The sequence below is a fragment of the Amblyraja radiata genome, unplaced genomic scaffold, assembly GCF_010909765.2.
Source record: "Amblyraja radiata isolate CabotCenter1 unplaced genomic scaffold, sAmbRad1.1.pri scaffold_20_ctg1, whole genome shotgun sequence".
Taxonomy (NCBI): Eukaryota; Metazoa; Chordata; class Chondrichthyes; order Rajiformes; family Rajidae; genus Amblyraja; species Amblyraja radiata.
The window spans coordinates 37,846-182,024 of record NW_022630501.1 but is presented as its reverse complement, the minus strand read 5'-3'; the positions used below and the strand labels follow the sequence as shown (position 1 = coordinate 182,024).

General features: G+C 44.5%; 1 protein-coding gene and 2 long non-coding RNA genes across 3 annotated transcripts in view; 1 reads left to right on the top strand and 2 right to left on the bottom strand.

Moving 5' to 3' along the window:
* Positions 1-8,752, bottom strand: part of LOC116969852 — a 16,394-nt gene extending 7,642 nt beyond the window's left edge. Inside the window, exons 1-2 of the long non-coding RNA XR_004410944.1 lie at positions 8,740-8,752; positions 8,341-8,348 (exon numbers count right to left, since the gene is read on the bottom strand). This is a non-coding gene — a long non-coding RNA (uncharacterized LOC116969852). The remainder of the gene's footprint in view (positions 1-8,340; positions 8,349-8,739) is intronic.
* A 52,811-nt stretch (positions 8,753-61,563) lies between these two features.
* On the bottom strand, positions 61,564-93,256 carry LOC116969854. Its single transcript, XM_033016621.1, has 3 exons — positions 93,073-93,256; positions 66,245-66,343; positions 61,564-61,988 (listed from the first exon to the last, which is right to left on the bottom strand). Exons 1-3 carry the CDS (start codon positions 93,254-93,256, stop codon positions 61,564-61,566), a joined length of 708 nt encoding a protein of 235 aa, XP_032872512.1.
* A 5,872-nt stretch (positions 93,257-99,128) lies between these two features.
* On the top strand, positions 99,129-109,403 carry LOC116969849. Its single transcript, XR_004410940.1, has 3 exons — positions 99,129-99,143; positions 107,744-107,749; positions 109,277-109,403. It is a non-coding gene; the product is annotated as an uncharacterized LOC116969849 (long non-coding RNA).
* The last annotated feature ends 34,776 nt before the right edge of the window (positions 109,404-144,179 follow it).

The following is a 144,179-nucleotide window of genomic DNA, read 5'->3' as shown; positions in this document are numbered from 1 at the left end:
GTCACAGAGGCCGATGTCAGGAAATCCTTCAGAGGGGTGAACCCCCGAAAAGCACCTGGTCCTGATGGTATACCCGGCCGTGTTCTAAAAACCTGTGCGGACCAACTGGCGGGAGTTTTTACGGACATTTTCACTCTCTCACTTCTGAGGTCTGAGGTCCCCACCTGCTTTAAAAGGGCATCAATTATACCGGTGCCCAAGAAGAGTAAGGTGACATGCCTCAATGACTATCGACCAGTGGCACTAACGCCGGTGGTGATGAAGTGCTTTGAGAGGTTGATCATGGAGCAAATCAACTCCTACATCGACAAAAACCTGGACCCACTGCAGTTCGCGTACCGCCACAACAGATCAACGGTGGATGCGATCTCGCTGGCCCTCCACTCCGCACTGGACCACTTGGACAACAAAAACTCATATGTCAGGATGTTATTCATTGATTACAGCTCGGCATTTAACACAATCATCCCCTCCAAACTGGTTACCAAACTCGCAGAACTGGGTCTCTGCGCATCCCTCTGCAACTGGATCCTCGACTTCCTCGTCCACAGACCACAGTCTGTTCGTATTGGTGGAAATGTGTCAGCCTCAATAACAATCAGCACGGGAGCACCTCAAGGCTGCGTGCTCAGCCCCCTGCTGTACTCACTCTATACCCATGACTGCGTAGCGAACCACAGTGCGAACTCCATCATCAAGTTCGCTGACGACACCACTATTGTGGGGCGTATCACTGATGGGGATGAGTCAGAGTACAGAAGAGAGATCGAGCAACTGTCCATATGGTGCCAGCGCAATAACCTGGCCCTCAACACCAGCAAAACCAAGGAACTGATTGTGGACTTTGGAAGGAGTAGGAGGGGGACCCACAGCCCCATTTATATCAACGGGTCGATGGTTGAAAGGGTCAAGAGCTTCAAATTCCTGGGCGTGCACATCTCTGAAGATCTTTCCTGGTCCGAGAACACTAATGCAATCATCAAAAAAGCACATCAGCGCCTCTACTTCCTGAGAAGATTACGGAGAGTCGGATTGTCAAGGAAGACTCTCTCTAACTTCTACAGGTGCACAGTCGAGAGCATGCTGACCGGTTGCATCGTGGCTTGGTTCGGCAATTTGAGCGCCCTGGAAAGGAAAAGACTACAAAAAGTAGTAAACACTGCCCAGTCCATCATCGGCTCTGACCTTCCTTCCATCGAGGGGATCTATCGCAGTCGCTGCCTCAAAAAGGCTGGCAGTATCATGAAAGACCCACACCATCCTGGCCACACACTCATCTCCCTGCTACCTTCAGGTAGAAGGTACAGGAGCCTGAAGACTGCAACAACCAGGTTCAGGAATAGTTACTTCCCCTCAGCCATCAGGCTATTAAACCTGGCTCGGACAAAACTCTGATTATTACCAACCACTTTCTGTTATTTGCACTATCAGTTTATTTATTCATGTGTGTATATATTTATATCATGGTATATGGACACATTTATCTGTTTTGTAGTAAATGCCTACTATTTTCTGTGTGCTTAAGCAAAGCAAGAATTTCATTGTCCTATACAGGGACACATGACAATAAACTAACTTGAACTTGAACTTGAACTTCAGGACATGGTAAACATAGTGTGGAAACTGAATGAATCAAATGTTTAAAGTCTCCAAATTTGCACACACTTTACAACCAATACATTTTCTGAAAACCCCCCACACACACACACACACTCACAACCAATACTAAAACATTAACAACTCCCTGATTTTCCATCGATGGGGAAAAAGCCTCTGGTCCAGCTCAGCGGAGGGGGACTCTGAGCGAGGTGGCCAAAAATCACGGCCGTAAGTGGCGGCGTTCTTTCAGAAATCACGAAATAGAAAGTCAGAAATTGGTCAAGATCTTAGTTTTAGTAATATAGATGAAGTAAAAAATTCAATTCCAAAAATGGCAACGTTGCGCTTGTCAAAGTCCAAGCCTTTACTTTCCACTCTCTTCATGTTTATGTTTTTGCTGTCGCAGCATAGATAACAGACTCATCTTCCTTTGAAGAAACAAAGTTCTGAAAGAGAAAGAAATACAATTGTATTTAAGACCGTTGCTGTTGTCGCTGTTTAGATCAGTAAACAGATTACAGCTTTCATTCATAGAAACATAGACAATAGGTGCAGGAGTAGAGGCCATTCGGCCCTTTGAGCCTGCACCGCCATTCGATATGATCATGGCTGATCATCCAACTCAGTCTCCTGTACCTCCCTTCTCTCCATACCCCCTGATCCCTTTAGCCACAAGGGCCACATCTAACACCCTCTTAAATATAGCCAATGAACTGTGGCCTCAACTACGTTCTGTGGCAGAGAATTCCACAGATTCACCACTCTCTGTGTGTGAAAAAAAATGTTTTTCTCATCTCGGTCCTAAAAGATTTCCCCCTTATCCTTAAACTGTGTGTGTGGCCCCTTGTTCTGGACTTCCCCAACATCGGGGACAATCTTCCTGCATCTAGCCTGTCCAACCCCTTAAGAATTTTGTAAGTTTCTATAAGATCCCCCCTCAATCTTCTAAATTCTAGCGAGTACAAGCCGAGTCTATCCAGTCTTTCTTCATATGAAAGTCCTGCCATCCCAGCAATCAGTCTGGTGAACCTTCTCTGTACTCCCTCTATGGCAAGAATGTATTTCCTCAGATTAGGAGACCAAAACTGTACGCAATACTCCAGGTGTGGTCTCACCAAGACCCTGTACAACTGCAGTAGAACCTCCCTGCTCCTAGACTCAAATCCTTTTGCTATGAAAAAAACTTGTACGATCTGGGATTTCAACAACAAGAATCAATATACATACAGTGCCTGATGCTTGATTGGAGGACAGTGCATTATCGCTGCTGCCTGTAATAAATGCAAACATCACAATTAAAAATGACACTGGTGGATGATGTTGACAAAGGAAACGACAAATGGAATATAAACGTCTAAAGCTTTCTACATTTTGCTCTTCCTGGCAGTGGATCAACAAGACATTGAATTCCAGAAAACCCATCTGTCATACCTCTGCATTTACAGTGAGCTGCAGGAATGATCACCATGAACAAGACACCCTTATATTGCTACAGAAGGAATCGACTATGAATAAGAGAACTAGCACAGCAATTGACAGAGCAGCAGCCCTGGCAGGACATTAGCTACGAAGCTGCATCTGTGACTAGGAAAAGATAACATCAGAAAAGGGTCTCAAGATCCACCAGGGCAGGGAAACGTGCCTGGGAGTGCTTGGTGTGGGGCCTCGCATTGACCATGACCTTTTAAGAGGAAGGCCAAACCAGTCGAGTGATGCCCAGTGGCAGGTTGACCACCACAGTCCACAGGGTATCAGCACCCCAGGTGAAGCTCAACCAAGTACTGTCCCACCAACGGACACGAGTCCAGAGCCCAACCAGACACAGTCAGCGGTAGAGAGGAAGATGGAAGGATAAAAGCAGAATGGAGCAGTCACTGGCTGTGGCTGAAGAGAAAATATGCTGTCTGGGCTGCCACGTGACTGACCATCTAGAGGCTAACCATAAGACACACACCCAGGGCTGATCATCCTGCGGTGGGCCTGCCTCGACTGAGGGTGGGTGTCTTGTGATAAAAGGCCGAAACACCCAGTGATGTTGAGGTACACAACTGAAGATGTGTCTGATTGGTAGCATAATCACCTAGTGGTCACCCCCAAGAATATCGGGTGTCAGTTGTGGTGAAGAACCTTAGGGATTGTAACATCCAGTCCTACTAATCAATATCAAAAATATATTGTAATTCAAGGAAGATTGTGCTGATCACTTCGAGCTCAGTCAGGAGTTGTGCAGAAGAATGTTCTTCAAATGGACATAAATGGTGTCTTGGTTTCACTTCCCATCACCAATGCCAATGCACAACAGTGTTGTAACAGCAGCCTGGATGTCACTGGTTGGATCTCTGGAGTGGCTATTGTACCCATTCAGTGTAGGCTAGGGGACCAGAGCCCACAGAGTAGGTTAGGGGACCAGAACACACAGAGTAGGTTAGGGGACCAGAACCCACAGAGTAGGTTAGGGGACCAGAACCCACTTAGAGTAGGTTGGGGGACCAGAACCCACAGAGTAGGTTAGGGGACCAGAACACACAGAGTAGGTTAGGGGACCAGAGCCCACAGAGTAGGTTAGGGGACCAGAACCCACAGAGTAGGTTAGGGGACCAGAGCCCACAGAGTAGGTTAGGGGACCAGAACCCACAGAGTAGGTTAGGGGACCAGAGCCCACAGAGTAGGTTAGGGGACCAGAACACACTCTCTGTAGTTTAGGGGACCAGAACACACTCGGAGAAGGTTGGGCTCCTAACTGAGCCTCAGCTGACTGTCCCACTTCATGTTGATGGGCAGAGTGAGGGACTTTATCCCAGGAATGCCTGATGCTGTTGTAAGGTGGCCAAAGGCAGCAGGGTTTCAGACTACTCTGTGCCAATAATCGTCACTGTGATAAAAGATTAAAACATATTTAAATAAAGCCATTTTACCACCAGTTGCTTTAGGCTGGAAGGAGATGGATCCATAGTGAATACCTTCCTCTGTATCTGTGGAAATAAGATGGAAACAAATTATTTATTTGTATTTGAAAAAGGATGATTTAATTCAATGCAGGGTCACGATACGAAACGCTGATCATTGCTTTCCCTCCATAGATGCTGATCGACCCATAGACTACCTCCAGCAGTTTGAAAAAACCCTCCATGAAAAGTCACATCTCCTAACCTCCTTGTTTTGACTTCTTCCTGGGACGGTGGAAATTACAAAGAGAATTTGAGTTAATTTGGCTCGTGGAGTTTAGAAGAATGACAATGGTTCTCATGGAAACATAGACAATTCCAACAGGTAGACCAGTCTGGATGGAGGAAGATGTTCCCTGTTGGGGGGAGACCATGACCAGGGGTAAAGGTTTAAGACAACAGACAATAAGGATTAAGATGAGGAGAACAAAGAATCTGTTACATTCTCCACCACAGATTTGACTGGAGCCAAATCATTCAGTACATTTTAGGAGTTGTTGAATTCATTGACAGATACACAACAATGGCGAGATACAGGAACAGATACAATGACAATGTTGCCTGCAGCAGCAGCAGCATCAGAGGCATTTGGACTAAGGCAACACAACACATAAATGAAGCATAAATTACAAAGACCACTGGTTAGTGGAAAAAAAACTCCAAAACACAAATTAGAGACAAGTCATATGTGGACTAAGATCAAGGAATATGGGGAGATATGATCAGCTGAGGTTCAGTTTAGTTTATTGTCATGTGTGCCCAGGTTCAGGGAAAAGCTTTTGTTGCATCAGCAGAAAGACAATATATGAATACAATCGATGCCTTTACAGTGGAACACAGTGGAACACAATTGCTCCATACTGTGGGACAAGGTAAGGAATTTATATTGTTCTCATTAAAACACGAGCAATGTCTGATTTATTGAAAGGTTCCTTCAGATTTTTCAAGAAAGATTACTGTTGTTCATCAGATTCATCAGAAAAGTGGTCTAAATTCTGGCAAAAACAATACTGTCCACCATTTGACCACCACTGCAGAGGTACTCCAGATGGCCAGCCCTGCCGGCAGTCTGTTCGTTTTTTCATCCTTTCGTTATTTTAGTGTTTGTTTAAAGTTTGTTTTAATGTACTTCAGTTTGTTTTATGTGGGGAGAGGGGGGAAACTTTTTTATTCAGGTTCTTACCTTCCCTCAGATCACATTCTCCGGGCTCTGCGGCCTACCATCGCTGGAGTTGAAAAGCCGCCTCGGACTGTCATGAGCCCCACCGTGGGGCGCGGACTTAACACCGGAGCGGATCCCTTGCCTGGGATCGCTCCCACCGCGGCCTGTGGACTTACCATCAATGGCTCGCAGTCTCAGGAGAGGCTAGTTGGGAGCTCCAACGCCGCAAAAGGTTCAACCAGCCCTGACACTAGGTTTAAACTCCCGGCGTGGGTGAGCTGACATCCCCCCTGATGCAGGATCTGAACGCCTCAACGTGGAGGGCCCGAACACCACCGGCTACGGGAGTTAAGATCGTCCCGTTAACGGGGGCTCGGGGCCCATGGCCGAGGAAGAACACTAGTGAAGGACGAACTTTATTTCGCCTTCCATCACAGTGAGGGATGTGTAGGAGTCACTGTGGTGGATGTTCATGTTAAAATGTGTTTTTGTGATCTGTTGCTTTCTAATTGTATGACTGACCTGGCCAGTGAAATTCATCGTATGTTGCAAAACATACTTGGCGAATAAAACCTGATTCTGATTCTGTCTGAGGTGGAAACAAAGAACTGCAGATGCTGGTTAATACACAAAGGGACACAAAGTGCTGGAGTACTTCTGCAGGTCAGGCAGCATCTCTGGAGGACATGTATAGGTGAGGTTTCAGGTCGTGACCCTTCTTCAGACTCACAAGAAGGGTCTCGATCTGAAACATCACCTATCCACCATCTATTAATGATGCTCAAAACATTCTGAAATGTTGTTGTTATTTTCACTTTAGAATAAAACCTGAACTAGTGGCAAAGTGAATTGGAGGAATTTCATGCTGGATGATATTTTGTGAAAGGGATGGTGACTTTTGGAAGGGCAAGTGTTGTCCATTCTTTAGAGAGCCACTAACCAAGCTGTTAATCAGAATCAACAATAAATGAGGAGTGTGAATATGTTGTTCATGGTGATGTCTCAACATTGATGGGTTGACCATGACAGTCCAGTGAAAGTTAGTCAATTGACCAATGCAGAGTAAGACCTGCAGTTGGATGAGGAAGATTGTGGCTGAGGGGTGAATTGACACAAGAGAGAGAGACTGTTGAATTGATCAATTAGTTTGTGTGTTTGAGGTTCCCTTCCTCACATTCTTGTTACAAAACTGTGAAATGTGAAATAGGTTGCTTCATCAAATACAACACCTGTACAACTAGAAATTCATTGACAGAGTCATCTATTTACCTTCTTGCTTTGTGTTCCTACTCACAGACATATATTCAGTAACACGGCTCATCCCAGGTACTGGGGTCACATTGATTTCTGGAAAATAAGTATTATTTTCTGATTAAGACTTTAATTTGGTTTGATTTTAAAGAAGCAACAATCCAGTGTTTAAACTGTACCCCATTAATAATGAGATCCACCAGAATGACCAGGAACATGGCTTCAGATGTACGTCAGATACATTTAATTGTGGGATAAGACCATGTGTATAAAATCAGAGTCCATGGAAACACAGTGTTCCCTAAATTATGACCCATATTAGGATGGTACACAAGGCAAAGTTTTCACTTGAAGTTTGAACCACCAAAGTGCAGTGGAGATACATACCTTGGTCTCCTGGTTTGCTGGCCCATATTTATCCCTCAGTAAATAGGAACATATTGAGGACAAATTGGAGATCATATTTTCTACATGACTACACTAGCTATACTTCAACTTCTGGCATGTTTATTTGATAATGGTTTACACCGGGGATGGTGACACAATCACCACATGGTCAGATCATTGCAGATCACCACCTGAACAGCATCATACAGCAGACTCCTCACGGCAACGCAGGTACACAGGACAATCCACATTGCATAAATAATGCTTCAATTGACCACGTCTGAAATCAATTTGTCAACAACATAAGCACAAACAGATACTTTTCTTATCCAAAATATATTGTTCTTTTCTCCTTGTAACAAAGATAACATTGTCATTGATAATTTGGGGGAATCTGTGCTGCATTAAGGATGTCTTCATGTACTTTACCTGTAGGCTTGCGCCTTCTTTGACACCACACCCCTGCCAGTATAATGACGAGGAGAAGAGCCAGGCCTCCGATAATTCCAACAAATTTGATAATGAAAGTGTAATTCCCTGTCAAAATAATAAACACACAGTTCACATTTGTAGAATAAATGCGCATCATTCAAAAGCTCCCCCAAAGACCAGGCATTGACCACACTGACTAATTTAGATCACAAGTCTTGAGTTTAACTTGTGATCCAGATTAACTGAGACACAAGGTACTGCAGGTGATAGTTTACCAATAAAAGACACAATGTGTTGGAGAAACTCAGCAGGTTAGGTAGGTGACATTTCAGGTCACAGCCCTTTAGTCTGAAGTAGGGTCCCGACCCAAAACCTCACCTATCCATGTTCTCCAGAGATTCCGCCTGACCCGTTCAGTTACTCCAGCATATTGTGTCTTTTTTTCCCAGATTAATTGACCTTATTTAAAAACATAGAAACATAGAAAATAGGTGCAGGAGTAGAGGCCATTCGGCCCTTCGAGCCTGCACCGTCATTCAATGTGATCATGGCTGATCATCCAACTCAGTATCCTGTACCTGCCTTCTCTCCATACCCCCTGATCCCTTTAGCCACAAGGGCCACATCTAACTCCCTCTTAAATATAGCCAATGAACTGTGGCCTCAACTATCTTCTGTGGCAGAGAATTCCACAGATTCACCACTCTGTGTGAAAAATGTTTTTCTCATCTCGGTCCTAAAAGATTTCCCCCTTATCCTTAAACTATGACCCGTTGTTCTGGACTTCCCCAACATCGGGAACAATCTTCCTGCATCTAGCCTGTCCAACCCCTTAAGAATTTTGTAAGTTTCTATAAGATCCCCGCTCAATTTTCTAAATTCTAGCGAGTACAAGCCGAGTAAAAAGATCAGAGAGCCACAACTTGCCTCAGTAGCCATCAGTTAGAGACTGTAAACATTCACACAAGTTTCTATTTCTTGGTTACAATCAGCTGACATTACTCAGGCAGGAGATGGGAGCTGATGGTTGGCTGATAAAGTAGCTGATTCAGTTGTGATACTTCCCATTGTACAGTGGACAAATGTCTATCACAGTCTAAGCCTGGAACAATGGTTGAATGAGCACTGCTGACAACAGAGTGGATATTGCCCTTGTGCTTCAATCCTCTCTAACCAGGAGCACAAGAACTGTAAATGTTAGAAATACTCAGCCGTTTGAGCAGTATCTGTGGAAAGGGAAAGAAGTGAGTTCATGTTTTGTCAGATTCAAAGAAAGGATCTTTGACAAAAGACAATAGACAATAGGTGCATGAGTTGGCCATTCAGCCCCTCGAGCCAACACTCAACATTTATTAACAAGACAAAGTCCACATACAAACAAGATATACAAATCACACAGCAGCTGTCAGCATCACATCAGATCATCCTAGAGTTCTGTCACAGAAGCATCACATTTACAGGCACCCACGCAAGCTCATAATATTTAATCCAACTTAATAGGAAGAGTCTGCAAAAGGATATAGATAAGCTAGGTGAGTGGGCAACAACTTGGCAGATGAAATTTAATACTAATAAATGTGAAGTCATTCACTTTGGGAAAAAAAATGATAGGGCAAGTTATTTTCTAAATGAGGAGGAGCTGCGTTGTAATGCAACGCAAAGGGATCTAGGGGTATTAGTACATGAATCACTAAAAGTTAGTATGCAGGTGCAGCAAGCAATCAGGAAGGCCAATGGAGTTTTGGCCTTTATTGCTAGGGGGATTGAGTATAAAAACACGGAGGTCTTGCTGCAGCTGTACACAGTATTAGTGAGACCACATTTGGAATACTGTGTACAGTTCTGGGGTCCATACTTAAGAAAGGATGTACTAGCCCTGGAGGCAGTGCAGCGAAGGTTTACAAGATTAATTCCTGCAATGAGGGGATTGATATATGAGGAAAGGTTAAGTAGGCTGGAACTCTACTCTTTGGAGTTTAGAAGAATGAGAGGCGATCTCATTGAAACATATAAGATCGTGAGGGGCCTTGATCGGGTGGATGCACCGAGGATGTTCCCAATGATCGGGGAAACTAGAACTAGGGGACATAGTTGCAGAATAAGGGGGGGCTCTTTTAAAACTGAGATGAGGAAGAACTTCTTCACCCAGAGGGTGGTTAATTTATGGAATTCACTGCCCCAGGGAGCAGTGGAAGCAGAAACGTTAAATATATTTAAGTCTAAAATAGATGGTTTTTTAGCTGCCAAGGGGATAAGGGGCTACGGGGAGAGGGCAGGGATATGGACCTAGGTATGGTTAGTATAGTAAGACCTGAGTGATCTCCTGGACAAGTGTCGATCGCCTGGATTGGGGTCGGAGAGGCATTTCCCGGATTTTTTTCCCGAATTGGACCTGGGTTTTTATCCGTTTTTTTGCCTCCCCCAGGAGATCACGAGGTTCTTGGGGTGGAGAGGGGTGATAGCGGTATAAAGGGGAGGGTAGTGTCTTGTGTTCTGTGTCTTGTGTCTACTGTTTGTGGGTAAGTGTGTCTGTTTAGTGTTCAGCCATGAGCGAATGGCGGTGCGGGCTCGACGGACCTGGTGGTCTACTCTCGCACCTACTTTCTATGTTTCTATGTTAATATATAATCACTCGTTATGGTAAACCAGACACTTGTATGTCACTATAATAACTTATTTTGTCATTGATGGCCATTATGTATGTACTTATACACAGTCACACACATGTCTGTATATATGGTTCCAAATACACATATACAATACCAATCGAACTCCTCCCCTCCACTGGGGCTATGGAGAAATCGTGTCTTTAATCAGTCTTGGTATCTGTAGTAATACCGATCTCCACATAATGTTGAAAGCATCCGTCCTCAACTGGAGTTTAGCTGTTATACTTTCCATCATATATACACTTTTCAATCTTTCCCTCCACTGTTGAACATTTGGTGACTTTACATTTCTCCATGACACTGTAATCATCTTCTTTTTAATCAACAGGAACACCCCAAGCAAGCATGTGTGACACGCTAGAATTTAGAAGATTGAGGGGGGATCTTATAGAAAAGTACAAAATTATTAAGGGGTTGGACAGGCTAGCTGCAGGAAGATTGTTCACGATGTTGGGGAAGTCCAGAACAAGGGGTCACAGTTTAAGGATAAGAGGGAAATATTTTAGGACCGAGATGAGAAAATCATTTTTTACACAGAGAGTGGTGAATCTGTGGAATTCTCTGCCACAGAAGGTAGTTGAGGCCACAGTTCATTGGCTATATTTAAGAGGGAGTTAGATGTGGCCCTTGTGGCTAAAGGGATCAGGGGGTATGGAGAGAAGGCAGGTATTCTTCTCCATACCCCCTGATCCCTTTAGCTACAAGGGCCACATCTAACTCCCTCTTAAATATAGCCAATGAACTGTGTGGCCTCAATTACCTTCTGCGGGAGAGAATTCCAGAGATTCACCACTCTCTGTGTGAAAACATTTTCCTCATCTCGGTCCTAAAAGATTTCTCCCTAATCCTTAAACTGTGACCCCTTGTTCTGGACTTCCCCAATATCGTGAACAATCTTCCTGTATCTAGCCTGTCCAACCCCTTAAGAATTTTGTAAATTTCTATAAGAAACTTGTTTGTTAACGTATGACCCAAAAGACATGTCTTTTCCCACATTTCATCAGTAATAATATGTGAAATGTGAAATAGGTTGCTTCATCAAATACAATACCTGTACAAATAGAGATTTATTGACAGAGTCATCTATTTACCTTGTTGCTTTGTGTTCCTAGTCACAGACGTATATTCAGTAACATGGCTCATGTCAGGTACTGGGGTCACATTGGTTTCTGGAAAATAAGTATTTTATTTTCTGATTAAGACTTTAATTTGGTTTGATTTTAAACAAGCAACAATCCAGTGTTTAAACTGTACCCCATTAATAATGAGATCCACCAGAATGACCAGGAACATGACTTCAGATGTACGTCAGATACATTTAATTGTGGGATAAGACCATGTGTATAAAATCAGAGTCCATGGAAACACAGTGTTCCCTAAATTATGACCATGTTAGGATGGTACACAAGGCCAAGTTTTCACTTGAAGTTTGAACCACCAAAGTGCAGTGGAGATACATACCTTGGTCTCCTGGTCCATATTTATCCCTGTTTGTTAACGTATGAACAAAAGACATGTCTTTTCCCACATTTCGTCAGTAATAATAATATTCATTTCCAATTCCCATTTCTGTTTCGTTTCTGTAGTGTTTCCTTTTACATAATCTTGAAGTCCTTTATATAAATCCTGGTTCAACCAGATGAGTGTTTGAGTACACAGCGGCATGCAGTAAAACATGACATAGATCAGGTCAACTAATACTGACTGATCTACAGTCAGATCAGTAACAGAGGGAGGGATATGGGTGGAAGTGGAGCAAGAACATAAAAGGAAAACTCTGCAATTGGAAGGGGTGGGAAATGAGTTGAAAGAGGAAGGGAAGAGAATAGGATCACTGGGTGGTGGGATACATGCGTGCACAATGAAGGGGGGGGGGGGGAGAGTGGTGTTCAGGAAGTGTTATTTGAAATTTGAGAATGCATTGATCATAACAGAGTTAGACAACTCAAACTGGAATTATCTGCCACAGAAGGTAGTTGAGGCCACAGTTCATTGGCTATATTTAAGAGGGAGTTAGATGTGGCCATTGTGGCTAAAGGGATCAGGGGGTATGGAGAGAATGCAGGGATGGGACACTGAGTTGGATGATCAGCCATGATCATATTGAATGGTGGTGCAGGCTCGAAGGGCCGAATGGCCTCTACTCCTGCACCTATTTTCTATGTTTTTATGTTTCTATGTTTTGGTATCTATATTTTCTGGAGTCTCTCCTAGTATGAAGCATGACGGCTCCAGAGGTAGGTCCACCTCCAAGATTAGTTTGATCTCCGTCTGAATGTCTCTCCAATATTGATACAATTTGGGACAATCCCACAAAATATGTGTATGATCACCAATCTTCCCGCATTGTCTCCAGCATAAATCTGAGATGTTGCTATATCTTGCTAACATAAGAGGAGTCTTAAATACTCTCATTCTAGTTTTCCATTCAAACTCCCTCCAGGCAGGGCTGTTTAGACATAGAAACATAGAAAATAGGTGCAGGAGTAGGCCATTCGGCCCTTCCAGCCTGCACCGCCATTCAATATGATAATGGCTGATCATCCAACTCAGTATCCTGTACCTGCCTTCTCTCCATACCCCCTGATCCCTTTAGCTACAAGGGCCACATCTAACTCCCTCTTAAATATCGCCAATGAACTGTGTGGCCTCAACTACCTTCTGCGGGAGAGAATTCCAGAGATTCACCACTCTCTGTGTGAAAAAAGTTTTCCTCATCTCGGTCCTAAAAGATTTCCCCCTTATCCTTAAACTGTGACCCTTTGTTCTGGACTTCCCCAATATCGGGAACAATCTTCCTGTATCTAGCCTGTCCAACCCCTTAAGAATTTTGTAAGTTTCTATAAGAAACTTGTTTGTTAACGTATGACCCAAAAGACATGTCTTTTCCCACATTTCATCAGTAATAATATGTGAAATGTGAAATAGGTTGCTTCATCAAATACAATACCTGTACAACTAGAGATTCATTGACAGAGTCATCTATTTACCTTGTTGCTTTGTGTTCCTAGTCACAGACGTATATTCAGTAACATGGCTCATGTCAGGTACTGGGGTCACATTGGTTTCTGGAAAATAAGTATTTTATTTTCTGATTAAGACTTTAATTTGGTTTGATTTTAAACAAGCAACAATCCAGTGTTTAAACTGTACCCCATTAATAATGAGATCCACCAGAATGACCAGGAACATGACTTCAGATGTACGTCAGATACATTTAATTGTGGGATAAGACCATGTGTATAAAATCAGAGTCCATGGAAACACAGTGTTCCCTAAATTATGACCATGTTAGGATGGTACACAAGGCAAAGTTTTCACTTGAAGTTTGAACCACCAAAGTGCAGTGGAGATACATACCTTGGTCTCCTGGTTTACTGGCCCATATTTATCCCTGTTTGTTAACGTATGAACAAAAGACATGTATTTTCCCACATTTCATCAGTAATAATAATATTCATTTCCAATTCCCATTTCTGTTTCGTTTCTGTAGTGTTTCCTTTTACATAATCTTGAAGTCCTTTATATAAATCCTGGTTCAACCAGATGGGTGTTTGAGTACACAGCGGCATGCAGTAAAACATGACATAGATCAGGTCAACTAATACTGACTGATATACAATCAGATCAGTAACAGAGGGAGGGATATGGGTGGAAGTGGAGCAAGAACATAAAAGGAAAACTCTGCAATTGGAAGGGGTGGGAAATGAGTTGAAAGAGGAAGGGAAGAGAATAGGATCACTGAGTGGTGGGATAAATGCGTGCACAATGAAGGGGGGGGGGGGGAGAAGTGGTGTCCAGGAAGTGTTATTTGAAATTTGAGAATTCATTGATCATAACAGAGTTAGACCACTCAAACTGGAAGAAAATATTCCACTCAAATTTCAGGATCAATAAGCGACATCAAAACTCAATCATGACTCTAAGTATGAAGAACAAACCCTTATCACTTACTATTGTCCTTCTGATAGTACGGGACAAAAAGCCGGGGCAGGTCTTGATCAAACAAAACACATCTCCAGTTCCCTCTGCCTCTCTCAGCTTTCTGAATAACCAGACTCAGTGATTTCTCTTCCACAGTCAGTGCCTTTTCTTCAACACGTTTGCCATCGCCATTGATCCAAACCAGTCTCATTGACCCAGTGACGTGAGACACAGAGCAGATCAGGGTAACGTTGGCTCCCTCAGTCACTGCATCAGACGGTTCAGCTGTGACTGTGGAAACAAGCAGGTTGTTTACATTTTAAACAATAAGTTCATCAGTAAACTCAGTGGCAACATTCTGACTCCTACCTTTCACTGTGATGAGATAAATGGTGAGAAATAGATTTCGTTCCAGATAACAGGCGTAAATTCCGGCATCTTGAAACACAACGGGGACAATCCTCACATTGAAATCCTTGCCATTGTAGAGTTTCCCTGAGGTCACCAGTCGATTCCCGAAGTTGGTCCCTTTGACATTGATGATGATGGGCTGAGAACGTGCTGCAGATGCTATTACTTTCAGCTGTTGATGGGGACGAGGTGACCAGATCCACTGAGCATGGGAATAGTTACGACCATAACTCCCAGAACAAACCAGGTGAAGTTCACTGTGATCGGTGTTGGAGCGGTAAAGTGTGTATCTCCCATTATATAAATATGTATCAGAGAGACAGAGGATAACTCCTTTCAGTATTACAGTTACTGTGCCATACACAGATTCTCAACCGTATTCTTATAAACATTTGTGGTGTTTTGTTCAACCGATCAAGTTTCAAATGTAACATCTTTCATGAATGCCGCACTAAACTCATCAGATCTTTATAAAATACAATGTGCTGTACGGCAGTAAGTTGCAGTGAAGTTTGGATATTCCACTCTACATTTCAACATGAGGTTGGCCCCCACACCCGGACTGTCCGGGAATGTCCCGGGATGGAATGAAACCTCCCGGAGACTCCCGAGAGCGGTGTGGGAGGTGAATGTCTCGGTCAGTCTGCAGGAGGTGGTTCAGGTTCAGGCTCAGGTTCAGGTTCAGGTTCAGGTTCGGGTTCGGGTTCAGGTTCAGGTTCAGGTTCGGGTTCAGGTTCAGGTTCAGGTTCGGGTTCAGGTTCGGGTTCAGGTTCGGGTTCAGGTTCGGGTTCGGGTTCAGGTTCAGGTTCAGGTTCGGGTTCAGGTTCAGGTTCGGGTTCAGGTTCAGGTTCGGGTTCAGGTTCGGGTTCAGGTTCAGGTTCGGGTTCAGGTTCAGGTTCAGGTTCGGGTTCAGGTTCGGGTTCGGGTTCAGGTTCGGGTTCAGGTTCAGGTTCGGGTTCAGGTTCAGGTTCGGGTTCAGGTTCGGGTTCGGGTTCAGGTTCGGGTTCAGGTTCAGGTTCAGGTTCAGGTTCGGGTTCAGGTTCGGGTTCAGGTTCGGGTTCAGGTTCAGGTTCGGGTTCGGGTTCGGGTTCAGGTTCAGGTTCGGGTTCAGGTTCAGGTTCAGGTTCGGGTTCGGGTTCAGGTTCGGGTTCAGGTTCAGGTTCAGGTTCGGGTTCAGGTTCAGGTTCAGGTTCGGGTTCGTGTTCAGGTTCAGGCTGTGGACAGAAGCAGCCCAGAGGATGCCTGCACGGGGACTGACCCGGACACGTTGGCACTTCAAGTGGATCGGCTCATTCCCATTATTCCCACCATCCCTCTCCCATTCACACCCATTGATTCCCTGTCCTTCCCTGTTCCCGGGTCCTGCTCCCAGCTGAATGCTGATCCCAAGCCCGAGTCTGCAGCAGCTGGAATCACTTCAAGCAACACCAGACTCGGAGAGAAGGGTCAGTGTAGGGAGAGGGGATGGATTGTTGTTCAGTGTTGATGTGTGGGTCGGGACCCCCAGTGTGTGTGTGAGCAGCAAGTGCTGGTGACTACACTTTCTATCTGACACTTTGATGTGAGTCTTGTATCAGTATCTCAGTCTCAGATACTGGAGCATTGATGGCAAGATGAGTCCTGTATCTCAGTCTCAGATACTGGAGCATTGATGGCAAGATGAGTCCTGTATCTCAGTCTCAGATACTGGGGCATTGATGACAAGGTGAGTCCTGTATCAGTATCTCAGTGTCAAATACTGGAGCATTGATGGCAAGATGAGTCCTGTATCAGTATCTCAGTCTCAGATACTGGAGCATTGATGGCAAGATGAGCCCTGTATCTCAGTCTCAGATACTGGGGCATTGATGACAAGATGAGCCCTGTATCAGTATCTCAGTCTCAGATACTGGAGCATTGATGACAAGATAAACTGACAAAATGCTTTACTGAACAATGGTTAAAGAAAGACATCCCCCTCCTGTGCTGTGTGTGTCTGTCACATAGAGACAAGCAGGCAGCTGCTCCACACAGAGACTTTCTGGAAACTTCTCCCTGATCATTGCATCATTTTATACTGGAGAGCAGTTGGTCACTGCCACAGTTCTTCACAGAGCGCACACATAATATTACAAGAAGCACCGTGGTACAATGTCTACTTGATATCCAATGGGAGGTGTGAACACTTACACTTGTTTACAGTAAATTCTCCGTTACTTGTGTGAACAATGTTTCCGTTTTCCCGCACTTCACACACATACAGCTTCCCATCCTCCACTGTAACGTGTCGAACCATCAGATAGGCCGTGTTATCCAGGCGGATCTGATCAGTGTCGCCCCTGTTCTGCTGGGATGAGTCCATGGGTCTCCAGTGAAGACTGACTGTATCTGAGAGTCTGGAGATGGTGCAGCTGAGTGTAACGTCACTGCCCAGCAGAGGCTTCTGTGGACTTGCCTCAACTGTGAAAAACAGATCAATGAGATTCAGAGTGAGTAGTGGTTTATACAAGTTTAGTCCCAGATAGGACAATGACATTCTTGCTTGCTGCAACACAACAGAATATTGTAGGCATCAATACAGAACAGATCAATGAGATTCAGAGTGAGTAGTGGTTTATACAAGTCCAATGACTGGGCTCAATCTCACCTCAACTGAAAACCTAGACCCACCCCTCATTCTTCTAAACTCCAGCTAGTCCAAGCCCAGAGCCACAAACACTCATCATCCCCTGTGGCATTTTGATAAAGGTTAGTTTTATTTTGCATTACTTCAGACTGCAATCTCTGCATACTATGTTCTGTGTGCTTAAGCAAAGCAAGAATTTCATTGTCCTATACAGGGACACATGACAATAAACTCACTTGAACTTGAACTTGCACCATTCTGCTCTTTTGCTTTTGTTGCATTTTTTAATGCACCTTTTATTATAATTGACTTTATCTGAACAATGAATGTGTTTTACCCAAATGGATATGAGAATAAACTAATATGAATCTAAATCTGAATGTGATATTGTTCAGACTACACAGATATAGTGTTATTGATCCTCACGTTGGCAGTGTTCACACATTGTGTACACATAACACTCTAGACACTCATGCTGCATCCTGAGATTCAAGTGTTTCAGAGGTTTGTACATTAGATTTAGCTCGGCGGGGTCTAGTGGCAGGAGGTCCATGGACTGTAGTTTTATTCCACAATGCCTTTGCTTTGTCTGCACTGATCTTCAGTGTGTCCCTCAGCATGTACTCCTGCAGCCTAGAATATTCTGCAATGGAGATTTCGCTGGGGAAAACATGAAGATCAAAGTCGTTGGATCCAACCTCATTCACTGTATCTCAGCAAACATTAGAGCAATGAATAAATCCCAATCCCTTTCCACCTGCGGAGAATTATCTACAGGAGGCAAAGGCCTTGTTCATCCTCTGCTAAAGCTCCCAAGCTATTGGAATGGTTCTGAGTGGCACCAACTTTTAGAAGTAAACTTCATTTATTAATATTGAATATTTCATTTTTGTTTATCATGAAAGAGTCTAATTCTACAATAAGGATTAGTTTTGATTCCTGAAGAGTCTCCACCCCTGCAGGCCCCGGATCCTGGAGCAGTTTTCCCAGTGCCAGTGTTGGGGAATATCAGCATATTCCTGCTCCAGTCCTGGTCTCCACATGGAGAAGTGAATGGGAGCGCTGGCAGATTCACCGCAAGAACTGTCAGCAAGTTGTGGAGTTCCTCGTTGTGAAACGCATGGGTGGAAGACCTGAAGCTGTTCATATTCACACAGGTAAATGCCAGCTGTTCACTGTGACACTGCTGGTGCAACCGGCAACACTCTGACCAGTGAATGCAAACAATGTTTAGATGTAACTGGATTGATACGTTTGTCCATTTGTCCCTGTCATGTCTCCCCCGACCGCCCTCAAGGTGGGAACTCTCCCACCAGTGTAAGTTCCACAGATGATGGACTTCCTCTGGGATCACAACCAAGTGAGGCATGGACCTGGTTCACTGGGTAACATTGAGCAGCAATGTCACTCACTCGACAATCTCACCCCAGGCCCACAGAATCAATGAAGACAAATCTTTCCCCCAATTGTTTCATTGGGAGATTCATCGGGTGGAAGAAGTCTCACAATTCCCGCCATATTTCATCATTACATGTGACATTATTTACAGAGAAACATATTGTTGATCCGTATCTCGCCCACTCACCTTTCATCCCATATATTTCATATTGTTTCAGGATCTGGTTCATCGGATGTGTTTCAGTCAAAGTGAACAATCCTGACCATTTAAATCTGGGTTTTGTTATTGCCAGATTACCAGTATGGCCATCCACATCCACCTCCTGGTTCTTGTCTGTGTTTCCCCAGTCTTTGCCCCACTGTTTGCTCCACATGCCGTTGTACTGGACGCCGAGAGTTACCACTGTCTGTTTTCCCCGCCCTGAGTGTGGTTCCCATTCCCAGACAACAGTGTCACTCCCAGGATTGTCCGGTCCGTTTAACACAATGTCGCCTTCATTATCCAAGAAATAAATCTGATTTATGGTTTCTGTTGGAAATAGGAAAATTGTAGGAATGAACATTTTAAGCACATTTCCTCCACTCCATGACTGTAATTATTAATTTTGAATTTCATTTATTTCCAGAATCCAGTTTTGATCTCCCACAGAACCTCCAGTGAGATGGACACAGCTGGCTGGAATAACCTGGCCTGATGCAGGGATACTTCATGACATGAGAAGAGTGAGTGGGAGAAAGACGAAGGGCGTTTGTGACGGGTTCCATGTGACGGGGTTTCCTGATGTGGGTGGAGATTAGGCTGATCCTGTACACACCGCATCCCCGGCCCTTGTCGGACACACCTGGGACAGAATAAACATGTTCCTGCCTCCCTGCCTGCTCCTCATTCCACAGTGAATTACAACATGGAACAGTTCAGCACCTGAACAAGCCCCTCGGCCCACAAGGTCTATGTCGAGCAAAATGCCACAACCAACTCTTATCTACCTACACATAATCCATATCTCTCCATTCCCTGCATGTCCATGTGCTTATCCAAAAGTCTCTTAAATCCCATTCACACATCTCCCTCCATCACCACCAGCAGCAACGTTCCAGCCACTCACCACTCTGTGTAAAATACTTGTCCTTCACATCTCCTTCGCACTTTGCCTCTCTCACCTAAAAGCCCCCCATGCCCTCTTGTATTTGATATTTGCATCCTGGGGAAAAGATTCTGACTGTCTACATTGACCTTGCCGCTCATAATTTGGTATCATTCTATCATGCCTCACTTCAATGTCTAACATTCCAGAGAAAACAATCCAAGTCTATTCAAGGTGTTCAAGAAGGAACTGCAGATGCTGGAAGATCGAAGGTACACAAAAATGCTGGAAAAACTCAGCAGGTGCAGCAGCATCTATGGAGCGAAGGAAATAGACAATGTTTCGGGCCGAAACCCTTCTTCAGTCTTCAGGTTTCAGCCCGAAACGTTGCCTATTTCCTTCGCTCCATAGATGCTGCTGCACCCGCTGAGTTTCTCCAGCATTTTTGTGTACCTCCAAGTCTATTCAACCTCTCCCTGGAGCTAATATCCAGTAACACAGGCATCATTCTTGTCAACCTTCTCAGTCCTGTCTCCAAAGCCTCTGCATCTGCATTTTTGGGGCATCCAGAACTGCATGTAATGCTTGAAATCCGGCCTAACCAATGTCCTACAAAGCTGCATCACATCCTGACTTCCTGACTCTTATACCCAATGATCCAACCAAAGGCATGCCATCTGCCTTCTTTGCCACTCTATCTGCCTGTATTACCATTTTCACAGAGTTTGGGACTTGGATACCAAGGTCCCTCTGTACATCAATGCTGTTAAGGGCCTTGCCGTTAATTGTATATCTTCCCCTTATATTCAACCTCCCAAAGTGCAACACCTCACAGATGCTTGGATTAAATTTGATCTGTCATTTGTCCACCCATTTCTGCAGCTGATCTAAATCCCATTCATTAATTTACAACAGACTTTGATACTTTAACATCATTGTTCACAGTGCAGCAATCTTGTTCTCATCTGCTAATGTACTAACCAACCCATCTACATTTAAATTCATTGTATAAATGATGACCGACAGTGGTCCTGGCAGAGATCCATATAGATCTCCACTGGTCACAGAAATCCTGCCTGAATATTGCCTTTTCCTCTGTTTTCTAGTCTGCCCATTCTGAATCCAGACAAACAATTCAATGTTAATCCCATGTTTATTAATCTTCAGCATCAGTCTATCATGGGGGACTTTACCAAGTGCCTTATTAAAATCACTGTAGACAATGCCACGTAAACGTCATGCCCTCTTTAGTCCCCTCATCTATTTTGTTCCAAATGGGAGTCAATTCTATCCCAAAGAATCCTTTCCAATTGTTTCCTACTGTTGTCATGTGAGTCACAGCTCTTTAATTCGCTGAATTCTCTCTCTAAACAAATAAACCATTTAACTCCCATTCCCATACTGATCTTTCTGTCCTTGGCCTCCTCCATTGCCAGTGAGACCACATGCAAACTGAAGAAATCTCACTTCATATTTCCCTTGGGTATCTGACAACCTCATGAACATTGAATTCTTGACTTTCAGGCAACAAATCCCTAAACAATCCACCCCACCTTTTTACTGACATATTTTTTCCTTTTCCCTTGCTCCTCTCATCCCTGGAGTTATCTGACACCTCACCTACATCCCCTAACTCCAGTTTCAGTTTCCTTCATTTATCCTTGTTCACCTTCTCCTTGTCTACCGTCTTGATTTTAATGTATGTATAAGAAGCCTTGGAACTTTCTTTACTCCAAAACGCCACAGCCATTTTGTGGCCTATGTTTTCCCTTCTAATCGCCCACTTGAGTTCTTTCCTCCTTGCTTTATATTCCTCAATGGCCATCTCTGCTATCATATTCTTCAACCTTGCATATGTTTCCTTTCTATTTTTGACCATATTTACAAATGTATTTGGTCATCTCAGTCCCTTACTTTGCCAGTCTTATCTCTCCTCCTTACTGGAGCTTGCCGGTCTTGAGTTTGGATCTACTGACCTTCAGACAATTCACTATCTCAGACTTGGAGTAACTTAATAACAACTGCTCTGAGTGTAACTTCCAAGCTCCTGCCTAATAATGGTGTCATTTGCCTTGCCTTGTCGTACAGTCCAGACTTATCCCTATTCAAACCAATCTTAAAACTTATGGAGTTGTATTCACTATCTCCAAAATACTCTTTCACTAAAACATCAGTCACCAGGCCAGACTCATTTCCCAACACAAGGTTCATTTTGGATTTCTTTCTCACATTGCACTATTCACAATTGTTATAAAACATCCTATTGGATATACCATTAGTCACCCCCCAATACATCCATTTGTGTAATCTTTCAGTAATCTGTGTCCACATCTGTTCCTCTATTTCCTGCTCACTCTTGGGAGACCTCTCATACAATTCCGTTGGATTGCTTGCACCTTTCTTATTTTCACATGGCTCTACCCATATCACCTCAGTGGACAAACCATCCAGAGTCTCCACTCTGTGCCAACAAGATCGTTTCCCTGATTAATAGAGCAATCCCCCCATCTTTATCCCATAGAAACATGGAACATTGAGCTGTTAATCATGTCCCTGTCACAACCATAATTCCACAATGACCACAACATCATATTCCACCAACAACGATCTGGGCTCAAAGTTCATCTACTTAGCCCACAATACTCCTTGCATTGAAATGAACATACCTCCACCCATCAGTCTCACTATATAACTTCACCTCCCTCTGTCTGTCCTTCCTTTGAGACTTACTTATCTTCATCTCCACCTTGCCAGCACCCCCCTGTCTCTCCAGTTTAGCCCTCTTGGGAACACCTCCATGCAAACATATTGGTCCCCTCCATTTCAGATACAAACTATCCCTCTTGTAGAGGTGACGTCTGCCCCAGAAGAGATGACAATGACCAAAAGATCTGAATCTGAATCTCTGCCCCCTGCACCAAGTCCTGAGCCATACATTCATCTGTCCTTTCTTCCTATTCCTACCTTCACTAACACATGACACCGGGAGGAATCTGGAGATGACGAGCCCAGCGAGCCTTGATAAAGATCTGTGTGTGTTCTCTGGCCACAGGTGGGTTTGTGGAAGGGTTGGAGAGTTGTTAATCTAGTGAGACTCATGTCAGTGGTAGGGAAACTATCAGACCTCATCCCATTTGTGCCTTCTGGCTGTTCACCTTCATCCTTGAGAATGTCCCACAGCTGCTGGGAGACATCCAGGACCCTGGCACCAGGGAGGCAACACACCATCCTGGAGTCTGCTTTGCTGCCAGTGAATCACCAGTCTGACCCCCAAATATTCTGGCATTTGAATGGAATGGAATTGCTGGCTGGAGAAAGGGGTTGTGGTGGGACTAAAGACAACGGCTTTGGGATTCAAAGTGCTCAGTTGGGGGGCAAGTCTGCTCATCCAGTCCTGGATGTCCCAGGTGTAGTCTAGGAATGTGGAGACTATGGAGGGGTTGAGGGAGGTGCTAGCGAGATCGAGCTGGTGTCCACAGTCAACTTGTGGAAGCAACGGTGAAACTTCAGCTGATGTCACCGAAGGACAGCTTGAGGATGAGAAATAGGAGGGGTCCATGGTAGATTGTCGGAGGATGCCCGAGGGAACTGTGCTGGAGTGTGAAGTGAAGACATTGCGGATAGTTCTCGGGCTGCGACTGGATCGATAAGTCGAGGGCAGTTCCACCCACCTGGACTGTGATGAGGAGATGTTGGGGAGGATAGTGTGGACAACCGTGTCACACTACTCACGGGGGCCATTTCTGACTTTGAAAATGACCATGTTGGGGCAGGGGAAGGGGAGGGAGGGAGCTAATGGGAGAGGCTCAGAAACAGAGCTCCAGCAAGGATGGGGTGGTTTGTGGAATGTGGAGAGGAAAGTGAGATTGCCAATAGGGTGCGGGTTTACACGGACAATGATAATTAATGCAAGGTGATTGTGGCCGGTGAAGAGAAAGTACTTACTCTGTGTGGAAACTGGTCGAAGCAGGAAAACAAAGACACCCAAGATCAAACCTGAAGGCAAACTGTTGCAGAGAAACCTGGGCCTCATTTTGTGGATTCCTGTGGGAAATAACAGAGAATTTTAGACGGAGCCAGTTTGAGACACATATCTTCTGTGCATTTGGAGTCCACGTTGATAGCTCACGGAAGGTGGCAGCACAAGTAGTTAGGGTAGTGAAGAAGGTGTATGGCATGTTTGCCTTCAATGTTAAGGCCATTGAATGTAAGTGAGGAAGTGTCTCTTTTGTTTGCAATGATAAAACTTCAATTGCAATACCTCTGTTCTGGTGCTGCTCACTGTGGGTCAAAGGCTGGATTATAAGGACAGGAACATTGCCCCATCTCCAACACACTGTTACTGTGCTGAGGAATGAAGCAACGATATGTCAAAGTGTGGCCCATCAGGGAATGTTGCCACCTGACTGACCCACTCCAGACTGCAGGAAAATGAGCTGAGGGACACACTGAAGCTTGGTGCAACCAACATACAAACTCTGTGGGGGAGGATCACAGTCTAGGGACCTTCTCCTGCTGGACATTGAGGGATGAGTCTGGTGGGTACACCCCTCATACAAGGGAAGGGATATCACCACAGGGGGCCACATGAGTGTTAAGGGTGTTCAAAAGGGAACTGCAGATGCTGGAATATCGAAGGTACACAAAATTGCTGGGGAAACTCAGCGGGTGCAGCAGCATCTATGGAGCGAGTCTGAAGAAGGGTTTCGGCCCGAAACGTCGCCTATTTCCTTCGCTCCATAGATGCTGCTGCACCCGCTGAGTTTCCCCAGCAATTTTGTGTACCTTTGAGTGTTAAGGGTGTTTATTGTAAAGATAAATGCTAACGCTATTGAGTATGACACTATTGAATGTAGAGACACTGAAAGTGTCTGAAGATGTTGTTATGTTGTTTTAGATTTGTATAAAACAAGGAACTGCAGATTCTGGTTTACCGAGGAAAGACACAAAGTGCTGGAGTAACTCAGCGGGTCAGGCAGCATCTGTGGAGAACATGGATAGGTGACATTTCACAGAGTGCTGGAGTAACTTAGCGGGTCAGGCAGCATCTGTGGAGAACATGGATAGGTGACGTTTCACAGAGTGCTGGAGTAACTCAGCGGGTCAGGCAGCATCTGTGGGGAACATGGATAGGTGACATTTCACAGAGTGCTGGAGTAACTCAGCGGGTCAGGCAGCATCTGTGGAGAACATGGATAGGTGACGTTTCAGAGTGCTGGAGTAACTCAGCTGGTCAGGCAGCATCTCTGTGTGGTGAACATGGATAGGTGACGTTTCACAGAGTGCTGGAGTAACTCAGCGGGTCAGGCAGCATCCCTGGAGAACATGCCTAGGTGATGGTTTGGGTCAGGATCGTTTTGTTTAAAAATAGTTTTGTAAATTGTTTTTATTCTGCCTAAAGTTTATTTTAAAATGTAAAGGAAATGTGAGTTTAGAAGGACTCAAGGTATAATTATTGTGTTTTCCAAGCTCATTCAGTAGCTTATAAAGATCTGACAGATCCCAAGAACAATGAGGGATTCTGCATTTCCCCAAATCACATTCAGGACCTGAAGCAAATTACAGAGCAATGGTTAAGGCTGCATTAAGAGCTTTTATGCAATTCAACCACAATGATTCGTCTATTTTGAGCTCTGGGCTGTTTTACTTCCTGATTTCTTCTCAACTAAGGGGAGTAGGAGGCAACCGTGGCTGACAAGAGAAGTTAGGGATAGAATAAAACTAAAGTAAAGATGTATAACACAGCAAAGAGTAGCCGGAAGCCAGAGGATTGGGAAACTTTCATAGGACAACAGAAGGAAACAAAACGGGCAATACGGGCTGAATAGATGAAGTACGAGGGGAAGCTGGCCAGGAATATAAAGAAGGACAGTAAAAGCTTCTTTAGATATGTTAAGGGAAAAAGAGTAGCAAAGTCAAATGTGGGTCCCCTGAAGGCAGACACGGTGAAATTATTATGGGCAACACGGAAATAGCAGAAGAGTTGAACAGGTACTTCGGATCTGTCTTCACTAAGGAAGACACAAACAATCTCCCAGATGTACTGGAGGACAGAGGATCTAAGGGGGTAGAGGAATAGAAATAAATTTGCATGAGGCGAGAAATACTGTAGTATTGGGTAGGCTAATGGGACTGAAGGATGATAAATCCCATGGACCTGATGGTCTGCATCCCATGGTCCTCAGGGAGGTGGCTCTAGAAATAGTGGATGCATTGGTGATCATTTTCCAATGTTCAATAGATTCAGGATCTGTTCCTGTGGATTGGAGGATAGCTAATGTTATCCCACTTTTCAAGAAAGGAGCGAGAGAGAGAAAACGGGGAATTTTAGACCAGTTAGCCTGACATCGGTGGTGGGGAAGTTGCTGGAGTCAATTATAAAAGAGGAAATAGCGGCACATTTGGATAGCAGTAACAGGATCGGACCGAGTCAGCATGGATTTACGAAGGGGAAATCATGCTTGACTATTCTTCTGGAATTTTTTGAGGATGTAACCAGGAAAATGGCCAAGGGAAAGTCAGTGGGTGTAGTGTACCTGGACTTTCAGAAAGCATTTGATAAGGTCCCACATAGGAGATTAATGGGCAAAATTAGGGCACATGGTATTGGGGATAGAGTGCTGACATGGATAGAGAAGTGGTTGGCAGCCAGGAAACAAAGAGTAGGGATTAACGGGTCCCTTTCAGAATGGCAGGCAGTGAATAGTGGGGCACCGCAAGGACCGGTGCTGGGACCAGCAGTGACTAGTGGGGCAGCGCAAGGCTCGGTGCGGGGACCAGCAGTCTCTAGTGGGGCAGCGCAAGGCCCGGTGCGGGGACCAGCAGTGTCTAGTGGGGCAGCGCAAGGCCCGGTGCGGGGACCAGCAGTGTCTAGTGGGGCAGCGCAAGGCTCGGTGCGGGGACCAGCAGTGACTAGTGGGGTACCGCAAGGCCCGGTGCTGGGACTAGCAGTGACTAGTGGGGCAGCGCAAGGCTCGGTGCGTGGACCAGCAGTGACTAGTGGGGCAGCGCAAGGCTCGGTGCGGGGACCAGCAGTGACTAGTGGGGCAGCGCAAGGCTCAGTGCTGGGACCAGCAGTGACTAGTGGGGCAGCACAAGGCCCGGTGCGTGGACCAGCAGTGACTAGTGGGGCAGCGCAAGGCTCGGTGCGGGGACCAGCAGTGACTAGTGGGGTACAGCAAGGCTCGGTGCGGGGACCAGCAGTGACTAGTGGGGCAGCGCGAGGCCCGGTGCGGGGACCAGCAGTGACTAGTGGGGTACCGCAAGGCTTGGTGCTGGGTCCGCAGATATTTACAATATACATCAATGATTTGGATGAAGGGATTCAAAGTAACATTAGCAAATTTGCAGATGACACAAAGCTGGGTGGCAGTGTGAACTGTGAGGAGGATGCTATGAGAATGCAGGGTGACTTGAACAGGTTGGGGGAGTGGGCAGATGCATGGTAGATGAAATTTAATGCGGATAAATGTGAGGTTATCCACTTTGGTGGCAAAAACAGGAAGGCAGATTACTATCTAAATGGCATCAAGTTGGGATAAGGGAAAGTACAATGGGATCTGGGGGTCCTTGTTCATCAGTCTATGAAAGCAAGCATGCATGTACAGCAGGCAGTGAAGAAAGCGAATGGCATGTTGGCCTTTATAACAAGAGGAATCGAATATAGGAGCAAAGAGGTCCTTCTGCAGTTCTACAGAGCCCTAGTGAGATCACACCTGGAGTATTGTGTGCAGTTTTGGTCCCAAATTTGAGGAAGGACATTCTTGCTATTGAGGGAGTGCAGCGTAGGTTTACAAGGTTAATTCCCGGGATGGCGGGACTGTCATATGCTGAGAGAATGGAGCAGCTGCGCTTGTACACTCTGGTGTTTAGAAGGATGAGAGGGTATCTCATTGAAACATATTAGATTGTTAAGGGTTTGGCCACGCTAGAGGCAGGAAACATGTTCCCGATGTTGGGGGAGTCCAGAACAAGGGCCACAGTTTAAGAATAAGGGGTAAGCCATTTAGAACGGAGATGAGGAAACACTTTTTCTCACAGAGAGTGGTGAATCTGTGGAATTCTCTGCCTCAGAGGGCGGTGGAGGCCGGTTCTCTGGATGCTTTCAAGAGAGAGCTAGATAGGGCTCTTAAATATAGCGGAATCAGGGAATATGGGGAGAAGGCAGGAACGAGGTACTGATTGGGGATGATCAGCCATGATCACATAGAATGGCGGTGCTGGCTCGAGGGGCAGAATGACCTCCTCCTGCACCTATTGTCTATTGTCTATTGTCTATTGGCCGAGATCACCTGGAAATCTCTTTGCATCCTCTTTGCTTCTCCTAATTACTCTCAGTTTCATGTCATCAAACTTAGAAATATTACATTTACTTCCTTGTCCAAATCATTAATGTACATTGAAAATACCAGGCTCAAGCAATGGTTTCAATGATGGCTCATTAGTCACCATGTGCCACCCAAAAGAAGTCTCGGTTCCTCGCCTGCCAGAGAATTTTCAATCCATCCCACTTGAACATTGCCAAATACACATATTTTAATACTCCTTGTTGATCTTTTACACATGCCTTTATCAAAGACCTTCTGAAAATTCAACACATCCACTTCTTCTCCCTGAAGCAAATAAACCCAGAACTAATTCCTGGAGGAACTCAGCGATTCAGGCAGCATCTGTGGAGGAAAATTATTCATCCAACAATTTCTTTTGTTTCAAGATCAAACATTGTTTTGGAAAACAGATACAACAAACAAGGTTATATTGAAATCTTTTCATACAACAGGTAGGAAACAGGAAATTTGAAATGTGGGAAAGAATAAAGTGCATTTGAATAGTCAGGAGAAACACCGCTATTTTAGATTTTAATCAGTCGGATGGAGCAAAAATAATGACATTTGTTCCCTTTTTAGTGAAGACACCATCATTGTAACAGGAGAACACATTTCACAATAAAATTTGAAGAAGTACATCAGTTTTGCAAACTACATTTCAAACATTTAATCCCGTTCATTTAATCCACTATTACCAATGAAGAATAACGTGTGAAGTTTACTGACCTTCTGCAGAGGAACTTGTGTGGAATTCTGGAGAAGTAGCAATGTGACTTTGAGCCCAGCACAGGACAAGCTGAGGTTCCCTCACACTGCACAGTAACTGACGCTGCCTCTTGTCAAACTCAATGACACTCCCCCTCCAGCTCAGGGTTCCCGCACCACTGGTGTTGATACAAATGGGTTAAGATATACAACAAATAAAGATTCCATCTGGAATCGAACTTGCACCTTTGCGATTTTGAACATTTCGAATGGATCTCAAATGGGAGAGCTCCAGATGCTTTGCTGCATCTGCTGGGCCTGATGTTCCACCAGAGAGTACATGCAATCCAGGGGGGTCTTGCCATTTCATGATGAAATAACATCCATAGAGGGTTGTGTTCATTAAACATGCTGGCAATTCCATTCCACCCATTCGGATAAACTGAACCATTCCCGGAGAGAGGATTGGCCCTGATGAAAGGAGAAAGAACATACTGTTTCCTCACTTGCCTCTTCATGAGAAGGAGCCCACAGATTTCACCATGGGAAAACTAACATTGTTGGTGTCTTGACCAAAAATCATAATATTTAAAATTTATTGTTGCTTCTTCCCACTGATTAAAAAATAAAATAATGGTGTTTCTCTCTAGTAAATGTTGCTCTTTATTAATTAAAACATATTTCAATCTCCAACCTGGTTTTGTGTTTCCAGGTTCCAAAACAGTGTTTGGATATTTAAAATAATTTATGCGATAAGACAATGTATTTTTGAATGTATGTAAGTGAAATGATGGCAAACAAATCTATTGGAGATGATGGTGATGTACCGTGTAGAATAGATAAGGGAGAAGATGTGGAGACACAAGAGTTTGTAGATTCTGGAAACACCAGCAAAGAGCAAACTGCTGGAGGGAATTTGTGGATCAGGAATCATCTGTGGAAGTAAATGGACAGATGACCATTCGCAACTGAAGAAGGGTCACGATACACAGGGTAATCTGTACATTTACCTCGACAGATGCTGCCTGACCCACTGAGTCCCTCCAGCAGATTGTTTTTGTTTGTTTCAGGGAGAACAAGTCGATGTGTCCAATTTTCAGAAGGTCTTTGAATGTTTAAATATGTGGATTAGGCAATATTAAACAGGCATGAATTGAAAATTATTTGGCAGACAGGAAACAGAGAGGAGACTTTGTTAGGGTGGCAGGTGGTGATGAATGATCCAGCATCAAGCCGGTTCTTGAGTCTGTTATTTTCAATGTTCATCAATGGTATTGACAAGGAAACAAACATAATGTTTCTAAGTTTGATGACATGAAACTGAGAGTAAACAGGAGAAGCAAAGAGGATGCAAAGAGGTTTCCAGGTGATGTCAGTCAGTTGAGTTACTTGTCAAATATACACAGATGCAGCAGAGAGTCATAGAGCTGTAGAGCATGGAAATAGACACATCAACCCAACACACACATGCTGACCAAGATGTCCAACTGACCCCATCACAATTGGCTACGCCTGGCCCATGTCTCTCCAAACATGTCTTTGTGCTCTCCTTACCGGAGAAAGGGTTTTTCAGCCACTCGTGTAATGCAGCCAAGGCTGACCAGACTGATTCCTGGAATGGCAGGACTAATGTGTAAGGAGAGGAGGAGCTGACTGAGCCAGTAGTCACTGGAGTTTGGAAGACTTAAGCATGACCTCTCTAAATTAAACAACATTCAAAGCAGAGCTAGACAGACTCGATACATAAAGATATTTCCAGTGACTGTAGGATCTGGAACAAGGGGTTTTGGACTCAAGATAAGGGGTGAAACATTTAGGGCTGAGACATTTCTTCATTGTGAATATGGTGAGCCATTGAAATTCACCCCACAGAAAATGGTAGATGGCAGGTCACTGAATCTTGTTAAGTTGGGGATAGATTTATTTGACATAAAATGCATCAACATTTATCGGGAGAGAATTGGAATATGAGAATGTTTTGAAAGATTGAACAGGCTCAAAGTGACAAATAATCCACCCCTGATTCCCTTTTGCATGTTTCAATAGGTTTTGGGATAGTTTGATGTTGTCTTTGTCCTTCACAATTCTGATGTTTATTTACACATTGTGAAATTTAGTCAGATAAAAAACAGGAAGTGGAACAGCCCACAGGTGAGAATAGACGAATCATTGTGGTTAAATTGCAACAGATCTTCCTGCAGCTTTGACCATTGCTCTGAATGTTGCATCATATCCTGAATGTGATGTGGGAAAAGGCAGAATCCTTGCTCTCTTCAAACCTCACATTCTTTATATTCAGAAATAAACTTTATTTCAGAATAAAAAATATATACACCAAACTAGTCTGAAGAGTCCGAACTGAAAACTATCCTTGTTCAACAGGAATGCTGCCTGATACACTGAGTTACTCCAGTATTTTATGTCTTTCCTTGGTAAAACAGCATCTGCAGTTCCATAATTCTATACACAACTAACTAACACAAATGCTTTTGGTGTCTATACATTCAATAATGTCACACTCAGTAGTGTCTTTACACAATATACTGTCATTTGGCCCCCTGGGGTGATATCCCTTCCATTGTATGAAGGTTGTCCCACCAGACTCAGTCCTCAATGTCCAGCAGGGGAAGGTCCCAAGACAGTGATCCTCTCTAACAGAGTCTATATGTTGGTTGCACAAAGCTTCAGTGCGTCCCTCAGCAAGAAGGCGAATGGTATGTTAGCATTCATAGCAAAAGGATTTGAGTATAGGAGCAGAGAGGTTCTACTGCAGTTGTACAGGGTCTTGGTGAGACCACACCTGGAGTATTGCGTACAGTTTTGGTCTCCTAATCTGAAAAAATACATTCTTGCCATAGAGGATTTGAGTATAGGAGCAGGGAGGTTCTACTGCAGTTGTACAGGGACTTGGTGAGAATACACCTGGAGTATTGCGTACAGTTTTGGTCTCCTAATCTGAGGAAAGACATTCTTGCCATAGAGGGAGTACAGAGAAGGTTCACCAGACTGATTCCTGGGATGTCAGGACTTTCATATGAAGAAAGACTGGATAGACTCGGTTTGTACTGGCTAGGATTTAGAAGATTGAGGGGGGATCTTATAGAAACTTACAAAATTCTTAAGGGGTTGGGCAGGCTAGATGCAGGAAGATTGTTCCCGATGTTGGGGAAGTCCAGAACAAGGGGGCTCAGCCCCCTGCTGTACTCACTCTATACTAATGAGTGCTCAGCCCCCTGCTGTACTCACTCTATACTAATGAGTGCTCAGCCCCCTGCTGTACTCACGCTATACTAATGAGTGCTCAGCCCCCTGTTGTACTCAATCTACACTCATGACTGCGTAGCCAGTCACGGTGTGAACTCCATCATCAAGTTTTAAGGATAAGGGGGAAGTCTTTTAGGACCGAGATGAGAAAAACATCTTTTTTCCCACACACAGAGAGTGGTGAATCTGTGGAATTCTGTGCCACAGAAGGTAGTTGAGGCCACACAGTTCATTGGCTATATTTAAGAGGGAGTTAGATGTGGCCCTTGTGGCTAAAGGGATCAGGGGGTATGGAGAGAAGGCAGGTACGGGATACTGAGTTGGATGATCAGCCATGATCATATTGAATGGCGAATGGTGCAGGCTCGAAGGGCCGAATGGCCTCCACTCCTGCACCTATTGTCTATGTTTCTATGTTATCCTGCAGTCTGGAGTGGGTCAGTCAGCCACATCCCTAGATGGACCTCTCTTTGTCATATTGTTGTTTTATTCCTCAGCACAGTAACAGTGTGTGGGACATGGGGCCATATTCCTGTCCCCATAATCCAGCCTTTGCCCCACAGTAACAGTGTGTGGGTCATGGGGCCAATATTCCTGTCCCCATAATCCAGCCTTTGCCCCACAGTGGGCAGCACCAGAACAGAAATAATATATTTGAAGATTTGTCTTTAGAAACAAGTAAACAGAATATAACCATATAACCATATAACAATTACAGCACGGAAACAGGCCATATCGGCCCTTCTAGTCTGTGCCGAACACTTATATCTCCCCTAGTCCCACCTACCTGCACTCAGACCATAACCCTCCATTCCTTTCCCATCCATATGCCTATCCAATTTATTTTTAAATGATAAAATCGAACCTGCCTCCACCACTTCCACTGGAAGCTCATTCCACACAGCCACCACTCTCTGAGTAAAGAAGTTCCCCCTCATGTTACCCTAAACTTCTGTCCCTTAATTCTCAAGTCATGTCCTCTTGTTTGAATCTTCCCTACTCTCAGTGGGAAAAGCTTATCCACGTCAACTCTGTCTATCCCTCTCATCATTTTAAAGACCTCTATCAAGTCCCCCCTTAACATTCTGCGCTCCAAAGAATAAAGCCCTAACTTGTTCAACCTTTCTCTGTAACTTAGTTGCTGAAACCCAGGCAACATTCTAGTAAATCTCCTCTGTACTCTCTCTATTTTGTTGACATCCTTCCTATAATTAGGCGACCAGAATTGTACACCATACTCCAGAATTGGCCTCACCAATGCCTTGTACAATTTTAACATTACATCCCAACCCAAATGAATGCGGTCTCTATATCACCAGCATCCTCAAGGAGAGACAACCTGCTATCCTTATATAGTCTGTGATGTACATGACCAGGGGGCACAATAATGTGGGTGACTGTGAAGTGATTCACAATTGGATCAGTTGCAGGATAATTCAGGATGGCACGAAAGTGTCCACATTTAGTGGAAATATTAAAACAATGGGAAATGTTCAACTGTTTTTGTTTACCAGTCCTATAGAGCTGCATTCTGACATACCATACACATTATTTTCCACCCTGTCTACTAAGCACAATCCATACCCAGAATTGTTTGGTCATGTTAGTGGAGTGACACAAATTGACCCAGTTATTCACCATCATAACTTGGAAATACATTGCTGATCCTTCATTATCTGTGGGGCCTACTCCTATCATTTACATCATTTACTAGACACCTCATTTACTAAACACTCGAAATTTAGTTGAGATAAAAAATAGCCCAGAGCTGGGAATAAACAAATCATTGTGGTGAAATTGCAAGACAGATCTTCCTGCAGCTTTGACCATTGTTCTGAATGATTCAGGATATGATGCAAAATTCAGAGCAATGGTCAAACCTGCAGGAAGATCTGTTGCAATTTAACCACAATGATTTGTCATTCGGCCCTGCTGAGTGTCCCCCCCACCCCCCCCTGGACTGTACTCCCTCCCTCGGATGGTCACGTCCCACACACACATCTGCACTTTAGTCTGTTTGAACTGTTTTGACTATTTCACTGTTCTTTTACAATCCATGTTCTCTAGGTATCTAAATCTAAATCTAAAACTTATCAGTTATTTAAGTTGTGACATCGGATGGAAGCTGCAAACCAAATCTTGTTGCACTTATGTGTAATGACAATAAAATATATTATTATTGAAGTGTATAATCTCTGTGCATCAGTGAGGACTCTGTGCATTACAACCATGCCCTGGTGTGCAGTGAATTTGACCCTGTTGCAATATTTATACCCAGTTCAAAGTATACAATCTCTGTGCATTAGTGAGGACTCTCTGCATTGCAACCAAAGATATAGCAAAGATCCTATATTCTTGCTATATGATCTTTGATTGCAACCATGCCCCAGTGTGCAGTGAATTTGACCCCTAATGCAATGTTTATATGTCCAGTTTAAAGTTAATATCCCTCCCCTCCCCTCTCCTCTCCTCCCATCTCCTCTCCTCCCTTCTATAAGATCCCCCCTCAATCTTCTAAATTCTAGCGAGTACAAGCCGAGTCAATCCAGTCTTTCTTCATATGAAAGTCCTGCCATCCCAGGAATCAGTCTGGTGAACCTTCTCTGTACTCCCTCTATGGCAAGAATGTCTTTCCTCAGATTAGGGGACCAAAACTGTATGCAATACTCCAGGCGTGGTCTCACCAAGACCCTGTACAACTGCAGCAGAACCTCCCTGCTCCTATACTCAAATCATTTTGCTATGAATGCTAACATACCATTCGCTTTCTTCACTGCCTGCTGCACCTGCATACCTACTTTTAATGACTGGTGTACCATGACACCCAGGTCTCGTTGCATCTCCGCCTTTCCTAATCGGCCACCATTCAGATAATAGTCTACTTTCCTGTTTTTGCCACCAAAGTGGATAACCTCACATTTATCCACATTATACTGCATCTGCCATGCATTTGCCCACTCACCCAGCCGATCCAAGTTACCTTGCAGCCTCCTAGCATCCTCCTCACAGCTAACACTGCCCCCCAGCTTCGTGTCATCCGCAAACTTGGAGATGTTGCATTCAATTCCCTCGTCCAAATCATTAATATATATCGTAAATAGCTGGGGTCCCCGCACTGAGCCTTGCGGTACCCCACTAGTCACTGCTGGTCCCCGCACCGGGCCTTGTGATGCCCCACTAGTCACTGCTGGTCCCCGCACCGGGCCTTGCGCTGCCCCACTAGTCGCTGCTGGTCCCCGCACCGACCCTTGCGCTGCCCCACTAGTCCCCGCACCGGGCCTTGCGCTGCCCCACTAGTCACTGCCTGCCATTGTGAAAAGGGCCGGTTTACTCCTACTCTTTGCTTCCTGTCTGCCAGCCAGTTCTCTATCCACATCAATACTGAACCCCCAATACCGTGTGCTTTAAGTTTGTATACTAATCTCTTATGTGGGACCTTGTCGAAAGCCTTCTGAAAGTCCAGATATAACACATCACTATTCAGATAGGACAATGAAATTCTTGGTTTGCTTCAGCACAACAGAACATAGTAGGCATTGACAACAAAACAGATCAGTGTGTCCATCTACCATTATATGTCCATATACCATTATAGCAGTTTAAATCTATATCCAAATGTAGAGGGCATCTCATTGAAACATATAACATTGTTAAGGGCTTGTACACGCTAGAGTCAGGAAATATGTTCCCGAAGTTGGGGGAGTCCAGAACCAGGGGCCACAGTTTAAGAATAAGGGGTAAGCCATTTAGAAGAGAGACCAGGAAACACCTTTTCTCACAGAGAGTGGTGAGTCTGTGGAATTCTCTGCCTCCGAGGTCGGTGGAGGCCGGTTCTCTGTATGCTTTCTAGAGAGAGCTAGATAGGGCTCTTAAAGATAGCGGAGTCAGGGGACATGGTGAGAAGGCAGGAACGGGGTTTGCACCAAGACCTTCACAACCTCTGGGAATAAATCACGTCCCTTCCAGTTCAATTCAGTTTAGTTCAGTGTCACGTTCGTGAGGTAAAGAGAAAAGCTTTTGCAGAATGCTAACCAGCCTGGAGAAAGACAAGTATAATTAATGCTATTCACAACTGAAGTTAGAATAGTTTCCAGTAACACATATTCAAGCAGATGTCTGTGTGATGTTTGAAATGTCTATGATAATGACAAATGACAGAATCTGTTGTTTTGTAATAAATGGAACGGTCGATATTCTTGCCTGTTCATGCTGTAGTTGGTCCGATAGTTCAAACTAATATTCATTGCATCAGATCATGGTGGAGGTTGGACTTAGGAGGTCACCAATCAGCAGCATATGATCATCAAGCTACTACAATTTGTCAAAGTAAGTCCAATATTGAGAGCAAATTTCTCCTCAGTTCTGAATTTCACTCAAGGTAGAACCTCCAGCAAACATTTTCACAATCACTAGTTTTTCCCTCTGTCATTTGGTGTTCTCCAAACCCAACCTCACAGAGTTGCACCAAGATCTTCACAGCCTAGAGATATAGACACAAGAGATACATTGTGTTCCAGGTGTACACTGGCCCTATCCCCGTACTCTATCCACATATGTGGATAAATGTGAGGTTATCCATTTTGGTGGCAAAAACAGGAAAGCAGACTATTATCTAAATGGTGGCCGACTAGGTAAAGGGGAGATGCAGCGAGACCTGGGTGTCATGGTACACCAGTCATTGAAAGTGGGCATGCAGGTGCAGCAGGCAGTGAAGAAAGCGAATGGTATGTTAGCTTTCATAGCAAAAGGATTTGAGTATAGGAGCAGGGAGGTTCTACTGCAGTTGTACAGGGTCTTGGTGAGACCACACCTGGAGTATTGCGTACAGTTTTGGTCTCCAAATCTGAGGAAGGACATTATTGCCATAGAGGGAGTGCAGAGAAGGTTCACCAGACTGATTCCTGGGATGTCAGGACTGTCTTATGAAGAAAGACTGGATAGACTTGGTTTATACTCTCTAGAATTTAGGAGATTGAGAGGGGATCTTATAGAAACTTACAAAATTCTTAAGGGGTTGGACAGGCTAGATGCAGGAAGATTGCTCCCGATGTTGGGGAAGTCCAGGACAAGGGGTCACAGCTTAAGGATAAGGGGGAAATCCTTTAAAACCGAGATGAGAAGAACTTTTTTCACACAGAGAGTGGTGAATCTCTGGAACTCCCTGCCACAGAGGGTAGTCGAGGCCAGTTCATTGGCTATATTTAAGAGGGAGTTAGATGTGGCCCTTGTGGCTAAGGGGATCAGAGGGTATGGAGAGAAGGCAGGTACGGGATACTGAGTTGGATGGTCAGCCATGATCATATTGAATGGCGGTGCAGGCTCGAAGGGCCGAATGGCCTACTCCTGCACCTAATTTCTATGTTTCTATGTTTCTATGTTTCTATCCCCATTACATTGATGACTACATCGATGCTAGAAAATATATCCACAATATGCAAACACAATCAATACCCAGAATTGTTTGGTCATGTTAGTGGAGTGGCACAAATTGACCCAGTTAGTCACCATCATAACTTGGAAATACATTGCTTGTCCTTCGTTATTTGTGGGGCCTACTCCTATCATTTACATCATTTACTAAACACATCCATCAGTGGTGGAATAAGGATGGTCACATCCTCATGGGTTAAAACTGGAAGCCTAAAGACTGAGGCCCACATCCAAAAACATAGATTTATCAGCAAAACATCTGGAGGGAATCACAACGTGCAGCTCATCATCAGCTCAGGAGTTAGTGTCGTCCTCATTGTGACAAGAAATCTAATCAGGCTCCTTCCTTAATCCGCGTTAACAACTCATTTCCCCCATATTGTGTGAATTCTGCAGAGAAATACAATTCATTTTTATTGCTGCTCAGCCTCTGTTGAGTTTGGAAGAGTTAAGCATGACCTCTCTAAATTAAACAACATTCAAAGCAGAGCTAGACAGACTCGATACATAAAGATATTTCCAGTGACTGTAGGATCTGGAACAAGGGGTTTTGGACTCAAGATAAGGTGTGAAACATTTAGGGCTGAGACATTTCTTCATTGTGAATATAGTGAGCCATTGAAATTCACCCCACAGAAAATGGTAGATGGCAGGTCACTGAATCTTGTTAAGTTGGGGATAGATTTATTTGACATAAAATGCATCAACATTTATCGGGAGAGAATTGGAATATGTGAATGTTTTGAATGATTGAACAGGCTCAAATTTTGCATGTTTCAATAGGTTTTGGGATAGTTTGATGTTGTCTTTGTCCTTCACAATTCTGATGTTTATTTACACATTGTGAAATTTAGTCAGATAAAAAACAGGAAGTGGAACAGCCCACAGGTGAGAATAGACGAATCATTGTGGTTAAATTGCAACAGATCTTCCTGCAGCTTTGACCATTGCTCTGAATGTTGCATCATATCCTGAATGTGATGTGGGAAAAGGCAGAATCCTTGCTCTCTTCAAACCTCACATTCTTTATATTCAAAAATAAACTTTATTTCAGAATAAAAAATATATACCAAACTAGTCTGAAGAGTCGCAACTCAAAACTATTCTTGTTCAACAGGAATGCTGCCTGCCTGACACACTGAGTTACTCCAGTATTTTCTGTCCGTCCTTGGTAAAAGCATCTGCAGTTCCATAATTCTATACACAACTAACACAAATGCTTTTGGTGTCTATACATTCAATAATGTCACACTCAGTAGTGTTTGTACCTGTCTTTACACAATATACTGTCATTTGGCCCCTTCCCTGGGGTGATATCCCTTCCATTGTATGAAGGTTGACCCACCAGACTCAGTCCTCAATGTCCAGCAGGGGAAGGTCCCAAGACAGTGATTCTCTCTAACAGAGTCTATATGTTGGCTGCACAAAACTTCAGTGCGTCCCTCAGCAAGAAGGCGAATGGTATGTTAGCATTCATAGCAAAAGGATTTGAGTCTAGGAGCAGAGAGGTTCTACTGCAGTTGTACAGGGTCTTGGTGAGACCACACCTGGAGTATTGCGTACAGTTTTGGTCTCCTAATCTGAGGAAAGACATTCTTGCCATGGAGGATTTGAGAATAGGAGCAGGGAGGTTCTACTGCAGTTGTACAGGGTCTTGGTGAGACCACACCTGGAGTATTGCGTACAGTTTTGGTCTCCTAATCTGAGGAAAGACATTCTTGCCATAGAGGATTTGAGTATAGGAGCAGGGAGGTTCTACTGCAGTTGTACAGGGTCTTGGTGAGACCACACCTGGAGTATTGCGTACAGTTTTGGTCTCCTAATCTGAGGAAAGGCATTCTTGCCATAGAGGGAGTACAGAGAAGGTTCACCAGACTGATTCCTGGGATGGCAGGACTTTCATATGAAGAAAGGCTGGATAGACTCGGCTTGTACTCGCTAGAGTTTAGAAGATTGAGGGGGGATCTTATAGAAACTTACAAAATTCTTAAGGGGTTGGACAGGCTAGATGCAGGAAGATTGTTCCCGATGTTGGGGAAGTCCAGAACAAGGGGTCACAGTTTAAGGATAAGGGGGAAATCTTTTAGGACCGAGATGAGAAAAACATTTTTTTTCCACACACAGAGAGTGGTGAATCTGTCGAATTCTCTGCCACAGAAGGTGGTTGAGGCCACAGTTCATTGGCTATATTTAAGAGGGAGTTAGATGTGGCCCTTGTGGCTAAAGGGATCAGGGGGTATGGAGAGAAGGCAGGTACAGGATACTGAGTTGGATGATCAGCCATGATCATATTGAATGGCGAATGGTGCAGGCTCGAAGGGCAGAATGGCCTCTAATCCTGCACCTGTTGTCTATGTTTCTATGTTTCTATGTTATCCTGCAGTCTGGAGTGGGTCAGTCAGTCACATCCCTGGATGGACATCTCTTTGTCATGTCGTTGTTTTATTCCTCAGCACAGTAACAGTGTGTGGGACATGGGGCCATATTCCTGTCCCCATAATCCAGCCTTTGCCCCACAGTAACAGTGTGTGGGACATGGGGCCAATGTTCCTGTCCCCATAATCCAGCCTTTGCCCCACAGTAACAGTGTGTGGACATGGGGCCAATATTCCTGTCCCCATAATCCAGCCTTTGCCCCACAGTAACAGTGTGTGGGACATGGGGCCAATGTTCCTGTCCCCATAATCCAGCCTTTGCCCCACAGTAACAGTGTGTGGACATGGGGCCAATATTCCTGTCCTCATAATCCAGCCTTTGACCCACTGTGGGCAGCACCAGAACAGAAATAATGTATTTGAAGATTTGTCTTTAGAAACAAGTAAACAGAATGCGGTTTCTATATCACCAGCATCCTCAAGGAGAGACAACCTGCTATCCTTATACAGTCTGTGATGTTCATGACCAGGGGGCACAATAATGTGGGTGACTGTGAAGTGATTCACAATTGGATCAGTTGCAGGATAATTCAGGATGGCACGAAAGTGTCCACATTTAGTGGAAACATTAAAACAATGGAAAATGTTCAACTGTTTTTGTTTACCAGACCTATTAAGCAGCATTCTGACATCGTGACTCTGATGTTCAATGGCCTTAGCATTGAAGGCAAGCATACCATACACATTCTTTTCCACCCTATCTACTAAGCACAATCCATACCCAGAATTGTTTGGTCATGTTAGTGGAGTGACACAAATTGACCCAGTTATTCACCATCATAACTTGGAAATACATTGCTGATCCTTCATTATCTGTGGGGCCTACTCCTATCATTTACTAAACACATCATTTACTAAACACATCATTTACTAAACACTCGAAATTTAGTTCAGGTAAAAAATAGGAAGCGAATCAGCCCAGAGCTGAGAATAAACGAATCATTGTGGTTAAATTGCAAGAGAGCTCTTCCTGCAGCTTTGTCCATTGCTCTGAATGATTCAGGATATGATGTAAAATTCAGAGCAATGGTCAAAGCTGCAAGAAGATCTGTTGCAATTTCAACACAATGATTCGTGTATTCTGACCTGTGGACTGTTTCACTTCCCGTTTTTTATCTGACTAAATTTCACAATGTGTAAATAAACATCAGAATGGTGAAGGACAAAGACAACATCAAACTATCCCAAACCTATTGAAACATGCAAAAGAGAATCAGGGGTGGATTATTTGTCACTTTGAGCCTGTTCAATCATTCAAAACGTTCTCATATTCCAATTCTCTCCTGATAAATGTTAATGCATTTTATGTCAAATAAATCTATCCCCTACTTAACAAGATTCAGCCCTAAATATTTCACCCCTTATCTTGAGTCCAAAACCCCTTGTTCCAGATCCTACAGTCACTGGAAATATCTTTATGTATCGAGTCTGTCAAGCACTGCTTTGAATGTTGTTTAATTTAGAGAGGTCATGCTTAAGTCTTCCAAACTCCAGTGACTACTGGCTCTGTCAGCTCCTCCTCTCCTTATACATTAGTCCTGCCATTCCAGGAATCAGTCTGGCCAGCCTTGGCTGCATTACACGAGTGGCTGAAAAACCCTTTCTCCGGTAAGGAGAGCACAAAGACATGTTTGGAGAGACATGGGCCAGTGACAGCCAATTGTGATGGGATCAGTTGGACATCTTGGTCAGCATGTGTGTGTTGGGTTGATGTGTCTATTTCCATGCTCTACAGCTCTATGACTCTCTGCTGCATCTGTGTATATTTGACAAGTAACTCAACTGACTGACATCACCTGGAAACCTCTTTGCATCCTCTTTGCTTCTCCTATTTACTCTCAGTTTCATGTCATCAAACTTAGAAACATTCAATTTGTTTCCTTGTCAATACCATTGATGAACATTGAAAATAACAGACTCAAGAATCTCACATCACATCGCATCAACTAAACCCCAGCCCCAACTTCACCTCACATCACATCAACTAAACCCCAGCCCCAACTTCACCTCACATCACATCAACTAAACCCCAGCCCCAACTTCACCTCACATCAACTAAACCCCAGCCCCAACTTCACCTCACATCACATCAACTAAACCCCAGCCCCAACTTCACCTCACCTCACATCAACTAAACCCCAGCCCCAACTTCACCTCACATCACATCACATCAACTAAACCCCAGCCCCAACTTCACCTCACATCACATCAACTAAACCCCAGCCCCAACTTCACCTCACCTCACATCACATCAACTAAACCCCAGCCCCAACTTCACCTCACATCACATCAACTAAACCCCAGCCCCAACTTCACCTCACATCACATCAACTAAACCCCAGCCTCAACTTCACCTCACATCACATCAACTAAACCCCAGCCCCAACCCCGACTTCACCTCACAGCACATCAACTAAACCCCAGCCCCAACTTCACCTCACATCACATCAACTAAACCCCAGCCCCAACTTGACCTCACATCACATCACATCAACTAAACCCCAGCCCCAACTTGACCTCACATCACATCACATCAACTAAACCCCAGCCCTAACTTCACCTCACATCACATCAACTAAACCCCAGCCCCAACTTCACCTCACATCACATCAACTAAACCCCAGCCCCAACTTCACCTCACATCACATCAACTAAACCCCAGACCCAACTTCACCTCACATCACATCAACTAAACCCCAGCCCCAACTTCACCTCACATCACATCAACTAAACCCCAGCCCCAACTTCACCTCACATCACATCAACTAAACCCCAGCCCCAACTTGACCTCACATCACATCACATCAACTAAACCCCAGCCCCAACTTGACCTCACATCACATCACATCAACTAAACCCCAGCCCCAACTTGACCTCACATCACATCACATCAACTAAGCCCCAGCCCCAACCTCACATCACATCACATCAACTAAACCCCAGCCCCAACTTCACCTCACATCACATCAACTAAACCCCAGCCCCAACTTCACCTCACATCACATCACATCAACTAAACCCCAGCCCCAACTTCACCTCACATCACATCACATCAACTAAACCCCAGCCCCAACTTCACCTCACATCACATCAACTAAACCCCAGCCCCAACTTCACCTCACATCACATCAACTAAACCCCAGCCCCAACTTCGCCTCACATCACATCACATCAACTAAGCCCCAGCCCCAACTTCACCTCACATCACATCAACTAAGCCCCAGCCCCAACTTCACCTCACATCACATCAACTAAACCCCAGCCCCAACTTCACCTCACATCACATCAACTAAGCCCCAGCCCCAACTTCACCTCACATCACATCAACTAAACCCCAGCCCCAACTTCACCTCACCTCACATCAACTAAACCCCAGCCCCAACTTCACCTCACATCACATCAACTAAGCCCCAGCCCCAACTTCACCTCACATCACATCAACTAAACCCCAGCCCCAACTTCACCTCACATCACATCAACTAAGCCCCAGCCCCAACTTCACCTCACATCACATCAACTAAACCCCAGCCCCAACTTCACCTCACCTCACATCAACTAAACCCCAGCCCCAACTTCACCTCACATCACATCAACTAAGCCCCAGCCCCAACTTCACCTCACATCACATCAACTAAACCCCAGCCCCAACTTCACCTCACATCACATCAACTAAACCCCAGCCCCCACTTCACATTACATCACATCACATCAACTAAGCCCCAGCCCCAACTTCACCTCACATCACATCAACTTCTTCTTCTTCTTTGGAGTTTTACGGCAGCCGGCATCCACAATGTTGCATTGCTGCCACCTTCTGGCTTCACTCCACAGTCCTCATGTCTTTACATTATATCCTTTTTATAAGGCCAGAGGCCCTCAAGAAATTAAACAACAACTTTACTCCTTTTCCTTCCCCTCCACACTCTAGAATGTTATTTTCTGATATATCTGTCATTCCAATTTTCTTCATTTCACTGATCAAAACGCTTCTTTCTGTGTCATATCTTCTACATGCAACTAGAGCATGCTGAACTGTTTCCGGCTGATGGCATTCCTCACACATCCCAGTAGGGTGTTTTCCCAACATCTTTAATGTGCTGTTCAGGTGAGTGTGTCCTATCCTCAATCTTGCTAATACTACCTGTTCTCTCCTGTTCCCCCCTCTTCTTGCTGTAATGCCCACTCTATTTTGTAGCGAATAGAGGTGTCTCCCCTTTGTCTCCTGTTCCCAGTATTGTTGCCATTCCTGATTTATTTTCTTCCACACAATGTGTTTTCCTTCAGATTTGGATAATTGTAAGTTTACCTCTATGTTCTCTTTTTTAACGGCCTCTTTTGCTAATTTATCCACTTTTTCATTTCCTAGAACACCAATGTGTGCTGGGACCCACAACAAAGTCACGTCACTGCCCTTCCTTGTCACTTTGCTTAATAGTAGTAGAATTTCATACACTAGGTCAGGCCGCCTATGGGATGCACCAGACCCAATACTCTGGATTGCAGACAATGAGTCGCTACATATTAATACTTTGCATGGTTGCACCTGTTCTATCCACCGAACTGCCATCAAAAGAGCGTACAGTTCCACTGTATACACTGCCAAATAGTTATTTGTTCTTTTGCAAATCTCAACATTCATCCCTTGCACTACCACAGCTGCCCCTGTTGTTTCAGCTACTGGGTCCTTTGATCCATTTGTGCGGATTAAGAGGTGTTCCCTGTATCTATTATATATATGGTTATGGTATTCTGTTTTTAGGTCCGAATTTTTCCCCCTCCTTTTTGCCTCCCATATCTCCAGATCAACTTTTGGGATGTTCAGTAACCATATTGGGAGGCAACCGCAAGAAATGCAACACCTGTCCCTTCACCTCCCCCCTCGACTCCATTCAAGGTCCCAAGCAGTCGTTCCAGGTGCGACAAACGTTCACCTGTATCTCCTCCAACCTCATCTACTGCATCCGCTGCTCTAGATGTCAGCTGATTTACATCGGTGAGACCAAGCGTAGGTTGGGCGATCGTTTCGCCGAACACCTCCGCTCAGTCCGCAATAACCTCCCTGACCTCCCGGTGGCTCAGCACTTCAACTCCCCCTCCCATTCCCAATCCGACCTCTCTGTCCTGGGTCTCCTCCATTGCCAGAGTGAGCAACAGCGGAAATTGGAGGAACAGCACCTCATATTCCGTCTGGGGACCTTGCGTCCTTATGGCATTAACATTGAATTCTCCCAATTTGGCTAGCCCTTGCTGTCTCCTCCCCTTCCTTAACCCTCTAGCTGTCTCCTCCCACCCTCCCATCCGCCCGCCCTCGGGCTCCTCCTCCTCCTCCCCTTTTCCTTCTTTCTTTCCCCAACCCCCATCAGTCTGAAGAAGGGTTTCGGCCCGAAACGTCGCCTATTTCCTTCGCTCCATAGATGCTGCTGCACCCGCTGAGTTTCCCCAGCTATTTTGTGTACCCTTAAGGATTTTGTAAGTTTCTATAAGATCCCCCCCTCGATCTTCTAAATTCTAGCGAGTACAAGCCGAGTCTATCCAGTCTTTCTTCATATGAAAGCCCTGACATCCCAGGAATCAGTCTGGTGAACCTTCTCTGTACTATGGCAAGAATGTCTTTCCTCAGATTAGGAGACCAAAACTGTACGCAATACTCCAGGTGTGGTCTCACCAAGACCCTGTACGGGTGGTTGAGGGTGGTTTCGGGTGGGTGTGGGTGGTTTGGGGCCGGGGAGGGTTGTTTCGGTGGGTGTGGTTGGTTTCGGGCGGGTGAGGGTGGTTTCGGGCAGGTGAGGGTGGTTTCGGGTGGGTGTGGGTGGTTTCGGGCGGGTGAGGGTGGTTTTGGGTGGGTGAGGGTGGTTTAGGGGCGGGTGAGGGTGGTTTTGTGTGGATGTGGGTGGTTTAGGGGCGGGTAAGGGTGGTTTCGGGTGGGTGAGGGTGGTTTCGGGTGGGTGTGGGTGGTTTAGGGGCGGGTGAGGGTGATTTCGGGCGGGTGAGGGTGGTTTCGGGTGGGTATGGGTGGTTTAGGGGCGGGTGAGGGTGGCTTAGGGGCGGGTGAGGGTGGTTTTGGGCGGGTGTGGGTAAATAAATCACAAACCATGCGTAAGTAAGTAAATTTTATTTATATAGCACGTTTAATTCAACTTGCGTTGAAACCAAAGTGCTTTACATAAAATAAATAATTACGTTTCCGTACATCCATAGAAAAAATTAAAAATAAGAAAAAATGACAACACGTTATAGAATTCAACATGAACGTCCCCTCACAACAGAATCAACGTTTTCCACTTTGGGGAAAGGCACCAAAAAGTCCTCTGTGAAACACCCGAGGTCGGGGCTGATTTGTGGCTTCCACAGCCAGTCCGATGTTTTCAGGATTCTTGCCGGGAAGCTGGAACTCCGGCGTCTGGTGAACACTCCTCAGCGGCTTGGAAATGTCTGGAGCGGCCGCTCCCTCCCTGGAGACCGCGGCATCTGAAGTCGACAGGCCGCGTTGGCTGGAGCTCCGTCTCTGGTGATCTCGGCAACAGATCCCAGGCACCGCGGTGTTTTAAATCCAGCGCCGCCCACCCGCGGCTGGAAGCTCCGCAGACCGCAGCTCCTCGGATGTTGGAGTCAGCGGCCACAGCACTCCAGAGCTCACCGCACGGCGACCCGGTAAGGCATCGCCCGCTCCATGATGGTGTCCCAGCGCTGTGCCGCTGCCGAAGCTGTTGTCCCAGCCGGTCCCGACAGGAAACGCCGCTCCAGTCCGATGGTAGGCCGTGGGTTTTGAATTACATTTTACTCAGATGCAAGCCAAGAAATGAATGAATGAAAACTTTATTGTCATTCAGATATACACCTAGACACAGTGCACCTTGAACGAAATTTCGTTGCATTTGACTCTCCAAATCAGGTAAATAGTAAAAGTAAAAGTGCTAGGTGCGTCCATAAAAATGCCTCATGAGCATGGTTCTGTAAAATAAATATATATAAAAAGTTTTTAAAAAGTGTCGATATTTAAAAGTTCTAGCCTCGGTTTTGTTGAATGTTCAGTAATCTTATGGCCTGGGGGATGAAGCTGTTGCAGAACCTGGTTGTCCTGCTCTTCATGCTGCGGTACCTCCTCCCAGAGTTAAGCAGTAGAAACAGTCCAAATTGTGGGTGTGTGGGGGCTCTGGTAATGCCCTTAGCTCTAATCAGACAGCGCTTGTACCCCATGCCCATGATGGAAGGAAGAGAAGTCCCAATGATTTTTTCCACTGTCCTCACCACTCTCTGAAGGCACTTCTAGTCCGCAGCTGTACAGCTGCCGCACCACGTAGAGATGCAGCTGGTCATGACCGACTCAATTGTGCTTCTGTAGAAAGTGGCGAGGATGGGAGGGTGGAGGTGTAAACTTCTCAACCTGCGGAGGAAGTACAACCGCTGCTGTGCCCGTTTTGCCAGAGATGTAATGTTTGTGGACCAGTTTAAGGTGTCCGTTATATGCACCCCCAGGAACTTGATCCTTTTCACCTGCACCACTGCTGAGTTGTTAATGCAAAGTGGAGTGTGACTGGGCTGAATTTTCCTTCTGAAATCGACGACAATCTCCTTGGGTTTGTTCACATTTAGGAGAAGGTTGTTCCTGCTGCACCAGCTCACCAGCTGTTCCACCTCCTCTCTATATGCCTGGTCGTCGTTATTGCGGATGAGGCCCACTACTGTTGTATCATCCGCGTATTTGATGATATGGTTAGTAGTGGACCTGGCGACACAGTCATGTGTCATCAATGTAAAGAGCAGCGGACTCAGGACACAGCCCTGAGGGGAGCCGGTGCTCAGTGTGATGACCGAGGAGGTGTTCTTCCCCACCCGCACAGACTGGGGTCTTTCAGAAAGGAAATCCAGGATCCATTGCATAGTATGGTATTGAAACCTAGGGGTGCCAGTTTGCTCACCAGATGCTGGGGGATTATCGTGTTAAATGCTGAGCTGAAATGGCATCATTGTTAGTTGTTAATTGGACATAATCAACCTCAGCAAATTGACAATATCCTATTGAAAGACAGTGGGTGTTTAAGCTGTCAGGCTATTTTATTATTTGCCAAAATATACATCTCCATAGCATAATGATCGAAAACCTTTCTACACATCACTCGTAAGTCTGGAGATTTATTTAATGATACATTTAGCTTCAGAAGCATTTACTTTTTGCATGTACAAACCCACTTCAGAAACATGGGCGATTTAAACATTTTACAGCCAGATTTATCACTTCGGAAACTTTTTAGATACCAAAGGGACCAAGAAAAACCACAAATAATGTCTCGCTGTTGATTAAATGCAGTGAGCAAAGACGATAATTCCCAATATTTGCAATCTCGATATCTGCACGGCCAATGTTCGCCAAGCACTTTAGCTGTTGTTGTTCCTTCAGCTCTCGCTTCTCTTTACCTTCATTTCGCTTCACTTTTGGAATTCTGAAGAAGGATAGATCTCTCACGGTTACCCCGACTTCCACAATTATTTACAGTGCAAACATTCGCCATTTTGGCAGTTGTTAACTGGTAGGAAAGTTATGCGTTTCATGTATTAACAACATATACTGGAAGCTGCGATGTCCTCCAGATGGATTGTGCGGCTCCATCCGTCATGCCCTTTGACCCGGTGACCTTGTGTGCAACCCCCCTACACACACACACACACACACACTCCCTCAGACACACACACTCTCAGACACACACACACTCGCAGCCACACACACACTCTCAGCCACACACACTCTCACTCACGCACGCACTCTCACACACGCACACACTCATGAACACACTCTCACTCACGCACACACTCACGCACGCACTCTCAGACACACACACGCACACACACAGACACACACAGACTCACACACACACAGACTCACTCACTCACACACACACAGACTCAATCACACACACACAGACTCACTCGCACACACTCACTCACTCACACAGTCACACACTCACACACTCACACAGTCACACACACACAGTCACTCACACACTGACACACACACACACACACACACACACAACCCATACTAAAATGCCAAGTAACTTCAGAAAGTGGTAAAAGGGGATGGTGACACAATCACCACATGGTCAGATCATTGCAGATAACCACCTGAACAGCATCATACAGCAGACTCCTCACGGCAACGCAGGTACACAGGACAATCCACATTGCATAAATAATGCTTCTATTGACAACAAGTCTGAAATCAATTTGTCAACAACATAAGCACAAACAGATACTTTTCTTATCCAAAATATATTGTTCTTTTCTCCTTGTAACAAAGATAACATTGTCATTGATAATTTGGGGGAATCTGTGCTGCATTAAGGATGTCTTCATGTACTTTACCTGTAGGCTTGTGCCTTCTTTGATACCACACCACTGCCAGTATAATGACGAGGAGAAGAGCCAGGCCTCCGATAATTACAACAGATCTGATAATGAAAGTGTAATTCCCTGTCAAAATAATAAACACACAGTTCACATTTGTAGAATAAATGTGCATCATTCAAAAGCTCCCCCCAAAGACCAGGCATTAACCACACTGACTAATTTAGATCACAAGTCTTGAGTTTAACTTGTGATCCAGATTAACTGAGACACAAGGTACTGTAGATGATAGTTTACCAATAAAAGACGCAAGGTGTTGGAGAAACTCAGCAGGTTAGGTAGGTGACATTTCAGGTCACAGCCCTTTAGTCTGAAGTAGGGTCCCAACCCAAAACCTCACCTATCCATGTTCTCCAGGGATTCCAGCTGACCCGTTGAGTTACTCCAGCATATTGTGTCTTTTTTCCCCAGATTAATTGACCTTACTTAAAAACATAGAAACATAGAAAATAGGTGCAGGAGTAGAGGCCATTCGGCCCTTCGAGCCTGCACCATTCGCCATTCAATATGATCATGGCTGATCATCCAACTCAGTATCCCGTACCTGCCTTCTCTCCATACCCCCTGATCCCTTTAGCCACAAGGGCCACATCTAACTCCCTCTTAAATATAGCCAATGAACTGTGGCCTCAACTACCTTCTGTGGCAGAGAATTCCAGAGATTCACCACTCTCTGTGTGAAAAATGTTTTCCTCATCTCGGTCCTAAAAGATTTCCCCCTTATCCTTAAACTGTGACCCATTGTTCTGGACTTCCCCAACATCGGGAACAATCTTCCTGCATCTAGCCTGTCCAACCCCTTAAGAATTTTGTAAGTTTCTATAAGATCCCCCCTCAATCTTCTAAATTCTAGCGAGTACAAGCCGAGTACAAAGATCAGAGAGCCACAACTTGCCTCAGTAGCCATCAGTTAGAGACTGTAAACATTCACACAAGTTTCTATTTCTTGGTTACAATCAGCTGACATTTCTCAGGCAGGAGATGGGAGCTGATGGTTGGCTGATAAAGTAGCTGATTCAGCTGTGATACTTCCCATTGTACAGTGGACAAATGTCTATCATAGTCTAAGCCTGGAACAATGGTTGAATGAGCACTGCTGACAACAGAGTGGATATTGCCCTTGTGCTTCAATCCTCTCTAACCAGGAGCACAAGAACTGTAAATGTTAGAAATACTCAGCCGTTTGAGCAGTATCTGTGGAAAGGGAAAGAAGTGAGTTCATGTTTTATGATGTCAGATTCAAAGAAAGGATCTTTGACAATAGACAATAGACAATAGGTGCAGGAGTTGACCATTCAGCCCCTCGAGCCAACACTCAACATTTATTAACAAGACAAAGTCCACATACAAACAAGATATACAAATCACACAGCAGCTGTTAGCATCACATCAGATCATCCTAGCATTCTGTCACAGAAGCATCACATTTACAGGCACCCACGCAAGCTCATCATATTTAATCCAACTTAATATATAATCACCCGTTATGGTAAACCAGACACTTGTATGTCACTAGAATAACTTATTTTGTCATTGATGGCCATTATGTATGTACTTATACACAGTCACACACATGTCTGTACATATGGTTCCAAATACACATATACAATACCAATCGAACTCCTCCCCTCCACTGGGGCTATGGAGAAATCGTGTCCTTAATCAGTCTTGGCAGTTGTAGTAATACCGGTGTCCACATAATGTTGAAAGCATCCGTCCTTAACTGGAGTTTAGCTGTTATACTTTCCATCATATATACACTTTTCAATCTTTCCCTCCACTGTTGAACATTTGGTGGCTTTACATTTCTCCATGACTCTGTAATCATCTTCTTTGCAATTAACAGCAACCCCCCAAGCAAGCATGTGTGACACGCTAGAATTTAGAAGATTCAGGGGGGATCTTATAGAAACTTACAAAATTCTTAAGTGGTTGGACAGGCTAGCTGCAGGAAGATTATTCCCGATGTTGGGGAAGTCCAGAACTAGGGGTCACAGTTTAAGGATAAGGGGAAAACCTTTTAGGACCGAGATGAGAAAATCATATTTTCACACACAGAGATGGTGAATCAGTGGAATTCTCTGCCACAGAAGGTAGTTGAGGCCACACAGTTCATTGGCTATATTTAAGAGGGAGTTAGATGTGGCCCTTGTGGCTAAAGGGATCAGGGGGTATGGAGAGAATGCAGGGATGGGATACTGAGTTGGATGATCAGCCATGATCATATTGAATGGTGGTGCAGGCTCGAAGGGCCGAATGGCCTCTACTCCTACACCTATTTTTTATGTTTCTATGTTTCTATGTTTTGGTATCTATATTTTCTGGAGTCTCTCCTAGTATGAAGCATGCCGGCTCCAGAGGTAGATCCACCCCCAAGATTAGCTTGATCTCCGACTGAATGTCTCTCCAATATTGATACAATTTGGGGCAATCCCACAAAATATGTGTATGACCACCAATCTTCCCGCATTGTCTCCAGCATAAATCTGAGATGTTGCTATATCTTGCTAACATAAGAGGAGTCTTAAATACTCTCATTCTAGTTTTCCATTCAAACTCCCTCCAGGCAGGGCTGTTTAGACATAGAAATATAGAAAATAGGTGCAGGAGTAGGCCATTCGGCCCTTCGACACATTCAATATGATCATGGCTGATCATGCAACTCAGTATCCTGTACCTGCCTTCTCTCCATACCCCCTGATCCCTTTAGCTACAAGGGCCACATCTAACTCCCTCTTAAATATCGCCAATGAACTGTGTGGCCTCAACTACCTTCTGCGGGAGAGAATTCCAGAGATTCACCACTCTCTGTGTGAAAAATGTTTTCCTCATCACAGTCCTAAAAGATTTCCCCCTTATCCTTAAACTGTGACCCTTTGTTCTGGACTTCCCCAATATCGGGAACAATCTTCCTGTATCTAGCCTGTCCAACCCCTTAAGAATTTTGTAAGTTTCTATAAGAAACTTGTTTGTTAACGTATGACCCAAAAGACATGTCTTTTCCCACATTTCATCAGTAATAATATGTGAAATGTGAAATAGGTTGCTTCATCAAATACAATACCTGTACAACTAGTGATTCATTGACAGAGTCATCTATTTACCTTGTTGCTTTGTGTTCCTAGTCACAGACGTATATTCAGTAACATGGCTCATGTCAGGTACTGGGGTCACATTGGTTTCTGGAAAATAAGTATTTAATTTTCTGATTAAGACTTTAATTTGGTTTGATTTTAAACAAGCAACAATCCAGTGTTTAAACTGTACCCCATTAATAATGAGATCCACCAGAATGACCAGGAACATGACTTCAGATGTACGTCAGATACATTTAATTGTGGGATAAGACCATGTGTATAAAATCAGAGTCCATGGAAACACAGTGTTCCCTAAATTATGACCATGTTAGGATGGTACACATACTTGAAGTTTGAACCACCAAAGTGCAGTGGAGATACATACCTTGGTCTCCTGGTTTACTGGCCCATATTTATCCCTGTTTGTTAACGTATGAACAAAAGACATGTCTTTTCCCACATTTCGTCAGTAATAATAAAATTCATTTCCAATTCCCATTTCTGTTTCGTTTTTGTAGTGTTTCCTTTTACATAATCTTGAAGTCCTTTATATAAATCCTGGTTCAACCAGATGAGTGTTTGAGTACACAGCGTCTTGCAGTAAATCATGACATAGATCAGGTCAACTAATACTGACTGGTCTACAGTCAGATCAGTAACAGAGGGAGGGATATGGGTGGAAGTGGAGCAAGAACATAAAAGGAAAATTCTGCAATTGGAAGGGGTGGGAAATGAGTTGAAATAGGAAGGGAAGAGAATAGGATCACTGGGTGGTGGGATAAATGCGTGCACAATGAAGGGGGGGGGGGGGGGGGGTGGTGTTCAGGAAGTGTTATTTGAAATTTGAGAATTCATTGATCATAACAGAGTTAGACAACTCAAACTGGAATTCTCTGCCACAGAAGGTAGTTGAGGCCACAGTTCATTGGCTATATTTAAGAGGGAGTTAGATGTGGCCCTTGTGGCTAAAGGGATCAGGGGGTATGGAGAGAATGCAGGGATGGGATACTGAGTTGGATGATCAGCCATGATCATATTGAATGGTGGTGCAGGTTCGAAGGGCCGAATGGCCTCTACTCCTGCACCTATTTTTTATGTTTCTATGTTTCTATGTTTTGGTATCTATATTTTCTGGAGTCTCTCCTAGTATGAAGCATGCCGGCTCCAGAGGTAGATCCACCTCCAAGATTAGCTTGATCTCCGTCTGAATGTCTCTCCAATATTGATACAATTTGGGACAATCCCACAAAATATGTGTATGATCACCAATCTTCCCGCATTGTCTCCAGCATAAATCTGAGATGTTGCTATATCTTGCTAACATAAGAAGAGTCTTAAATACTCTCATTCTAGTTTTCCATTCAAACTCCCTCCAGGCAGGGCTGTTTAGACATAGATACATAGAAAATAGGTGCAGGAGTAGGCCATTCGGCCCTTCGAGCCTGCACCGCCATTCAATATGATCATGGCTGATCATCCAACTCAGTATCCTGTACCTGCCTTCTCTCCATACCCCCTGATCCCTTTAGCTACAAGGGCCACATCTAACTCCCTCTTAAATATCGCCAATGAACTGTGTGGCCTCAACTACCTTCTGCGGGAGAGAATTCCAGAGATTCACCACTCTCTGTGTGAAAAAAGTTTTCCTCATCTCGGTCCTAAAAGATTTCCCCCTTATCCTTAAACTGTGACCCTTTGTTCTGGACTTCCCCAATATCGGGAACAATCTTCCTGTATCTAGCCTGTCCAACCCCTTAAGAATTTTGTAAGTTTCTATAAGAAACTTGTTTGTTAACGTATGACCCAAAAGACATGTCTTTTCCCACATTTCATCGGTAATAATATGTGAAATGTGAAATAGGTTGCTTCATCAAATACAATACCTGTACAACTAGTGATTCATTGACAGAGTCATCTATTTACCTTGTTGCTTTGTGTTCCTAGTCACAGACGTATATTCAGTAACATGGCTCATGTCAGGTACTGGGGTCACATTGGTTTCTGGAAAATAAGTATTTAATTTTCTGATTAAGACTTTAATTTGGTTTGATTTTAAACAAGCAACAATCCAGTGTTTAAACTGTACCCCATTAATAATGAGATCCACCAGAATGACCAGGAACATGACTTCAGATGTACGTCAGATACATTTAATTGTGGGATAAGACCATGTGTATAAAATCAGAGTCCATGGAAACACAGTGTTCCCTAAATTATGACCATGTTAGGATGGTACACATACTTGAAGTTTGAACCACCAAAGTGCAGTGGAGATACATACCTTGGTCTCCTGGTTTCCTGGCCCATATTTATCCCTGTTTGTTAACGTATGAACAAAAGACATGTCTTTTCCCACATTTCGTCAGTAATAATAATATTCATTTCCAATTCCCATTTCCTTTTACATAATCTTGAAGTCCTTTATATAAATCCTGGTTCAACCAGATGAGTGTTTGAGTACACAGCGGCATGCAGTAAAACATGACATAGATCAGGTCAACTAGTACTGACTGATCTACAGTCAGATCAGTAACAGAGGGAGGGATATGGGTGGAAGTGGAGCAAGAACATAATAGGAAAACTCTGCAATTGGAAGGGGTGGGAAATGAGTTGAAAGAGGAAGGGAAGAGAATAGGATCACTGGGTGGTGGGATAAATGCGTGCACAGTGAAGGGGGAGGGGGGAGAAGTGGTGTTCAGGAAGTGTTATTTGAAATTTGAGAATTCATTGATCATAACAGAGTTAGACAACTCAAACTGGAATTCTCTGCCACAGAAGGTAGTTGAGGCCACAGTTCATTGGCTATATTTAAGAGGGAGTTAGATGTGGCCCTTGTGGCTAAAGGGATCAGGGGGTATGGAGAGAATGCAGGGATGGGATACTGAGTTGGATGATCAGCCATGATCATATTGAATGGTGGTGCAGGCTCGAAGGGCCGAATGGCCTCTACTCCTGCACCTATTTTCTATGTTTCTATGTTTCTATGTTTTGGTATCTATATTTTCTGGAGTCTCTCCTAGTATGAAGCATGACGGCTCCAGAGGTAGATCCACCTCCAAGATTAGCTTGATCTCCGTCTGAATGTCTCTCCAATATTGATACAATTTGGGACAATCCCACAAAATATGTGTATGATCACCAATCTTCCCGCATTGTCTCCAGCATAAATCTGAGATGTTGCTATATCTTGCTAACAAAAGAGGAGTCTTAAATACTCTCATTTTAGTTTTCCATTCAAACTCCCTCCAGGCAGGGCTGTTTAGACATAGAAACATAGAAAATAGGTGCAGGAGTAGGCCATTCGGCCCTTCGAGCCTGCACCGCCATTCAATATGATCATGGCTGATCATCCAACTCAGTATCCTGTACCTGCCTTCTCTCCATACCCCCTGATCCCTTTAGCTACAAGGGCCACATCTAACTCCCTCTTAAATATCGCCAATGAACTGTGTGGCCTCAACTACCTTCTGCGTGAGAGAATTCCAGAGATTCACCACTCTCTGTGTGAAAAAAGTTTTCCTCATCTCGGTCCTAAAAGATTTCCCCCTTATCCTTAAACTGTGACCCTTTGTTCTGGACTTCCCCAATATCGGGAACAATCTTCCTGTATCTAGCCTGTCCAACCCCTTAAGAATTTTGTAAGTTTCTATAAGAAACTTGTTTGTTAACGTATGACCCAAAAGACATGTCTTTTCCCACATTTCATCAGTAATAATATGTGAAATGTGAAATAGGTTGCTTCATCAAATACAATACCTGTACAACTAGAGATTCATTGACAGAGTCATCTATTTACCTTGTTGCTTTGTGTTCCTAGTCACAGACGTATATTCAGTAACATGGCTCATGTCAGGTACTGGGGTCACATTGGTTTCTGGAAAATAAGTATTTTATTTTCTGATTAAGACTTTAATTTGGTTTGATTTTAAACAAGCAACAATCCAGTGTTTAAACTGTACCCCATTAATAATGAGATCCACCAGAATGACCAGGAACATGACTTCAGATGTACGTCAGATACATTTAATTGTGAGATAAGTCCATGTGTATAAAATCAGAGTCCATGGAAACACAGTGTTCCCTAAATTATGACCATGTTAGGATGGTACACAAGGCAAAGTTTTCACTTGAAGTTTGAACCACCAAAGTGCAGTGGAGATACATACCTTGGTCTCCTGGTTTCCTGGCCCATATTTATCCCTGTTTGTTAATGTATGAACAAAATACATGTATTTTCCCACATTTCATCAGTAATAATAATATTCATTTCCAATTCCCATTTCTGTTTCGTTTCTATAGTGTTTCCTTTTACATAATCTTGAAGTCCTTTATATAAATCCTGGTTCAACCAGATGAGTGTTTGAGTACACAGCGGCATGCAGTAAAACATGACATAGATCAGGTCAACTAATACTGACTGGTCTACAGTCAGATCAGTAACAGAGGGAGGGATATGGGTGGAAGTGGAGCAAGAACATAAAAGGAAAACTCTGCAATTGGAAGGGGTGGGAAATGAGTTGAAAGAGGAAGGGAAGATAATAGGATCACTGGGTGGTGGGATAAATGCGTGCACAATGAAGGGGGGGGGGGGGGGGTGGTGTTCAGGAAGTGTTATTTGAAATTTGAGAATTCATTGATCATAACAGAGTTAGACAACTCAAACTGGAAGAAAATATTCCACTCAAATTTCAGGATCAATAAACGACATCAAAACTCAATCATGACTCTAAGTATGAAGAACAAACCCTTATCACTTACTATTGTCCTTCTGATAGTCTGGGACAAAAAGCCGAGGCAGGTCTTGATCAAACAAAACACATCTCCAGTTCCCTCTGCCTCTCTCAGCTTTCTGAATAACCAGACTCGGTGATTTCTCTTCCTCAGTCAGTGCCTTTTCTCCAACACGTTTGCCATCGCCATTGATCCAAACCAGTCTCATTGACCCAGTGACGTGAGACACAGAGCAGGTCAGGGTAACGTTGTCTCCCTCAGTCACTGCATCAGACGGTTCAGCTGTGACTGTGGAAACAAGCAGGTTGTTTACATTTTAAACAATAAGTTCATCAGTAAACTCAGTGGCAACATTCTGACTCCTACCTTTCACTGTGATTAGATCAATGGTGGGAAATGGAATTGATTCCAGAAAACAGGTGTAAACTCCGGCATCTTGAAACACAACGGGGACAATCCTCACATTGAAATCCTTGCCATCGTAGAGTTTCCCTGAGGTCACCAGTCGATTGACGAAGTTGGTCCCATTGACATTGATGATGATGGGCTGAGAACGTTCTGCAGATGCTATTACTTTCAGCTGTTGATGGGGACGAGGTGACCAGATCCACTCAGCACGGGAATAGCTACGACCATTACTCCCAGAACAAACCAGGTGAAGTTCACTGTGACCGGTGCTGGAGCGGTAAAGTGTGTATCTCCCTTCATGTAAATCTGTATCAGAGAGACAGAGGATAACTCCTTTCAGTATTACAGTTACTGTGCCATACACAGATTCTCAACCGTATTCTTATAAACATCTGTGGTGTTTTGTTCAACTGACCAAATTTCAAATGTAACATCTTTCATGAATGCCGCACTAAACTCATCAGATCTTTATAAAATACAATGTGCTGTACGGCAGTAAGTTGCAGTGAAGTTTGGATATTCCACTCTACATTTCAACATGAGGTTGGCCCCCACACCCGGACTGTCCGGGAATGTCCCGGGATGGAATGAAACCTCCCGGAGACTCCCGAGAGCGGTGTGGGAGGTAAATGTCTCTGTCAGTCTGCAGGAGGTGGTTCAGGTTCAGGTTCAGGTTCAGGTTCAGGTTCGGGTTCGGGTTCGGGTTCGGGTTCAGGTTCACGTTCAGGTTCGGGTTCAGGTTCAGGTTCGGGTCCGGGTTCAGGTTCAGGTTCAGGTTCGGGTTCGGGTTCAGGTTCAGGTTCGGGTTCAGGTTCAGGTTCGGGTTCAGGTTCAGGCTGTGGACAGAAGCAGCCCAGAGGATGCCTGTACGGGGACTGACCCGGACACGTTGGCACTTCATGTGGGTCGGCACATTCCCATTATTCCCACCATCCCTCTCCCATTCACACCCATTGATTCCCTGTCCTTCCCTGTTCCCGGGTCCTGCTCCCAGCTGAATGCTGATCCCAAGCCCGAGTCTGCAGCAGCTGGAATCACTTCAAGCAACACCAGACTCGGAGAGAAGGGTCAGTGTAGGGAGAGGGGATGGATTGTTGTTCAGTGTTGATGTGTGGGTCGGGACCCCCAGTGTGTGTGTGAACAGCACGTTCTGGTGACTACACTTTCTATCTGACACTTTGACGTGAGTCTTGTATCAGTATCTCAGTCTCAGATACTGGAGCATTGATGGCAAGATGAGTCCTGCATCAGTATCTCAGTCTCAGATACTGGAGCATTGATGGCAAGATGAGTCCTGTATCAGTATCTCAGTCTCAGATACTGGAGCATTGATGGCAAGATGAGTCCTGTATCAGTATCTCAGTCTCAGATACTGGAGCATTGATGGCAAGATGAGTCCTGTATCAGTATCTCAGTCTCAGATACTGGAGCATTGATGACAAGATAAACTGACAAAATGCTTTACTGAACAATGGTTACAGAAAGACATCCCCATCCTGTGCTGTGTGTGTGTCTGTCACACAGAGACAAGCAGGCAGCTGCTCCACACAGAGACTTTCTGGAAACTTCTCCCGGATCATTGCATCATTTTATACTGGAGAGCAGTTGGTCACTGCCACAGTTCTTCACAGAGCGCACACATAATATTACAAGAAGCACCGAGGTACAAGTGTCTACTTGATATCCAATGGGAGGTGTGAACACTTACACTTGTTTACAGTAAAATCTCCGTTACGTGTGTGAACAATGTTTCCGTTTTCCCGCACTTCACACACGTACAGCTTCCCATCCTCCACTGTAACGTGTCGAACCATCAGATAGACCGCGTTATCCAGGCGGATCTGATCAGTGTTGCTCCTGTTCTGCTGGGATGAGTCCATGGGTCTCCAGTGAAGACTGACTGTATCTGAGAGTCTGGAGATGGTGCAGCTGAGTGTAACGTCACTGCCCAGCAGAGGCCTCTGTGGACTTGCCTCAACTGTGAAAAACAGATCAATGAGATTCAGAGTGAGTAGTGGTTTGTACAAGTTTAGTCCCAGATAGGACAATGACATTCTTGCTTGCTGCAGCACAACAGAATATTGTAGGCATCAATACAGAACAGATCAGTGTGTCCATATACCATAGAATATTTATATATACACACATAATAAACAGATAAAGTACAATAGACTGTTTTAGTTCAGAGTTTGTTTGAAGTTGTGTTTAATAGTCTGATGGCTGTGGGGAAGTTGCTGTTCCTGAACCTGGATGTTGCAGATTTCAGGCTCCTGTAGTGAGTAGTGGTTTATACGTCTAGTCCCAGATAGGACAATGACATTCTTGCTTGCTGCAGCACAACAGAATATTGTAGGCATCAATACAGAACAGATCAATGAGATTCAGAGTGAGTAGTGGTTTGGACAAGTCCAATGACTGGGCTCAATCTCACCTCAACTGAAAACCTAGACCCACCCCTCATTCTTCTAAACTCCAGCTAGTCCAAGCCCAGAGCCACAAACACTCATCATCCCCTGGGGCATTTTGATAAAGGTTAGTTTTATTTTGCATTACTTCAGACTGCAATCTCTGCATACTATGTTCTGTGTGCTTAAGCAAAGCAAGAATTTCATTGTCCTATACAGGGACACATGACAATAAACTCACTTGAACTTGAACTTGCACCATTCTGCTCTTTTGCTTTTGTTGCATTTTTTAATGTACCTTTTATTATAATTGACTTTATCTGAACAATGAATGTGTTTTACCCAAATGTATATGACAATAAACTAATATGAATCTGAATCTGAATGTGATATTGTTCAGACTACACAGACCTAGTGTTATTGATCCTCACCTTGGCAGTGTTCACACATTGTGTACACATAACACTCTAGACACTCATGCTGCATCCTGAGATTCAAGTGTTTCAGAGGTTTGTACATTAGATTTAGCTCGGCGGGGTCTGGTGGCAGGAGGTCCATGGACTGTAGTTTTATTCCACAATGCCTTTGCTTTGTCTGCACTGATCTTCAGTGTGTCCCTCAGCATGTACTCCTGCAGCCTAGAATATTCTGCAATGGAGATTTCGCTGGGGAAAACATGAAGATCAAAGTCGTTGGATCCAACCTCATTCACTGTATCTCAGCAAATGTTAGAGCAATGAACAAATCCCAATCCCTTTCCACCTGTGGAGAATTATCTACAGGAGGCAAAGGCCTTGTTCATCCTCTGCTAAAGCTCCCAAGCTGTTGGAATGGTTCTGAGTGGCACCAACCTTTAGAAGTAAACTTCATTTATTAATATTGAATATTTCATTTTTGTTTATCATGAAAGAGTCTAATTCTACAATAACGATTAGTTTTGATTCCTGAAGAATCTCCACCCCTGCAGGCCCCGGATCTGGGAGCAGTTTTCCCAGTGCCAGTGTTGGGGAATATCAGCATATTCCTGCTCCAGTCCTGGTCTCCACATGGAGAAGTGAAGGGGAGCGCTGGCAGATTCACCGCAAGAACTGTCAGCAAGTTGTGGAGTTCCTCGTTGTGAAACACATGGGTGGAAGTCCTGAAGCTGTTCATATTCACACAGGTAAATGCCGGCTGTTCACTGTGACACTGCTGGTGCAACCGGCAACACTCTGACCAGTGAATGCAAACAATGTTTAGATGTAACTGGATTGATACGTTTGTCCATTTGTCCCTGTCCTGTCTCCCCCGACCGCCCTCAAGGTGGGAACTCTCCCACCAGTGTAAGTTCCACAGATGATGGACTTCCTCTGGGATCACAACCAAGTGAGGCATGGACCTGGTTCACTGGGTAACATTGAGCAGCAGTGTCACTCACTCGCTCGACAATCTCACCCCAGGCCCACAGAATCAATGAAGAAAAATGTTTCCCCCAATTGTTTCATTGGGAGATTCATCGGGTGGAAGAAGTTTCACAATTCCCGCCATATTTCATCATTACACGTGACATTATTTACAGAGAAACATATTGTTGATCCATGTCTCACCCACTCACCTTTCATCCCATATATTTCATATTGTTTCAGGATCTGGTTCCTCGGATGTGTTTCAGTCAAAGTGAACAATCCTGACCATTTAAATGTGGGTTTTGTTATTGCCAGATTACCAGTATGGCCATCCACATCCACCTCCTGGTTCTTGTCTGTGTTTCCCCAGCCATTGCCCCACTGTTTGCTCCACGTGCCGTTGTACTGGACGCGGAGAGTTACCACTGTCTGTTTTCCCCGCCCTGAGTGTGGTTCCCATTCCCAGACAACAGTGTCACTCCCAGGATTGTCCGGTCCGTTTAACACAATGTCGCCTTCATTATCCAAGAAATAAATCTGATTTCTGATTTCTGTTGGAAATATGAAAATTGTAGGAATTAACATTTTAAGCACATTTCCTCCACTCCATGCCTGTTATTATTCATTTTGAATTTCATTTATTTCCAGAATCCAGTTTTGATCTCCCACAGAACCTCCAGTGAGACGGACACAGCTGGCTGGAATAACCTGGCCTGATCCAGGGATACTTCATGACATGAGAAGAGTGAGTGGGAGAAAGACGAAGGGCGTTTGTGACGGGTTCCATGTGACGGAGTTTCCTGATGTGGGTGGAGATCAGGCCGATCCTGTACACACCGCATCCCCGGCCCTTGTCGGACAGACCTGGGACAGAATAAACATGTTCCTGCCTCCCTGCCTGCTCCTCATTCCACAGTGAATTACAACATGGAACAGTTCAGCACCTGAACAAGCCCCTCGGCCCACAAGGTCTATGTCGAGCATAATGCCACAACCAACTCTTACCTACCTACACATAATCCATATCTCTCCATTCCCTGCATGTCCATGTGCTTATCCAAAAGTCTCTTAAATCCCATTCACACATCTCCCTCCATCACCACCAGCAGCAACGTTCCAGCCACTCACCACACTCTGTAAAATACTTGTCTTTCACATCTCCTTCACACTTTGCCTCTCTCACCTAAAAGCCCCCCATGCCCTCTTGTATTTGATATTTCCATCCTGGGGAAAAGATTCTGACTGTCTACATTGACCTTGCCGCTCATAATATGGTATCATTCTATCATGCCTCACTTCAATGTCTAACATTCCAGAGAAAACAATCCAAGTCTATTCAACCTCTCCCTGGAGCTAATATCCAGTAACACAGGCATCATTCTTGTCAACCTTCTCAGCCGTCTCCAAAGCCTCTGCATCTGCATTTTTGGGGCATCCAGAACTGCATGTAATGCTTGAAATCCGGCCTAACCAAAGTCCTACAAAGCTGCATCACATCCTGACTCTTATACCCAATGATCCAACCAAAGGCATGCCATCTGCCTTCTTTGCAACGCTATCTGCCTGTATTACCATTTTCACAGTTTGGGACTTGGATCCCAAGGTCGCTCTGTACATCAATGCTGTTAAGGGCCTTGCCATTAATTGTATATCTTCCCCTTATATTCAACCTCCCAAAGTGCAACACCTCACAGATGCTTGGATTAAATTTGATCTGTCATTTGTCCACCCATTTCTGCAGCTGGTCTAAATCCCATTCATTACTTTACAACATACTTTGATACTTTAACATCATTGTTCACAGTGCAGCAATCTTGTTCACATCTGCAAATGTACTAACCAACCCATCTACATTTAAATTCATTGTATAAATGATGACCGACAGTGGTCCTGGCAGAGATCCATATAGATCTCCACTGGTCACAGAAATCCTGCCTGAATATTGCCTTTTCCTCTGTTTTCTAGTCTGCCCATTCTGAATCCAGACAAACAATTCAATGTTAATCCCATGTTTATTAATCTTCAGCATCAGTCTATCATGGGGGACTTTACCAAGTGCCTTATTAAAATCACTGTAGACAATGCCACGTAAACGTCATGCCCTCTTTAGTCCCCTCATCTATTTTGTTCCAAATGGGAATCAATTCTATCCCAAAGAATCCTTTCCAATTATTTCCTACTGTTGTCATGTGAGTCACAGCTCTTTAATTCGCTGAATTCTCTCTCTAAACAAATACACCATTTAACTCCCATTCCCATACTGATCTTTCTGTCCTTGGCCTCCTCCATTGCCAGTGAGACCACATGCAAACTGAAGAAATCTCACTTCATATTTCTCTTGGGTATCTGACAACCTCATGAACATTGAATTCTTGACTTTCAGGCAACAAATCCCTAAACAATCCACCCCACCTTTTTACTGACATATTTTTCCTTTTCCCTTGCTCCTCTCATCCCTGGAGTTATCTGACACCTCACCTACATCCCCTAACTCCAGTTTCAGTTTCCTTCATTTATCCTTGTTCACCTTCTCCTTGTCTACCATCTTGATTTTAATGTATGTATAAGAAGCCTTGGAACTTTCTTTACTCCAAAACACCACAGCCATTTTGTGGCCTATGTTCTCCCTTCTAATCACCCGCTTGAGTTCTTTCCTCCTTGCTTTATATTCCTCAATGGCCATCTCTGCTATCATATTCTTCAACCTTGCATATGTTTCCTTTCTATTTTTGACCATATTTACAAATGTATTTGGTCATCTCAGTCCCTTACTTTGCCAGTCTTATCTCTCCTCCTTACTGGAGCTTGCCGGTCTTGAGTTTGGATCAACTGACCTTCAGACAATTCACAATCTCAGACTTGGAGTAACTTAATAACAACTGCTCTTAGTGTACCTTCCAAGCTCCTGCCTAATAATGGTGTAATTTGCCTTGCCTTGTCGTACAGTCCAGACTTATCCCTATTCAAACCAATCTTAAAACTTATGGAGTTGTATTCACTATCTCCAAAATACTCTTTCACTAAAACATCAGTCACCAGGCCAGACTCATTTCCCAACACAAGGTCCATTTTGGATTCCTTTCTCACGTGGCACTATTCACAATTGTTATAAAACATCCTATTGGATATACCATTAGTCACCCCCCAATACATCCATTTGTGTAATCTTTCAGTAATCTGTGTCCACATCTGTTCCTCTATTTCCTGCTCGCTCTTGGGAGACCTCTCATACAATTCCGTTTGATTGCTTGCACCTTTCTTATTTTCACATGGCTCTACCCATATCACCTCAGTGGACAAACCATCCAGAGTCTCCACTCTGAGTGCCAACAAGATCGTTTCCCTGATTAATAGAGCAATCCCCCCCATCTTTATCCCATAGAAACATGAAACATTGAGCTGTTAATCATGTCCCTGTCACAACCATAATTCCACAATTACCACAACATCATATTCCACCAACAGCGATCTGGGCTCAAAGTTCATCTACTTAGCCCACAATGCTCCTTGCATTGAAATGAACAAACCTCCACCCATCAGTCTCACTATATAACTTCACCTCCCTCTGTCTGTCCTTCCTTTGAGACTTACTTATCTTCATCTCCACCTTGCCATCACCCCCCTGCCTCTCCAGTTTAGCCCTCTTGGTAACACCTCCCTGCAAACATATTGGTCCCCTCCATTTCAGATACAAACTATCCCTCTTGTAGAGGTGACGTCTGCCCCAGAAGAGATGCCAATGACCAAAAGATCTGAATCTGAATCTCTTCCCCCTGCACCAAGTCCTGAGCCATACATTCATCTGTCCTTTCTTCCTATTCCTACCTTCACTAACACATGACACCGGGAGGAATCTGGAGATGACGAGCCCAGCGAGCCTTGATAAAGATCTGTGTGTGTTCTCTGGCCACAGGTGGGTTTGTGGAAGGGTTGGAGAGTTGTTAATGTAGTGAGACTCATGTCAGTGGTAGGGAAACTATCAGACCTCATCCCATTTGTGCCTTCTGGCTGTTCACCTTCATCCTTGAGAATGTCCCACAGCTGCTGGGAGACATCCTGGACCCTGGCACCAGGGAGGCAACACACCATCCTGGAGCCTGGTTTGTTGCCAGTGAATCACCAGTCTGACCCCCAAATATTCTGGCATTTGAATGGAATGGAATTGCTGGCTGGAGAAAGGGGTTGTGGTGGGACTAAAGACAACGGCTTTGGGATTCAAAGTGCTCAGTTGGGGGGCAAGTCTGCTCATCCAGCCCTGGATGTCCCAGGTGTAGTCTAGGAATGTGGAGACTATGGAGGGGTTGAGGGAGGTGCTAGCGAGATCGAGCTGGTGCCCACAGTCAACTTGTGGAAGCAACGGTGAAACTTCAGCTGATGTCACCGAAGGGCAGCGTGAGGATGAGAAATAGGAGGGGTCCATGGTAGATTATCGGAGGATGCCCGAGGGAACTGTGCTGGAGTGTGAAGTGAAGACATTGCGGATAGTTCTCGGGCTGCGACTGGATCGACAAGTCGAGGGCAGTTCCACCCACCTGGACTGTGATGAGGAGATGTTGGGGAGGATGGTGTGGACAACCGTGTCACACTACTCACCGGGGGCCATTTCTGGCTTTGAAAGGGACCATGTTGGGGCTGGGGAAGGGGAGGGAGGGAGCTAATGGGAGAGGCTCAGAAACAGAGCTCCAGCAAGGATGGGGTGGTTTGTGGAATGTGGAGAGGAAAGTGAGATTGCCAATAGGGTGCGGGTTTACACGGACAATGATAATTAATGCAAGGTGATTGTGGCCGGTGAAGAGAAAGTACTTACTCTGTGTGGAAACTGGTCGAAGCAGGAAAACAAAGACACCCAACATCAAACCTGCAGGCAAACTGTTGCAGAGAAACCTGGGCCTCATTTTGTGGATTCCTGTGGGAAATAACAGAGAATTTTAGACGGAGCCAGTTTGAGACACATATCTTCTGTGCATTTGGAGTCCACGTTGATAGCTCACGGAAGGTGGCAGCACAAGTAGTTAGGGTAGTGAAGAAGGTGTATGGTATGTTTGCCTTCAATGTTAAGGCCATTGAATGTAAGTGAGGAAGTGTCTCTTTTGTTTGCAATGATAAAACTTCAATTGCAATACTTCTGTTCTGGTGCTGCTCACTGTGGGTCAAAGGCTGGATTATAAGGTCAGGAACATTGCCCCATCTCCCACACACTGTTACTGTGCTGAGGAATGAAGCAACGATATGTCAAAGTGTGGCCCATCAGGGAATGTTGCCACCTGACTGATCCACTCCAGACTGCAGGAAAATGTGCTGAGGGCCACACTGAAGCTTGGTGCAACCAACATACAAACTCTGTGGGGGAGGATCACAGTCTAGGGACCTTCTCCTGCTGGACATTGAGGGATGAGCCTGGTGGGTACACCCCTCATACAAGGGAAGGGATATCACCACAGGGGACCACATGAGTGTTAAGGGTGTTCAAAAGGGAACTGCAGATGCTGGAATATCGAAGGTACACAAAATTGCAGGGGAAACTCAGCGGGTGCAGCAGCATCTATGGAGCGAGTCTGAAGAAGGGTTTCGGCCCGAAACGTCACCTATTTCCTTCGCTCCATAGATGCTGCTGCACCCGCTGAGTTTCCCCAGCAATTTTGTGTACCTTTGAGTGTTAAGGGTGTTTATTGTAAAGATAAATGCTAACGCTATTGAGTATGACACTATTGAATGTAGAGACACTGAAAGTGTCTGAAGATGTTGTTATGTTGTTTTAGATTTGTATAAAACAAGGAACTGCAGATTCTGGTTTACCGAGGAAAGACACAAAGTGCTGGAGTAACTCAGCGGGTCAGGCAGCATCTGTGGAGAACATGGATAGGTGACATTTCACAGAGTGCTGGAGTAACTCAGCGGGTCAGGCAGCATCTGTGGAGAACATGGATAGGTGACGTTTCACAGAGTGCTGGAGTAACTCAGCGGGTCAGGCAGCATCTGTGGGGAACATGGATAGGTGAAATTTCACAGAGTGCTGGAGTAACTCAGCGGGTCAGGCAGCATCTGTGGAGAACATGGATAGGTGACGTTTCAGAGTGCTGGAGTAACTCAGTGGGTCAGGCAGCATCTCTGTGTGGTGAACATGGATAGGTGACGTTTCACAGAGTGCTGGAGTAACTCAGCTGGTCAGGCAGCATCTGTGGAGAACATGCCTAGGTGATGGTTTGGGTCAGGATCGTTTTGTTCAAAAATAGTTTTGTAAATTGTTTTTATTCTGCCTAAAGTTTATTTTAAAATGTAAAGGAAATGTGAGTTTAGAAGGACTCAAGGTATAATTATTGTGTTTTCCAAGCTCATTCAGTAGCTTATAAAGATCTGACAGATCCCAAGAACAATGAGGGATTCTGCATTTCCCCAAATCACATTCAGGACCTGAAGCAAATTACAGAGCAATGGTTAAGGCTGCATTAAGAGCTTTTATGCAATTCAACCACAATGATTCGTCTATTTTGAGCTCTGGGCTGTTTTACTTCCTGATTTCTTCTCAACTAAGGGGAGTAGGAGGCAACCGTGGCTGACAAGAGAAGTTAGGGATAGAATTAAACTAAAAGAAAAGATGTATAACACAGCAAAGAGTAGCCGGAAGCCAGAGGATTGGGAAACTTTCATAGGACAACAGAAGGAAACAAAACGGGCAACATGGGCTGAATAGATGAAGTACGAGGGGAAGCTGGCCAGGAATATAAAGAAGGACAGTAAAAGCTTCTTTAGATATGTTAAGGGAAAAAGAGTAGCAAAGTCAAATGTGGGTCCCTTGAAGGCAGACACGGTGAAATTATTATGGGCAACACGGAAATAGCAGAAGAGTTGAACAGGTACTTCGGATCTGTCTTCACTAAGGAAGACACAAACAATCTCCTAGATGTACTGGAGGACAGAGGATCTAAGGGGGTAGAGGAATAGAAATAAATTTGCATGAGGCGAGAAATACTGTAGTATTGGGTAGGCTAATGGGACTGAAGGATGATAAATCCCCTGGGCCTGATGGTCTGCATCCCATGGTCCTCATTGAGGTGGCTCTAGAAATAGTGGATGCATTGGTGATCATTTTCCAATGTTCAATAGATTCAGGATCTGTTCCTGTGGATTGGAGGATAGCTAATGTTATCCCACTTTTCAAGAAAGGAGCGAGAGAGAAAACGGGGAATTTTAGACCAGTTAGCCTGACGTCGGTGGTGGGGAAGATGCTGGAGTCAATTATAAAAGATGAAATAGCCGCACATTTGGATAACAGTAACAGGATCAGTCCGAGTCAGCATGGATTTACGAAGGGGAAATCATGCTTGACTAATCTTCTGGAGTTTTTTGAGGATGTAACTAGGAAAATGGACAAGGGAGAGTCAGTGGGTGTAGTGTACCTGGACTTTCAGAAAGTATTTGATAAGGTCCCACATAGGAGATTAGTGGGCAAAATTAGGGCACATGATATTGGGGGTAGAGTGCTGACATGGATAGAGAAGTGGTTGGCAGACAGGAAACAAAGAGTAGGGATTAACGGGTCCCTTTCAGAATGGCAGGCAGTGACTAGTGGGATACTGCAAGGCTCGGTGCGGGGCCAGCAGTGACTAGTGGGGTACCGCAAGGCTCGGTGCGGGGACCGCAGCTATTTACAATATACATCAATGATTTGGATGAAGGGATTCAAAGTAACATTAGCAAATTTGCAGATGACACAAAGCTGGGTGGCAGTGTGAACTGTGAGGAGGATGCTATGAGAATGCAGGGTGACTTGGACAGGTTGGGGGAGTGGGCAGATGCGTGGCAGATGAAGTTTAATGCGGATAAATGTGAGGTTATCCACTTTGGTGGCAAAAATAGGAAGGCAGATTACTATCTAAATGGCATCAAGTTGGGAAAAGGGGAAGTGCAACGGGATCTGGGGGTCCTTGTTCATCAGTCTATGAAAGTAAGCATGCAGGTACAGCAGGCAGTGAAGAAAGCAAATGGCATGTTGGCCTTTATAACAAGAGGAATCGAATATAGGAGCAAAGAGGTCCTTCTGCAGTTGTACAGAGCCCTAGTGAGATCACACCTAGAGTATTGTGTGCAGTTTTGGTCACTAATTTGAGGAAGGACATTCTTGCTATTGAGGGAGTGCAGCGTAGGTTTACAAGGTTAATTCCCGGGATGGCGGGACTGTCATATGCTGAGAGAATGGAGCGGCTGCGCTTGTACACTCTGGTGTTTAGAAGGATGAGAGGGCATCTCATTGAAACATATAAGATTGTTAAGGGTTTGGCCACGCTAGAGGTAGGAAACATGTTCCCGATGTTGGGGGAGTCCAGAACAAGGGCCACAGTTTAAGAATAAGGAGTATTTAGAGCCATTTAGACGAGGAAACACTTTTTCTCACAGAGAGTGGTGAATCTGTGGAATTCTCTGCCTCAGAGGGCGGTGGACGAAGGTTCTCTGGATGCTTTCAAGAGAGAGCTAGATAGGGCTCTTAAAAATAGCGGAATCAGGGGATATGGGGAGATGGCAGGAACGGGGTACTGATTGGGGATGATCAGCCATGATCACATTGAATGGCGGTGCTGGCTCGAAGGGCAGAATGACCTCCTCCTGCACCTATTGTCTATTGTCTATTGACTGAGATCATCTGGAAATCTCTTTGCATCCTCTTTGCTTCTCCTAATTACTCTCAGTTTCATGTCATCAAACTTAGAAATATTAAATTTACTTCCTTGTCAAAATCATTAATGAACATTGAAAATACCAGGCTCAAGCAATGGTTTCAATGATGGCTCATTAGTCACCATGTGCCACCCAAAAGAAGTCTCGGTTCCTCGCCTGCCAGAGAATTTTCAATCCATCCCACTTGAACATTGCCAAATACACATATTTTAATGTTCCTTTTTTTTTTTTTTTTTTTTAATTTTATTAGAAGTACGGTAAATTACAATAATACACAACACATATATCTTAATACATTTTTTTGTACCGCTTCATTGTTTTAAGCTTTAAGAAAAAGATAGAAGTAAGGAAAGTAAAGAAAGTGCGCAAGAGTCGTGAAGTGCAAGAGAGTGTTGGGAAAAGAAAGCCCCTTAGAAAAGAAGTTAGAGAAGGAAGTGAAGTAAGAAAGTAGACCCTAGAAAAGAAAGAAAAAGAAAGTAGGGACAATCGCTCTATTATAACATTAAACTCCGCAGAAAGGGGACTACCAACCAAGTCTGTTTTTGTTGTTTTACCTCCCATTGCCAGGTCCTGATACCATATATTTATTTATTTATTTTTTAAATTACTATTGCACCTCATGCTTGTAATAGGTTCATAAACGTAGACCACGTCTTTTGGAATTGGTCTGCTTTACCTGCTAAGAGGAATCTCATCTCTTCCAGATGTAATGTTTCAAACATATTTGATGTCCACATTTTTATTGTTGGTGTGCGCGCATTTTTCCATAATTTAAGTATGAGCTTTTTTCCCATTATTAGCCCGTAATTGAATAAATTCTTCTGATACACGTTTAATTCAGGGATACCTTCCGATATTCCAAAAATCATCCATTCTGGTTTTGGTACCAGTTTTATTTTAATTAATTTTGAAAAAAATATCAAATATTCCATACCAGAATTTTTGGATTTTTGTACAAAAGACAAAAGAATGCGCTATGGTAGCTTCTTGACACAGACATTTATCACAGATTGGTGAAACATTAGGAAAGATTTTATTTAATTTAGTTTTTGAATAATATAGTCTATGTAATGTTTTGAATTGGATAAGCGTATGTCGTACATTGATCGAACATTTATGCACCTGTAGTAAATGATTATCCCAGCTCTCTTTTGAAATTTTTATAGCTAATTCTTGTTCCCAGTCTCTTCTAATTCCATCTGTTGTGGGTATTTCTATGTTTAAAATGATATTATATGTACGATATTAGATTAGCTGATTCCGCCTTTGTCTTCATTGCTTCATCCAGTAAGTCGGTAGGCATATTATGATAGTCTTTTGTGTATTTTTTCAGATAATCACGAATTTGAAGATATTTAAAATATTGGTTATTTTTCAAATTATATTTCAGTTGTAGTTGTTGAAATGATAGTAATTTTCCCAATTCATACAGATCTTCGAGCATTTTGATTCCCATTCTTTCCCATTGTATAAATGATTTGTCTATGATTGATGGTTTAAACGATGGGTTATTGACTATTGGTATTGAGAGAGATAGGTTTCTTAATTTTAGATTCTGTTTTATTTGTTTCCATGTTCTAATTGTGCTATGTATAATTGGGTTTTTATTATAATTTTTATTATTCAAATTTATTGGTGAGAGGATAATCGCTCCTATATTACTCGGGGAGCAATCCCCTTTTTCCATTACAATCCAGTCCGCCTGCTGGGCAGAGTTATCCAGCAGGTGAATCGTATTTTTAATATTTACTGCCCAATTATAATACATAAAGTTAGGGAGCGCTAGACCCCCCAACTCTTTTCGTTTATTAAGGTGTGTTCTTTGTATTCAATGGGATTTATAATCCCATATAAAATTTGTAATGTCTGAGTCCAATTTTTTGAAAAACGTTTTTAGGAGATATATAGGTATTGATTGAAATAGGTATAGAATTTGTGGTAAGAAAATCATTTTTATAGCGTTTATTCGGCCTATTAAGGACATCGGAAGTGTTTTCCAGAATTTAATCAAATTATTTAATTTCTTAAGTAAGGGAATCTCTTAAATATGCTCAAGAAATCGTGGCCAAGGCAGCAACAATTGAAGATTGATCACCAAGACGTCATGAACAAATTAATTTGCTTATTCCCCCAACAAGAATATCACAAGAAAAGTGAAATAAGTGAACAACACCAATCTTTAAAAATTATTACACGCAACAGATTTTCCACGAGACGTGACTAGGCATTATTATCTCCCCTTGAACATTGCGGAATCTAACTCAAGGACACTCTGTGCTCAAACGAGGAAAGACTGATAACATGGGAGTGACGATCTGCTGAGCTGAGAGCGAAAAACATCACATGGCTTATATAGTTTTACAAAATATTGAGAATTAACAATAATTAATAATTAACAATACTAATATAGAAATAGCAATTGAGCTTTATAACGCAGACAACAGTAATCACATATGTTCCGCAGCTCGAGTGGGGAGGGGAGGAGACTCAGGCACCTGGCATAATTCCCGGAGCCTGACTCCGGTTAACCCTTTCAGCGAACAGCTCACTTAAGAGATAAAGAGTGAGGAATATATGTAACTGAATACATGATTAGATTGGATAAGTCGGAATGAAACATATATATATATACTGCAACTGGGTGAAATAGAACTGATTTGGAAACGGTACCGACCCCCTGGGTTTTGGGTAATAAAGGCAGCGGGGCTAACCTCATAACATCTACGCCGGAAGCGATATCGATGTCGTACCCCACAGACGAGTGGGCCACTCACTACGGTGTCCGAAACTCAGACACCGTAAATTTATTTGATATACCTTTTTTTTTTATCACAATATGTCACATCTATGTGTTTTTTTTTCAAGGACAATCGCAGAGGGGAACTACCAAGGAAGTCTATAATATAAATGCCCCCAAAATAACCAGAGTCCTGAGGTATGAATGCACCATAATAAATAAGGTCATTAAAATTGGTAAAAATGTATGACGACAATCAAAAGAAAATGGGAGGAATCACACTATGTAGTTGGAATATAAGGGGTATTAATGAACCTATTAAAAGGGGCAAGATACTAACTCAGTTGAAATCATACAACACGGATATTTCGTTTCTACAGGAAACGCATCTTAAACATCAAGATCAGACGAGACTGAGGGCGAACTGGATAGGCCAAACATTTCACTCTTCATTCACTTCCAAATCTAGAGGTACTGCAATCATTATTCGTAAAGGAATTCCATTTAAATCAAAGAATATTATTTCAGATAAGGAAGGGAGATACCTTATAGTAGCAGGAGAGATCAATAATACGCCAATTATGTTGGTAAACATATATGCGCCCAATTTTGATAACCCTCAATTTTTTAATAAAATTCTGAATATAATTGCAGAATTTAATTATCAAAATGTTATAATTGGAGGAGACTTTAACTGTGTTTAAGACCCTTATCTAGATAAATCGATGCAAAAACAAAAAGGCAATATGAAATCTAAAACCAGTGAACTTTTACATACATATATGGAAAACACAAATATAGTAGATGTGTGGAGGATTGCAAACCCGACGGGAAGGGATTATTCGTTGTATTCAACGGTGCATAAAACATACTCACGGATAGACTATTTTCTTGTGGATACAAATTTAATTCCGCACACTATGAACCCTAAATACCACATTAATGCGATCTCAGACCACTCTCCGTTAACTTTTGTTTTAAAACTAGAAGGAATGTCTATGAATAAATCGTTCTGGAGGTTTAACTCGCAAATTTTAAAAGACCCACAAGGGAGTATATATCTAAAAAAACAGATGGACCTATTTTTTGAGATAAATGATACACCAGATATATCCCCCACGCTATTATGGGAATCCTTCAAAGCATTTATTAGAGGAGTCATTATTTCATTTCAAGCTTATCAAAATAAAAAGAATAAGAATGAACAAAGACATTTAGAAGAACAAATAAAACAATTAGATACAGATAATGCTAAAGATCCAACTATGGATAAACATAATAAAATCCTACTATTGAAATTTAAGCTAAATAAATTACTGTCAGAGAAAGTTATAACATTATTTCAAATCACAAAACAAGAACACTTCGAATTCGGGGACAAACCCCACAAACTTCTAGCACGCCAACTGAAAAAACGGGAAAAAGAGAATGCAATATTAAAGATTAAATCAGACAGAGGGGAATTATTAACATTACCCAAGGATATCAATAAAAGATTTGCTCAATTTTACCAGAATCTATACACATCTAAAACGTTAATAGACAATAATAAAATTTCAGAATTTCTAGATAACTGTAACCTACCACAATTAGAACTGAGGGAACAAGAGGAACTGGGAGCACAAATTACTTCTAAGGAGATAGAAGACACAATAAAAACACTAAAGAATGGAAAAACACCAAAACCAGACGGATTCAGTAATGAATTTTATAAATCTTTTTACGACATAGTTACTCCACGATTACAAAAAATGTATACATATGCTTTTAAAGAGCAAAGCTTACATGAAACACTAGCAGAATCAACGATCATATTAATACTTAAAAAAGATAAAAATATAGAAGAACCAGGATCATATAGAGCTATCGCTTTGTTAAATACGGATCAAAAAATAATAGCGAAAACACTAGCCAGTAGACTAAGCAGGTATGTTAGTAGACTAATAAATGAGGATCAAACAGGATTTATACCTAAGAGACATTCATTCAATAACTTGAGACGTTTGCTTAACATAATGCACTCACATAAATCTCATGACCAAGAGTTATCTATCATCTCACTGGACGCAGAAAAAGCGTTTGATCAAGTAGAATGGGATTATATGATTAAAGTATTGCAAAAATTCCAATTGGGCGAGAACTTCATTGCATGGATAAAACTATTATATAACAAACCTACGGCTAGAATACTAACTAATAATATATTATCCTCGAAATTTGAACTATCAAGGGGCAATAGACAAGGTTGTTCATTATCTCCGCTGTTATTTGCTTTGGTAATTGAACCCCTTGCTGAAAAAATAAGAACACACCTGGATATTTACGGTTATAATACAAAATATTCAAATAACAAAATATCCCTATATGCCGATGATGTACTACTGTACATCACAAAACCACAAATTAGTATACCGAATATATTAAATTTAATTGAGGACTTTGGATCCTTCTCAGGATATAGAATAAATTGGAACAAAAGTGAAATTATGTCGATAAAACCAAAAGACTCAACACACCTCAGGAAATTCCCCTTTAAAATAGCTACAGAAAATTTTAAATATTTGGGAATTGAAATTACTAGAAATTACCAGGATATGTTTAAAGCCAATTATATTTTAATATTCCTTGTTGATCTTTTACACATGCCTTTATCAAAGACCTTCTGAAAATTCAACACATCCACTTCTTCTCCCTGAAGCAAATAAACCCAGAACAAATTCCTGGATGAAATCAGCAGCTCAGGCAGCATCTGTGGAGGAAAATGATTCATCCAACAATTTCTTTTGTTTCAAGATCAAACATTGTTTTGGAAAACAGATACAACATACAAGGTTATATTGAAATCTTTTCATACAACAGGTAGGAAACAGGAAATTTGAAATGTGGGAAAGAATAAAGTGCATTTGAATAGTCAGGAGAAACACCGCTATTTTAGATTTTAATCAGTCGGATGGAGCAAAAATAATGACATTTGTTCCCATTTTAGTGAAGACACCATCATTGTAACAGGAGAACACATTTCACAATAAAATTTGAAGAAGTACATCAGTTTTGCAAACTACATTTCAATCATTTAATCCCGTTCATTTAATCCACTATTACCAATGAAGAATAACGTGTGAAGTTTACTGACCTTCTGCAGAGGAACTTGTGTGGAATTCTGGAGAAGTAGCAATGTGACTTTGAGCCCAGCACAGGACAAGCTGAGGTTCCCTCACACTGCACAGTAACTGACGTTGCCTCTTGTCAAACTCAATGACACTCCCCCTCCAGCTCAGGGTTCCCGCACCACTGGCGTTGATACAAATGGGTTAAGATATACAACAAATAAAGACTCCATCTGGAATCGAACTTGCACCTTTGCGATTTTGAACATTTCGAATGGATCTCAAATGGGAGAGCTCCAGGTGCTTTGCTGCATCTGCTGGGCCTGATGTTCCACCAGAGAGTACATGCAATCCAGGGGGGTCCTGCCATTTCATGATGAAAAAACATCCATAGAGGGTTGTGTTCATTAAACATGCTGGCAATTCCATTCCACCCATTAGGATAAACTGAACCATTCCCGGAGAGAGGATTGGCCCTGATGAAAGGAGAAAGAACATACTGTTTCCTCACTTGCCTCTTCATGAGAAGGAGCCCACATATTTCACCATGGGAAAACTAACATTGTTGGTGTCTTGACCAAAAATCATAATATTTCAATTTATTGTTGCTTCTTCCCACTGATTAAAAAATAAAATAATGGTGTTTCTCTCTAGTAAATGTTGCTCTTTATTAATTAAAACATATTTCAATCTCCAACCTGGTTTTGTGTTTCCGGGTTCCAAAACAGTGTTTGGATATTTAAAATAATTTATGCGATAAAACAATGTATTTTTAAATGTATGTAAGTGAAATGATGGCAAACAAATCTATTGTAGATGATGGTGATGTACCGTGTAGAATAGATAAGGGAGAAGATGTGGGGACACAAGAGTTTGTAGATTCTGGAAACACGAACAAAGAACAAATTGCTGGAGGGAATTTGTGGATCAGGAATCATCTGTGGAAGTAAATGGACAGATGACCATTCGCAACTGAAGAAGGTTCACGATACACAGGGTCATCTGTACATTTACCTCGACAGATGCTGCCTGACCCACTGAGCCCCTCCAGCAGATTGTTTTTGTTTGTTTCAGGGAGAACAAGTCGATGTGTCCAATTTTCAGAAGGTCTTTGAATTTTAAACACGTGGATTAGGCAATATTAAACAGGCATGAATTGAAAATTATTTGGCAGACAGGAAACAGAGAGGAGACTTTGTTAGGGTGGCAGGTGGTGATGAATGATCCAGCATCAAGCCAGCTGTTGAGTCTGTTATTTTCAATGTTCATCAATGGTATTGACAAGGAAACAAATTGAATGTTTCTAAGTTTGATGACATGAAACTGAGAGTAAATAGGAGAAGCAAAGAGGATGCAAAGAGGTTTCCAGGTGATGTCAGTCAGTTGAGTTACTTGTCAAATATACACAGATGCAGCAGAGAGTCATAGAGCTGTAGAGCATGGAAATAGACACATCAACCCAACACACACATGCTGACCAAGATGTCCAACTGACCCCATCACAATTGGCTGTCCCTGGCCCATGTCTCTCCAAACATGTCTTTGTGCTCTCCTTACCGGAGAAAGTGTTTTTCAGCCACACATGTAATGCAGCCAAGGCTGACCAGACTGATTCCTGGAATGGCAGGACTAATGTGTAAGGAGAGGAGGAGCTGACTGAGCCAGTAGTCACTGGAGTTTGGAAGACTTAAACATGACCTCTCTAAATTAAACAACATTCAAAGCAGAGCTAGACAGACTCGATACATAAAGATATTTCCAGTGACTGTAGGATCTGGAACAAGGGGTTTTGGACTCAAGATAAGGGGTGAAACATTTAGGGCTGAGACATTTCTTCATTGTGAATATGGTGAGCCATTGAAATTCACCCCACAGAAAATGGTAGATGGCAGGTCACTGAATCTTGTTCAGTAGGGGATAGATTTCTTTGATATAAAATGCATCAACATTTATCGGGAGAGAATTGGAATATGAGAATGTTTTGAATGATAGAACAGGCTCAAAGTGACAAATAATCCACCCCTGATTCCCTTTTGCATGTTTCAATAGGTTTTGGGATAGTTTGATGTTATCTTTGTCCTTCACAATTCTGACGTTTATTTACACATTGTGAAATTTAGTCAGATAAAAAACGGGAAGTGAAACAGTCCACAGGTCAGAATACACGAATCATTGTGGTTAAATTGCAAGACAGCTCTTCCTGCAGCTTTGACCATTGCTCTGAATGTTGCATCATGTCCTGAATGTGATGGGAAAAGGCAGAATCCTTGCTCTCTTCAAACCTCACATTCTTTATATTCAAAAATAAACATAATTTCAGAATAAAATATATACCAAACTAGTCTGAAGAGTCCCAACTCAAAACTATCCTTGTTCAACAGGAATGCTGCCTGCCTGACACACTGAGTTACTCCAGTATTTTCTGTCTTTCCTTGGTAAAACAGCATCTGCAGTTCCATAATTCTATACACAACTAACACAAATGCTTTTGGTGTCTATACATTCAATAATGTCACACTCAGTAGTGTTTGTACCTGTCTTTACACAATATACTGTCATTTGGCCCCCTGGGGTGATATTGTATGAAGGTTGACCCACCAGACTCAGTCCTCAATGTCCAGCAGGGGAAGGTCCCAAGACAGTGATCCTCTCTAACAGAGTCTATATGTTGGCTGCACAAAGCTTCAGTGCGTCCCTCAGCAAGAAGGCGAATGGTATGTTAGCATTCATAGCAAAAGGATTTGAGTCTAGGAGCAGAGAGGTTCTACTGCAGTTGTACAGGGTCTTGGTGAGACCACACCTGGAGTATTGCGTACAGTTTTGGTCTCCTAATCTGAGGAAAGACATTCTTGCCATACAGGATTTGAGTATAGGAGCAGGGAGGTTCTACTGCAGTTGTACAGGGTCTTGGTGAGACCACACCTGGAGTATTGCGTACAGTTTTGGTCTCCTAATCTGAGGAAAGACATTCTTGCCATAGCGGATTTGAGTATAGGAGCAGGGAGGTTCTACTGCAGTTGTACAGGGTCTTGGTGAGACCACACCATATAACCATATAACCATATAACAATTACAGCACGGAAACAGGCCATCTCGGCCCTACAAGTCCGCGCCGAACAATTTTTTTTCCCTTAGTCCCACCTGCCTGCACTCATACCATAACCCTCCATTCCCTTCTCATCCATATGCCTATCCAATTTATTCTTAAATGATACCAACGAACCTGCCGCCACCACTTCCACTGGAAGCTCATTCCACACCGCTACCACTCTCTGAGTAAAGAAGTTCCCCCTCATGTTACCCCTAAACTTCTGTCCCTTAATTCTGAAGTCATGTCCTCTTGTTTGAATCTTCCCTATTCTCAAAGGGAAAAGCTTGCTCACATCAACTCTGTCTATCCCTCTCATCATTTTAAAGACCTCTATCAAGTCCCCCCTTAACCTTCTGCGCTCCAGAGAATAAAGACCTAACTTATTCAACCTATCTCTGTAACTTAGTTGTTGAAACCCAGGCAACATTCTAGTAAATCTCCTCTGTACTCTCTCTATTTTGTTGACATCCTTCCTATAATTGGGCGACCAAAATTGTACACCATACTCCAGATTTGGTCTCACCAATGCCTTGTACAATTTTAACATTACATCCCAGCTTCTATACTCAATGCTCTGATTTATAAAGGCTAGCATACCAAAAGCTTTCTTTACCACCCTATCTATATGAGATTCCACCTTCAAGGAACTATGCACGGTTATTCCCAGATCCCTCTGTTCAACTGTATTCTTCAATTCCCTACCATTTATCATGTACGTCCTATTTTGATTTGTCCTGCCAAGGTGTAACACCTCACATTTATCAGCATTAAACTCCATCTGCCATCTTTCAGCCCATTTTTCCAAATGGCCTAAATCACTCTGTAGACTTTGGAAATCCTCTTCATTATCCACAACACCCCCTATCTTGGTATCATCTGCATACTTACTAATCCAATTTACCACCCCTTCATCCAGATCATTGATGTACATGACAAACAACAAAGGACCCAACACAGATCCCTGAGGCACCCCACTAGTCACCTGCCTCCACCCCGACAAACAGCCATCCACCATTACCCTCTGGCTTCTCCCATTCAGCCACTGCTGAATCCATCTTGCTATTCCTGCATTTATACCCAACAGTTTAACCTTCTTAACCAACCTTCCATGAGGAACCTTGTCAAAGGCCTTACTAAAGTCCATATAGACAACATCCACTGCTTTACCCTCGTCAATTTCCCTAGTAACCTCTTCAAAAAATTCAAGAAGATTAGTCAAACATGACCTTCCAGGCACAAATCCATGTTGACTGTTCCTAATCACACCCTGTCTATCCAGATGCTTATATATATTATCTCTAAGTATCTTTTCCATTAATTTGCCCACCACTGAAGTCAAACTAACAGGTCTATAATTGCTAGGTTTACTCTTAGAACCCTTTTTAAACAATGGAACAACATGTGCAGTACGCCAATCCTCGGGGACTATTCCCGTTTCTAATGACATTTGAAATATTTCTGTCATAGCCCCGGCTATTTCTACACTAACTTCCCTCAATGTCCTAGGGAATATCCTGGAGTATTGCGTACAGTTTTGGTCTCCTAATCTGAGGAAAGGCATTCTTGCCATAGAGGGAGTACAGAGAAGGTTCACCAGACCGATTCCTGGGATGGCAGGACTTTCATATGAAGAAAGGCTGGATAGACTCGGCTTGTACTCGCTAGAGTTTAGAAGATTGAGGGGGGATCTTATAGAAACTTACAAAATTCTTAAGGGGTTGGACAGGCTAGATGCAGGAAGATTGTTCCCGATGTTGGGGAAGTCCAGAACAAGGGGTCATAGTTTAAGGATAAGGGGGAAATCTTTTAGGACCGAGATGAGAAAAACATTTTTTTTCCACACACAGAGAGTGGTGAATCTGTCGAATTCTCTGCCACAGAAGGTGGTTGAGGCCACAGTTCACTGGCTATATTTAAGAGGGAGTTAGATGTGGCCCTTGTGGCTAAAGGGATCAGGAGGTATGGAGAGAAGGCAGGTACAGGATACTGAGTTGGATGATCAGCCATGATCATATTGAATGGTGCAGGCTCGAAGGGCCGAATGGCCTCTACTCCTGCACCTATTGTCTATGTTTCTATGTTATCCTGCAGTCTGGAGTGGGTCAGTCAGCCACATCCCTAGATGGACCTCTCTTTGTCATGTCGTTGTTTTATTCCTCAGCACAGTAACAGTGTGTGGGACATGGGGCAATATTCCTGTCCCCATAATCCAGCCTTTACCCCACGGTAACAGTGTGTGGGACATGGGGCAATATTCCTGTCCCCATAATCCAGCCTTTGCCCCACAGTAACAGTGTGTGGGACATGGGGCCAATGTTCCTGTCCCCATAATCCAGCCTTTGCCCCACAGTGGGCTGGGACATGGGGCCAATGTTCCTGTCCCCATAATCCAGCCTTTGCCCCACAGTGGGCAGCACCAGAACAGAAATAATGTTTTTGAAGATTTGTCTTTAGAAACAAGTAAACAGAATATAACCATATAACAATTACAGCACGGAGACAGGCCATCTCGACCCTTCTAGTCTGTGCCGAACACTTATTCTCCCCTAGTCCCACCTACCTGCACTCAGACCATAACCCTCCATTCCTTTCCCATCCATATAACTATCCAATTTATTTTTAAATGATAAAATCGAACCTGCCTCCACCACCTCCACTAGAAGCTCATTCCACTCAGCTACCACTCTCTGAGTAAAGAGGTTCCCCCTCATGTTACCCCTAAACTTCTGTCCCTTAATTCTCAAGTCATGTCCTTTTGTTTGAAGCTTCCCTACTCTCAGTGGGAAAAGCTTATCCACGTCAACTCTGTCTATCCCTCTCATCATTTTAAAGACCTCTATCAAGTCCCCCCTTAACCTTCTGCGCTCCAAAGAATAAAGCCCTAACTTGTTCAACCTATCTCTGTAACTTAGTTGCTGAAACCCAGGCAACATTCTAGTAAATCTCCTCTGTACTCTCTCTATTTTGTTGACATCCTTCCTATAATTAGGTGACCAAAATTGTACCCCATACTCCAGAATTGGCCTCACCAATGCCTTGTACAATTTTAACATTACATCCCAACCCAAAAGAATGCGGTCTCTATATCACCAGCATCCTCAAGGAGAGACAACCCTGCTATCCTTATATAGTCTGTGATGTAGATGACCAGGGGGCACAATAATGTGGGTGACTGTGAAGTGACTCACAATTGGATCAGTTGCAGGATAATTCAGGATGGCACGAAAGTGTCCACATTTAGTGGAAACATTAAAACAATGGGAAATGTTCAACTGTTTTTGTTTACCAGTCCTATAGAGCTGCATTCTGACATACCATACACATTATTTTCCACCCTGTCTACTAAGCACAATCCATACCAAGAATTGTTTGGTCATGTTAGTGGAGTGACACAAATTGACCCAGTTATTCACCATCATAACTTGGAAATACATTGCTGATCCTTCATTATCTGTGGGGCCTATTCCTATCATTTACATCATTTACTAGACACCTCATTTACTAAACACTCGAAATTTAGTTGAGATATAAAATAGCCCAGAGCTGAGAATAAACAAATCATTGTGGTGAAATTGCAAGACAGATCTTCCTGCAGCTTTGACCATTGCTCTGAATGATTCAGGATATGATGCAAAATTCAGAGCAATGGTCAAACCTGCAGGAAGATCTGTTGCAATTTAACCACAATGATTTGTCTATTTGGCCCTGCTGAGTGTCCCCACACCCCCCCCCCCCCCGGACTGTTCTCCCTCCCTCGGATGGTCACGTCCCACACACACATCTGCACTTTAGTCTGTTTGAACTGTTTTGACTATTTCACTGTTCTTTTACAATCCATGTTCTCTAGGTATCTAAATCTAAATCTAAAACTAAATCTTATCAGTTATTTAAATTATGACATCGGATGGAAGCTGCAAACCAAATCTTGTTGCACTTATGTGTAATGACAATAAAATATATTATTATTGAAGTGTATAATCTCTGTGCATCAGTGGGGGCTCTCTGCATTACAACCATACCCCGGTGTGCAGTGAATTTGACCCTGTTGCAATATTTATACCCAGTTCAAAGTGTACAATCACTGTGCATTAGTGAGGACTCTCTGCATTGCAACCAAAGATATAGCAAAGATCCTATATTCTTGCTATATGATCTTTGATTGCAACCATGCCTCAGTGTGCAGTGAATTTGACCCCTAATGCAATGTTTATATGTCCAGTTTAAAGTTAATATCCCTCCCCTCCCCTCTCCTCTCCTCCCATCTCCTCTCCTCCCTTCTATAAGATCCCCCCTCAATCTCCTAAATTCTAGCGAGTACAAGCCGAGTCAATCCAGTCTTTCTTCATATGAAAGTCCTGCCATCCCAGGAATCAGTCTGGTGAACCTTCTCTGTACTCCCTCTATGGCAAGAATGTCTTTCCTCAGATTAGGGGACCAAAACTGTATGCAATACTCCAGGTGTGGTCTCACCAAGACCCTGTACAACTGCAGCAGAACCTCCCTGCTCCTATACTCAAATCCTTTTGCTATGAATGCTAACATACCATTCGCTTTCTTCACTGCCTGCTGCACCTGCATACCTACTTTTAATGACTGGTGCACCATGACACCCAGGTCTCGTTGCATCTCCCCCTTTCCTAATCGGCCACCATTCAGATAATAGTCTACTTTCCTGTTTTTGCCACCAAAGTGGATAACCTCACATTTATCCACATTATACTGCATCTGCCATGCATTTGCCCACTCACCCAGCCGATCCAAGTTACCTTGCAGCCTCCTAGCATCCTCCTCACAGCTAACACTGCCCCCCAGCTTCGTGTCATCCGCAAACTTGGAGATGTTGCATTCAATTCCCTCGTCCAAATCATTAATATATATCGTAAATAGCTGGGGTCCCAGCACTGAGCCTTGCGGTACCCCACTAGTCACTGCTGGTCCCCGCACCGGGCCTTGCGCTGCCCCACTAGTCGCTGCTGGTCCCCGCACCGACCCTTGCGCTGCCCCACTAGTCCCCGCACCTGGCCTTGCGCTGCCCCACTAGTCACTGCCTGCCATTGTGAAAAGGACCGGTTTACTCCTACTCTTTGCTTCCTGTCTGCCAGCCAGTTCTCTATCCACATCAATACTGAACCCCCAATACCGTGTGCTTTAAGTTTGTATACTAATCTCTTATGTGGGACCTTGTCGAAAGCCTTCTGAAAGTCCAGATATAACACATCACTATTCAGATAGGACAATGAAATTCTTGGTTTGCTTCAGCACAACAGAACATAGTAGGCATTGACAACAAAACAGATCAGTGTGTCCATCTACCATTATATGTCCATATACCATTATAGCAGTTTAAATCTATATCCAAATGTAGAGGGCATCTCATTGAAACATATAAGATTGTTAAGGGCTTGTACACGCTAGAGTCAGGAAATATGTTCCCGAAGTTGGGGGAGTCCAGAACCAGGGGCCACAGTTTAAGAATAAGGAGTAAGCCATTTAGAAGAGAGACCAGGAAACACCTTTTCTCACAGAGAGTGGTGAGTCTGTGGAATTCTCTGCCTCCGAGGTCGGTGGAGGCCGTTTCTCTGTATGCTTTCAAGAGAGAGCTAGATAGGGCTCTTAAAGATAGCGGAGTCAGGGGATATGGTGAGAAGGCAGGAACGGGGTTTGCACCAAGACCTTCACAACCTCTGGGAATAAATCACGTCCCTTCCAGTTCAATTCAGTTTAGTTCAGTGTCACGTTCGTGAGGTAAAGAGAAAAGCTTTTGCAGAATGCTAACCAGCCTGGAGAAAGACAAGTATAATGAATGCTATTCACAACTGAAGTTCGAATAGTTTCCAGTAACACATATTCAAGCAGATGACTGTGTGATGTTTGAAATGTCTATGATAATGGCAAATGACAGAATCTGTTGTTTTGTAATAAATGGAACGGTCGATATTCTTGCCTGTTCATGCTGTAGTTGGTCCGATAGATCAAACTAATATTCATTGCATCAGATCATGGTGGAGGTTGGATTTAGGAGGTCACCAATCAGCTGCATATGATCATCAAACTACTACAATTTGTCAAAGTCCAATATTGAGAGCAAATTTCTCCTCAGTTCTGAATTTCACTCAAGGTAGAACCTCCAGCAAACATCTTCACAATCACTAGTTTTTCCCTCTGCCATTTGGTGTTCTCCAAGCCCAACCTCACAGAGTTGCACCAAGATCTTCACAGCCTAGAGAAAGAGACACGAGAGATACATTGTGTTCCAGGTGTACACTGGCCCTATCCCCGAACTCTATCCCCATTACATTGATGACTGCATCGATGCTAGAAAATATATCCACAATATGCAAACACAATCCATACCCAGAATTGTTTGGTCATGTTAGTGGAGTGGCACAAATTGACCCAGTTAGTCACCATCATAACTTGGAAATACATTGCTGGGCCTTCGTTATTTGTGGGGCCTACTCCTATCATTTACATCATTTACTAAACACATCCATCAGTGGTGGAATAAGGATGGTCACATCCTCATGGGTTAAAAATGGAAGCCTAAACACTGAGGCCCACATCCTAAAACATAGATTTATCAGCAAAACATCTGGAGGGAATCACAACGTGCAGCTCATCATCAGCTCAGGAGTTAGTGTCATCCTCATTGTGACAAGAAATCTAATCAGGCTCCTTCCTTAATCCGGGTTAACAACTCATTTCCCCCATATTGTGTGAATTCTGCAGAGAAATACAATTCATTTTTATTGCTGCTCAGCCTCTGTTGAGTCTGGAAGAGTTAAGCATGACCTCTCTAAATTAAACAACATACAAAGCAGTGCTAGACAGACTCAAAACATAAAGATATTTCCAGTGACTGTAGGATCTGGAACAAGGGGTTTTGGACTCAAGATAAGGGGTGAAACATTTAGGGCTGAGACATTTCTTCATTGTGAATATGGTGAGCCATTGAAATTCACTCCACAGAAAATGGTAGATGGCAGGTCACTGAATCTTGTTAAGTTGGGGATAGATTTATTTGACATAAAATGCATCAACATTTATCGGGAGAGAATTGGAATATGAGAATGTTTTGAATGATTGAACAGGCTCAAAGTGACAAATAATCCACCCCTGATTCCCTTTTGCATGTTTCAATAGGTTTTGGGATAGTTTGATGTTGTCTTTGTCCTTCACCATTCTGATGTTTATTTACACATTGTGAAATTTAGTCAGATAAAAAACAGGAAGTGAAACAGTCCACAGGTCAGAATACACGAATCGTTGTGGTTAAATTGCAAGACAGCTCTTCCTGCAGCTTTGACCATTGCTCTGAATGTTGCATCATGTCCTGAATGTGATGGGAAAAGGCAGAATCCTTGCTCTCTTCAAACCTCACATTCTTTATATTCAAAAATAAACTTTATTTCAGAATAAAATATATATACACCAAACTAGTCTGAAGAGTCCCAACTCAAAACTATCCTTGTTCAACAGGAATGCTGCTTGACACACTGAGTTACTCCAGTATTTTCTGTCTTTCCTTGGTAAAACAGCATCTGCAGTTCCATAATTCTATACACAACTAACACAAATGCTTTTGGTGTCTATACATTCAATAATGTCACACTCAGTAGTGTTTGTACCTGTCTTTACACAATATACTGTCATTTGGCCCCTTCCCTGGGGTGATATCCCTTCCATTGTATGAAGGTTGTCCCACCAGACTCAGTCCTCAATGTCCAGCAGGGGAAGGTCCCAAGACAGTGATCCTCTCTAACAGAGTCTATAAATTGGCTGCACAATCCCTCAGCAAGAAGGCGAATGGTATGTTAGCATTCATAACAAAAGGAGTTGAGTATAGGAGCAGGGAGGTTCTACTGCAGTTGTACAGGGTCTTGGTGAGACCACACCTGGAGTATTGCGTACAGTTTTGGTCTCCTAATCTGAGGGAAGACATTCTTGCCATAGAGGGAGTACAGAGAAGGTTCACCAGACTGATTCCTGGGATGGCAGGACTTTCATATGAAGAAAGACTGGATAGACTCGGCTTGTACTCGCTAGGGTTTAGAAGATTGAGGGGGATCTTATAGGAATTTACAAATTTCTTATGGGGTTGGACAGGCTAGATGCAGGAAGATTGTTCCCGATGTTGGGGAAGTCCAGGACAAGGGGTCACCGTTTAAGGATAAAGGGGAAATCTTTTAGGACCTAGATGAGAAAAACATTTATTTTCCACACACAGAGAGTGGTGAATCTGTCGAATTCTCTGCCACAGAAGGTGGTTGAGGCCACAGTTCACTGGCTATATTTAAGAGGGAGTTAGATGTGGCCCTTGTGGCTAAAGGGATCAGGAGGTATGGAGAGAAGGCAGGTACAGGATACTGAGTTGGATGATCAGGCATGATCATATTGAATGCTAAATGGTGCAGGCTCAAAGGGCCCGAATGGTCTGTACTGCTGCACCTATTGTCTATGTTTCTATGTTATCCTGCAGTCTGGAGTGGGTCAGTCAGCCACATCCCTGGATGGACATCTCTTTGTCATGTCGTTGTTTTATTCCTCAGCACAGTAACAGTGTGTGGGACATGGGGCCAATGTTCCTGTCCCCATAATCCAGCCTTTGCCCCACAGTAACAGTGTGTGGGACATGGGGCCATATTCCTGTCCTCATAATCCAGCCTTTGCCCCACAGTAACAGTGTGTGGGACATGGGGCCAATGTTCCTGTCCCCATAATCCAGCCTTTGCCCCACAGTAACAGTGTGTGGGACATGGGGCCAATGTTCCTGTCCCCATAATCCAACCTTTGCCCCACAGTAACAGTGTGTGGGACATGGGGCCAATATTCCTGTCCTCATAATCCAGACTTTGACCCACAATGGGCAGCACCAGAACAGAAATAATGTATTTGAAGATTTGTCTTTAGAAACAAGTAAAGAGAATGTGGTCTCCATATCACCAGCATCCTCAAGGAGAGACAACCTGCTATCCTTATACAGTCTGTGATGTACATGACCAGGGGGCACAATAATGTGGGTGACTGTGAAGTGATTCACAATTGGATCAGTTGCAGGATAATTCAGGATGGCACGAAAGTGTCCACATTTAGTGGAAACATTAAAACAATGGAAAATGTTCAACTGTTTTTGTTTACCAGTCCTATAGAGCTGCATTCTGACATCGTGACTCTGATGTTCAATGGCTTTAGCATTGAAGGCAAGCATACCATACACATTCTTTTCCACCCTATCTACTAAGCACAATCCATACCCAGAATTGTTTGGTCATGTTAGTGGAGTGACACAAATTGACCCAGTTATTCACCATCATAACTTGGAAATACATTGCTGATCCTTCATTATCTGTGGGGCCTACTCCTATCATTTACATCATTTATTAAACACATCATTTACTAAACACATCATTTACTAAACACTCGAAATTTAGTTCAGGTAAAAAATAGGAAGCGAATCAGCCCAGAGCTGAGAATAAACGAATCATTGTGGTGAAATTGCAAGAGAGCTCTTCCTGCAGATTTGACCATTGCTCTGAATGATTCAGGATATGATGTAAAATTCAGAGCAATGGTCAAAGCTGCAGGAAGATCTGTTGCAATTTCACCACAATGATTCGTGTATTCTCACCTGTGGACTGTTTCACTTCCCGTTTTTTATCTGACTAAATTTCACAATGTGTAAATAAACATCAGAATGGTGAAGGACAAAGACAACATCAAACTATCCCAAACCTATTGAAACATGCAAAAGAGAATCAGGGGTGGATTATTTGTCACTTTGAGCCTGTTCAATCATTCAAAACATTCTCATATTCCAATTCTCTCCTGATAAATGTTAATGCATTGTATGTCAAATAAATCTATCCCCTACTTAACAAGATTCAGCCCTAAATGTTTCACCCCTTATCTTGAGTCCAAAACCCCTTGTTCCAGATCCTACAGTCACTGGAAATATCTTTATGTATCGAGTCTGTCAAGCTCTGCTTTGAATGTTGTTTAACTTAGAGGTCATGCTTAAGTCTTCCAAACTCCAGTGACTACTGGCTCAGTCAGCTCCTCCTCTCCTTATACATTAGTCCTGCCATTCTAGGAATCAGTCTGGTCAGCCTTGGCTGCATTACATGAGTGGCTGAAAACCCCTTTCTCCGGTAAGGAGAGCACAAAGACATGTTTGGAGAGACATGGGCCAGGCGTAGCCAATTGTGATGGGATCAGTAGGACATCTTGGTCAGCATGTGTGTGTTGGGTTGATGTGTCCATTTCCATGCTCTACAGCGCTATGACTCTCTGCTGCATCTGTGTATATTTGACAAGTAACTCAACTGACTGACATCACCTGGAAACCTCTTTGCATCCTCTTTGCTTCTCCTATTTACTCTCAGTTTCATGTCATCAAACTTAGAAACATTAAATTTGTTTCCTTGTCAATACCATTGATGAACATTGAAAATAACAGACTCAAGAATCTCACCTCACATCAACTAAACTCCAGCCCTAACTTCACCTCACATCACATCAACTAAGCCCCAACCCCAACTTCACCTCACATCAACTAAACTCCAGCCCCAACTTCACCTCACCTCACATCACATCAACTAAACCCCAGCCCCAACTTCACCTCACATCACATCAACTAAACCCCAGCCCCAACTTAACCTCACCTCACATCACATCAACTAAACCCCAGCCCCAACTTCACCTCACATCACATCAACTAAACCCCAGCCCCAACTTCACCTCACATCACATCAACTAAACCCCAGCCCCAACTTCACCTCACATCACATCAACTAAACCCCAGCCCCAACTTCACCTCACATCACATCAACTAAGCCCCAGCCCCAACTTCACCTCACATCACATCACATCAACTAAACCCCAGCCCCAACTTCACCTCACATCACATCACATCAACTAAACCCCAGCCCCAACTTCACCTCACATCACATCAACTAAACCCCAGCCCCAACTTCACATCACATCAACTAAACCCCAGCCCCAACTTCACCTCACATCACATCAACTAAACCCCAGCCCCAACTTCACATCACATCAACTAAGCCCCAGCCCCAACTTCACCTCACATCACATCAACTAAACCCCAGCCCCAACTTCACCTCACATCACATCAACTAAGCCCCAACCCCAACTTCACCTCACATCACATCAACTAAACCCCAGCCCCAACTTCACCTCACCTCACATCACATCAACTAAGCCCCAGCCCCAACTTCACCTCACATCACATCAACTAAACCCCAGCCCCAACTTCCCCATACATCACATCAACTAAGCCCCAGCCCCAACTTCACCTCACATCCCATCAACTAAACCCCAGCCCCAACTTCACCTCACATCACATCAACTAAGCCCCAGCCCCAACTTCACATCACATCACATCAACTAAACCCCAGCCCCAACTTCACCTCACATCACATCAACTAAACCCCAGCCCCAACTTCACCTCACATCACATCAACTAAACCCCAGCCCCAACTTCACCTCACATCACATCAACTTCTTCTTCTTTGGAGTTTTACGGCAGCCGGCAGCCGGCATCCACAATGTTGCATTGCTGCCACCTTCTGGCTTCACTCCACAGTCCTCATGTCTTTACATTATATCCTTTTTTATAAGGCCAGAGGCCCTCAAGAAATTAAACAACACCTTTACTCCTTTTCCTTCCCCTCCATACTCTAGAATGTTCTTTGCTGATATATCTGTCATTCCAATTCTGTTCATTTCACTGATCAAAACTCATCTTTCTGTTTCATATCTCCTACATGCAACTAGAGCATGCTGAACTGTTTCCGGCTGATGGCATTCCTCACACAGCCCAGTAGGGTGTTTTCCCAACATCTTTAATGTGCTGTTCAGGTGAGTGTGTCCTATCCTCAATCTTGCTAATACTACCTGTTCTCTCCTGTTCCCCCCTCTTCTTGCTGTAATGCCCACTCTATTTTGTAGCGAATAGAGGTGTCTCCCCTTTGTCTCCTGTTCCCAATATTGTTGCCATTCCTGATTTATTTTCTTCCACACAATGTGTTTTCCTTCAGATTTGGATAATTGTAAGTTTACCTCTATGTTCTCTTTTTTAACGGCCTCTTTTGCTAACTTACCCATTTTTTCATTTCCTAGCACACCAATGTGTGCTGGGACCCATCACATCAACTACTTCTTCTTCTTGTAGGATTCCGGCAGTGTAGACGCTGCTAAGCGTATTACTGCCCTCCACAGGTCAAAGTTTGAACTAAATCCTTACATACAGTCCTGTAACTTGCAGGAATTGAAGAACAGCCCTGGATATCAGTTGATGTTTCTCACTGTGTCCAAACAAAGATGAAACAGAAAAAGCCTCAACTCCAAGTCCTGTCAGTCTAACAAACAATACTTCTCTTTCTACCCTGTACTTTTTACATTCAAGGAAAACATGCTTAACTGTCTCATTACTCCCACATTCACACAAGCCAGAAACATGTTTCCCTACAATGCACAAATAGTAATTTAACCCACAGTGTCCCAACCTCAATCTACACAGTTTAACTGAGTCCCTATGGGACAGAGAAGTACAGAAACATATTTTCCTAACTTCAGATTGTATAGAAAAGTAGTGTCTACCCCTGACTTCCATTTCCCGTCCTCTCTGCCATTCTTTTGTTAAGCCCTCTTTAATTATTTCTCTCAGTTCCACTCTCCCCAATAATACATGGATATCTATTTCTCTTCTTAAACTCTCCTTTTACCCCCAACTTCACCCCAACTGAACCATTTATAGCCCCTCCCCCTCCCCCCCCGGTTGGCGGCGGATCACGTCACGTGCGCGGCCGCTCCAAAAGGCGCCAAAAGCCGTTGGTCGCGAGAGGCGGGTGGGGGGTGAAGTGAACGCGGAGAGTGGCGCAGGCGCAGGCGCGTTCGGCGCAGGGCGGGCCACGGGCTCGACGTCAACGTCAACGTCAACGTCAACGTCAACGTCAACGTCAACGTCAACGTCAACGACAACGTCAACGTCAACGACAACGACAACGTGCGTGCGCCCCCCCCACACACCGGCTCTCGCGACCAACGGCTTTTGGCGCCTTTTCCCGCCGTGGGCTGGAGTTGTCCACGTGACCCGCGCTCTGGGTGCAGCCGCCGCTCACGTCACGTGAGGAGCCGCCAACGGCCGGGGGGAGGGGGAGGGGGAGGGGGAGGGGGAGGGGGAGGGGGAGGGGGAGGGGCTATACATGGTTTATAGTTGGGTTGGGGTCTAGTTGAGGTTTAGTTGAGGTGGGGTTAATTGAGGTTTAGTTGGGGTTTAGTTGAGGTTTAGTTGAGGTGAGGTTTAGATGAAGCGAGAGGTTTAATCGAAGCAATGTTTAGTGAGGTGACGTTTAGCTGAGGTGAAGTTTGGTCGAGGTGATTGAGGGGTTTAGTTGAGGTGAGGTAAAGTTTAGTTGAGGCGAGGTTTAGTAGTGAAGTGTGAGGTTTGGTTGAGGCGAGGGGTTTAATTGAGGCGAGGGGTTTAGTCGAGGTGCAGGTGAGGAGAGGAGAAGTGTGTGTCTGAGCTCAGGAAGGGAGATCCAGGAGTTGCTGAAGGAGACGAGAGAGACCATGTCTGGGACACAGGGCCCAGAGGTCAGACTCCAGGGAACTTTGTCATGGAGAACGGGCAGAAGATGCCGGATTAATGTCATCTCAGGGGCCTGGGAACGGGGAAGATGCTGCTGCTCCTTCTCAGACCATGCACCATGTATCAGGTACAATGTTTGTTTTTCCAGGATGCTGACCATTTCAAAGACATTGCTGGCTATTTTTCCAAGGAAGAGTTTGAAGAAATAAGTGACTGGAAGATGCTCCGTTATAAGAATGTGAAGTGGAATTATGAAGCCATACTTGCCATTGGTTTGTAGAAAATATTCCCTGCCTATATTTATTTTTCCTTTTTGCCAATTTCTAATGATGGATGCTGACATGAGTGTTCCCCCCCCATATGAAATCTAAATAGATATGTGCTTTCTGGGAGCAAGTCCTTGGTTAGATCCTTCCACCTTCCATTTCATTCCACTGGTATATTTTGAGAATGAGACTGAGGTCGGCCGGCTTCACCCTCTGCTGCGCTGCATCAATACGCGGCTGTTGTGAGTTGTTTCCCCAGTCTATATCCGATGCATTTGCAACGTGGTCCCTGCTCCTCCGGCTGCCGTGAGGCTCCAGAAGTGGCAATGAGTGCATGTGAGTGTGGGACCCCGGTGAGTGTGGGCGGGAGGGAGGGTGAGGGCAGCGTCAGGAAATGGAGGCGAGATTCAGGGAACTGCAGATGATTTATTTTAGTTTCGAGATACAGCACGGAAACACCCTTCGGCCCACCGAGTCTGCGCCGACCAGCGATCCCTGCACATTAACATTATCCTGCACTCACTGGGGACAATTTTCACATCTACCAAGCCAATTAACCTACAAACCTGCATGTGGGAGGAAACGGAAGATCTCGGAGAAAATCCACGCAGGTCATAGAAACATAGTGCAGGAGTAGGCCATTCGGCCCTTCGAGCCTGCACCGCCATTCAATATGATCATGGCTGATCTTCCAGGTCACGGGGAGATTGTACAAACTGTGTACAAATGGCACCTGTAGCCGGGATCGAACCTGGGTCTCCGGTGCTGCATTCACTGTAAGGCAGCAACTCTACCGCTGCGCCACTGTGATGGATTACAAATAAAAAACAAAATGCTGGAGTAACTCAGCGGGTCAGGCAGCATCTATGGAGGACATGGATAGGCAACGATTTGGGTTGAGACCCTGGGAGGAGGGACTGTTGTGAGGAACCGAGGGGAGGAGGGTCTGAGTTGTGAGGGAGACTGAGGGACAGGGGGTGTCTGTGGGTAAGGGGTGAACAGTTCTTCTCACAGAACAGTGCTTCTTTCATCATCATCCCTTCCACAACAGAGCACTCCCTTCTCACCGCTCCTCCGGCAGCTTGCTCTCCTCACCGCTCCCCCTACAGCGGCTCCCTCCTCCCGCAGCACTCCCTCCTCACCACCACTCCCACAGCACAGTTTTCTCTCCTCAGTCCCCCTGTTAGAAACCCAGGCATTCTAACCCAATGGACAGACTGGGAGAAGACCAGAATGAAGACAGAGAAAAAGACAAAGTGGGATGTGTCCCGGCTAGTTTAGTTGTAGTTTAATTCAGAGACCCAGCGTGAAAACAGGCCCTTCAGCCCATAGAGTCTGTGCCGACCAGCAATTACCCGTTCACATCCTTATCTATGTTTAGTTTAGAGATACAGTGTGGAAACAGGCCCCAGACAGCACCCATAGTCGTTGGCGCAGCAGTAGAACGTCCGCCTTACAGCGCCAGACAACCGGGTTCGATAGTGACTACGTGTGTTTGTTTGTATGGAGTTTGTACGTTCACCCAGTGACCTGCATGTGTTTTCCACAAGACCTTCAGTTTTCTCCCAAACTCCAAAAACGTACGGGTTTGTAGGTTAATTGGCTTGGTATAAATGTAAATTGTCATCAGTGTGTGTGGGATAGTGCGGGGATCGCTAGTCGGCGTGGACACGGTGGGCCACAGGGTTCTTTCCACACTGTATCTCTAAACTACACATAGAACTAGTGTGTGAACGGGTGATCGATAGTCGGTCAAGATTAGGTGGGCCGAAGGGCCGGTTTCCGTGCTAAAAACAAACAATGCTGTTATTGGACTTGCCATGGAACTACTCCCTCTCCGTGTGCCTTCAACCTCCCAAAGTGCAACATTGCACTCTTGCTCGGATTAAACTCCATCTGCCATTTCTCCGAGAGAACGTGCAAACTCCGTACAGACAGCACCCGTAGCGAAGATCGAACCTGGGTCACTCGCACTCTAAGGCAGTAGTTCAATCGCTACGCTACCACGCTGCCACACTAATGCAGAGAATCTTCGCTGGTCAGCCCGGCCACGGTGGGCTGAAGGGCCTGTTTCTATGATGTACCTCTAAACTAAACACATACCTAGTGTGAACAGGTGATCATTGGTCATCGCGGACTCGGTGGGCTGAAGGGCCTGTTTCCACACTGTATCTGCACTGTATCTCTAAACTAAACTAAACTGACCCATTGAGTGACTCCAGCTTTTTGTGTTTATCATTGGTTTCAGCCACCATCTGCGGTTCCTTCTACAACTAAATTCACTCTCTCAACCGTAAACCCTCGTGATAACACCACTTTATGACAGATTGTAATTCTGTCGGACGGGCCTGCCGACTAATGTCGATGCTCCCTTGCCACTTCTCTGTCTGATATGAATATTGATTTCTCTAACTTCAAGTAACCCCTGCGTTCCTCCTCTCTCCATCCCTCCCCCACCCAAGTCGCACCAACTTCTCTTTCTCACATAGTAAACCGCTATCAACGGCCTGCTTCCTTTACCATTGTGAGCTTTTTTGCATCTTTCATTCATTGTTCTATATCTCTCTACATCACCGTCCATATCTCTCGTTTCCCTCTCCCCTGACTCTCAACCTGAAGAAGGGACTCGGCCCGAAACGTCTCCCATTCCTTCTCTGGAGATATGCTGCCCGTCCTGCTGAGTTACTCCAGCCCTTTGTGTCTAACCCCCCACAGATCCGCTGAGTTCCGCCAGCATTTGTTTTCTCAATGAATAAAGGGAGTGTTATGCACCCTCAGCTTTGGGGAACTCTGCGATACATTTCCCTTCATTTTGTGAAAGAACATTTACATTTTTAGCACTAAATTTCCTGTCACAACTTCTGTCTACTTTCTCATATATCAAGAGGTCGTTGGGCCGCTCGAGTTTCTGCCGCTTCATAAGTTATTGTGATAATGGTAATATAGCGAGCAAACTCAATGCGAGCATATATGTCTATAGGGCTTATATACACAAACAGGGATATAATGTTGAGGATCTATAAGGTGCTGGTAAGGCTGCTTTTGGAATATGGTGAGTAATTTAGGGCACCGTATCTGAGGAAGGATGACTCTAAGATAGTCCAGAGGAGGCTTACAAGAATGATCCCAGGAATCAGTACACTAACCGATGATAAGCGTTTGTTAGCACTGGGCCTGTTCTCGCTGGAGTTTAGAAGAATGATGGGGGGACCTCATTGAAACATACAGATTAGTGAAAGACTTGGATAGAGTGGATGTGGAGAGGATGGGAGAGTCTAGGTCATATCCTCAGAATTAAAGAACATTGTACTACTATTCCTTATGACCTTATGATAGGAGCAGAATTAGGCCATTCGGCCCATCAACACCATTGAATCATGGCTGTCTATCTCTCCCTCAACCCCATTCTCCTGCCTTCGCCTCATAACCCCTGACACTCGCATTAATCAAGAATCTATCATTCTCATACCTTAAAAATATCTATTGACTTGGCCTCCACAACGTTCTGTGGTAAAGAATTCCACAGATTTACCTCCCTCTGACTAAAGAAAGTCTTCCTTATTGCCTTCCAAAAAGAACGTCCTTCAATTCTGAGGCTGTGCCTCTGGTTCTAGACACTCCCTCCTAGTCTACTCATCTGCCGATCACCCCCTCACCTGTATCCACCTATCACTTGCCAGGCTTTGACCCATTCAGACCTGCTGGATGAGAATTCCTTGGTGTGCAGGAAGATGAGGGTGATCTTATAGAGGTGTACAAAATCATGAGAGGAATAGATTGGGTAGACACACAGAGTAGGTGAATTGAGGACCAGAGGACATAGGTTTATGGTGAGAGGGGGAAAGATTTAGTAGTGATCTGAGGCGTAACTTAGTCACACAAAGGGGTGGTGGGTATACGGAACAAGCTGCCAGGGGAGGTCATTGAAACATTGACTGTTCCAACGTTTAAGAAACATACAGGTTTGTCATGGATAGGTCTGAAGAGGGTCTCGACCCGAAACGTCGCCCATTTCTCCAGAGATGCTGTCTGTCCCGCTGAGTTACTCCAGTATTTTGAGTCTAGGTACATGGATAGGACAGGTTTGGAGGGATATGGACCAAACGTGGGCAGGTGGGATTAGTGTAGCTGGGACATGTGGGCAAGTTGGGCTAAAGGGCCTGTTTTGAAGGGACTCAATCTGAACTGTGGTTTGTAGAAACAAGGAACTGGTGAAACTAGTCCACTCCCTCTGCAGATCCACTGAGTTCCTCCAGCACTTTGCTTTCTAGATTAATAAAGGGACTTCTGCACCCTCAGCTTCGGGGAACTGTTGGATATATTTTCCCGTAATTCTGAAAAAAGGACATTTTTATTTTTCGCACTAAATTTCCTGTTCCACTTCCTCGTGAAGCAAGAGGTCATCTCTTGGGCCTCTCAAGTCCCTGCCACTTCACTGTTTCCCATGAGTCTTACTCATACACTAGGGATAACCTACGGGGGTAAATTAAGGTCAGAGGGGGAAAGCTGAAGTGGGTGGCACAGTGGGGCAGTGGTAGAGTTGCTGCCTCACAGCGCCAGCAACACAGGTTCGATCCCGACTACATGAGTTGTCTGTACAGAGCTTGCACGTTCTCTGCGTGGGTTTTTTCTAAGATCTTTGGTTTCCAAAGACGTACATGTTTGTAGGATAATAGGCTTGATATAAGTGCAATAGTCCCTAGTGTGTCGGATGGTGTTAGTGTGCGGGATCGCAGGTCGGTGCGGACTCGGTGGGCCGAAGGGTCTGTTTCCGCACTGTATCTCTAAACTAAACATAGAACCAGTGTGTGAACGGGTGATCGATGGTCGGCGCTGACTTGGTGGGCCGGAGGGCCTGTTTCCGTGCTGTGCAATTCTCTGTTCTAGGTTTTCACTCTCTGCTAATTCATTAAAAAAATTTGCGGGGTTAGTTGGGCAAACTTGCCTTGCACAAATCCAAACAATCTTGAATCAGTAACTCAGCTGGTCAGGCAGCATCTCTGGAGAGAAGGAATGGGTGATGTTTTGGGTCGAGACCCTTCTTCAGACCTGAAACGTCATCCATTCCTTCTCTCCAGAGATGCTGCCTGTCCCGCTGAGTTATTCCAGCATTTTGTGTCTATCTTCGATTTAAACCAGTATCTGCAGTTCTTGAATCAGTGCAGTGCAGAATCTCTACACAATTCTTGAATCAGTGCAGTGTTGCCCAAATGAGCACCCTAACCATGGCGATGTGGAACAGGAGACTGTCACACCCACTAGATTAAATATCTCCAATTTGACAGGGAGGGGAGTAGGGGCCGGTGGGGAGGGGGTTACAGAGACCAGGAATAGGGTCAGAGCCAGAGTAGGTTTGCAGAGATAGTGAGGGACTCTTCCCACATTACACCACTCCCTCCAATAAATCAAAGTCATGCCACTTCAGGGATGAAAGGGGTTATACTATTTGCTGATAAAGGAATACTTCATTATTTTACTTCAGTTTCCTGATGTAAATTTCCCCCTCTACACATTCGTGTTCTCCACACAGTGACGGCCACTGAGAACAAGAGTTTGACAGTCGATATTCCAGACACGAGCAGTGAACACAACCCAGGTACGTAATTCTGTGTCTGTCGCTTGTTCCCACAAACAGCAACCTGTTTAGTTGAGTTGTAATTTTGTACAGAGTCTGATCACTGAAATATTTTGTGTATTAAGGTAACTGCAGATGCTGGCTTACACCGAAGATAGACACAAAATGCTTGAGTAACTCAGCGAGACAGGCAGCATCTCTGGAGAGTTCAATTCAGTTTTCTTGCTATTGAGGGAGTGCTGCATAGGTTCATCAGGTCTGAAAAAGGGTCGCAAATCCGAAAGTACACAAAAATGCTGGAGAAACTCAGCGGGTGCAGCAGCATCTATGGAGCGAAGGAAATAGGCAACGTTTCGGGCCGAAACCCTTATTCAAAATCCGAAACGTCACCCATGCCTTCTCTCCAGAGATACTGCCTGTCCCACTGAGTTATTCCAGGGTTTTGTGTCTACCTTCAATTAAAACCAGTATCTGCTGTTCTTCGTTAAACATTTTCGCCAAGTTAATTCCCGGGATGGCGGGACTGACATATGATAAAAGAATGGGTCGACTGGGCTTGTATTTACTGGAATTTAGAAGGATGAGAGGATATATTATAGAAACATAAAAAATTCTTAAAGGATTGGACAGGCTAGATGCAGGAAAAATGTTCCCGATGTTTGGGGAGTCCAGAACCAGGGGTCACAGTTTAATTATCAGCGGTAGGCCATTTAGGACCGAGACGAGGAAACATTTTTTCACCCAGAGAGTTGTGAATCTGTGGAATTCTCTACCACAGAAGGCAGCGGAGGCCAATTCACTGGATATTTTTAAGAGAGAGTTAGATTTAGCTCTTACGGGATATTGGGGAAGAAGGCAGGAACGGGGTACTGATTGTGGATGATCAGCAATGGCCTCCTCCTGCACCTATTTCTATTATTCTGTGTTATCTATGTTTATTGCCGTATGTACCGAGATACAGTGAAAAGCTTTTGTTGCGTGCTAACCAGTCAACGCAAAGACAACACATGATTATAATCGAAGATAGACACAAAATGATGGAGTAACTCAACGGGAAAGGGAGCATCTGTGGATAAAAGAAGTGTCTTGACCCGAAATGTCACCCATTCCTTCTATTCAGAGATGCTGCCTGTCCCGCTGAGTTACGCCAGCATTTTGTGTCTATCTACGGTTTAAATTAGCGTCTGCAGTTCCTTCCTATACATGATTACCATTGTTCCATTTACAGTGTACAGATACATGATAAGGGAATAACGTTTAGTGTAAGGTAAAACCAGCAAAGACTGATCAAGGATAGTCTTCGGGTCATCAACCCGATTAGGAAAAGCAATGAGACCTGGGTGTCATGGTACACCAGTCATTAAAAGTAGGCATGCTGGTGCAGCAGGCAGTGAAGAAAGCGAATGGTATGTTAGCATTCATAGAAAAAGGATTTGAGTATAGGAGCAAGGAGGTTCTACTGCAGTTCTACAGGGACTTGGTGAGAATACACCTGGAGTATTGCGTACAGTTTTGGTCTCCTAATCTGAGGAAAGACATTCTTGCCATAGAGGGAGTACAGAGAAGGTTCACCAGACTGATTCCTGGGATGGCAGGACTTTCATATGAAGAAAGACTGGATAGACTCGGCTTGTACTCGCTAGAATTTAGAAGATTGAGGGGGGATCTTATAGAAACTTACAAAATTCTTAAGGGGTTGGACAGGCTAGATGCAGGAAGATTGTTCCCGATGTTGGGGAAGTCCAGAACAAGGGGTCACAGTTTAAGGATAAGGGGGAAATCTTTTTGGACCGAGATGAGAAAAACATTTTTCACACAGAGTGGTGAATCTGTGGAATTCTCTGCCACAGAAGGTTGATGAGGCCAGTTCATTAGCTATATTTAAGAGGGAGTGTGATGTGGCCCTTATGGTTAAAGGGATCAGGGGGTATGGAGAGAAGGTAGGTACAGAATACTGAGTTGGATGATCAGCCATGATCATATTGAATGGCGGTGCAGGCTCAAAGGGCCGAATGGCCTACTCCTGCACCTATTTTCTATGTTTCTATCAAAGAGGTAGTTAGTAGTTCAGCATTGCTCTCTGGTTGTTGTAGGATGATTCAGTTACCTGATAATAACTGGGAGGAAACTGTCCCCAAATCTGCAAATCGGTGAGAAGGAATGGGTAACGTTTCGGGTCGTGACCCTTCTTCAGATTGAGAGTGAGGGGGGAGAGAGAGACACAGAGATAATGAAGTGAAAGGTGTGAAAACGAGACAAAGGTTATGAAGTTCGAGGAAAATGTAGATAGATCATTGTTAGTGGGGAGAAGGTGACAACGAAACAAACAGAGATAAGATTTAATCAGGAGGACAGACAGACTGGTCCTAGAATAGGAAAGGGGAGGAATTGAGAGAGAGGGAGAGCAAGGGTTACTTGCTTATGTTATGTTATTCATAATGCTGGGGTGTAAACTGCCCAAGTGAAATATGAGGTGCTGTTCCTCCAGTTTGTGTTGGGGCTCACTCTGACAGTGGAGGAGGCCCAGGACAGAAAGGTCAGAAAGGTGTCTCTGTGTCTCCCTCTCCCTTGACTCTTAATTGTACTCAATATTGTGAGTTAATTGTACTCAAGTTTTGAGCACCGTATCTGGCTCTGGAGAGGGTCGAGAGGTTTACATGAATGATCCCAGGAATTAGATGATTAACATATGGTGAGCGTTTGACAGCACTGGGCCTGTACTCGCTGGAGTTTAGAATAATGAGGGGGGAACCTCTTTGAAACGTACAGAATAGTGAATGGTTTGGATAGAATGGACGTGGAGAGGATGTTTCCACTTGTGGGAGAGTATCGGACCAGAGGTTATAGCCTCAGAATTAAGGGATGTTCTTTTAGGAAGGAGATGAGGAGGAATATCTTTAGTCAGAAGGTGATGAATCTGTGGAATTCTTTGCCACAGAAGATGTGGAGACCAAATCAGTTGATGTATTTAAGACAGAGATCGATAGATTCTTGATTAGTACGGGTGTCAGAGGTTATGGGGAGAAGGCAAGTGAATGGGGTTAGGAGGGAGAGATAGATCGGCCATTATTGAATGGCGGAGTAGACTTGATGGGCCTAATTCTGCTCCTATCATCATGACCTTATATAGTACGACTTGCCTGGGTTGCATGCAAACACTCAATTCTGGTACACATGGCAATTTCCAACCATACCAATAGATGGGCCAAAGAAAGGTTGTGTGGTTGGAGCTGTTCCAAAACCAAGCTGATAAAATGCTTTCTAACAGGCCCTTCAGGGGGTGGAATGGAGAGACTGCTTTGTGTGATGGACTGAGCGATATCCACGATTGGGGCGGCACAGTGGTGCAGCGGTAGTGTTGCCTCACAGTGCCAGAGACCCAGGTTCGATCCTGATGTCAGGTGCTTGTCCCTCCAGAGTTTGCCTGTCTGAAGAAGGGTTTCGGTCTGAAACTTTGCCTATTTCCTTTGCTCCATAGATGCTGCTGCACCCGCTGAGTTTCTCCTGCATTTTTGTGTACCTTGCCCGTTTACATATTCTGTTGACCTGCTAAAGAATTTAATTGTACTGTCTGGGACATGTGACAATAAAGCATTCTTCAATCTGGACTGTTGGCCAGCTTGGGTTTACTGAGCTTTCCTCCCACATTCCAAAGACGTTCAGGTTTGTAGGTGAATTGGCGTGGCAAGATTATTAATTGGCCCGGGTGTGTGTCAGATAGTGCTAGTGTGCGGGGATCGCTGGACCCCGCACACTAGCATGGCATGGACTCGGTGGGCCGAAGGGCCTGTTACCGTGCTGAATCTCTAAACTAAACTAAGCTCTCAGCAATTTCTTGTGGTCTTGAGCAGAACTGTTGCCAAACCATGGTGTGAAGCAACCTAACGGTGTTCTTTCACAATTCATGTGCAGATGTTGGTGTGAGTCACTGGAGAAATGACGAACTTCCTTCATCTTTTGAGCAAGATGAGACATCAGTGTGCCTTATTGACCACAGCTTCAATTATGTTGTTGATGATATTTAAGGTCATACGTGATAGGAGAATAAGGCCATTCCCCCCCCATCAAGTCTACTCCGCCATTCAATCACAGCTGATCTATCACTCCCTCCTAACCCCATTCTCCTGCCTTCTCCCCATAACCCGACACCCACACTAATCAAGAATCTATCTATCTCTGCCTTAAAAATATCCATTGACTTGTCGTCCACAGCCGTCTGTGGCAAATAATTCCACAGATTCATCACTCACTGATTAAGGAAATTCCTCCTCGTCTCCTTTGTAAAGGAATGTCCTTTAATTCTGAAGCTGTGACCTCTCACTAGTGAAAACATTCTCTCTACATCCACGCTATCCAAGCCTTTCATTGTTCGGTAAGTTTCAATGAGGTGCCCCTTCATCCTTCTAAACTCCAGCGCGTACAGGCCCAATGATGACAAATGCTCATCATATGTTGAAGCCACCATTCTCATAAACCTCCTCTGGATCCTCTCCAATGCCAGTACCCATCTCCTCATATATAGGGCCCTAAACTGCTCCCAATACTCCATGTGCGGTCTGACCAGCATGTTATAAAGCCTCAGCATTTTATCATTTGTGGTCACTACCTCCAAACGGTTCTTTTACCATAACCACCCTGATTAAATCTGGTTTGTTATACAATACTTTTATTTTTAGAGATACAGAGTGTAAACAGGCCCTTCAGCCCACCGAGTCCGCGCTGACCAGCGATCCCCGCACACTAACACCATCCTACACACACAAGGGACAATTTGCTAATTTATACAAGCCAATTAACCTACAAACCTGTAGGATCATTGGAGTGTTGGAGGAAACCGGAGCATGGGGAATCATACAAACACTGTAAAGACAGCACCTACAGTCAGGATCGAACCCGGGTCTCTTGCGCTGTGAGGCAGCAACTCTACCGCTGCGCCACTATGCCCCCCATTTACAGTGGCTTGCAAAAGTTGTCGTACCCCTTGAACTTTTCCACATTGTGGGAAACAGGCCCTTCGGCCCATCGAGTCCGTGCCGACAATCGATCACCCATTCACACACTAGTTCTGTCTTTAGTTTAGAGATACAGTGCGGAAACAGTTCCATCATCCCACCCAGTCAGCGGCGACAATCGATCACCCGTTCACACACTAGTTCTATCTTTAGTTTAGAGACACAGCGCGGACACAGTTCCATCATCCCACCCAGTCCGTGCCGACCAGCGATCACTGTTCACATACAAGTTCTGTGTTTAGTTTAGTGACATAGCGTGGAAACAGGCCCTTCGGCCCATGCTGACCAGTGACCAACGTTATCCTGCACACACTTCGGACAAATAATTTATTTTTTTACCGAAGTCTAATTAACCTACAAACCTGTACGTCTTTGGAGCGTGGATGGAACTGGAGATCCTGGAGAAAATCCACGCAGATCACAGGGAGAACGTACAAACTCCGTACAGACAGCACCTGTAGTCAGGATCGGTCGGGTCCCATGCGCTGTGAGGCAGTAACTCTACCGCTGCGCCACCGTGCCCGTCATCTTACTTGGCAATGATTAGCGGGAAGTCTAACGATTGGGAAGCTTTTAAAAACCAAAGAAGGCAACTAGATTGGTCAAACGGTCATGTGATAGGAGTAGAATTAGGCCATTTGGCCCATCAAATCTACTCCACCATTCAATCATGGCTGATATATCATTCTTTCCTAACCCCATTCTCCTGCCTTCTCCCCATAACCCCTGACACCCGCACTAATTCATAATCTATCTATCCGTGCCTTAACAATATCCACTGACTTAACCACCAGGTGGCGCCAGCAATGGCTGCCTCGCCAACAGTCTGTCTGTCCCTTCCTCTTTTTGTTGTCTGTTTGTGTGTTAAATGTATGTTTCTAATGTTTTTAGGTTGTTTTATGTGGGGAGTGGGGGGGAGTAGGGGGAAACTTTTCCTAATCACTTACCTCGATGGAGATGCAATTTTTTTCCGTATCATATCTCCGTCCGCACTGCGGTCTAACATCGAGGAGTTGGTGGCCTTTGCTGGAGAACGACTTCGAGAGCAGCACCCTGGTGCCTGCAGGACTTACCATCACGGAGCTTGTTGTCTCTGGTTAGACACCGACTTTGGGGAAACTCCAAACCACAGGAGCTTTGATCGCCCCGACGAGGAGTCTTCGATCGCCCCAACGCAGGGTCTTGGATCGCCGCAACGCAGGGTCTTGGATCACCCCAACGCAGGGTCTTCGATCGCCCCAACGCAGGAGTCTTGGATCGCCCCAACACAGGGTCTTGGATCACCCCAACGCAGGGTCTTGGATCACCCTAACGAGGAGTCTTGGATTGCCCCAACGCAGGGTCTTCGATTGCCCCAATGCGGGGTCTTCGATCGCCCAGACTGCAGAAGGTTCGATTACCCCGACTGCAGGAGAATAAAAGAGGAAGAGGTTTGGACTTTATTGCCTTTCTTCACATTGAGGATGGTGGGGAATCCGCTGTGGTGGATGTTTATGTTAACTTTTATGTATCTCTTGTTGCTTTTTTTTTGGTAATTGGAATTTCATTAACCTTAAATGGTACACGTGGCAATAAACTGACCTTGAAAGCTTGAATTGGCCTACACAGCCGTCTGTGGCCCTCATTCCACAGATTCACCACATTGACTAAAGAAATTCCTCCTCATTTCCTTCCTAAAAGAATGTCCTTACATTCTGAGGCTATGACCTCTCCCACTAGTGGAAACATCCTCTCCACATCCACTCTATCCAGGCCTTTCACTATTCTGTAAGTTTCATTGAGGTCCCCCCTCATTCTTCTAAACTCCAGCGAGTACAGGCTCATCCTATGTAAACCCACTCATTCCTGGGATCATTCTTGTAAACCTCTGGACCCATCCAGAGCCTGCACATGCTTCATCAGACATAGGACTGAAAATTCCTCACAATATTCCAAGTGTGGCCTGACCAGCACCTGAAACAGCCTCAGCATTCCATCCGTGTCGTTTAATGTATATTGGTCACTGGAATTTTACTGCAATCACTTTCTCTTCCAGAGCAGGAGATCGGGGACTGACGGAATATCTGGGATCGGACAATGATCGGGAGATCATTCTTCCTCCTCTCCCTTCTCCAAGGTACCATCAGCAGCAACTCAGAAGTGTTTAGGGGCGAGGAGGCTTTAACTGGTTGGCTGCCAGTGACTAGCGGAGTTCTGCAGGGGTCGGTGCTGGGGCTGCTACGATCATTCCGCTGAACACCTCCGCTCAGCCCGCCTGGACCTACCTGATCTCCCTGTTGCCAAACACTTTAACTCCCCCTCCCATTCCCACACTAACCTTTCTGTCCAGGGCCTCCTCCACTGTCAGAGTGAGGCCAAATACAAATTGGAGGAACAGCATCTCATATTTCACTTGGGCAGCTTTCACCCCAGCGGTATGAATATTGATTTCTCTCACTTCAAGTAACCCCTACATTCCCTCTCTCTCCATCCCTCCCCCACACAGGTCGCACCTGCTTCTTGTTCTCACCCAACAAACAGCTAATAATGGCTTGTTTTTTTGTCATCATTACTCTTTTACATATCTTTCATTCATTGTTTGTGTCTCTACATCATCGTCCATATCTCTTGTTTACATCTCCCGTGACTTTCAGACTGAAGAAGGTTTTTGAACCAAAACGTCACCTATTCCTTCTCTCCAGAGATGCTGCCTGTCCCACTGAGTTACTCCAGATTTCTGTGCCAATTTTCAGTTTAAGGCAAAGACATTCTTGCCATAGAGGGAGTACAAAGAAGGTTCACCAGACTGATTCCTGGGACGTCAAGACTTTCATATGAAGAAAGACTGGATAGGCTCGGCTTGTACTCGCTAAAATTTAGAAGACTGAGGGGGTATCTTATAGAAACTTACAAAATTCTTAAGGGGTTGGACAGGCTAGATGCAGGAAGATTGTTCCCGATGTTGGGGAAGTCTAGAACAAGGGGTCACAGTTTAAGGATAAGGGGGAAATCTTTTAGGACCGAGATGAGAAGGCAGGTACAGGATAATGAGTTGGATGATCAGCCATGATCATATTGAATGGTGGTGCAGGCTAAAAGGGCCGAATGGCCTACTCCTGCACCTATTATCTATGTTTCTATGTTAAACCAGTATCCTCAGCTCCTTGTCAGCAGATCTATATCAGTGAGACCAAACGGAGGTTGGGCGATCGTTTCGCCGAACACCTCCGTTCGGTCCTCAATAACCAACCTCACCCCCGGTGGCTCAGCACTCCAACTCCCCCTCCCACTCCGTATCCGACCTTTCTTGAACTGTGATCCCTGGTTCTGGACTTAACCAACATCAGGAACATTTTTCCTGCATCTAGCCTATCATATAACCACATAACAATTACAGCACGGAAACAGGCCATCTCGGCCCTTGTAGTTCATGCCGAACGCTTATTCTCCCCTAGTCCCATCTACCTGCACTCAGACCATAACCCTCCATTCCTTGTGTTTAAGAAGGAACTGCAAATGCTGGAAAATCGAAGGTACACAAAAAAGCTGGAGAAACTCAGCGGGTGCAGCAGCATCTATGGAGCGAAGGAAATAGGCAACGTTTCGGGCCTATTTTCCCGGTCATATACCTATCCCAATTTATTTTTAAATGATAAACTCGAACCTGCCTCCAACCACTTCCACTCGAAGCGCATTCCACACAGCTACCACTCTCTGAGTAAAGTCCCCCCTCATGTTGCCCCTAAACTTTTGTCCCTTAATTCTCAAATCAATCCTATCGAATCCCTTAAGAAGTTTATCTGTTTCTCTAAGATCCCGTCACATCGTTCTAAATTCCAGTGAATGCAAGCCCAGTCAAGCCATTCTTTCATCATATGACTGTCCATCCATCCCGGGAATTAACCTCGTGAACCTACGCTGCACTCCTTCAATAGCAAGAATGTCCTTCTTCAAATAGGTTGACCAAAACTGCACACAATACTCCAAGTGCGGTCTCACCAGGGCCCTGTATAACTGCAATAGGATCACCTTGCTCCTTTCTCAAATCATCTCGCTATGAACAATTTAATGAAACCTGAGGGTTAACATTTTTCCACACAGTGGGTGTATGGAACGAGCTGCTGGAGGAGGGAGTTGAGACTGGGACCATTGCAATTCGACAAGGTCCCACATAAGAGATTAGTATATAAACTTAAAGCACACAGCATTGGGGGTTCAGTATTGATGTGGATAGAGAACTGGCTGACAAACAGGAAGCAAAGAGTAGGAGAAAACGGGTCATTTCCACAATGGCAGGCAGTGACTAGTGGGGTGCCGCAAGGCTCAGTGCTGGGACCCCAGCTATTTACGATATATATTAATGATTTGGATGAGGGAATTGAATGCAACATCTCCAAATTTGCGGATGACACAAAGCTGGGGGGCAGTGTTAGCTGTGTGGAGGATGCTAGGAGGCTGCAAGGTGACTTGGATTGGCTGGGTGAGTGGGCAAATGCATGACACATGCTGTATAATGTGGATAAATGTGAGGTTATCCACTGGTGGCAAAAACGGGAAGGTAGACTATTATCTGAATGGTGGCCGATTAGGAAAGGGGGAGATGCAACGAGACCTGGGTGTCATGATACACCAGTCATTAAAAGTAGGCGTGCAGGTGCAGCAGGCAGTGAAGAAGGCGAATGGTATGTTAGCATTCATTGCAAAATGATTTGAGTATAGGAGCAGGAGGGTTCTACTGCAGTTGTACAGGGTCTTGGTGAGACCACACCTGGAGTATTGCGTACAGTTTTGGTCTCCTAATCTGAGGAAGGACATTCTTGCCATAGAGGGAGTACAGAGAAGGTGCACCAGACTGATTCCTGGGATGTCACGACTTTCATATGAAGAAAGACTGGATACACTCAGTTTGTACTCGCTAGAATTTAGAAGCTTGAGGGGGGATCTTATAGAAACTTTCAAAATTCTTAAGGGGTTGGACGGGCTAGATGCAGGAAGATTGTTCCCGATGTTGGGGACGTCCAGAACAGGGGGTCACAGTTTAATGGGGAAATCTTTTAGGACCGAGATGAGGAAAACATTTTTCACACAGAGAGTGGCGAATCTCTGGAATTCTCTGCCACAGAAGGTAGTTGAGGCCAGTTCATTGGCTATATTTAAGAGGGAGTTAGATGTGGCCCTTGTGGTTAAAGGGATCAGGGGGTATGGAGAGAAGGCAGGTACAGGATACTGAGTTGGATGATCAGCCATGATCATATTGAATGGCGGTGCAGGCTCGAAGGGCCGAATGGCCTACTCCCGCATCTATTTTCTATGTTTCTATGAAGGCCAACATGCCATTTGCTTTCTTCACTGCTTTCTTTCATCCGCAGCCAACCCTCTGTCTGATGTCCTGATATTAACTTCCTCAAAGAACTCCAGCAGATTTGTCATGCAAGATCTTCCCTTCACAAAACCATGCTGACTTCAGCCCATTTTATCCTGAACATCTAAGTACTGCGTAACCTCATCATTTACAATTGACTCTAAAATCTTACCAACCACCGAAGTCAGGCTAACCGGCCTATAGTTTCCACCCTTCCGTTTCACTCCCTTCTTGTTCAGCGGGACGATATTCGCAAATTTCCAATCTTCATGAACCCACTCCTAACTCTAGTGATTCTTGAAATATCACAACTAATGCCTCCGCAATCTCAGAGGCCACTTCCTTCAGAACCCTGGGGTGCAGTCCATCCGGTCCAGGTGGCTTATCCACTCTCAAACCTTTCAGTTTTCCCAGCACCTTCTCCTTAGTAGACAAAAATGCTGGTGAATCTCAGTGGGTGCGGTAGCATCCATGGAGCAAATGAAATAGTCAACGTTTCGATGCCGAAACCCTTCTTCAGACCTGAAGAAGGGTTTTGGCCCGAAACGTTGCCTATTTCCTTCGATCCATAGATGCTGCCGCACCCGCTGAGTTTCTCCGGCATTTTTGTCCACCTTCGATTTTCCAGCATCTGCAGTTCCTTCTTGAACCTTCTCCTTAGTAATAGCCACTTCACTAACTTCCACCCCTGACTCTCTAGGATTGCAGGTACACTGCTGGTGTCCTCCACGGTGAGGACTGATGCAAAAAAAGTTATTCAATTCCTCTTCAATTTCTTGATTTCTGCTGCATCATTCTCCCGCGATCCAACATCCACTCTTGTCTCCTTTTTCATTCTTTATATATCCATAGAAACACTTGCTATCCACTTTTACATTATTGACCAGCTTACATCCGTACTGAAGATAGACACAAAAAAGTTGAACTAATTCAGCGGGACAGGCAGCATCTTTGGGGAGAAGGAACGGGCGAGGTTTCTGGTCGAGACCCTTCTTCAGACTGGTTAGGGATAAGGGAAACGAGATATATAGACGATGATGTAGAGAGATAAAGAACAATGAATGTAAGGTCGGAGAGCAGGAGGCATCACAGAGAGGGAGCAGTGAGAGAGAATGTGGCAGAACTGCATTGTTGTGAAAGATTACAGCAGGATCTTGATCGATTGGTCAGATGAGTTGAGGAATGGTTGGTGGAGTTTAATACCGAGAAGTGTGAGACGATGAATTTTGGGACATCTAACAAGGGCAGGACTAACACAGTTAATGGTCGGCTTCTGGGTAGTGTTGTAGAGCAGAGGGATCTAGGAGTGCAGGTGCATGGTTCCTTGAAGGTCGAGACACAGGTAGATAATGTGGTCAAAAAGGCATTTTGCACTTTGGCCTTCATCAGTCAGAGTATTGATTATAGAAGTTGGGAGGTCATGTTGCAGTTGTATAAGACGTTGGTAAGACCACATTTAGAATATTGTGTAAAGTCTGGGCACCGTGTTATAGGAAAGATATTGTCAAGCTGGAAATGGTTCAGAGAAGATTTATGAGGATGTTGCCGGGACTAGAGGGAGAGGTTGAGCAGGCTGGGTCTCTATTCCTTGGAGCACAGGAGGATGAGGATCTTATAGAGGTGTATAGATCATGAGGGGAATAGATCGGGTAGATATACAGAGTCTCTTGCCCAGAGTAGGGGAATCGAGGACCAGAGGACATGGGTTCAAGGTGAAGGGGAAAAGATTTATTAGGCATCTGAGGGGTGACTTTTTCATACAAAAGATAGTTGGTGTATGGAACAAACTGCCAGAGGAGGTATTTGAGGCAGGGATTATCCCAGTGTTTAAGAAGCAGTTCGACAGGTACATGGATAGGACAGGTTTGGAGGGATATGGGCCATATGCGGGCAGGTGGGACTAGTGTATCTGGGAAATGTTGGCCGGTGTGGGCAAATTAGGCCGAAAGGCCTGTTTCCACACTATCACCCTATAAGTCCAACTCTCGTCGGAAAGAGGAGGAGAACCTCTTCAAAGTAGACATAGCTGTATCTTGAGGAGATATCTTGACGAAATGTGTAAGAGGGAACTGCAGGTGCTTGTTTAAACCAAGGTTAAACACAAAGAGCTGGAGATACTCAGCGGGTCAGGCAGCATCTATAGAGAGAAGGAATGGGTGACGTTTCAGGTCGAGATCCTTCTGCAGACTGGTCACATCCGTACTTTATCGTTTCTCTCCGTATTGTCCTGTGTGACACGTGGAACTCTGCCGTGTGAACATGTTTAAATCTCCGTTTGTCTTTAGATGCTCCACAGAATCTCTCAATCACTTCCCCCGACAACGTGAACAGTTCCTGGGTCAGTGTAAAGGAAGGAAACTCTGCAGCGATCCTCTGCAACGTCCAGAGTTTCCCAACATCTAACCTGACGTGGAGACATCTCGGTCTCACACTGAACACAACACGTTCCAGCAACGAGCTGTGGATAGAGTTCCCTCAGCTGACACGGCAGGATGCTGGAGTCTATCAGTGTGTGGCGGAGAATGAACACGGGACAGCAGAGAGGGATGTGACCCTCACTGTAGAATGTGAGTAGACACACACTGACATATCCCTCGAAACGTAATAAGGTCATAAGTGATAGGAGCAGAATTAGATGACCGAATGGCCAAGACTACTCCACCATTCAATCATGGCTGATCTATCTCTCCCTCCTAACCCCATTCTCCTGCCTTCTCATACAGTTATAGAGCCTTAAAGTCAGTCACAGAGAGTGATCCAGTGTGGAAACAGGCCCTTCGGCTTAACTTACTATCAACAGCCTACATGTCTCAGCTATATTAGTCCTACCTGCCCACGTTTGGCCCATATCCCTCCAAATCTGTCCTATCCACGTACCTGTCTGTTTCTTAAACACTGGGATAGTCCCTGCCTCAACTACCTCTGGCAGCTCGTTCCCTATACCAACTACCCACTGTATGAAAACGTCACCACCTAGATTCCTATTAAATCTTTTCCCCTTCACCTTAAGCCTATGTCCTCCGGTCCTCGATTCCCCTACTCTGGGCAAGAGACTCTGTGCGTCTACCCGATCTATTCCTCTCATGATATTATACACCTCTATAAGATCACCCCTCATCCTCCTGCGCTCTATGCAGAATAGAGTCCCAGCCCTGCCCCAACCTCTCCCTATAGCTCAGGGCCTCGAGTCCTGGCCACATCCTCATAAATCTTCTCTGTACCCTTTCCTGCTTGACAACACCTTTCCTTTATTTCCTCTTTCCTCTTCTAAGACGAGGAAGATTAGATAACTTTATTTGAAGCATTGTGTGCAGTTCTGGTCACTACATTGCAGGAAAGATGTGGTGAGGGTGCAGAATGCTGCCTGGATTACAGAGTATTAGCAATAAGGAGTTTTAAGGAGGGCACACAGTGGTCCAACGGTAGAGTTGATGCCTCACAGCACCAGAGACCCGGGTTCGATCCTCACTACGGGTACTTGTCTGTGGGGAGTTTGTAAGTTCACCTCAGATTCAGATTCAGATTCAAACTTTATTGTCATTGTGCACTGTACAGTACAGAGACAACAAAATGCAGTTAGTTAGCATCTCCCTAGAAGAGCAACATAGAATATGAGCAATAAATATATATATGTATATACAGTCATAGTAGTGCATTTTTTTCTCGTGGGAGGAGTATCCGGGGGGGGGGGGGTGACTGGCAATCACCGAGGTACAGAGTTGAGTAATGTAACAACCGCAAGGAAGAAGCTGTTCCTGGATCTGCTGGTCCGGCAACGGAGAGACCTGTAGCGCCTCCCGGATGGTAGGAGGATAAACAGTTTGTGGTTGGGGTGAGAGCAGTCTGTGATGATGCTGCGCGCCCTTCGCAGACATTGCTTGCTTTGGACAGACTCAATGGAGGGGAGTGAGGACCGGTGATGCGTTGGGCAGTTTTCACCACCCTCTGCAGTGCTTTCCGGTCGGAGACAGTTGCCATACCATACTGTGATACAGTTGGTAAGGATGCTCTCGATGGTGCAGCGGTAGAGGTTCACCAGAATCTGAGGAGACAGATGGACCTTCTTTAGTCTCCTCAGGAAGAAGCGACGCTGGTTAGCCTTCTTAACCAGTGTTGAGGTATTGTGGGTCCAAGAGAGTTCATCAGAGATGTTGACCCCCAGAAACCTGAAGCTGGAAACACGTTCTACCTCCGTCCCGTTGATGTGGATGGGGGTGTACGTGCCACCCCTAGACCTTCTGTAGTCCACAATGAGCTCCTTGGTCTTCTTGTAGCTACAGGTCAGGTTGTTGTCAGCGCACCATGCTGCTAGGAGCTGGACCTCCTCCCTATAGGCCGACTCATCGTTGTCGCTGATGAGGCCAATCATCGTTGTATCATCTGCATACTTGATGATGGTGTTAGTACCATGTACAGGTTTGCAGTCGTAGGTGAAGAGGGAGTAGAGGAGGGGGCTCAGCACACAGCCCTGTGGAACGCCGGTGTTCAGGGTGAGAGTTGAAGAGGTGTGGTTGTCTGACCTAACAGACTGGGGTCTGTTGGTTAGAAAGTCCAGTATCCAGTTGCAGAGGGAGGGGTCGATGTCCAGGTCGCTGAGTTTGGTAATCAGTTTTGAGGGGATAATGATGTTAAATGCTGAGATGAACAGCATTCTCACGTAGGTGTCCTATTTGTCCCTAGTGTGCGTGGGGTAGTTTAATGCACGGGTATCGCTGGTTGACGTGGACGCGGTGGGCTGAAGGGCCTGATTCTGTGCTGTATCTCTAAACTAAACTAAAAAAGGTTCTGACTGTCTAGTTAAAGATATGAACACATGGGCTCATTGGTCTGAGGGCTATAGAAAGAATCTTGTACTTTGCTGACTTTCACAAGCAATGTTAAACTGAGACCAACGAGGTAACGGCAATAGTTTGTTTTAGAGAGATGGCGTGAAACCAGGCCCTTCCGCCCACCGAGTCCACGCCAACCAACGATCACCTGTACACTAGTCCTATATCCATCACACTAGGGGCAATTATTGAATTGCATTCCAACAATGGAGTCTTTAGGTTCATAGTGTTAAGTGTGAAACTGATAAAGCAGAAGTATTTCCGTGCCAGGAACAAACTACACACACTTTGACTATAGACAACTCTCATTTGGCAAATGTCAAAAATATTCTGCTGCATTTTAAGTATTTATCCCCAACATGGCAGTGTGGCTCAGCGGTAGAGTTGCTGCCTCACAGCGCCGGAGACCCAGGTGCTGTCTGTACTGAGTTTGTATGTTCTCCCCGTGACCCGCGTGGGTTTTCTACGGGTGCTCCGGTTTCCTCCCACACTCCAAAGACGTGCAGGTTTGTAGGTTAATTGGCTTTGGTAAAAAGCCCCCAGTGTGTAGGATAGTGCGGATCTAGAGGTGAATCCTGGTTGGCGTGTACTCGGTGGGCCAAAGGGCCCGTTGCCACACTGTATCTCGAAATGAAAACACTTGAGATTTAGCATTGTTTGTGCTGGAGTAACTCAGCGGGTTGAGCAGCATCTCTGGACAACATGAGTGGGTGACGTTTTGGTTCAGGACCCATCTTCAGGACCAGACGTCAACGAGTGCTGGACTCACCATGACGTAGAAACATAGAAAATAGGTGCAGGAGTAGTCCATTCGGCCCTTTGAGCCAGCACCGCCTTTCAATATGATTTTGGCTGATCATCCAAAATCAATACCCCATTCCTGCTGTTAGCCCAAAGAGCCACATCCAACACTCACTTGAAAACATCCAGTGAATTGGCCTCCACTGCCATCTGTGGCAGAGAATACTACAGATTTTATGCGTGAAAATGTTTTCCCTTCTTCTGTCCTAAATGGCCTAACCCGTTATTCTTAAACTGTGAGCCCTGGTTCTGGACTCCCCCAACATCGGGAATATTGTTCCTGCATCTAGCCTTAACTCCTTTCAGAATGTTATATGTTTTCATAAGATATCCTCTCATCCTTCTCATTTCCAGCGAATTCAAGCCCAGTCAACCCATTCTTTCATCATACGTAAGTCCCGTCACCCCGGATATTGACCTGGTGAATTTACGCTGCACTCCCTCAATAGTAAGAATGTCCTTCTGCAAATTAGGAAAGGTACAGGAGTGTGGAAACGCACACCTCCAGATTCAGGGATGGTTTCTTCCCAGCTGTTATCAGACAACTAAATCATCCTACCACAACCAGAGAGCAGTTCTGAACTACTATCTACCTCATTGGTGACCCTCGGACTATCCTTGCTGGCTTTACCTTGCACTAAACGTTATTCCCTTACCATGTATCTATACATTGTAAATGGCTCGATTGTAATCATGCATTGTCTTTCTGCTAACTGTTTTTAACATGCGACAAAAAGCATTTCTCTGTACACGTAACAATCAACTCAATTGAACTGAGTTCCTTGTATCTAACACTTGAGTCCAGTTGGTTATAACCACTGTGACCTGTAGTCATATGGTGAAGTGGTTTATTCCCTTCTGGGCTGGCCTTCCATTCATAAGATCACAAGTTTGTAAACCATCATAATCAGAGGTGACCTCATAATGTGCCTGGCCGGCGACATCACAATGAACTGCATCCGTAACCATGAGAGACGGACGGGCTCCATTCCATCCATCAACTTAAAGTGGGTTCACAGTTTGCGAGATATTGAACAGATCTGAGCTTTAAAATTCACTCTACGTATTTAGAAACAATGGAACCTGTATCAGAAATGCCGGTGGAGAATGCCAAGCAGGATGATAATAGAGAACTAAGGTAGATTTGAATCTGTTAATAGACCAAGATAAAAGGTGGAGTGACTCAGCGGGTCTTATTCTTAAACTGCGACCCCCTGGTTCTGGACCCCCTACATTGGGAATATAGGGACGTAGGGCTCTACTGCCACCTCTGAGCTTTTCTTTATGGGAGAGAATCCTATCCATCCAGTGACAATCCTGTCTCCAGTCTTCAACATCCCCCCCCCCCCGCCTCTCCCCCTACCCAGCCTTCTACCCTCTCTGGACCTTTTTATATCCACTGTTGGTGCAACAACTGTCTTGGCTTCTCAACTCCACTGGCCCACTCAAAACGGGAATAGTGCCAGAGGATTGGTGTACTGCGCATGTTCTTCCATTGTTTAAAAAGGGTTCTAAGAGTAAACCTAGCAATTATAGACCTGTTAGTTTGACGTCAGTGGTGGGTAAATTAATGAAAAGGATACATAAAGATAATATATATAAGCATTTGGATCAACAGGATCTGATTAGGAACAGTCAACATGGATTTGTGCCTGGAAGGTCATGTTTGACTAATCTTGAATTTTTTGAAAAGGTTACTCGGAAAATTGATGAGGGTAAAGCAGTGGATGTTGTCGATATGGACTTCAGTAAGGCCTTTGACAAGGTTCCTCATGGAAGGTTGGTTAAGAAGGTTCAATTGTTGGGTATTAATGGTGGAATAGCAAGATGGATTCAACAGTGGCTGAATGGGAGATGCCAGAGAGTAATGGTGGGTGGCTGTTTGTCAGGTTGGAGGCCGGTGACTAGTGAGGTGCCTCAGGGATCTGTGTTGGGTCCACTGTTGTTTATCATGTACATTAATGATCTGGATGATGGTGTGGTAAATTGGTTTAGTAAGTTTGCAGATGATACTAAGATGGGTTGTATTGTGGATAATGAAGTAGATTTTCAAAGTCTACTGAGAGATTTAGGCCGGCTGTGTGGCTGAAAGATGGCAGATGGAGTTTAATGCTGATAAGTGTGAGGTGCTACATCTTGGCAGGACAAATCAAAATAGGACGTACATGGTAAATGGTAGCGAATTGAGGAATGCAGTTGAACAGAGGGATCTAGGAATAACTGTGCATAGTTCCCTGAAGGTGGAATCTCATGTAGATAGGGTGGTAAAGAAAGCTTTTGGTGTGCTGGCCTTCATAAATCAGAGCATTGAGTATAGAAGCTGGAATGTAATGTTAAAATTGTACAAGGCATTGATGAGGCCAATTCTGGAGTGTGGTGTACAAATTTGGTCGGTTAATTATAGGGAGGATGGAGTACAGAGGAGGTTTACTAGAATGTTGCCTGGGTTTCAGCAACTAAGTTACAGAGAAAGGTCGAACAAGTTAGGTCTTTATTCTTTGGAGCGCAGAAGGTTAAGGGGGGACTTGATAGAGTTCTTTACAATGATGAGAGGGTTTAGACAGAGTTGACGTGGATAAGCTGTTCCCATTGAGAGTAGGGAAGTTTCAAAGGAGGACATGACTTGAGAATTAAGGAACAAGTTTAGGGGTAACATGAGGGGAAACTCCTTTACTCAGCGAGTGGTAGCTGTGTGGAATGAGCTTCCAGTAGAAGTGGTGGAGGCAGGTTCGATTTTATCATTTAAAAATAAGTTGGATAGGTATATGGATGGGAAAGGAATGGAGGGTTATGGTCTGAGTGCAGGTAGATGGGACTAGGGGAAAATAAGTGTTCGGCACAGACTGGAAAGGCCGAGATGGCGTGTTTCCGTGCTGTAATTGTTATATGGTTATAACATGGATAGATGACATTTCACGGAGTGCTGGAGTAACTCAGCGTGTCAGGCAGCATCTGTGAAGAACATGTATAGACGGCGTTTCACAGATTGCTGGAGGAACTCAGCGGGTCAGGCAGCATCTGTGTAGAACATGGATGGGTGACGTTTCACAGGACAATGAAGCTAGTTGGAGAATGGTGGACGATTAGGAAAAGGGGAGATGCAACGAGACCTGGGTGTCATGGTACACCAGTCATTGAAAGTAGGAATGCAGGTGCAGCAGGCCGTGAAGAAAGAAAGCATTCATAGCAAAAGGATTTGTACTGCAGTTGTACAAGATCTTGGTGAGACCACACCTGGAGTATTGCGTTTTGTTTTGGTCTCCTAATCTAAGGAAAGACATTCTTGCCATAGAGGGAGTACAGAGAAGGTTCACCAGATTGCTTCCTGGGATGGCAGGACTTTCATATGAAGAAAGACTGGATAGACTCGGCTTGTACACGCTAGAATTCAGAAGATTAAGGTGGGATCTTATAGAAACTTACAAAATTCTTAAGGGGTTGGACAGGCTAGATGCAGGAAGATTATTCCCGATATTGGGGAAGTGCAGAACGAGGGGTCACAGTTTAAGGATAAGAGGGACCGAAATGAGAAAATCATTTTTTACACAGAGAGTGGTGAATCTGTGGAATTCTCTGCCACAGAAGGTAGTGGGGGCCAGTTCATTGGCTATATTTAAGAGGGAGTTAGATGTGGCCCTTGTGGCTAAAGGGATCAGGGGGTATGGAGAGAAGGTAGGGATGGGATACTGAGTTGTATGATCAGCCATGATCATATCGAATGGCGGTGCAGGCTCGAAGGGCCGAATGGCCTACTCCTGCACCTATTTTCTATGTTTCTAACTAGGGTTGGGGAGGGATGGAGAGAGAGGGAAGGCAAGGGTTACTTGAAGTTGGAGAAATCAACATTCATATCGCTGAGTTGTAATCTGCCTGTCCTGCTGAGTTTCTCCAGCATTTTGTGTCTATCTTCAGTGTCATCCTGCATCTGCTGTTCCTGCACATTTTGTCTTGCCCACATTGACCAAGATGCCCCATCTACACTAGTTCCTCCTGCCGGCATTTGCTCCACATCTCTCCATACCTATCCTATCCATGTACCTGTCAAGAGTCAAGTGTATTTTATTGTCATATGTCACAAACTGAACTATTAAATGCTGACTTACGATACGATAGAACTTTTATCTATCCAAGGAGGGAAATTGATCTGCCAACAGTCGTACAACACAAGATAAAGATGGTCATGGTGGCGCAGCGGTAGTGTTGCTGCCTTACAGCAAATGCACGCCGCAGACCCAGGTTCCATCCGGATTACGGGTGCTGTCTATACGGAGTTTGTACGTTTTCCCCGTGACCTGCGTGGGTTTTCTCTGAGATCTTCGGTTTTCTCCCACACTCCAAAGAGGTACAGGATTGTAGGTTAATTGGCTTTGGTAACATTGTAAGTGTCCCTAGTGTGTGGAGTAGTGCTAGTGTACGGGATGATCGCTGGTTAGTGTTAATGTGCGGGGATCGCTGGTTGCCACAGACCCGGTGGGCCGAAGGGCCTGTTTCTGCGCTGTATCTCTAAACTAAACTAAACTAAACATGAAATTAAAGTGATGAGTGGAAAGGATTGGGGATGTGCAAAGATTGGGGAGGGGGAGAGTGGTAGTCAGTCTACCCCACGACAGAAGGGGGTGGAGTTGTACAGTTTGATAGCCATTGTGGAGCAGGATCTCCTGTGGGGTTCTGTGCTGCATCTTGGTGGAACCAGTCTGTTGCTGAAGGTGTTCCTCAGTGTGTCATGGAGTGGGTTACGTAGCAGCACAACAGTAGTGTAACATAGTGCACTGTAAAACCCTTACTAAACATCAAAAAAAGTTCAGTGTATATTAGAGAAACGGACAATTAGTCCAAATAGTCCTGTCCAAATATCTTCTAAATGCCATTGTACCAGCCTCCACTACGTCCTCTGGCAGCTTGTTCCATTTACCCATCTCCTGGGTGAAGGGAGTGAATTAATTATGGTAGACAAAAATGCTGGAGAAACATAGCAGGTGAGGCAGCGTCTAGATGCATGCTGCCTCATCCGCTGAGTTTCTCCAACATTTTTGTCAACCTTCCATTTTTCCAGCATCTGAAGTTCTTTCTTAAACAAGTTAATTATGGTAGGAACTTTAGGAATGTTGGATTCAGCCGAGTCTTAAACGATGCCTCTGTAGAATAATCTATTCCGTTTTGAACTAATCATGCTTTTGTTGTTGATGGGGTGAGAAAACGTGAATCTTTGAGGCTGGGCAAATATCCATGGGTCAGGCAAACTTGTTTAAATTGGACAAATTGCATTTTCACTTCAAATGAAATAAATTGGCTTGTTTAACCGTTGCTTATTCTTCCACGTGAACTCGTTTACAGCATCTGCAGACTCCTTTTAATTTAAAATTCTTTTAAAATAGGGTTTGACTTAGTCAAAGCTTCACTTGAAGACCCAACTTTTTGCATCTTTGAACCATGAATTGGAGACCCAAAAATCTCTGTCGAATTGGTTATCAAAATTACCATGTGCTCCCCGGAATGATGCCAGCTCTTGTGAACATTTTCATTATGATTCTTCACTTTTCCTTCAAATTCGATTTTTATAAAAAGTTTCAGCTTGTGAACTTTAAACAGCCCTTTTATTTTAAATATCCTTCGCAGACTTGGTGCGCTGAAGGGCCTGTTTCCACTCTGCATCTCTAAATCTAAAACTAAACTCACACGCACGGCTGGTTGTAGGAATTACAGAGACATGGCTGCAAGAGGGCTGGTGATGGGAACTGAATATTCAAGGATATATCTCCTATACAATAGACAGACAGGTGGGCAGAGGGGCTGGGTTGCTCTGTTGGTGAGGAATGAAATTCAGTCCCTTGCAAGGGGTGACATTGAAACAGGAGATGTGGAGTCAGTATGGATAGAACTAAGGAAGTGTAAGGGTAAAAAGACCCTAATGGGACTTATCCATTTGGGGTTACCAATGGTGTTAGACAAGGGGGAATTTTGTCCCCAGTCCTTTTGTGACAGAGGAACTGAAGGAAATCCACATTAAGCAGGAAATAGTGTTGGATAAACTGATGGGACTGAAGGCCGATAAATCCCCAGGGCCTGATGGTCTGCATCCCAGGGTACTTAAGGAAGTGGCTCTAGATATCGTGGATGCATTGGTGATCATTTTCCAATGTTCTATATATTCAGGATCAGTTCATGTGGATTGGAGGGTAGCTAATGTTATCCCACTTTTTAAGAAAGGCGGGAGAGAGAAAACGGAATTATAGACCAGTTAGCCTGGCATCGGTGGTGGGGATGATGCTGGAGTCAATCATTAAAAGATGAAATAGCGGCATTCGGATAGCATTAACAGGCTCGGTCCGAGTCAGCATGGATTTACGAAGTGGAAATCATGCTTGACTAATCTTCTGGAATTTATTGAGGATAAAACGAGGAAAATGGACAGGGGAGGGGGGCGAGTGGATGTGGTGTACTTGGACTTTCAGAAAACATTTGATAAGGTCCCACATAGGAGATTAGTGGGCAAACTTAGGGCACATGGTATTGGGGGTAGAGTGCTGACATGGATAGAGAAGTGGTTGGCAGACGGAAACCAAAGAGCAGGGATTAACGGGTCTCTTTCAGAATATCAGGCAGCGATCGGCACACAAGTCCCGGTGACGTTAAGATAAGCCGCCTCACCCGGCCTGGGTACCACATTTTCAAGGGAAGTTCCGGGGGCATTTCAAGAGTGCACTTGTAATTTTGTCTGGACCACCAGTTGCCGCAGAATCGGTGGTGGACCTATACATTGTGTGTGTTTGCGTATGCGCACTGCTTGATGTTAGTGTTTGAGGTATTTTTCCCGGGGTTGGGATAAATAGCCACTCATGGATTCAGTCAACACTGGATAACTATCTCTCCTGCCTAGAGTCACACAACATGCAAGCAGGTAATTCAGCTCAATTTACTCAAACTGACCAACATCTACACTAGTCCCACCTGCCTGTGTTTGGCCCATAACATTCCTAAACTGTTCCTATCCATGTACCCGTCCATTATGCTTCACATATGAACCCTGTTAGAGGAAAGATGTTGTCAATCTGCAGGAGAGGGAGCAGAGAAGTTTTACGAAATGTTGCCAGGACTCAAGAGCCTGAGCTATAGGGAGAAGTTGGGCAGGCTAGGACTTTATTCCATGGAGTGCAGGAGGCTGATCTTATAGAAGTGTATAAGATCATGAAAGGAATAGATTGGGTAAATGCACAGTCTTTTACCCAGAATTGAGGAAATCGAGAACCAGAGGACATAGGCTTAAGGTGTGGGGGGAAAGATTTAATAGGAACCTGAGGGGCCACTTTTTTTACACAGAGGATAGAAGGTGTATGGAGCGAGCTGCCAGAGGGGGTAGTGGACTATAACAACATTTAAAACACATTTGGATAGATAGGGCAGGTTTAGAGGGATGTGTACCAAATACAGGCAGGTGGGACTAGTGTAGCAGGGACATGTTGGTCGGTGTGGACAAGTTGAGTTGAGAAGCCTGTTTCCACACTGTATCTCTCTTTGAGCAGGTACTTTGAGTTAAAAATTCACCGTTACTATCGAACTATCCATGTGAAACCACTGCCTTACTATTTTATGCTATTTCCGTACATCACACAGAGGGGAAATAATGCAGAGCTCAGGCAAGTGATGAAGTAATCAATTATTCCTACTCCGCAGCACGCCCAGTGTAATAATTAATTAATAGATGCTCTGTTCCATTATGTGGCCATTTAGAATGCGCAAGGCATTTTTGGCTGCAATCTTTCGAGATTTACTTTGGTAGTCTGAAGAAGGGTCACACGAAACGTCACCCATTCCTTCTCTCCAGAGATGCTGCCTGTCCCGCTGAGTTACTCCAGCTTTTTGTATCTATTTATGATGGATGTTGCCAGGACTTGAGGGCCTGAGCCATAGGGAGAGGTTGAGCAGGTTTGGTGTGCAGGAGGGTGAGGGCTGACCTTAGAGAGGTGTACAAAACCATGAGGGGAATAGATAAAGTGAACGCAGTTATGCTGGGTTTGGGAATCAAGAACCAGAGGACATAGGTTGAAGGTGAGAAGGGAAAGATTTAATTTCAGTCCCGAAACATCACCTGCCCCATTTCTCCAGAGACGGTGTCTGTCCCGCTGAGTTCCTCCAGCCTTTTGTGTCTATCTTTGGGTTTTTATTGATCTTTGACATTCCCCTCCATGGTGAGTAGAGCCTTTTGGTTCCAGAGCCTTTCTGGATTATCCTCCAAGACTTTACAGGAGAACCTACCTGATCTCCCGGTTGCTCAACATTTAATTCTCCTCCCATTCCCACACTGACCTTTCTGTCCTTGGCCTCCTCCATTGTCAGAGTGAGGCCCAGCGCAAACCGGTGGTAGGATTTGGACGATCAAATTGAAATTTGCTTCCTTGATGTTGTTGCCAGGAGATCTGTTTGAAGAAGATTAAATAATTTAGTGGGTTTAGCGTGAGCTTTGGCTGCAGCTCACTGCATTGGTCATAATTAGCAATGTTGGATACACGTAAACATGTATGATTCCTGAGGCCTGATATTAGGGTGGTTGGAGGTACCCAGTTGTCTGTTTCACAATTGATGCTAGTCAGAGGGTGGTGATTGTGTGGAATTCTTTGCCACAGAAGGCTGTGGAGGCCATCAATGGATATTTCAAAGGCAGAGATAGATAGAATTTTGTTTAAGAAAGAAACCGCAGATGCTGGAAAAATCGAAGGTAGACAAAAATGCTGGAGGAACTGAGTGTGTGAGGCAGCATTTATGGAGAGAAGGAATAGGTGACGTTTCGTGTCGAGACCCTTCTTCAGACTGACAGAGATAGATAGATTTTTGATTAGTGCGGGTGTCAGGGGTTACGTGGAGAATGCAGGAGAACGGGGTTAGGAGGGAGGGATAGATCAACCATGACTGAATGGCGGAGTAGACTTGATGGGCCGAATGGCCTAATTCGGCTCCTATCACTTATGAAAAACATTATCTGTGAGAAAAACATTTTTCATACAGAGAGTGGTGAATCTCTGGAATTCTCTGCCACAGAAGGTAGTTGAGACCAGTTAATTGGCTATATTTAAGAAGGAGTTAGATGTGGCCCTTGTGGCTAAAGGTATCAAGGGGTATGGAGAGAAGGCAGGTACAGGATACTGAGTTGGATGATTAGCCATGATCATATTGAATGGTGGTGCAGGCTCGAAGGGCCGAATGGCCTACTCCTGCACCTATTTTCTTTGTTTCTATGAACTTATGAACAGCACCTCAAATTTTGCCTGGGCAGCTTATACCCCAGTGGTATAAACATTGACTTCTCTAACTTCAAGTAGCCCTTGCTTTCCCTCTCTCTCTATCCCTCCCCCTTCCCAGTTCTCTCATTAGTCTTGAGGAAATATTATACAAATAGAACCGCTTGGATAGAGACTTTTATATAAGCTAGGTGAATTGCAAAAGAAAAGCTTAAAGTTTTCCTGAACTGAAATAAAGTTCAAACAGACACATACACACAGGCAAAGATGAATCAACACATGGAGGCCTGAACCTGAACCTGCTTAGCTTAGGTTATTGTTTGGGGCAATGATAGCACTGGAGGAAATTGTATTTGATATGGCTTTGTGTTGAAGAATGGGAAGCTGAATAAGGGGCCACTTCTTAGGCCATCTGCTCTGTCTCTATGGCACATTTTTGAGCTCTAAATGTGACATAAACGTGAAGCGTTATGGCTTGTTATGCTAGGTTTGAGACAGAATTCAAGGCTGAGTGATGATAGACTGCAGTTAGCCTTGGCTGTGTAAAATTATAATGAGTGTGATAAGGAATAAGATGTAAGTGAAGGAATAGATGCTTTGAGACATAATTAGATTGAGGGAGTTGTTTATAGAAGGTTGAAGCAGATGGAATTCTGACGTAATGGTCTGGGTTGTACCTTGTACCTTGTGTTCTGTCTGGTACATGAGATTGGAAATCCTGCTTCCCGATAACAGGAAAGGCACCAAACTCATATTAACTAAATTGACAGATTTACGACCCATGAACTTAGAAACTGTAATTCAGCAAACTTATATAATTAATGTTTTAAAGACATAGGTAATGGTATTTCAAAATGTGTAAAATTATAGTAACACCAATTATGCAATGTATTGTCTTAGTAGAAAGGTACACTTTAGACTTAGAGAAATTGTTGAGATTTATAGAAATATCTTTTCTCTTGGTATAGAAAGTGTGTATGACTTGAGTGATCATTGTATGTATCTTATATTTTGAAGAGTGGTCTTTGATAAAAGCCTACAGGGGTTTTGCTGTGTTGAAATAAAATAATTCTAAAACAAAGTTATAGAGTTATACCATAGACAAACAAAGATTTTAAAAAGAAAGGGGAGATCATGTGACTGATGTTGTACATCACCAAAAGGATTCAGATAATTGGTTACCAGTTGTCCTACCCTCTGTATTTGAAATGTCTAAATACCTATATAAAGCAATGAGTTTGTATCAAAAACACAAATACTTTGGAGCTGCCCCGGAGCTTCTAGCTCTGTGTTGGAAGGTTCAAAGAATTGTCTCAATACTGAATAAAGAATCAATTCCAACAGCTACAAGCGTTTGAGTCAAGTTTTCTTGACTTTAGATTGACAAAAAAAACTCAGTTTAACATTTGGTGTCAGAAGTGGGATTCTTTGATTCTCAGCCAATCAGATAACAAAGTTAAGAGGTGAACTACCTACGGATAGGACCAGAGGAATTGGCCAAACAAAGTGAGTATTTCCACCACTTTGTTTTCCTCTCTTCCATTTTTCTGTGGGTAGTAGACCTTCCGTTATTGCGTTGTGTGTGATCCCGACAGAATCAGGTAAATCTAAATCAAGTTGTTGGAAAACGTAGAGGTGGGGCTTGGGGATTTGGAATAACCAAGTAAAGTGATAGAGTAATATAGCGTTGGGAACGTTTTGATTAGAGAAGAAGTTTATCGTTGGGAATGAGTCTAAATTAAGAATTAGATTAAAAACCACCCACCAGTTGATTAAAGTAAATAAAATGGGTAATCAATTAGACATCACCACAGGTTCTAATATCCCTCTACAGAATTTGTGTGGAAAGTATCCTGATGATTCTCAATATCTTCGGAAATTGTCAGGGGCTTTGAATAAGAAATTAGGAAGTGAGCAATGGCCCTTGGGTGGTCCGAGAAATCTGGACCCGATAAAACAAGCACAGGAGTTGATTTGGAAAAGAAATGCTGACAAGAAAAGCAAAACCTTAATCGGGGTGTGGAGAAATTGGTGCAAAGAAGAACGAGACAAAACTATTCTGGCCAGTTGGCAAGATAAAGCGGTTAAATTAGACGGAGGGATCCCTAGTGCATGTGCATCAAATGGGAATGTGCACATGAAAAATATAAACAAGAGAGAGAGAAGGAGAAGGAAAAAGATAAAACTGGAAACAAAGTGGAAGGAGAACCTGAGAAAGGTAAAAATGGACTGTGCAGTTCAATGGTTGGCCTTCAGTTGGCAGGGGGGAAGACGAGGAATGGGAAAATGATTGGAATATGGTCCCTAGTGCACCCCCACCTCCCTACCAGCTCCCCGGTCAAGCTCCACCAGCGCCACAACCCGCTGCCCAAGCAGGCATATTAGGTCTCTACCCCCAATTACCAGGACCAGGATCAGGCGCCAGTTGCGCAACCTCCACCAGAGTGAAGAAAAAAAAGAAAAAAAAACGTTTACCGACCACGTCTCCGGACGAACCAGGACCCAGACAGGGGTACACCCTGAGAGTTTCCCAGTCCTACCTCCCTCACCAAACCCCAGTATTAAAGAAAAATAGCAAATAAGAAAACATTACCGACAGAGGGTATTACTAGTAGCCACAAGGGACTATTCATCGGAAGAGACTTCAGAGGAAGACAATGATCAATATGAATGGGGGTTAGAGGATGGGTCTACCGGAAAACATGAAAGATCACGGGATACTGATAGTGACCAAAATCAGTCTAGGGAAAGAGTACCACGGCAGAATCCAGTCCGTATGGTTCCTAACCCAATGGCAATGGCACCAGCGGGTGCTGGACAACAGGCACAGCAGGCTTTAATTCCGGTGTATACACCATGGAAACCTAACGAGATGATGGCCATCTTAATGGGGGCGCCCGACAAAAATAAGAGTCCGTCAATTTCCTCAGGACAACCATGTCTGTGTACCAGGCTAACTCAACAGATTTATGGTCCCTGGTAGAACAGGTCTTGACTACCCTAGAGTACGCCAGATTCAAGGAACATTTGACATTTAATGACCATGCTGCATTAGAAGCTGCACACAATCAGGATGATCAAAGACAGGCCCGTATGTTAACAGCTGCCACCCTGACTTTACAAAAACCAGTGGATTTAACCAAAATCTTGGACATGAAACCTAAAAAGGGCGAGTCAGCTGAAGAATTTCTAGACCGATTTAAATAAGTATATGGCAATCAGTCCGGAGACCTAAATTACGCAGGTGGAAATGCATCACCACAATTTTGTGCCATGCTGATGAATTGTTTGCCCCTGGCCGTTGCTCAGAGCATTAAGACTAATAATATGGATTGGTCCGAGACCACACCAAGCATAATGAGCAGGGCAGTTATCGCATTCTGGTGCGATAGTCCTTGTAGGGGTAGTGGCACCGGTAAAAATATCAAGAATGAATATGTTATGAGGGAAACAAGTCAAGACCATCGGCCACCAGCGGCTGACAATGTCAGTTATCAAGTAGAACCACAGATGAGTTACCCGGGCTGGGTTGACAGATGGGGCTATGGCTACCATACTTATCCAAATGGACCCTCAGCACCAAGTTACGGACCTCCGTATGTGATGCAGGGGAAACCAAGGGGCAGGGGGAGAGGACAGCGAGGACCGCCGGCCCCTTATAGAAACATAGAAATTAGGTGCAGGAGTAGGCCATTCGGCCCTTCGAGCCTGCACCGCCATTCAATATGATCATGGCTGATCATCCAACTCAGTATCCTGTACCTGCCTTCTCTCCATACCCTCTGATCCCCTTAGCCACAAGGGACACATCTAACCCTCTTAAATATAGCCAATGAACTGGCCTTGACTACCCTCTGTGGCAGAGAGTTCCAGAGATTCACCACTCTCTGTGTGAAAAAACGACCTGACGGCGGTTGTTTTAATTGCGGTGAACCAGGACACTGGGCGAGAGAATGCAAACAGCCTTACCGGGGCCCAGGGCAAGGGAATGCTAAAGGACCAGGAGGTAGAGGAAGGGGATATACCAACTTTTCATCTGAAAACCCCTTCAATCAAAATTGACTGAGCATCCTGGTTGTGGGATCTCCTATTTCCAATCGGGAGCCCATGATGATGCTAAAGGTCGGGAACAAATGGCACCCTTTCTTGGTGGGCACGGGGGCTGCCGGTTCCACTGTCCTGCCCTCAGTAGGACTGATGGAATCAGGAAAAACTCAACGTCTATCAGGATTCGAGGGACAACCTAAAGACTATCCTATCTCCACACCAGTTACTGTCGGGTACCAAAACTTACAGGTCCCGCATGAATTTATTATTACCAACGGCCCGGGCTGCAACCCAATGGCTAGAGATTTATTATGCGCCTTCCAATTTAAGCTCCAGTGCAGTGAAGAGGGTATTACGATTGTCACGGGGAGTATTGCGTACAGTTTTGGTCTCCAAAGTATTGCGTACAGTTTTGGTCTCCAAATCTGAGGAAGGAGTATTGCGTACAGTTTTGGTCTCCAAATCTGAGGAAGGACATTATTGCCATAGAGGGAGTGCAGAGAAGGTTCACCAGACTGATTCCTGGGATGTCAGGACTGTCTTATGAAGAAAGACTGGATAGACTTGGTTTATACTCTCTAGAATTTAGGAGATTGAGAGGGGATCTTATAGAAACTTACAAAATTCTTAAGGGGTTGGACAGGCTAGATGCAGGAAGATTGCTCCCGATGTTGGGGAAGTCCAGGACAAGGGGTCACAGCTTAAGGATAAGGGGGAAATCCTTTAAAACCGAGATGAGAAGAACTTTTTTCACACAGAGAGTGGTGAATCTCTGGAACTCCCTGCCACAGAGGGTAGTCGAGGCCAGTTCATTGGCTATATTTAAGAGGGAGTTAGATGTGGCCCTTGTGGCTAAGGCGATCAGAGGGTATGGAGAGAAGGCAGGTACGGGATACTGAGTTGGATGATCAGCCATGATCATATTGAATGGCGGTGCAGGCTCGAAGGGCCGAATGGCCTACTCCTGCACCTAATTTCTATGTTTCTATTCGACAATGTTATGTCAGTGGTGGACTATGGATTTGCCTGGGGGAATATACCATGTTACCTTAGCCTATGATGCAAGTGGGTCTACCACTGAGTTGCAGCAATGCTATCAGGATAAACTGAATTCTTCATGGACAATCGAGCTCCACGCCATGGTAAAGGGACCGGCAGGAGAAGCTGAGTTTGTCAGCATTCCGAAACACCTGTGGAAACAAGGGCCAGAGGTCGCTCCACATATCACCAGAAAGGTAAACTTCCCATACCATGCTAAAAATCTTGGACTAATGGTCAAACAAGCTGTGGAACATTCAGACCCATTGTCCACTGAGATTCAGCTGATACAAGGGGACATACAGATTCAGTTTTACCCCTGGCCAAAGAAAGAGTCCACCAAACTTCATCACCACAGTGGAAAAGATGTTCTAGAATACACTCACCCAGAAGTGTGGACTGAGGACTCCACACATGCGGGGCTGACAAGGGTGCCCCCTGTTCGGGTAGTAATCAAAGAAGGGGTCACCTTACCATCTGTCCACCAATATCCCCTGAAGTACCAAGCTGTGCTGAGCATTGACCAACTAATTAAGAGACTGATAGAACAGGGTATTCTGCTCCCTTGCCAGTCAGCCTGCAATACCCCAATCCTAGCTGTACCTAAGCCTGGGAAACCTGAAGAGGTTACTAGGGAAATTGACGAGGGTAAAGCAGTGGATGTTGTCTATATGGACTTTAGTAAGGCCTTTGACAAGGTTCCTCATGGAAGGTTGGTTAAGAAGGTTAAACTGTTGGGTATAAATGCAGGAATAGCAAGATGGATTCAGCAGTGGCTGAATAGGAGAAGCCAGAGGGTAATGGTAGATGGCTGTTTGTCGGGTTGGAGGCAGGTGACTAGTGGGGTGCCTCAGGGATCTGTGTTGGGTCCTTGGTTGTTTGTCATGTACATCAATGATCTGGATGAAGGGGTGGTAAATTGGATTAGTAAGTATGCAGATGATACCAAGATAGGGGGTGTTGTGGATAATGAAGAGGATTTCCAAAGTCTACAGAGTGATTTAGGCCATTTGGGGAAAATGGGCTGAAAGATGGCAGATGGAGTTTAATGCTGATAAATGTGAGGTGTTACACCTTGGCAGGACAAATCAAAATAGGACGTACATGATAAATGGTAGGGAATTGAAGAATACAGTTGAACAGAGGGATCTGGGAATAACCGTGCATAGTTCCTTGAAGGTGGAATCTCATATAGATAGGGTGGTAAAGAAAGCTTTTGGTATGCTAGCCTTTATAAATCAGAGCATTGAGTATAGAAGCTGGGATGTAATGTTAAAATTGTACAAGGCATTGGTGAGACCAAATCTGGAGTATGGTGTACAATTTTGGTCGCCCAATTATAGGAAGGATGTCAACAAAATAGAGAGAGTACAGAGGAGATTTACTAGAATGTTGCCTGGGTTTCAACAACTAAGTTACAGAGATAGGTTGAATAAGTTAGGTTTTTATTCTCTGGAGCGCAGAAGGTTAAGGGGGGACTTGATAGAGGTCTTTAAAATGATGAAAGGGATAGACAGAGTTGATGTGATCAAGCTTTTCCCTTTGAGAATAGGGAAGATTCAAACAAGAGGACATGACTTCAGAATTAAGGGACAGAAGTTTAGGGGTAACATGAGGGGGAACTTCTTTACTCAGAGAGTGGTAGCGGTGTGGAATGAGCTTCCAGTGGAAGTGGTGGCGGCAGGTTCGTTGGTATCATTTAAAAATAAATTGGATAGGCATATGGATGAGAAGGGAATGGAGGGTTATGGTCTGAGTGCAGGCAGGTGGGACTAAGGGAAAAAAGTTGTTCGGCACGGACTTGTAGGGCCGAGATGGCCTGTTTCCGTGCTGTAATTGTTATATGGTTATATGATCAGTACAGACTAGTGCAAGGCTTGAGAGCTATCAATACCATTGTCCAACCACTACATGTACTAGTCCCGAATCCTGAGCATATCCTTGCCTCAATACCAGCAGCCTCCTTAATTATCTGCAGCAGTTGGGCTATGTGGTTAACCCACAAAAAGTAAAAGTCGGACAGAAAGAAGTTAAATTCCTTGGTGTTGTCCTCTCAGCTGAAAGCCGATGATTAGAGCCAACAAGGATTCAGCCCATTTGCCATGCGCCCCTGCCAACAACCGCCAACCAGGTCTGAAAATGGCTGGGAATGATCAATTAGTGCAGACAGTGGATCCCTAACATCACCACGATGACCTGACTCCGTACACCTCTATGAATGGCACCTTTCAGCTTGACGATAAGGCCTTTCTACAGTTAAAGACTGACGTAGCCAGTGCTCCGGCCCTTGGCCGACCACTATATGACCGACCTTTCCAGCTTTATTGCACCGTAATGGATGGCTGCTCAACGGCTGTCTTGACTCAGAAACATGGCAACAAGCACCGTCCCGTGGCATATTATTCGTCCAAGTTGGATCCTGTAGCATTGGGCTACCCTCACTGCACACAGATTTTATCGGCCATCTACCACAGCCTCCAATCAGCTGCCAATATGATACTGCATCAAGATGTTGTTGTTTTCAGTAACCATTCTGTGACAGCACTGCTGGGGCAGCTTCAAACCCAACATCTAACCATGGCACGACAGAATAAATATGAGATTTACCTTTTGAACAATACCAACCTTTCCTTTCAGTGCTGCAGCACCATCAATCCTGCAACCTTTCTGGAACACGTTCCAGAAAAGGAGTTCTCCGGCCACGACTGCCTCCAATTGATACATTGAATTGAATTGAATTGAATGCCTTTATTGTCATTCAGACCTTATGGTCTGAACGAAATTTCGTGCCTGCAGTCATACATACAATCATACAATAATAACAACAATAAACACAAATTAACACCACCACAGTGAGTCCTCTAAGCACCTCCTCACTGTGGTGGAGGCAAAAATCTTAGGGCTGCAGTCTCTACCCTCCTCTTCTCCCTCTGCGCTGAGGCGATACCCCACCGGGCGATGGTAAAAACAGTCCCGCGGCTCACCGAACCCCGCAAAGGGCCGGCTCAAACAGCGCGGCCCGGGGTGGTCGAAGCTGCCGCCCTCCAGTCCAGCGTACGCAGCCACTGGCCCGCGGCTGAACCCCGGACTCAGGTCACCGCCACCAGAACGCCGTCCCAGCCACCGGAGCACCGTTCCAGCCCCGAGCCGGATCGCCCTCACGTGAGTGCCGTTCCTCCCTCGGGCTGGGCCACTCCGACGGGAGTGCCGTTCCTCCCTCGGGCTGGGCCACTCCGACGGGAGTGCCGTGCCTCCCTCGGGCTGGGCCACTCCGACGGGAGTGCCACAGCCCCTCACGGGAGAGTCTAGGCCCCTCGCCAGGCCGTCCTCACGGGAGCCCAGTTCCAGCCCCGAGCTGGGCCGCCCTCACGGGAGCGAACCCAGGGCGAGTCCTGACAGGCTGCCTCCGGAGTCCCGAGGTCGCCAGCTCCGCCATTAGGCCTCAGCGCAGACGGAGGCAGAGAGGGGGGATACGACGAAAAAGTCGTATTCCCCCCAAAGGAGAGACAGCAAACCCCGTTTCAACCCCCCACCCCCCCCCCCCACATAAACACAACCTAAAAAACAAAAACACAACTAGACAAAACGGAAAAAAACAACACAAAAAAGTAAAAACGAACGGACTGCAGGCGAGCCGCAGCCGTTCCCAGCGCCGCCACTTCCGCTGTATGAGGACACATCGCCAAGGCCTGATCTCAGAGACACGGCCATGTCCAACCCTGATGTCTCATTTTTCACTGATGGAAGTTCTTCCATAGATGAGCAAGGAAGACGGTTGTCTGGGTATGCAATCGTCAATCAAGACGGTGATACCGTCGAGTCAGCAGCGTTTGAAAATCAATTTGCCGCACAACAAGCTGAACTATTCGCATTAACTAGGGCATGTACCTTAGCTGAAGGTATTTCAGCTAATATTTAAACTGATTTACAGTATGCTTTCGGAGTCGTTCACGATTATGGGCAATTGTGGAAAAATCGAGGCTTCCTGACCTCATCAGAAACAGTTATTTCACACCAGAAGTTAGTTTCCAACCTTTTACAGGCAATCCAATTGCCCAGTCAGCTTGCAGTTATTAAAGTTTGTGCCCACACATCAGGCCAGAGCCCTATACATATCGGCAATCGCCTTGCGATGGGGCCGCTAAAAAAAGCTTCTTGGACTAACCAGGTTGTTGTCCCCCGAATGATGAGGCAGACTGAAAATTCTAGTAAGAATCAGTCTCCCCCAGAAAAAGGAATGCCAACCATCCAGGAAGTACTTCAAATACAGGAGGACGCTCCTGCACAGGTAAAACAGCTGTGGCAGGACCAGGGCTGTGTGTTTGATCCTGTCACTAGCTTATGGGTTACGCCTGCAGGCCAGACTTGCATGTCTGATGAACTTGCGTTATGGATTATTGAATGTGTACACTTTGCAACTCATTGTGGTGGCAAGGCCGTAAATGATATGCTTTTAGACACCTGGTGGCATCCAAAACTTCTGGACTTGTCCCAGCGTATCAGCCAGCGATGTCTGATTTGCCAGCAGCATAATCCAGGTAAAGGCTTGCCCTGTGAACCAGGTAAGACCCCTTTACCAGCAGGTCCATTTGAGACCTTGCAAATGGACTACATTGAGTTGAAAAGGTTTCAGTGTTATAAGTATGTTCTTGTAATTGTCAATGTTTTCAGTAAATGGATTGAAGCATACCTGCCCACTGACAATCAGGCGTCTACCATTGTAAAAATATTGTTACGCGAAATCAAACCGCAATTCGGTGTTCCTGCGCATTTAAGTTCCGATAATGGTCCTCATTTTATTGCTGCAGTAAACAAAGAAATGTGCCAACAATTACAGATACATCAACAGCTCCATTGTGAATATAGACCTCAGGCCGCCGGATTGGTGGAACGGGCAAATCAGACTTTGAAAACCAAATTAGCTAAATTAGTGGCACAGACTGGCTTAACATGGTTAAAACTGCTTCATGTAGCTCTTTTTCAGATACAGACCACTCCTTCTGGTACGGCACGACTGACGCCTGCGGAAATAATATATGGTCGACCTTTACAGATGCCATGGAATGACCAGGCGGTCCATTTCCATGCCCCCGCAGCGGTCCATTTCCACCACATGACTGAGGAAATGACATCCTATGTATTAATTTTAACCCGTGCTTTGCGAACTTCTCATTCACAGGTCAGGCCTGCAAATGGTGAGGCGCCAGCGCTCAAAGTTCCATCTAATATTGAGACATGTTGCTATGTGCTGTTCAGGAACTGGAAGTGTAAGCACTTGGACCCACGTTGGGATAGTCCCTTCCAGGTCCTCCTCACCACTCCAACCGCTGCCAAGGTCAAGGGTCGTGCTGCATGGGTTCATCTGCACCACTGCAAACCAATCAAAAGGGGTGCGAAGAGTAATTTTATTTTCAACTCGGAGTTTTTAGTTTTTACATTGCTGCTTTGCTTGGGAGTTGTATCATTATAAGTTTAGTTGTAGCATTATAAGTTTAGTTGTAACATTATACGTTTAGTTGTAGCATTCTAAGTTTAGTTTTGAATCCTTATTTTGCTATATGGTTAAGAATATGTGACTGATTACTGGACTGACTGACTGAAGGATGGTTAACTTGAGTGAATAGTTGATTAGGTCAATTAAGTAAGAAATGAACTTTTTGTAAGCCTTTGCATTTTCCAGATAAATTCAAATGAGTCGATTTATCCTGCCATGCAACCTAATGCTACTGCAGACAGAGGGAAATAAAGGAGAGATTCGACGATGCGTCCCAGGACACGCATATAGGATCTTTCACCTCTGCAAAGGAGATGTTGTACAATGTAGAGGCCCAGAAGTCCTCGGAAGATGGAACATGACTAAAATTAACTACTGCCATGGCAAAATGCAACAGACTAACCGAAGCCTCTACCTAATTGATCAGTCACTCTGGGAGTTTCCATGTGGGTACCAGATATGCAGGGTTGACTTCTCTTGCAGGAGGAACCCCGGGGAGGACCGAACTCTAAATAAACACTTGTATGATGGACTATGTTATCAAGAAGCATTAAAGGTCCACCCGGGGTTACAAAGGACAGAACCTGAACAACAAATACGGGAAAAAGGAGAATTGGAAGAAAAAGACACTAACGTGTTTATACGGGCCCATAATGAATTATTTGGTAAAGGGCAAGTTGTGTGTTACCCCGCTATGAAATCTGTTATTAACCTATTTACAGTATCTCCTGAGTGGGGAAGGATTTAACGATTAGTAAAGTGTCAAGATGAGAAGCCAGTTCCGGTCAAAGCTGTCACCATCTATTATGACGAGTCCTTAGCCCCACCAGCTAACTGTTTGCCATTACCTGGCGAAAGTAAGCATTCATACCCAAGCTGTCAAAACTCTTCGGGTACCAGAGTAGAACCACTAATGCCGTGTAACTTTACCCCTAACACCGCCAATGGACAATACGGAAGATGCTTCACTAACCAGGGATACGGGTGCATAGTTGTTGACGTTCCTTCCAACATTACGTGCATAGTACGAACCCCACGACGACCTAGTTGCAACAGCACATCTAAGGGCATCATATGCACCATTCCCGAAAGATGTGTCCCAGTCTCTGCAGGGTTGCAACTGCTTTGTGGGTGGGCCAATGGAACCCATCTAACTAGGATTCTATCACTTGCCCATCCCAAGATACAGCAATTGGATTTCAAGCAATTGGATGGACTGGGCAAAGGGTGGCGAGGGGATTAATACACGCAGGGACTGTCATGGGTCCATTTACACCGAGGAAGGGTATTACTTCTTTTTCAATGGCAAAGGGACCAATGTGCTAAAACCTCCTTTTCCAAAGAACGTAGCCGTCGGGAACCTTGTCCCTACCACCGTTCCCTGCCCAGAGAGTTGGTACCGACAAAACCAAAGGACTCTGCGCAGGGCAATATCCGCCGAATTCTGTGCCAATTGGAGAAACCCAACTACGATGGGAACATCTAGGTGGGATGCTGTGGGATGGGGAGTACTAAGCCTGCTTACTTTCAGAGGTATAGGGGGAGGGTTGGCAGCAAAACATCGAAACTATATGATTTGTGGACTAACCATTTTGCGAAATGCCACTACTGGTGCCTTGGAAGCAATAAAAACCCAACTATCAGAAATGCGTCTGTTCTCTTTACAGAATAGATATGCCTTAGACTATCTGTTGGCCCGTGAGGGAGGGACTTGTGCTATTGTAAAAGTAAAATGTATGATGGGAGTTCAGGATAGAACTAGTAATATCACCAAACATCAAGAGGACATTACTACCATGCTTGATGGAATGAAGGACGGTGTTGGATGGGGAAACTGGGGTTTTGGGGATTATATAATTGGATCATCAGCATGGCCATAAATGCAGCAATAGTGATCATTCGTTTGTTAGTGGGAATTGCTATTGTTAAATGTATCATCACCAGACTAATGACAGCCTTGGGTAATGTGGAAACTGGTGGGCAGGTCTTATTGCAGCACCTAGAATAAGACATTACGATGTTGGAGTCTGATGGAAGTAGAGTACGTGTGAACCAGCAGGTAGAGAAGGAAATGTTGGAGGAGGAGTGTAATAGACTTAATAATGTGGAGAAGGAGGATTGTTATTAAGTCGAGAATAATTGGGCACCATAAGGGCTAGGGTTTGAAGCACAGCAGAGAAGTAGGGAACAGCATTGGTGTCAACAAGCCAGCCTGCTGACCTACGTGGTCCAGGTTTTGGGGGCTATGAAGCATCTCGAGGTTAGGTATAAACTTGGATGACTAATAAGCCTATGCTGATGAATCTCTGCCTTGTGTTATTAACCTATTAGTGGCCATAGAATGACCAGAGTGAGGAATGAGGAAATATTATACAAATAGAACCGCTCGGATAGAGACTTTTATATAAGCTTGGTGAATTGCAAAAGAAAAGCTTAATGTTTTCCTGAACTGAATTAAAGTGCAAACGCCACATACACACAGGCAAAGATGTATCAAAACATGGAGGCCTGAACCTGAACCTGCTTAGCTTAGGTTATTGTTTGGGGCAATTATAGCACCGGAGGAAATTGTATTTGATATGGCTTTGTGTTGAAGATTGGGAAGCTGAATAAGGGGCCTCTTCTTAGGCCATCAGCTCTGTCTCTATTGCACATTTTTGAGCTCTGAATGTGACATAAACGTGAAGAGTTATGGCTTGTTATGCTAGGTTTGAGACAGAATTCAAGGCTGAGTGATGATAGACTGCAGTTAGCCTTGGCTGTGTAAAATTATAATGAGTGTGATAAGGAATAAGATGTAAGTGAAGGAATAGTTGCTTTGAGACATAATTAGATTGAGGGAGTTGTTTATAGCAGGTTGAAGCAGATGGAATTCTGATGTAATGGTCTGGGTTGTACCTTGTACTTTGTGATCTGTCTGGTACATGAGATTGGAAATCCTGCTTCCCGATAACAGGAAAGGCACCAAACTCATATTAACTAAATTGACAGATTTACGACCCATGTATCTTTGGATGGGAGATGGAAATGTGCGTTTTGAACTTAGAAACTGTAATTCAGCAAACTTATATAATTAATGTTTTAAAGACATAGGTAATGGTATTTCAAAATGTGTAAAATTATAGTAACACCAATTATGCAATGTATTGTCTTAGTAGAAAGGTACACTCTAGACTTAGAGATATTGTTTAGATTTATAGAAATATATTTTCTCTTGGTATAGAAAGTGTGTATGACTTGAGTGATCATTGTATGTATCTTATATTTTGAAGAGTGGTCTTTGATAAAAGCCTAAAGGGGTTTTGCTGTGTTGAAATAAAATAATTCTAAAACAAAGTTATAGAGTTATACCATAGACAAACAAAGATTGTAAAAAGACGTCAGGAAAGGGGAGATCATGTGACTGATGTTGTAAATCACCAAAAGGATTTAGATGATTGGTTACCAGTTGTCCTACCCTCTGTATTTGAAATGTCTAAATACCTATATAAAGCAATGAGTTTGTATCAAAAACACAAATACTTTGGAGCTGCCCCGGAGCTTCTAGCTCTGTGTTGGAAGGTTCAAAGAATTGTCTCAGTACTGAATAAAGAATCAATTCCAACAGCTACAAGCATTTGAGTCAAGTTTTCTTGACTTTAGATTGACAAAAGAACTCAGTTTAACATTCTCACTGTCTCTGACTACATTTTAACTCTGTGCCCCCTCTTGTCATCACCCTGAGGAAGGGTCTCAACATGAAACGTCACCCATTCCTTCTCTCCAGAGATGCTGCCCGTCTCACTGAGTTACTCCAGCATTTTGTTTCTTATCTTTGATTTAAAAGACATTTTGACAGGTCTGGAAAGGTTGAGAGGGACATGGGCCAAATGCAGGCAGGTGGGACTAGAGTTTGTACGTTCTCTCTGTGACTGTGTGTTTTCTCTGGGTGCTCCGATTTCCTCCCACATTCCAAAGATGTGCAGGTATGTAGATTAATTCTGAAAATTGCCCCCAGAGTGAGTAGGGTAGACCTAATGTACAGGTTATCGCTGGTCGACGTGTACTAAAAAAATGAAAACATAGCCATGAGGAACTGTAGATGCCTGCGTACTTTAAAAAAAAATGCAAAGTTCTGGAGTAACTCAGTGAGGTGCAAGTGTCCCAGCCTGACGTTTCAAGCACAAAATGTTTTACAACGAGACTGTTCTAACTTTATGAAAACAAAATGTTCTCCCAGAATACTGCCTGGATTAGAGGGCTTCAGCTACAGGGAGAGGTACAGTGTAAAGCTTTTTTGTTGTGTGCTAACCGGATAGTGGAAGGACAATACAGTATTACAATCAACCCATCCACAGTGTACAGATATAGGATTAAGGGAATATCGATTAGTGCAAGGTAAAGTCTGATTAAAGATAGTCTGAGGGATAGTTTAAGAATAAGGGGTAATTTATTTAGAACGGAGATGAGGAAACACTTTTTCACACAGAGAGTTGAGAGTCTGTGAAATTCTCTGCCGCAGATGGTGGTGGAAGCCGTTTCTCTGAATGCTTTCAAGAGAGAGCTGGACAGAGCTCTTAAAGATAGCGGCGTCAAGGGATATAGGGAGAAGGCAGGAACAGGGTATTAATTGTGGATGATTGGCATGATCACGGTGAATAAAGGATCAAGAGGCTCGAGGGGCAGAATGGCCTACTCCTGCACCTATTGTCTATTGTCTTCAATGAATAATAATGAATGAATAAAAATGTTATTAGCCAAGTAGGTCCACATCCAAGGCATTTACATTGGTGCTTTGCTCGCAGGTAACAACAAGATATTCTGTAGACAATTAAAAATAAAATATTATAATTCAAACATGTGAAAATAAAGTACCGGAGTAAAAACAGGCTACGGTCTTTTGGCTGTTGAAGTTACTGCTCGTGGGGAAAAGCTGTTTTTATGTCTGACTGTGGCAGCTTTGATAGTCCGGAGTCGCCTCCCAGAGAGAAGTGATTCAAAGAGTTTGTCGCCGGAGGTGAGCGGCAGAAAACATCTGCCAGTGCAGTAGATGGTAGGTGGGGTCTGCTCTCTAGTTGGCGATTGGATGGTTAGAACGTAGGGCAGTACAGCACAGGAACGGGCCCTTCGGCCCACAATGTTTGTGCCAAACATGACGCCAGGTTAAACTCTCATCTGCCTGTACATGATCCATATCCCTCTCTCCCGCCTACTTCCACATGCCCACCTAAAAGCTTCTTAAACACCCCTGTCATATCTGCCTCCACCACCTCCCCAGGTCAGGCACATGAGGCCCCCACCACTGCCCCGAGCATCCCTATTAAACTTTCTCCCTCTCTCCTTATAGCGATACCCTCTAGTCTTGGGCATTTCCAGCCTGGCGTAAAAAGATTCTGAGAGTCGACCCTAACTGTCCCTAAGCTCGCCCTGTAGCTGAAGCTCTCGAATCCAGGCAACATTCTGGTAAAACATTTTGTTTACAAAAAGTTAGAACCTTTTCCTCATAAAACATTTTGTGCTGCGCACGATCGGTCTAACGCGTTCTAATGAGGGGTGGACGCACGAAACTGCAGATGCTCGCTTACATAAAAAGACAAAGTGCTGGAGTAACTCCGCAGTCGCTGGGGGGCCTGGTCTGGAGAAAGGCAGGTTTGTGATCCTGTGTGGTCAGGTAAGTGGAGGAGCTTTGATTGAGCGTGTGGACCCTGTGGAAGGATAAAGTGAAGCTGAGATCTATGGAGTGAGCTGACTTATTCCAGCACTTTGTGGTGCAGCGGTAGAGTTGCTGCCTTACAGCGCCAGAGACCTGTGTTCGAACCTGACCACGCGCCATGCAAGCCATCTTATCGCACGCGTCATGCAAGCAATCTTAAATGATCACCTAAACTGTCATTTGACAACCTAAAAAGCTGCCAAGGCTGCCCGGCTGGCAACAGGGAAAAAAAGTTAAGCGAGAGCCCTGCTCACAAACACACTCCCTCTCTCTCTCACACACACACTCTTTCTCACACACACACACTCGCTCTCTCTCATACACACTCCCTCTCTCTCATACACACTCCCTCTCTCTCATACGCACTCCCTCTCTCTCATGCACACACACTCTCTCTCACACACTCCCCCCCCCCCTCTATCCCCCCTTCTCTCTCCCCCTCTCTTCAACATTTCATCTCTCTTTCATGCACGTGTACACACTCACACTCATCAGCAAAGAGGGAAAGAGAGAGAGAGAGAAAAGATGGAGAAGAGGAAGAGAAGAGAAGGGCAGAGAAAGAAAGAGGGAACGAGACAGAGAAAAAAAATGAAGGCTGCCAGTAACTAAGATGGCCGCCCTGAACTTCACGTCCCTTTGACTTCAATGGAAGTGCCTTGACCAAAGATGGCCGCCTCCCTGGGCTTCACTCCCAATGGACTGCAATGGCAGACTGCCTGTAGAGAAGATGGCCACCTGCAGCACCACAGGGAAATGCCAGCATCGAAAATGGCCGCCCCCGGCTTCACACTCATTGACTTCTGGCTGCCAGTAGCTAAAATGGCGGTGGTGAGGGGTGGGGGGGGGGGGGGGGGGGTTGGTTAGAAGGGGGGAGAGAGAGAGGGGGAAGGGGGGGAACATGACTCTTTGGGGAAATGAGAGAATAGATGGTGAACGTGGGAGAGAGAGAGATAGAAGGGGTAGAGGGAGGGGGGTGTATGCGTGCGTGTCTGGGGATTGCCTATTCACCATCCCCTCTCCCTCTTCCCCCTCCCCTCGTTCCTTCCCACCCTCTCGCTCTCTCTCGCTCTCTCCATCTCCCTCTCTCTCTCCATCTCGCTCTTTTCCCGGCGGCCATTTTGTTGTCAACCTCCATAGTTGGCCAATCTTCAATCCCTCCTTAATCTCACCCCTGGAGCCCTGCTGACCCTGGGTTCTTCCCTGGGAGAGCGCCCCGTTGGGAGGGAGGGAGGGAGGAAGGGAGGGGCACGGAGGCAGACATGCTGGAGAAGACACTTACCCTGATGTTGGCCATTTTGTTGTCAACCTCCATAGTTGGCCAATCTTCCATCCTTCCTTAATCTCACCCCTGGAGCCCTGCTGACCCCGGGTTCTTGCCCGGGAGAACGCCCCATTCGGAGGGAGGGAGGAATTGAGAGGAAAGGAGAGCACAGAGGTGGAAATTGTGAGAAAAGGGTTAATAGGGATGGTTGATTTATACTAGAACTGAAAAATATAACTTAGAAAGAAATAAGGTGTCAGCAGAAGCCAGACTGCTGGTAGAATAAAGTAACAATATACAGAACAGAGAGAAATTCTCGATAAAAACGTAGCAAACAGATAGAAACTTCAGCAGAAGCCTTAGGTCTCTTTGACGTTGGGTGGACGTTCCAGGACGTTCTCGTGGGAATGTGGGCTTTATGTTATGATTGGAAGAAGCTCAATGGGGAGAGATGAGAGTGTGACAATAGTGAAATGAAATGCATAAAGATAGAAAGCATCTCCATCTTCGTTGTGCCTCTAGGGGACAGCAGCGGAGAGGCACCTATTCTGCAGAATATTATCTTAATAAAAACTTATTTGCCTGACTTTGTCTCTAAAACATTTGTGATTTTGAATCTCACAATTTGGGAGCTCAGTTCCGGGATTTAATTACTCTGGACAGCTGACGGGAGTACACGGACGAAGAGAAGGTGCACCCCATTGAGTTCAGCGGTCTCAGACTCCTTGCTTACCGTCAGAAGGTTTGAGCAAGTGATGCCCGGACCAAAGTACTGTATTAGTCATTGTTACATCCGGGCCGGCAAAGACTACAAACATGGCCGCCGCTCACAAACTTACCGGCCACAGTGCCATCTTCTGCTTGAATGCCGTCATGACCAAGGGTGTGGCAGGCCCCTCAGACAATGTTACCCACTTAAGGTGAACCCCAAGGAACAAAGGGGAATGAAAAGGTGGAGAGTTGAAAATGGACAAGAAATAAAAGGCAGTGAACATAAGATTATGAACTATTGTGGTGGACGTCATTCTTCTTAAAGTGAAGCAAAATTGAAGGAGGTGGTGGGATTGTCATTTATTTCCAACCCCCGATTCAGCAAACAGTTGGTCTATGCGGTCGATGTCAATGAACAAAGGACCTGGTTGAAAACAAAGATCTTTGGTTGAAAAGACTGAAATAAGTGATGAACTGACACAAGTGAGTCCTATGACGGAACCAAGCGAGGCCAGAGAATTACATGCCAATAATACATGTCTTGGGGAACTTTTCCTCGAAAAGTCTTATTAGGAGTGAAATTAATCTGGAGATAAGACCTAACAGGACTGGGGTCCCCAAGAGAGAGAAAGGGATTTAAAGTAGGATGTCTAGAAAGGCTAGGATGAGGTAGTTTTTTTTTTTAATTAGATGATAAAGGCAAGGTTGGAAGGTATACCCTTAGAAAGTATTTGATGATGTGGAAAATGTGTTGGTTTGTTCCACAAGTGAAGAGAGAGAGAGAGAGAAATACTTCAGAATATAAGACAGCGGATGATGACCTTGGGAAAGGCAGGATATAGTTCAGACTAGATTGGAATATGCTGAAATTGTATGATGAAACGGAAAAAGTACATGTCAAAAAAGTTAAATTAAAATGCAGACAAAGCAGCCGAAACAGCATCTGGAAGATATGCCTAGGGTAAGTCTGAATCGATTTAGGCATGAGCACTGTGGTGTCGTTTATGATGAATAAGGTAATTAAGAGGTTTGGTAGACCTACAGAAATTAGCTTTGACAACGGATTGTTTTCATTTGATGAAAAGAATAAATGGAACATTGAAGGTTAATATAAATAAGATTTGTGTAATGCTCTGCGTGAAGTCCCTCGATGCCTGGATCCAGGGCCCGCTTAAGCTCTGGGGTTTTAGATGCTCAATGATGCATTCTGACCATTATTTTGGAGCATTTTTGCATCAAATTTATGACCAATATTTCAGAATTTAACAGGAATCTGAGGTAGTTTTATCACACAAAGGGTGGTGGGTGTATGGAACGAGCTGCCAGAGGAGGTAGTTAAGGCTGGGACTGGGACTTTAAGAGACATTTGGACACATACATGGATAGGACAGATTTAGATGGATATGGGCCAAACGTGTGTGAGTGGGACATGTTGGTCATTGTGGGCAAGTTGGGCTGAAGGGTCTGTTTCCACACTGCATCTTTTTATGACTAAAACGTGAAGAAGAAAAATGCATGTAGATAAGTAGAGCAGATTTGAAAGAGGAGTGAAATGTAAAGGCAGAGAGAGGTTTATGGGTGGAAAGGAACATAGGAAAGGAGGGGGGAGACTGGGCTTGGGCAGATGGGTGAAGGGAAAATAGACAGAAAGTGCTGGAGTAACTCAGTGGGTCAGGCAGCATCTGTGGAGAACATGGATAGGTGATGTTTCACAGAGTGCTGGAGTAACTCAGCGGGTCAGGCAGCATCTGTGGAGAACATGGATAGGTGATGTTTCACAGAGTGCTGGAATAACTCAGCGGGTCAGGCAGCATCTGTGGAGAACATGGATAGGTGATGTTTCACAGAGTGCTGGAGTAACTCAGTGGGTCAGGCAGCATCTCTGGAGAACATGAGTCCGGAGCCGGGTCCTGGAGCCAGGAGTGCGGTCGGAGACGGGGCCGGGAACCAGTAAGCCCACTACAACCCCCTCCCCGACAGCCCCCTCCCCCACACCCACAACCTCCCATACCACCCTCCTCTCCCCCCCACACCCCCTCCCCAACCGCAGACCCCCACATCCTCCCCACCCACACAAGCCCCATCCACCCACAATCCCCCAGCCCACACAAAACCCCCTCCCCCCTCAACCCCCCACCTGCCCCCTATCCACCGTCCTCACACCCCCACCAATACACCTCCCTCCCCCCACAACCACCGCCGTAAATGAAAATATGTTCAAATTA

Bases quoted from the DNA above. Each gene is read 5' to 3' on its own strand.
- LOC116969854 (XM_033016621.1), bottom strand. From the start codon at position 93,256: ATGCACTCATTGCCACTTCTGGAGCCTCACGGCAGCCGGAGGAGCAGG. The intron at 66,344-93,072 runs GTGGAAGGATCT...TATTTCCCACAG, and splicing joins CCAGTGGAATGAAATGGAAG to GAATCCACAAAATGAGGCCC. The intron at 61,989-66,244 runs GTAAGTACTTTC...TATTTCCAACAG, and splicing joins TCGACCAGTTTCCACACAGA to AAATCAGAAATCAGATTTAT.